We start from the raw sequence: 144,179 nt of genomic DNA, 5'->3' as shown, positions 1-144,179 counted from the left end.
GCAGTGTCAGTTGTTTCTTCTCCTTTTTCATTTCTAATTCTATTGATTTGAGTCGTCTCCCTTTTTTTCCTGATAAGTCTGGCTAATGGTTTATCAATTTTGTTTATCTTCTCAAAGAACCAGCTTTTAGTTTTATTGATCTTTGCTATTGTCTTCTTCATTTCTTTTTCATTATTTCTGATCTGAACTTTATGATTTCTTTCCTTCTGCTAACTTCGGGATTTTTTTTTGTTGTTGTTCTTCTTTCTCTAATTGCTTTAGGTGTAAGGTTAGGTTGTTTATTTGAGATGTTTCTTGAGGTAGGATTGCATTGCTATAAACTTCCCTCTTAGAACTGCTTTTGCTGCATCCCATAGATTTTGGGTTGTCGTGTTTTCATTGCCATCTATCTTTAGGTATTTTTTTATTTCCTCTTTGATTTGTTCAGTGATCTCTTGGTTATTAAGTATTGTATTGTTTAGCCTCCATGTGTTTGTATTTTTTACAGATTTTTTCCTGTAATTGTTATCTATTCTCATAGCGTTGTGGTCAGAAAAGATACTTGTTATGATTTCAATTTTCTTAAATTTACCAGGGCTTGATTTGTGACCCAAGATATGATCTATCCTGGAGAATGTTCCATGAGCAGTTGAGAAGAAAGTGTATTCTGTTGTTTTTGCATGGAATGTCCTATAAATATCAATTAAGCCCATCATGTTTAATGTATCATTTAAAGCTTGTGTTTCCTTATTTGTTTTCATTTTGTATGATCGGTCCATTGTTGAAAGTGTTGTGTTAAAGTCCCCTACTATGATTGTATTACTGTCGATTTCCCCTTTTCTGGCTGTTAGTATTTGCCTTATGTATTGAGGTGCTCCTATGTTGGGTGCATAAATATTTACAATTGTTATATCTTCTTCTTGGATTTATCCTTTGATCATTATATACTGCCCTTCTTTGTCTCTTGTAATAGTCTTTGTTTTGAATTCTATTTTGTCTGATATATGAATTGCTACTCCAGCTTTCTTTTGATTTCTATTTGCATGGAATATCTTTTACCATCCCCTCACTTTCAGTCTGTATGTGTCCCTAGGTCTGAAGTGGGTCTCTTGTAGACAGCATATATGTGGGTCTTGTTTTTATATCCATTCAGCCGGTCTATGTCTTTTGGTTGGAGCATTTAATCCATTTACATGTAAGGTAATTATCGATATGTATGTTCCTATTACTATTTTCTTTATTGTTTTGGTTTTGTTATTGTAGGTTTTTTCCTTCTCTTGTGTTTCCTGCCTAGGAAAGTTCCTTTAGCATTTCTTTTAAAGCTAGTTGGTGGTGCTGAATTCTCTTAACTTCTTCTTGTTTGTAAAGGTTTTAATTTCTCCGTGAAAGCTGAATGAGATCCTTGCTAGGTACAGTAATTTTGGTTGTAGGTTTTTCCCTTTCATCTCTTTAAATATGTCCTGCCACTCCCTTCTGGCTTGCAGAGTTTTGGCTGAAAGATCAGCTGTTAACCTTATGTGGATTCCCTTGTATGTTATTTGTTCTTTTTCCCTTGCTGCTTTTTTTTTAAATTAATTAATTAATTAATTAATTTATGGTTGTATTGGGTCTTTGTTTCTCTGCGAGGGCTTTCTCCAGTTGCGGCCAGCTGGGGCCACTCTTCATCGCGGTGCACAGGCCTCTCACTACCGTGGCCTCTCTTGTTGCGGAGCACAGGCTCCAGACGCGCAGGCTCAGCAGCCGTGGCTCACGGGCCCAGTTGCTCCGCGGCACGTGGGATCTTCCCAGACCAGGGCTCGAACCCGTGTCCCCTACATTGGAAGGCAGACTCTCAACCACTGTGCCACTGGGGAAGCCCCCCTTGCTGCTTTTAATATTTTTTCTTTGTATTTAATTTTTGATAGTTTGATTAATATATGTCTTGGTGTGTTTCTCCTTGGATTTCTCCTGTATGGGACTCTCTGTGCTTCCTGGACTTGATTAACTATTTCCTTTCCCATGTTAGGGAAGTTTTCAACTATAATCTCTTCAAATATTTTCTCAATCCTTTTCTTTTTCTCTTCTTCTTCTGGGACCACTATAATTCGAATGTTGGTGCGTTTAATGTTGTCCCAGAGATTTCTGAGATTGTCTTCAATTCTTTATGTTCTTTTTTCTTTATTCTGCTCTGCAGTAGTTATTTCCACTATTTTATCTTCCAGGTCACTTATCCGTTCTTCTGTCTCAGTTATTCTGCTCTTGATTCCTTCTAGAGAATTTTTAATTTCATTTACTGTGTTGCTCATCACTGTTTGTCTGCTCTTTAGTTCTTCTATGTCCTTGTTAAACGTTTCCTGTATTTTCTCCATTCTATTTCAAAGATTTTGGATCATCTTTACTATAATTATTCTGTATTCTTTTTCAGGTAGACTGCCTATTTCCTCTTCATTTGTTAGGTCTGGTGGGTTTTTACATTGCTCCTTCATCTGCTGTGTGTTTCTCTGTCTTCTCATTTTGCTTAACTTACTGTGTTTGGGGTCTCCTTTTTGCAGTCTGCAGGTTCGTAATTCCCGTCTTTTTGGTGTCTGCCCCCAGTGGCTATGGTTGGTTCAGTGGGTTGTGTAGGCTTCCTGGTGGAGGGGCCTAGTGCCTGTGTTCTGGTGGGTGAGGCTGGACCTTTTCTTTCTGGTGAGCAGGACCGCCCCTGGTGGTGTGTTTTGGGGTGTCTGTTTCCTTATTATGACTTTAGGCAGCCTCTCTGCTAATCGGTGTGTCTGTTTTCCTGTCTTGGTAGTTCTTTGGCCTATGGTGTCCAGCACTGTAGCTTGTTGGTCGTTGAGTGGAGGTGGGTCTTGGCGTTGAGATAGAAATCTCTGGGAAATTTTCACTGTTTGATATTACGTGGAGCTGGGAGGTCTCTGGTTGGCCAATGTCCTGAACCTGGCTCTCCCACCTCAGAGGCACAGTCCTGACACCTGGCTGGAGCGCCAAGAGCCTGTCATCCACACAGCTTAGAATAACATGGAGAAAAAAAGAAACAGAGACAGAAGATAAAATAAAATAAAATAAAATAAAATAAAATAAAAGATAAAATAAAATTATTGAATTGTAAAATAAAAAATAATTATTAAAAATATTTAAAACATAATAGAAAAGAGAAAGAAAGAAAGAAGAGAGCAACCAAACCAAAAAACAAATCCACCAATGATAACAAGCGCTAAAAACTATACTAAAAAACAAACAAAAAAGGACAGACAGAAACATCAGACAAATGGTAAAAGCAAAGTTATACAGACAAGATCAACCACAGAAGCATACACATACACACTCACAAAAAGAGAAAAAGGGAAAAAATATATATATTGTTGCTCCCAAAGTTCACCTCCTCAGTTTGGGATGATTCGTTGCCTATTCACGTATTCCACAGATGCAGGGTACATCAAGTTGATTGTGGAGATTTAATCTGCTGCTCCTGAGGCTGCTAGGAGAAATTTCCTTTTCTCTTCTTTGTTCGCACAGCTCCTGGGGTTCAGCTTTAGATTTGGCCCCGCCTCTGCATGTAGGTCACCTGAGGGCGTCTTTTCCCTGCTCAGACAGGATGGGGTTAAAGTAGCAGCAGCTTCAGGGGCTCTGGATCACTCAGGCTTGGGGGAAAGAGGGGTACGGAGTGCGGGATGAGCCTGCAGTGGCAGAGGCTGTCGTGACTTTGCACCAGCCTGAGGCGTGCCGTGTGTTCTCCCGGGGAAGTTTTCCCTGGATCATGGGACCCTGGCAGTGGCGGGCTGCACAGGCTCCCAGGAGGGGATGTGTGGATAGTGACCTGTGCTTGCACACAGGTTTCTCGGTGGCTGCAGCAGCAGCCTTAGCATCTCATGCCTGTCTCTAGTGTCTGCACTGGTAGCGGCAGCCCGCGCCCATCTCTGGAGCTCGTTTAAGTGGCACTGTTAATTCCCTCTCCTCGCGCACCAGGAAACAAAGCAGTAAAAAAAAGTCTCTTGCCTCTTTGGCAGCTCCAGACTTTTTCCCGGACTCCTTCCCGGCTAGCTGTGGCACACTGCCCCCCTTCAGGCTGTGTTCACGCAGCCAACCCCAGTCCTCTCCCTGGGATCCGACCGAAGCCAGAGCCTCAGCTCCCAGACCCCAGCCATCCCAGCAGGTGAGCAGACAAGACTCCCGGGCTGGTGAGTGCTCGTCAGCACCGATCCTCTGTGCAGGAATCTCTCCACTTTGCCCTCTGCACCTCTGTTGCTGTGCTCTCCTCCGTGACTCCAAAGCTTCCCCCTCCGCCACCCACAGTCTCTGCCCACAAAGGGGCTTCCTAGGGTGTGGAAACATTTCCTCCTTCACAGCTCCCTCCCACTGGTGCCGGTCCCGTCCTTATTCTTTTCTCTCTGTTTTTTCTTTTGCCCTACCCAGGTACGTGGAGAGTTTCTTGCCTTTTGGGAAGTCTGAGGTCTTCAGCCAGCGTTCAGTAGGTGTTCTGTAGGAGTTGTTCCACATGTAGATGTATTTCTGATGATTTGTGGGGAGGAAGGTGATCCCCACGTCTTACTCTTCTGCCATCTTGAAGCTCCTCTCAGCCCCAGACAATTTTATCACATGTGTAGGTTTGTGTGACCAACACCACAGTCAAGTTACAGAACAGTTCCATCACCATAAGTATGTATTGTATTACCCTTTCAGAACCATGGATTCCTTCTGTTACCCTTTTATAACCACCTCTATCTTCTTGCCCTTCCCTCTCCTAACTCCTGGAATCGGGAAGTATGAGTTGGTATTCATTCTACTGTAAATGTGTGGTAGAATTCTTGAAACAATCTAGTCTGGGCATTTTATTTTTCTGGAGATTTTTATTCAGTTTTTTTAATGATTGTACGACTATTCAGATAACCTATTTCATCTTGGTTGAGTTTCAGTCATTTGTGGCTTTCAAAGAATCAGTCCGTTTGTATTAAGCTGTCAAGTTTATGCATGTAAAACATCCTGCCCCTGTGCTGTTCCTCCAAGCCTAGGGTTTTGAACCAGTTAGCCTTTTCTTACTACCTTCCACAGTTCTCCGTCCTTGCCTATTGGCATTATTGCTAGGGTTTTTAGTTTTCCTTAGCAGGGAAAAGCAGAGAGAATGTCATCTTGTCTGGTCTATGCCATCTTGTCTGGACCAGAAGTCTGAGGAGGGTATTTTTATGTCATGTTAGGCAAAAGCATTCTGCCATGTGGGGCTTCTCAAGGCTCCATCCCAATGCAGCCATTCTACCATACCAAGAGTTGAGATAGAAGGAGGTGGGGGTAGAACTGATCCTCCAAAAAGGTCAAGCCTGGAAGCTGGATTTCTGGGCATTTTAATGTGTAATGGACATGTTGGTAAGTCTCTGGGGCTGGATCTAAGTCCCCATCAAGAAGCTCTTTGGGCTGCAGAAGCCTGCAATTTGAGTCCACATACACCCCCATGAATCTTTTTCTTCTTTAGAAGGGCCAAGAAGGTCCTTATCCTGACTGTCCCAGGTTTCCTTGGCTTTCTATCTGGGAGTTTCGGCTCTGGTTTTTCAGCCATTACCTGGCCTTTAAGCCAGCAGGCTGGGATTCCAGGCCTCTGAAACCGTTACAGGCCAATGTTTTCCACATAGTGGAAAACCTGGGGCTAAAGGGGTTTGCTGGAGCACAAGAGAAAAGTTATTCTGCTCAGGCATCCCTACCATAAAGCCAGACCTTCATTCTCCATCTGAGTCTACTCTTTTGTCTTAGATCCATGGAATTTTCTAGCTTGGAGAGCATTCACAATTCATAGTGTCTATCCTTTTTTGTATAATTGGAGAATAGTAGAGAAGAGGAGCCTACCTGAAATCACCCAGTGAGTCAGTGAGAGAGCCAGGGCTAAGACTTAGGTCTCCTGACTTTTAAGGCTCTTCCCACCAAACTAAATATTAGTAGCCATAGATTTTTAGTGTGAGAGGATTCAGTGTAAGGAGATTTCATAGTAACATGGGAAAACTGGATTATGTCCAAAAGAGTGTGAACAGTCTGGAGAAGGGGCTTCTAATAAGGACCATGAGGAACTTTTGAAGGAACCAAAGCTATTTAGTCTGGAGAACAGATTAGGGAGATATGTTCTCTATGTTTAGATCTTTAAAGGACTATCATGGGAGGAGGGGCTCTGGGTGGTGCCAGGTTATAAAGCTAGGGCCTATGGGTGGAAGCCACAGGAAGATAAATTTCAGCTTAACAGAAGAAATAAATGTCTAATGGTAGAGTTGTTCAGAGATGGGATGCGTTGTTTCAGAAAGGAGCAAGCTCCCTGTCATTGAAAGTATGCAGCGAGGACCAGAAAAACATTTGTAAGTGTTGCAGTAGAAGCAATTCATGGCTTAGATGGGTGTGGTGGTGGTGGGAGATTGAACTAACAGATCTCTGAGGTCACCTCCAACTATGAGTCTATAAATCTGTCATCCTGACTAAATTGTCTACTTATGTGATCTGAAGCAGATCACTTAACCTTTTTGGGATTCTATCACACCATCCTATTCCCCCAAATGAAGAAGGTAACTGAATCAGGAGGAAATGATGAGCAGTCCCTGAAAGAGAAAACTTCTTTCCATAGTACTTTGGGAAACAAAACAAAACACATGAGAAATATGACTCCTCTTCAAGAACTTGACTGAATTTGAGGTCACAATATGAGCCCTGGACAGACTGAAATTCTCACATTAGCAGATAGACCACAAAAAGATGTCATCCTGTGCATGCTGTATCCATGCCTCTGGGAACTCTAAGGTGCTTCTGCAGAATGCAAAAGCATTCCGCAGGGTGAGAGGGGCACAGGAAGAATGGTTCATCCCTCTATTGAACTTGGAAGTTGATCCTCAAAGAACTGGTCATTTCAGGCTTAACATTACATATAGATCTCCTTTCTAGAATCTGATCGCAGATGAGTTTTGCAGTTTTATCTCCTACTACCTCTTAATCCCATGCACTTATCACAGTGAGGTGCTCCTTTCTTGACGTCTCCCTCTGGCGGCCTGACTGAAAGCTGCAAGAGAGCAGAAGCCTGAGTTTTTTCATCCCTGCTTTCCTCCCAGGACCCAGCACACAGTGAATACAGCTTTGATTGAATGTCCTGTCTTGCCCCAGTGGTTACACTTAGCTTATAACTGTGCACACAGCTTAGTACTGGGGCACATACCTGAACCCCCTTGAATTTGTTATCCTGAGTTCTCTAACCTGAGTTCTCCATTCTGCTGAGTGAGAAGACCTGACACTGAGCTTTGCTGAGTACTTCTTATGTGCTAGACACCACTCTGAGCACTATTCAGCAATTCTATAATTCCCCTCAAACAATATCCATTTGACAGGTGAGAAAAAATGAGGCACGATGAGGTGAAATGACTTGCCCACGGTCATGCTGGAACTAAGAAACTGGCAGAGCTTGTCTTTTAACTAAGGCAGCTGGCTCCAAAGAACACACTTTTCTAAGAAATATTTTGTACTATTGTTTCATTAAAAATAGAAAAAATAGGGCTTCCCTGGTGGCACAGTGGTTTAGAATCCACCTGCCAATGCAGGGGACATGGGTTTAATCCCTGGTCTGGGAAGATCCCACATGCCACGGAGCAACTAAGCCCATGTGCCACAACAACTGAGCCTGCACTCTAGAGCCAGTGAGCCACAACTACTGAGCCTGTGTGACACAACTACTGAAGCCCGCACGCCTAGAGCCCATGCTGCACAGAGAAGACACTGCAATGAGAAGCCCATGTACCGCAACAAAAAGTAACCCCTGCTCGCCGCAACTAGAGAAGCCCACATGCAGCAATGAAGACCCAAAACAGCCAAAAATAAAAAATAAAAATAAAATAAATTTTAAAATAAAAAAAATAGTATAATAAATCCCATATACCCATCACCTATATTTAGCTGTTATTAATATATTTCCAAGTTTGCTTCATCTTTCTTTGTGAAATATTTTTAAAAAAATTATAGACATACTGACATTTCACCCCTTTTAGAATGCACCTCAAAAAATTAGGACATTTTCCTACATATGCAGTTAGAAAAGTTAACCATACTTCCTTAATATTCATTACATAGTCCATATTAACATTTTTCAAATTGTTCTTCCAAATGTCTATTTGAACCAGGATCTAATCAAAGTCCACACATTGCATTTGGTTGTTAGATCTCTTAAGTATCTCTTAATTTCCACCTTCCTTTTAAAATCATGCCACTGACTTGTTGAAAAGACCAGGACAATTGTTCTTGTAGAATTCCCCAGCTTTTGTTATCAGTCTAATTGCAGACTCCACCCGTTTTTTTAAAATTTCCTTCCTTCCTTTATTTATTTATCTGTCTCCCTTTTTTTTTTTTTTTTTGGCTGCATCAGGTCTCAGTTGTGGCATGTGGAATCTTTCGTTGTGGATGGTGGGCTCTTCGTTGTGGCTGGTGGGCTCTTTGTTGTGGCACGTGGTCTTCTCTCTAGTTGTGGTGTGCTGGTTCCAGAGCACACAAGCTCAGTAGTTGTGGCACACAGTCTCTCTAGTTGTGGTGCGTGGGCTCCAGAGTGCATGGGCTCAGTCGTTGCGATGCATGGGCTTAGCTGCCCCACAGCATGTGGGATCTTAGTTCCCCAACCAGGGATCAAACCCGCATCCTCTGCATTGGAAGGCAGATTCTTAACCACTGGATCACCAAGGAAGTCCCATCCACCCTTTTAACTGCCACCCCATGCAACTTTCCCACCCTCTTCTTGCCTTGGCTTATTGTTTTGATGTTTTCTTCCCCCAAAACAGGACAGAGATATTTTGATAGCTTCCCAGGGCTCTTAGCCTTAAATAGCGCCTGTTGAGTGTGCCAGAGGTGCTGAAGTGTCTCATTTTTCCAGTAAGTCACACCCACCCCATCCCCATGCCTTCCATACCTCTCTTCTCATCTCCGCATCTTACCCTCTTGTCTTCTCTCTAGGCCAATAACTCTCAAGCTTAGTTTTACATTAGAAACATCTAGAAACCTTTAATAGGCTTTTCCTGGAGGCCCAGTGGTCAAGACTCTGTGCTTCCAATGCAGGGGATATGGGTTCAATCTGTGGTCAGGGAACGAAGATCCCACATGCCACATGGCACGGCCAAGAAAAAAGAAAGCTTTAACAAAAACGGATGTCTAGGTTATACTTGAGCCCAGTTAAACTGGACTCTTTAGGGGTGTAGTCCAGGTATCCAAAATATGTAAAGCTCCCCAAGTAATTCCAATGTAGAGTCAAAGTTGAAAGCCATTGTCTAGACCCTCTAATATAGTGTTTCTCAACCTTTTTAAAATTATTGCTTCCCCACCAATAAACATTTTCAAACATTTTTTCCCAAATCATTCCACCTGTGAAATTTTAATAACAGAGTTTTACTGTATATTCATATGTTATGACCATTTCGAGGGCCACAAGCCAGTGTAATAACTAAGATCTTACCCTCAGCCCCACAAAAGGCAATTTTTACCTGTTTGAGGGCTATATAATCCCAGTTGAGAATGCATGCTAACAACTTGTTGCTCAAAGAATGGTCCTAAATCAATAACATTGGCGTCACTTGGAATTTGATAGAAATACAGAATCTCAGGCCTCACTGCTCCACAAGACTTTTCCTCTCACCCACAAAACTTACTGTCTCTGGCAAGATGACTGGAAGCAGTAGCATCCACACAGACCTCGAACCTCAGGACTGAGATAGAAGTTAAAGGCCTCTAGTCCAAGCCTCTGTCATATCATTTGAGCCTTTCCAAAAAAGCCCTGCCATGTAGTCATCCAGCCACTGATGGAAAACCTCTGACTATAGGAAACTCACTATTATTCCAGGCAGACCTTTCCAAGAATTATTTTATGTTTTAAATCGAAATAAAGTTGATTTACAATATTATGTTAGTTTTAGGTGTAGAGCATGGTGATTCAGTATTTTTGCAGATTACTCTCCATTATATGTTATTACAAGATAATGGGTATAATTCCTTGTGCTATACAGTATATCCTTTACTTATCTTTGGCTATTGTAAATAGTGCTACTATGAACATTGGGGTGCACATAACTTTTCAAATTAGTGTTTTCGTTTTTTCTGGATATATACACTGGAGTGGAATTGCTGGATCATATGGTAGTTCTATTTTCAGTTTTTTAAGGAACCTCCATACTGTTTTCCATAGTGGCTACAGAAATTTACATTCCCACCAACAATGTACAGGGGTTCCTTTTTTTCCCACATCTTCTCCAACATTTGTTGTTTGTAGACTTTTGATGATAGCCATTCTGGCAGGTGTGAAGCGACATCACAGTGTTGTTTTGATTTGCATTTCTCTAACAATTAGTGATGTTGAGCAGCTTTTCATGCGATTGTTAGTCATCTATATGTCTTCTTTGGGAAAATGTCTATTCAGGTCTTCTGACCATTTTTTGATTGGGTTGTTTGTTTTTTTGATATTGGGTTGTATAAGCTGATTGTTTATTTTGGATATTAACCCCTCGTCAGTCACATGGTTTGCAAATATTTTCTCTTATTCCATAGGTTGTTTTTGAGTTGATGGTTTCCTTTGCTGTGCAAAATCTTCTAAGTTTAATTAGATCCCATTTGTTTATTTTTACTTTTATTTATTTTGCCTTAGGAGACTGATCCAAGAACATATTGCTACAATTTATGTAAAAGAATGTTCTGCCTATGTTCTCTTCTAGGAGTTTTACAGGTTTCAAGTCTTACATTTAGATCTTTAAACTATTTTGAGTTTATTTTGTATATAGTGTGAGCAAAAGTTCTAATCTCATTGTTTTATATGTGACTGTTCAGTTTTCCTAGCACCACTTATTCAAGAGACTGTCTTTTCTCCACTGTATCTTCTTGACTCCTTTGCATCCTTGTGGATAAATTGACGATAAGTGTGTGGGTTATTTCTGGGCTTTCTATTCTGTTCCATTGATCTATGTGTCCGTTTTAGCACCAACACCATGCTGTTTTGATTACTGTAGCTTTGTAGTATAGTCTGAAATCTGGGAGGGCTATACCTTCAGCTTTGTTCTTTTCTCTCAAGATCGCTTTGGCAATTCAGGGTCTCTTGTAGTTCTATATGAATTTTAGAATTGTTTGTTCTAGTTCTATGAAAAATATCATGGGTATTTTGATAGAGATTGCATTAAATCTGTAGATTTCTTTGGGTAATATGGCCATTTTAAAATATTAAATCTTCCAATCCAAGAGCATGGGCTATCTTTCCATTTCTTTGAATCATCTTCAATTTCCTTCATCAATGTTGTATAGCTTTCAGAGTATAGGTCTTCCATCTACTTGGTTAAGTTTATTCCTATGTATTTTTTTTGATGTGATTATAAATGGGACTGCTTTTTTTACTTTCTCTTTCTGATATTTCATTATGAGTATATAGGAACTCAACAGATTTGTGTATTTTGTATCCTGCAATCTTGCTGAATTTATTTATTAGTTCTAATAATTTTTGTGTGGAGACTTTAGGGTTCTCTATATAAATTATCATGTCACTGTATATAAAGTATCTGCAAAAATTGAGAGTTTACTTCTTCCCTTCCAATTTGGATATCATTTATTTCATTTTTCTTGTCTGATTGCCATGGCTAGGACTTCCAATACTATGTTATATAGAAGTGGCGAGAGTGGGCATCCTTGTCTTTTTTCTGAATTTAGCGGGAAGGCTTTCAGCTTTTCACTGTTGAGTATTTTGTTGGTTGTGGATTTGTCATAAATGGCCTTTATGACAAAATGTTGCAGTCACATTGATTGATTTGCAAATGTTGAACCATCCTGGTGATCCTGTAATAAATCCAACTTGTTCGTAGTGTATGATCAATTTTAGGTATTGTTAGATTTAGTTTGCTAGTATTTTGTTGTGGATTTTTGTATCCATATTTATCAAACATACTGGTAATATCATCACTAAGATATTCATCAAGATATTTTCTTTCTTTCTTTTTTTTTTTTTGATAGTGTCTTTGTCTAGTTTTGGTATCAGGGTAATGGTGGCCCATACAATGAATTTAGGAATGTTCCCCCCCTTCTATTTTTGGAATAGTTTGAAAAGGATAGGTATTAGTTCTTCTTTATGTTTGATATAGTTCCTCTGTGAAGAAATCTGGTCCTATAATTTTGTTTGCTGGGAGTTTTTGTTTGTTTGTTTGTTTTAGTATTATAAATTAATTTCACTTTTAGTGATTAGTCTGTTCAAGTTGTCTGTTTCCTCTTGACTCAGGCTTGGCAGGCTGTATGTTTCTAAAATTTGTCCATTTCTACTACGTTGTCCAATTTATTGGCATATAACTGTTCATAGTATTCTCTTATAATTTTTTATATCTCTGTGGTATCACTTGTTATTTCTCCTTTTTCATTCTTATTTTCTTTATTTGGGTCCTCTCTGCTTTCTTCTTGTTGAGCCTGGTTGAAGGTTTATCAATTTTGTTTGTCTTTTCAAAAAAACCAGCTCTTGTTTTCATTGATCTTTTCTATTGATTTTTTGGTCTCTATTTTATTTATTTCCCCTCTGAACTTTTTTATTTCCTTTCTTCTGCTGACTTTGAGCTTTGTTTTTTCTTTTTCTGATTCTTTAAGTGGTAGGTTAGGTTGTTTATTTGAGGTTTTCCCTGTTTCTTGAGGAAGGCCCCTCTCACTATGAACTCCCTCTTAGGACTCCTTTTGCCATATCATATAGATTTTGGAAAGTTGTGTTTCCATTTTCACTTGTCAAGAGGTATTTTCTGATTTCTTCTTTGATTTCTTCATTGACCCATTGGTTTTGTTAGCAGCATATTGTTTAGTCTCCACTTGTTTGTTCTTATCCCATTTTTCCTTCTGTAGTTGATTTCTACTTTTATACTGTTGTGGTTGGAAAAAAAAGCTTGATATAATTTCTGTCCTCTTAAATTTTTTGAGACATGTTTTTTGACTTAGTATGTGATCTATCTAAGAGACGTTCCATGTGCACTTGATTGTGTATTCTGCTGGTTTTGGATGTCCTGTAGATATTTATGAAGTCTGACTCTTCTATTGTGTCATTTAAGACCACTGTTGCTTTACTGATATTCTGTCTGGATGATATGTCCATTTATGTGAGTGGGGTGTTAAAGTATCCTACTATTATTGTATTATTGCCAATTTCTCCCTTTATGCCTGTTAGTATTTGCTTCATATATTTAGGTCCTCCTGTATTGGACGTGTATGTGTTAATTTATCATTATATAATGTTCTTCTTTGTCTTCTGTTATAGCCTTCTTTTTAAAGTCTTTTTTGTCTGACAAGTGTATTGCTACCCCTACATTATTGTCATTTCCATTTGCATAAAATATCTCTTTTCATCCCCACTTTCATTCTGTGTGTGTTTTTAGCACTGAAGTGAGTTTCTTGTAGGCACATATTGAAGGGTCTTTTTTTTTTTTTAATCCAGTCAGCTACCCTATGTCTTTTCATTGGAGCATTTAGTCCACTTGACATTTAAAGTAATTATTGATAGGTATATACGTATTGCCATTTTATTATTTGCTTTCCAGTTGTTTTTGTAGTTCTTCTCTTTTCATTTTTTTTGTTTTTCCTGTTGCGGTTTGATGATTTTCTTTTGTAGTTGGGTTTCTTTTTTTCTTTTCTTTTCTTTCCGTATCTATTGTAGGTTTTTGATTTGTGGTTACCATCTGATTCACATACGTTGATCTATAATTAAATCTACTTGATTTAAACTGATAGTCATTTAGGTTCAAACACATTCTAAAAGATCTACATTTTTTACTCCCCTCCTCCACATTTTGTGTTTTTATCTCGTATTTTACAATTTCATGCTTATCCCTTTACTGTTTATTGTAGTTATAGTTGCTTTTACAATTTTTTGTTTGTTTTTTAATCTATGCACTGGCTTATTTAAGTGATCTTCAATCCTTACTATATATCTGCCTTTCTTATTGGAATTTTCTCTTTCCTGTATATTCTCACTTCTTTTCCATTTAGAGAAGAGCCTTTAACATTTCTTTTAGGGTGGGTTTAGTATTGATGAATTATTTTAGTTTTTGCTTGACCAAGAAGTTCTTTATGTCACCTTTTATTCTAAATGATAATCTTGCTGGGTAGAGTATCCTAGGTTGCAGGTTTTTTCCTTTCAGCACTTCAAATGTATCATGCCATTCCATTCTGCTCTGCAACATTTCTGCAGAAAAAAATATCTGATAGCCTTATGGGGATTCCCTTGTATAAGACTGTTTTTATCTTGCTGCCTTTAGAATTTTCTCTTTATCTTTAACTTTTACCATTTTAATTATGATATGTCTTGGTGTGGTCTGTTTGGGTTCATCTTGTTTGGGATCCTCTGTGCTTCCTATACTTGGGTATCTGTTTCCTTCTTTAGGTTTGGGGAGTTTTCAGCCATAATTTCCTCAGGTACATTTTGATACTCTTCTCTCTCTTTTCTCCTTCTGGAACACTATAATGCAAATGTTGGCACATTTAATGTTATGCCATAGATCCCATATGTTGCTTTTATTTTTTTCATTTGTCTTTCTATCTGCTGTTCTGACTAGGTGGTTTCCATTATTCCATCTTCCAGATCACTTGTGCATTCTTCTGTGTCATTTAGTTTGCTATTCATTGTTTCTAGAGTGCTTTTTATCTCAGATACTGAATTATCTATTTTGCCTTGTTCTTCTTTATATTTTCCAGTTTCTTCTTAAAATGATCTGTATTTATATCATTTCTCTTCCCTAATTAAGTTAGTATTTTTAGTACTGACTTTTGAATTATTTGTCTGGTAGATTGTTTATTTCTGCTTATTTATCTTTTCATGGGTTTTCTCTTGCCCTTTCTATTGAGAACAGTTCCTCTGCCTTTTCATTTTACTTAACTTTGTCTCTATGAAATTAGGTGAAACAGTTACCTACTGTGGTTTTGAAGAGGTGTTCTTAGGTGGGAGCATCCCTATGTAGACTGCATTGCCAAATACATTTGGTGGAAGGGATAGATTTGATGTGAATGCCAGTCATGTTTTTCCTCAGGGTGTTCTAGCCACTGTCACCTTGGTAAGAGGTGTGGCTAGTGATGGAGAAGCTAATGCCTGCACAGAGTTTAAGGTAGGACTTCCTCTCTGCTAAGGGACCATTACTGTCTTGTTAGGGTCAGGGTCTGTTCCCAAGTTGCTGGAATGTAAGCTCTGAGTTTCAGGCTTAAACTGGTTTTATTCCCTTTAAGCGTGTGTTTTTCCTTCTCCCTGAACTAGGGCCTTTGCCCCAAAGGAGGGAAGTGCTGAAGCAAGTGTGACCTATGTACTTACAGAGATCCCATGTGCTGCCTGTGTAGGCATCTGAGGCTCCACTCAGATGCAGTCCATGGTCATGTCTTTTCCCATGTTGTGGCCACCCCAGATCTAATGCTAGGCGTGGGTGGAGTAGGCGGGGCTGGAGCATTCACTCTGCTTGGGCTGGGGTGTGCATTAAGGCAGTCACAGGAATTCTGGTGGCCATGCTGCTGTCAGAAGTCTGGGCTGTTTGAGTAAGCGCCAACTATGGCTGCATCTGTCCCACCTGGACTACAGCCCAGGCCTCTGCATTGCCTCTGTGTACCTCAATCAGGTCTTTTCTCTGGTCCTGGCTGCCCTAGATCCAGTGCCAAGCTGTGGTGTGGAGTGAGTGGGTGTTTATTCAGTCAGCTAGGGCTGACCTCTCTCTACCCTATCTGGGGACAAGCCACACCCGTGCACTCCTCACTAGTGGAAATAGGCTTCTCTAGCCTTTTTACCTGTCTTAGCAGTTCTCCCGGCAACCAAGAGGGCTTGTCTCCTATGTGTAGGATCCCAGAACTGGGAAGCCCAGTTTGTGGCTCGACCCACTCACTCCCCCGGGCGAGTGTCCACCTGTGTGATCTCCTTTTTCCTCTTAGTCCCCTCCCAGGGGTACAGGTTCTAACCCAATGCTTTCTTCCCATCCTACCCATTATGTGTGTATCTTTCTTACAGCCTTGGTTGTATAGGAGTCTTTCTGCCAGTTTCCAGTTAGTTTTCCATGAGGATTGTTCTGCATGTAGATGTATTTTTGATTAGTTAATGCTGGAAGGTGAACTCCATGTCCTTTGACTCTGCCAGCTTAATCTCCCTCTCCTTAGATTTCTTTTAAAGAGAGATTCCTTGTATTAAGCTGAAATCATTCTTCTTGTGGCATTTGCTCTTGTATCCTGCTCTACCCTCTGGGACCTACCAAAACGTGCATACTTACTCTGCTCCTTGACTGTTCCAAGTTCTGAAGACAGAAGGTATATCTACCTGAGTCTTCTGTTCTTCTAAGATCATTAAGCCCCTCTTCATAAGGTAGATTTCCTCTTCTTTCTCTGGACTTCTCACTTTCTTCTGGATACATATTTGTCTATCTGGGCCACTATTAAGGGTCTGGGACCCTCAGCTGATGTAGGCTATGTCCCTTGAGTAGCTTGCTTAAAGATACCCATTTCCTCATGTAAGCCATGTTTAATACAGTTTACCAGAATTTGTCTGAGTAAGGAGAATTAGGGCGTACCATTGGAGAGCAGCTGCAGCAACATTGTTATATGATAGAGGGAAAAAAACAGCTTGAGAATTAAGAGACCTTGTTTTGAATATCCATTCTTTCTTTATGTCTGTGACCTTAAGCAAATAACTTCCACTTTCTGGGTTTCCTTTTCTACTACTGTAAAATGAGCTGAGAAAGAGATTGAACTAAGTAATTTCTGAGGTTTTTTCCAACTCCAAGGTATTTTGAGTGTGGGCTTCGAGGCCATTGATGACCCAGGAGAGAACTGACAAAATTGATATGCCAAGTGACAGATAGAGGAAGGGATAGATATTTGGTATTTAAAATATAGTAAAATGTTAAAGATATAATCTAGGTGGAGGGCATGGAGGTGTTTACTATAAAATTCTTTCTCAACTCCTGTATGCTTGAACATTTTAATAACAAAACTAGGGGGTTGATAATCCAACAGCTATGAGAAATACATTTTTTTTCTTGGACATAGATGGTCACATATTTGTTTTTCTTAAAATCATATGATTCTTATTACTTCCAGGTCAGTCAGTGTACAGCTCTTACTTTCCCTTGGTAGTGTTTATCAAATCCTCCCCACCACCTGGACATTCATATTAAAATGACTACTGGAGAACAAAGGAGCAAGAAAAGAAACTAAAGACTCCAAGAAAGGATGAAGATAGGAATTTTTTAGATGGCCTCTGACTGAGACTTGCCAGCAGTGGATAAAGTAGTGATTAAAATATTAAATCTAGTCAATTCAGAACAACAAACATTTAAGATACATCTGCTGTGTGCCAGGCACTGTGCTACATCTGGGAACCCAAAAATGAAAAAGATATGGCCCTTGACCTGGAGAAGCTCTAGCTATAACAGGTCAAACAGACACATAAACAGATAATTTAACTATAATGTTATGTAATCCTAAAGATTAAAAAAAATTTAAATAATATGGTGTTTTCTATTTTATGCTTTTGCTGCTATGCTGGTGATATGATGAAAATGTCAAAAAGATTGTATTGTGTAAGATTGAGCCCAAACTGACAGTGAAATGTTAATTGAAAATTCATTTGCTAGAGAACTCACAGAAAAGTGTTAATGCTCTATATAAACTGGCTTACATTTCAATATGACTTGTCCCATGAATAACCAGCAAGAGTGATTCTAAAGCCACTGATTTCATAATTCACGTCATTCAGAGATTTTCCCTGACACCAGAGCAGAATCAAAACAAGAAAGAAAACATAATTCAGACAATGCTTCATGTGAAATAGGGCCTCTCAAACCTCCTTAGGATTTGGACATAAGACTCCCTAAAATATAGAATGTTTTTATGGAATAAGATCCATTCTAATCGTTCATTAAGAGAAAATATAATCGATAATGTATCAACTGGTGAACACATTATGTACTAGACAATGTTCCTTCTCTGTATTTACATTGGCCCATAAAATCCACCTAAAATGCTTAAAAGGTAGGAAGGTAGATATCAACTCTACTTTTTGAATGAAGAAATTGGAGCACAAAAATATTAAGTATCTTGTCCATTGTCACATAGCTAGTAAATATTTGAAGTGTGATTTGAACCTACACTGTCTAATCCCAGATCCCATCCCCTTAACCAGTGTCTCAAATCAATTTTTACTCATTTTTACATTATTTGAACTCCCCTCACAAGACAAGCTGGGGGTGGAATGGGCAGTCTAAATTTTTAAGGAAAGATTGGATGAACTTTGGTAGGTGGAGCCAGGAGAGCATCTTAGAAGTAGCAGTATGTAGTAGAAAATACTCTTGATAGTTTACCTGTGACAGCTTCAGGAGCTGAGCTTGTTTAGACCCAAGCAAAAGATCCAGGTTAATCTAACTTAGGAAAACATATGAATTGACTTAATAATCTGAAAAGGAAATGCAATTTGTACTCATCATTTTCTCTTCTGGGAGTTTATCTTTAGGAAATAAGGACAAATGTGTGAAGGTGTATATATTTATGTACTAGAATATCCATTGAAATGCAAATTTTGAAAGCAACAAGTTGAAAAAAAAGTCTAAATATACACTGGTGTGTAATTGGATAAAAATTATGGAATATCCATAAAATTAGTATTGCACAGCCATTACAAATGTTGATATAGAGCTGTATTCACATGGAAAGATGACAAGACATATTGTTCAGGTTAGAGAAAAATATATGACAAGTTGAGAAGATTGATTTCTAGAAAGATAGCATGAGGATTTCCACAGATTTGCTCCCAATTGAAACTGATAAAAAAAAATATAAGAAAGCAACGATTTAAAACCTCTGGAAAGAGTCCTAAGGACACACAAAAAATGAAGAAACATTTATTCAAGAAAATCTATGAAAATTCTGTATGAGAGACAAGCCTATAGTATTTGAAGTAAAAGACCACACTCTCCCTTCCCCCTTCCAGCTCAACCAGGTGGAGACTACACTCCATACTGCTGCAGCCAAGAACACAGGGTTCCCTCTCTCCCCAGCTTCCAGTCAAAGGGCTGTCTTACTGGGAGGAGAATGATGTCAGTGTTTCTCATCCTGTCTCCAGCTACCTGCTGCTGAGGCTAAGTCCCAAGTGAGTGCAGGCTCCCTTCATCTATCCATCCTCTTATCATGGAATGGAGGCTCTACCTTGGATGCAGCATGCTGAGAATACTGGGACCCCAGTTGCCCTTTCCCCAGTTCATGAGGTAGGGGTTTCATGCCAAGCAAGACAACAAGCTAAGATGTCCTTAGGCTACTGCGTCTCACCACCATAGTGAACTCAGCTCCTGGAGTAAGGGTGTCACTCAGAGAAAAGCTTGCTATTGTCCCCAAGCCCAGCTCCAGAGCCCTAGATCAGAGTTTTGCCAGAACAAATATCAAACAGTGACTTCAGAAACCTCTCCTTCAAAAGAGCCAGAATTTGACTGAACTAGTTTGCAGAGCAATGTATGCCCCAGAGAACTGTTGAAAACAATAGAGCAAACACCCTATAATTAGTACAGTTTAACATGTGAGTGTGGTCAGGGGAAAAAAAAGGGGAAGAAAGCACTACCAGAGCCACTGTCATCCCAGGGTGACTGTGGGCATATTCAAAGCGGTGTTTTCATGAGAATCAACATCATAGGCATGGAGAAGAGAGGAATAGATTTCACTTAAATAATCCAGCCCGTCACTAAACAAATAAGCAATAAAAGTAAAAAACCCTGGATGAGGAAAGACCAGTACCCAGATTTACTATAATATATTATTTTTTTTTAAACATCTTTATTGAAGTATAATTGCCTTACAATGGTGTGTTAGCTTCTGCTTTATAACAAAGTTAATCAGTTATACATATACAATATGTTCCCATATCTCTTCCCTCTTGCATCTCCCTCCCTCCCACCCTCCCCATCCCACCCCTCTAGGTGGTCACAAAGCACCGAGCTGATCTCCCTGTGCTATGCGGCTGCTTCCCACTAGCTATCTATTTTACATTTGGTAGTGTATATATGCCCATGACACTCTCTCACCCTGTCACATCTCACCCCACCCCCTCCCCATATCCTCAAGTCCATTCTCTAGTAGGTCTGTGTCTTTATTCCCGTCTTGCCACTAGGTTCTTCATGGCCTTTTTTTTTTTTCCTTAGATTCCGTATATATATGTTAGCATACTGTATTTGTTTTTCTCTTTCTGACTTACTTCACTCTGTATGACAGACTCTAACTCCATCCACCTCATTACAAATACCTCCATTTCATTTCTTTTTATGGCTGAGTAATATTCCATTGTATATATGTGCCACATCTTCTTTATCCATTCATCTGTCGATGGACATTTAGGTTGCTTCCATGTCCTGGCTATTGTAAATAGAGCTGCAATGAACATTTTGGTACATGACTCTTTTTGAACTATGGTTTTCTCAGGGTATATGCCCAGTAGTGGGATTGCTGGATCGTATGGTAGTTCTATTTGTAGTTTTTTAAGGAACCTCCATACTGTTCTCCATAGTGGCTGTATCAATTTACATTCCCACCAACAGTGCAAGAGAGTTCCCTTTCCTCCACACCCTCTCCAGCATTTATTGTTTCTAGATTTTTTGATGATGGCCATTCTGACCGGTGTGAGATGATATCTCATTGTAGTTTTGATTTGCATTTCTCTAATGATTAATGATGTTGAGCATTCTTTCATGTGTCTGTAGGCCATCTGTATATCTTCTTTGGAGAAATGTCTATTTAGGTCTTCTGCCCATTTTTGGATTGGGTTGTTCGTTTTTTTGTTATTGAACTGCATGAGCTGCTTGTAAATCTTGGAGATTAATCCTTTGTCAGTTGCTTCATTTGCAAATATTTTCTCCCATTCTGATGGTTGTCTTTTGGTCTTGTTTATGGTTTCCTTTGCTGTGCAAAAGCTTTTAAGTTTCATTAGGTCCCATTTGTTTATTTGTGTTCTTATTTCCACTTCTCTGGGAGCTGGGTCAAAAAGAATCTTGCTGTGATGTATGTCATAGAGTGTTCTGCCTATGTTTTCCTCTAAGAGTTTGATAGTGTCTGGTCTTACACTTAGGTCTTTAATCCATTTTGAGTTTATTTTTGTGCATGGTGTCAGGGAGTGTTCTAATTTCATACTTTTACATGTATCTGTCCAATTTTCCCAGCACCACTTATTGAAGAGGCTGTCTTTTCTCCACTGTATATGCTTGCCACCTTTATCAAAGATAAGGTGACCATATGTGCGTGGGTTTATCTCTGGGCTTTCTATCCTGTTCCATTGATCTATATTTCTGTTTTTGTGCCAGTACCAAACTGTCTTGATTATTGTAGCTTTGTAATATAGTCTGAAGTCAGGGAACCTGATTCCCCCAGCTCCATTTTTCGTTCTCAAGATCGCTTTGGCTATTCGGGGTCTTTTGTGTTTCCATACAAATTGTGAAATTTTTTGTTTTAGTTCTGTGAAAAATGCCAGTGGTAGTTTGATAGGGATTGCATTGAATCTGTAGATTGCTTTGGGTAGTAGAGTCATTTTCACAATGTTGATTCTTCCAATCCAGGAACATGGTATATCTTTCCATCTATTTGTATCATCTTTAATTTCTTTCATCAGTGTCTTATAATTTTCTGCATACAGGTCTTTTGTCTCCTTAGGTAGGTTTATTCCTAGATATTTTATTCTTTTTGTTGCAATGGTAAACGGGAGTGTTTTCTTAATTTCACTTTCAGATTTTTCGTCATTAGTGTATAGAAATGCAAGAGATTTCTGTGCATTAATTTTGTATCCTGCTACTTTACCAAATTCATTGATTAGCTCTAGGAGTTTTCTGGTAGCATCTTTAGGATTCTTTACGTATAGTACCATGTCATCTGCAAACAGTGACAGCTTTACTTCTTCTTTTCCGATTTGGATTCCTTTTATTTCTTTTTCTTCTCTGATTGCTGTGGCTAACACTTCCAAAACTATGTTGAATAATAGTGGTGAGAGTGGGCAACCTTGTCTTGTTCCTGATCTTAGTGGAAATGGTTTCAGTTTTTCACCATTGAGGACAATGTTGGCTGTGGGTTTGTCATATATGGCCTTTATTATGTTGAGGAAAGTTCCCTCTATGCCTGCTTTCTGCAGGGCTTTTATCATAAATGGGTGTTGAATTTTGTCGAAAGCTTTCTCTGCATCTATTAAGATGATCATATGGTTTTTCTCCTTCAATTTGTTAATATGGTGTATCACATTGATTGATTTACGTATATTGAAGAATCCTTGCATTCCTGGGATAAACCCCACTTGATCATGGTGTATGATCCTTTTAATGTGCTGTTGGATTCTGTTTGCGGGTATTTTGTTGAGGATTTTTGCATCTATGTTCATCAGTGATATTGGCCTGTAGTTTTCTTTCTTTGTGACATCTTTGTCTGGTTTTGGTATCAGGGTGATGGTGGCCTCGTAGAATGAGTTTGGGAGTGTTCCTCCCTCTGCAATATTTTGGAAGAGTTTGAGAAGGATAGGTGTTAGCTCTTCTCTAAATGTTTGATAGAATTCACCTGTGAAGCCATCTGGTCCTGGGCTTTTGTTTGTTGGAAGGATTTTAATCACAGTTTCAATTTCAGTGCTTGTGATTGGTCTGTTCATATTTTCTATTTCTTCCAGGTTCAGTCTCGGCAGTTTGTGCATTTCTAAGAATCTGTCCATTTCTTCCAGGTTGTCCATTTTATTGGCGTAGAGTTGCTTGTAGTAATCTCTCATGATCTTTTGTATTTCTGCAGTGTCAGTGGTTACTTCTCCTTTTTCATTTCTAATTCTATTCATTTGAGTCTTCTCCCTTTTTCTCTTGATGAGTCTGGCTAATGGTTTATCAATTTTGTTTATCTTCTCAAAGAACCAGCTTTTAGTTTCATTGATTTTTGCTATTGTTTCCTTCATTTCTTTTTCATTTATTTCTGACCTGATCTTTATGATTTCTTTCCTTCTGCTAGCTTTGGGGTTTTTTTGTTCTTCTTTCTCTAATTGCTTTAGGTGCAAGGTTAGGTTGTTTATTCGAGATGTTTCCTGTTTCTTGAGGTAGGCTTGTATTGCTATAAACTTCCCTCTTAGCACTGCTTTTGCTGCGTCCCATAGCTTTTGGGTCGTCGTATCTCCATTGTCATTTGTTTCTAGGTATTTTTTGATTTCCCCTTTGATTTCTTCAGTGATCACTTCGTTATTAAGTAGTGTATTGTGTAGCCTCCATGTGTTTGTATTTTGTACACATCTTTTCCTGTAATTGATATCTAGTCTCATAGCGTTGTGGTCGGAAAAGATACTTGATACGATTTCAATTTTCTTAAATTTACCAAGGCTTGATTTGTGACCCAAGATATGATCTATCCTGGAGAATGTTCCATGCGCACTTGAGAAAAATGTGTATTCTGTTGTTTTTGGGTGGAATGTCCTATAAATATCAATTAAGTCCATCTTGTTTAATGTATCATTTAAAGCTTGTGTTTCCTTATTTATTTTCATTTTGGATGATCTGTCCATTGGTGAAAGTGGGGTGTTAAAGTCCCCTACTATGATTGTGTTGCTGTCGATTTCCCCTTTTATGGCTGTTAGTATTTGCGTTATGTATTGAGGTGCTCCTATGTTGGGTGCATAAATATTTACAATTGTTATACCTTCCTCTTGGATCGATCCCTTGATCATTATATAGTGTCCTTCTTTGTCTCTTATAATATTCTTTATTTTAAAATCTATTTTGTCTGATATGAGAATTGCTACTCCAGCTTTCTTTTGATTTCCATTTGCATGGAATATCTTTTTCCATCCCCTCACTTTCAGTCTGTATGTGTCTCTAGGTCTGAAGTGGGTCTCTTGTAGACAGCATATATATGGGTCTTGTTTTTGTATCCATTCAGCCAGTCTGTGTCTTTTGGTGGGAGCATTTAATCCATTTACATTCAAGGTAATTATCGATATGTATGTTCCTATTCCCATTTTCTTAAATGTTTTGGGTTTGTTATTGTAGGTGTTTTCCTTCTCTTGTATTTCTTGCCTAGAAAAGCTCCTTTAGCATTTGTTGTAAAGCTGGTTTGGTGGTGCTGAACTCTCTCAGCTTTTGCTTGTCTGTAAAGGTTTTAATTTCTCCATCACATCTGAATGAGATCCTTGCTGGGTAGAGTAATCTTGGTTGTAGGTTTTTCTCCTTCATCACTTTAAGTATATCCTGCCACTCCCTTCTGGCTTGCAGAGTTTCTGCTGAAAGATCAGATGTTAACCTTATGGGGATTCCCTTGTGTGTTATTTGTTGTTTTTCCCTTGCTGCTTTTAATATGTTTTCTTTATATTTAATTTTTGACAGTTTGATTAATATGTGTCTTGGCGTGTTTCTCCTTGGGTTTATCCTGTATGGGACTCTCTGTGCTTCCTGGACTTGATTAACTATTTCCTTTCCCATATTAGGGAAGTTTTCAACTATAATCTCTTCAAATATTTTCTCAGACCCTTTCTTTTTCTCTTCTTCTTCTGGGACCCCTATAATTCGAATGTTGGTGCATTTAATGTTGTCCCAGAGGTCTCTGAGACTGTCCTCAGTTCTTTTCATTCTTTTTTCTTTATCCTGCTCTGCAGTAGTTATTTCCACCATTTTATCTTCCAGGTCACTTATACTTTCTTCTGCCTCAGTTATTCTGCTATTGATCCCATCTAGAGTATTTTTAATTTCATTTATTGTGTTTTTCATCGTTGCTTGGTTCCTGTTTAGTTCTTCTACATCCTTGTTCAATGTTTCTTGCATTTTGTCTATTCTATTTCCAAGATTTTGGATCATCCTTACTATCATTATTCTGAATTCTTTTTCAGGTAGACTACCTATTTCCTCTTCATTTGTTAGGTCTGGTGTGTTTTGACCCTGCTCCTTCATCTGCTGTGTGTTTTTCTGTCGTCTCATTTTGCTTATCTTACTGTGTTTGGGGTCTCCTTTTCACAGGCTGCAGGTTCGTAGTTCCCGTTGTTTTTGGTATCTGTCCCCAGTGGGTAAGGTTGGTTCAGTGGGTTGTGTAGGCTTCCTGGTGGAGGGGACTAGTGCCTGTGTTCTGGTGGATGAGGTTGAATCTTGTCTTTCTGGTGGGCACGTCCACGTCTGGTGGTGTGTTTTGGGGTGTCTGTGGCCTTATGATTTTAGGCAGCCTCCCTGCTAATGGATGGGGCTGTGTTCCTGTCTTGCTAGTTGTTTGGCATAGGGTGTCCAGCACTGTAGCTTGCCAGTCGTTGAGTGAAGCTGGGTCTTGATGTTGAGATGGAGATCTCTGAGAGATTTTTGCCGTTTGGTATTACGTGGAGCTGGTAGGTCTCTTGTGGACCAGTGTCCTGAAGTTGGCTCTCCCACCTCAGAGGCACAGCCCTGATACCTGGCTGGAGCACCAAGAGCCTTTCATCCACACAGCTCAGAATATAAGGGAGAAAAAAAATAGAAAGAAAAAAAGAGGATAAAATAAAATAAAATAAAGCTATTATAATAAAAAATAAGAAAAAAAATACTAAGAGTAAATGTATTCAGAAAAAAATTTTTTTTAATTAAAAAAAATAGATTTATTAATTTTTTATAGCAAAAAATAAGAAAAAAATTTTTAAGAAAAAAATTTATTAAAAAAAATTTAATTTTTTAAAATAAAAATATGAAAAAACTTATTAAAATTTTTTTTAATTTCTAAAAATAGAAAATACGGAAAAAATTATTAAGAAAACATATATTAGGAAAAAAAAATTTTTTTTAAGTAAAAAAAAAAAAAAAAATGGACGGACCTAACCCTAGGACTGATGGTGAAAGCAAAGCTATACAGACAAAATCTCACCCAGAAGCATACACATATACACTCACAAAAAAAGGAAAAGGGGAAATTAATATATCCTGCTCCTAAAGTCCACCTTTTGAATTTGGAATGATTCGTTGTCTATTCAGGTATTCAACAGATGCGGGCACATCAAGTTGTTTGTGGAGCTTTAATCCGCTGCTTCTGAGGCTGCTGGGGGAGATTTCCCTTTCTCTTCTTTGTTCATACAGCTCCCAGCGTTCAGCTTTGGATTTGGACCCGCCTCTGCATGTACGTCGCCTGAGGGTGTCCGTTCCCCACCCAGACAGAACGGGGTTAAAGGAGCAGCTGCTTTGGGGGCTCTGACTCACTCAGGCCGGGGGAGGGAGCGGTACGGAGGAGGCGGGGCGAGCCTGCGGCGTCAGAGGCGTCGTTGCAGCAGCCCGAGGTGCGCCGTGTGTTCTCCCAGGGAAGTTGTCCCCGGATCACGGGAGCCTGGCAGTGGCGAGCTGCACCGGCTCCTGGGAGGGGCAGTGTGGAGAGTGACCTGTGCTCGCACACAGGCTTCTTGGTGGCAGCAGCAGCAGCCTTAGCGTTTCCTACCAGTCTCTGGGGTCCGCGCTGATGGCCGCGGCTCGCGCCCGTCTCTGGGGTCCGCGCTGTTAGCCGCGGCTCACGCCCGCCTCTGGAGTTCGTCTAGGCGGCGCTCTGAATCCCCTCTCCTTGCGCGCCGCGAAACAAAGAGGCAAGAAAAAGTCTCTTGCCTCCTCGGCGGCTGCAGACCTCCTCTCCAGCTCCCTCCCGGCTCGCCGCGGCACGCCAACCCCTTCAGGCTGTGTTCACGCCGCCAACCCCAGTCCTCTCCCTGCGATCCGACCGAAGACCGCGCCTCAGCTCCCAGCCCCGCCTGCCCCAGCGGGTGAGCAGACAAGCCTCTCGGGCTGGTAAGCGCTGCTCGGCGCTGAGCCTCTGTGCGGGAATCTCTCCGTTTTTCCCTCTGCGCCCCTGTTGCTGTGGGATCCGCGCTGATAGCCGCGGCTCGCACCCATCTCTGGATTTCGTTTAGGCAGCGCTCTGAATCCCCTCTCCTTGCGCGCCGCGAAACAAAGAGGCAAGAAAAAGTCTCTTGCCTCTTCGGCAGCTGCAGACTTTTTCCCGGACTCCCTCCCGGCTAGCACCAAAGCCCGAGCCTCAGCTCCCAGCCCCCGCCCGCCCCGGCGGGTGAGCAGACAAGCCTCTCGGGCTGGTGAGTGCTGGTTGGCGCCGAGCCTCTGTGCGGGAGTCTCTCCGCTTTGCCCTCCGCTCCCCTGTGGCTGCGCTCTCCTCCGCGGCTCCGAAGCTTCCCCCCTCTGCCACCCACAGTCTCTGCCCACAAAGGGGCTTCCTAGTGCCTGGAAACCTTTCCTCCTTCACGGCTCCCTCCCACTGGCGCAGGTCCCATCCCTATTCTTTTGTCTCTGTTATTTCTTTTTTCTTTTACCCTACCCAAGTACGTGGGGATTTTCTTGCCTTTTGGGCGGTCTGACGTCTTCTGCCAGCGTTCAGTGGGTGTTCTGTAGGAGCAGTTCCACGTGTAGATGTATTTCTACTGTATCTGTGGGAAGGAAGGTGATCTCCACGTCTTACTCTTCCGCCATCTTGCCCCTACTCCTTCCTATAATATATTATTTTAAATGTCCAGTTTCCAACATACGATTATGAGGCATACAAAAAATAAAAAACAGGAAAGTATGACAAATACACTAAAAAAATATCATGTTTCAGAAACTGCATGTGAGAGGGACTAGATGTTGGATTCATCAGAAAAAGACTTCAAAGTAGCAGTTGTAAGCATGTTCATAGAATTAAAGGAAACCATAATTAAAAAAGGAAAATAAGATACGACAATACCATATCAAATAAAGAATATCAGTAGAGAAAAATATTTTAAAAGAATCAGAATACACTGGAGTTGAATAAAATAACTGAAATTAAAAATTCACTGGAGGGCTGGAGGGACTCAACAGTAGATTTAAACTAACAGAAGAAAGAATAAGTTAACTTGAAGATAGATCAATACACATTATGCAAGCCAAAGAACAGAGAGAAAAATCAAAGAAGAAAAATGAGCAGTCTTAGAGAAACGTGGGACATCATTAAGCATGCCAACATATGTATAATAGAGGTACCAGGAGGAGAGAAGAGAGAGAAAAGAGCAGAAAAATAAATATTGAAAGAAATAATGGATCAAAACACCATTTTCGTTTTTTTCTTTTCTTCTTCTTCTTCTTTTTTTTTTTTTTTTTTTTTGAAAAACAATAATCTACACTACCAGGAAGCTCAATAATTCAGGATTGGATAAATACAAAGAGATCCACAAACAGACACGTCAAAGTAAAAAGTACTGAAAGTCAAAACAAGGGAGAAATATTTGAATATTGAAATTCAAAACAAGGGGAAAACATTGAAGTTAAAAAATAACTTTTTGGCAGAAACGAGATGAAAAGGCTATGGAATAATTTATCGAAATTGCTCAAAGGAAAAGATTTTTTTTAAATTCTAGATAAACAAAAGCCAAGAAAATTGATTGCTAGAAGACCTGTCTTACAAAAAATACTAAAGGAAATTCTTCAGAATGGAAGCAAACAACCCGAGATGGTAACTCAAATCCACATAAAAGATGAGGTAGCCAAGATAGCAGAGTAGGAAGACAAGACACTGAGTTCACTTCCTCCCACAGGCACATCAAAATTGAAACTATTTACAGAAAAACTATCCATGATAGTGACCTGAAGATTAGCATAAAATATCTTCTACAACTAAAGATATAGAAAAGGAACCATAATGAGATGAGTAAGAGGGGTGGAGACACAGTATACTCAAGGCCCATACCCCAGGGTAGATGACCCATAAATGGGAAGATAATTACAATTACAGAGGTTCTCCTCAAGGTGTGAGGGGTCCAAGCTCCACATCAGGCTCCCCAGCACAGGAGTTTCGCACTTGGAAGATGAGCCTCCAGAATGTTTGGCTTTGAAGGCCAATGGGGATTACTTTCAGGAGAGCCAGAGAGCTGTAGGAAATAGAGACTCCACTCTTAAAGGTAACACACAAAATCTCACATGCTCAAGACACAGGGCATTAGCAGTAATTTTAAAGAAGCTTGGGTCAGACCCATAATCTGATCTTAGAGAGCTTCCCAAAAAGGCAGGGGCCAACAGAAACTCACCCTGGGGACATAGACACCAACAGCAGCCATTTCTGGGAGTTTATCCCACCATGAGGACTGGTGCTGATAAGTGCCATTTTGGAATCCTCCCTCATGGTTATTAGGACCAGTACCCAGTCCCATCTACCAACTATTCAACATCTGTCCTGGGATGCCCAAAGCCACGCAGCTATCTGGGTAGGGACATCGCCCCACTTGTGAGCAGGCTGGGTGATGTTGGACACCCTGAGCCCACAGCTGCCCCAGAACCTGGCCCTGCCCACCAGAAAGCCCAGGACTTGGCAGCACCCACCAGTGGGGCAGCAGCTCTGGGAATCCCTGGGCCCTGCTAACACCCACTGGGGGGCCAACACCAAATCTATAATTTATAGACTCCACAACCAAAGAACCCAGGACCTGGTTCTGCCAACCAGTGAGCCAGCACTAGCCCTGAGACATGGCCTCACTCAATCATGAGCAGACATCAGCCCTGGGATCCCCTGGGCCATGGCCCAACATACCTGAGGGTCAACACCAACTTTGGGACCTCCAGAGCTCTGCAGCCAGAAATCCCAGGACCCAGGTCTACACACAAGAGCACTGGTACTAGCCCTGTGTCATTCTAGGCCCTAGAACAATTCAACAGTGGGATAATACCAGCACTAAGATACCCAGAAGCACACTGAGAGACCCCAGGAAGCAGTTCCACCCACCAGGGGACCAGCTTTAGTCCCAGGACCTAGCCTTACACAACAGTAAGTGGGCACCAGTCCTGTGATACCCTGAGCCCAGGCCCCACCCACCAGTGGGCCAACACCAGTTCCAGGACCACTGTGGCCCCACAGTTAGCCATGTTAACCAGGCCCAACAACTAGCAGGCCAGCAACATCCTGGAACAACCTGGGCTTCAGTGCTTCTCAGCAGTAGGCCAAAACAAGCTCCAGGACACCATGGGTTCCTCCACCAGCCATGTCAGGATCTGGCTTCACCCACCAGTAGGACAACACCAGCCTCAGGACCCCCTCCCAGGCCACTGTCCCACCCATCAGCAGGTGGGCATTAGCTCTGGTATCCACGGTCCTGCAGGCAGGAACTGCAGGGCTTAGTTCAACCCATCAGTGGGGCAGCACTACCCCCAGGTGGTCTCCTGCCCTGACCGTGCAACTTACAGACTAGTACCAGAACCAAGACTCCCATGGCCAGCTGTGCCAGGACACACTTCTGCCCACTAAGCGCAGGCAGCCTCTGCACAAGGCAAAGCCTGGCAACCAACTGAAAAGGGGACCAATCATGCCTACCAGTGTACCCACAGTACTCTGCCAACCACAAAAGAAGGACACATACAGCCCATATAGAGGATACCCCTAAAGCATATAGCTCTGGTGACCAGAGGGGAGTATGATACTAGATCCCATAGCATGTCACCTACATAAGGTCACTTCTCTAAGATTGGGAAACATAACCAACCTACCAAATACATAGAAATAAAAACAGTGAATTAGGCAAAATGCGGTAACAGAGGAATATGTTCAAAATGAAGGAACAACATAAAACCCCAGAAGAAGAACTAAGTCTGGTGATGGACAATCTACCTAAAAAAAGAGTTCAAGGTAATGATCATAGAGATGTTCAAAGAGGGATGCAGCAAAAGCAGTTCTAAGAGGGAAGTTTATAGGAATATAATCTTACAACAAGAAACCAGAAAAATCTTAAGTAAAAAACCTAAGCTTACACGTAAAGCAATTAGAGAAAGAAGAAGAAGAACAACAACAACAACAAAAAAAACCCAAAGTTAGCAAAAGGAAAGAAATCATAAAGATCAGATCAGAAATAAATGAAAAAGAAATGAAGGAAACAATAGAAAAGACCAATAAAACTAAATGCGGGTCTTTGAGAAGATAAACAATATTGATAAACCATTAGCCAGACTCATCAGGAAAAAAGGGGAGAAGATTCAAATCAACAGAATTAGAAATGAAAAAGGAGAAGTAAAAACTGACACTGCAGAAATACAAAGGATCATGAGAGACTACTACAAGCAACTATATGCCAATAAAATGGAAAACCTGGAAGAAATGGACAAATTCATAGAAAAGTACAACCTTCTAAGACTGAACCAGGAAGAAAGAGAAAATATGAACAGACCAATCACAAGCACTAAAATTGAAACTGTGATTAAAAATCTTCCAACAAGCAAAAGCCCAGGACAGATGGCTTCACAGGTGAAATCTATCAAACATTTAGAGAAGAGCTAACACCTATCCTTCTCAGACTCTTCCAAAATATAGCAGAGGGAGGAACACTTCCAAACTCGTTCTATGAGGCCACCATCACCCTGATACCAAAACCAAATAAAGATGTCACAAAAAAATAAAACTTCAGGCCAATATCACTGATGAACATAGATGCAAAAATCCTCAACAAAATACTAGCAAACAGAATTCAACAGCACATTAAAAGGATCATACACCATGATCAAGTGGGCTTTATCCCCGGAATGCAAGGATTCTTCAATATACACAAATCAATATGAACAAACTGAAGGATAAAAACTATATGATAATCTCAATAGATGCAGAAAAAGCTTTCAACAAAATTCAACACCCACTTATGATTAAAAAAAAAATCTCCAGAAAGGAGGCATAGAGGGAACCTACCTCAAAATAATGAAGGCCATACATGACAAACCCACAGCCAACATCATTCTCAATGGTGAAAAACTGAAAGCATTTCCTCTAAGATCAGGAACAAGACAAGGATGCCCACTCTCACCACTATTACTCAACAGTTTTGGAAGTTTTAGCCACAGAAATCAGAGAAGAAAAATAAATAAAAGGAATCCAAATCGGAAAACAAGAAGTAAAACTGTCACTGTTTGCAGATGACATGACACTATACATAGAGAATCCTAAAGATGTTACCAGAAAACTACTAGGGCTAATTAATGAATCTGGTAAAGTAGCAGGATACAAAATTAATGCACAGAAGTCTCTTGCATTCCTATACATTAACAATGAAAAATCTGAAAAAGAAATTAAGGAAACATTCCCATTTACCATTGCAACAAAAAGAATAAAATACCTGAGAATAAACCTACCTAAAGAGACAAAAGACCTGTATGCAGAAAACTATAAGACACTGATGAAAGAAATTAAAGAGGTTACAAACAGATGGAGAGATATACCATGTTCTTGGGTTGGAAGAATCAACATTGTGAAAATGACTATACTACCCAAAGCAATCTACAGATTCGATGCAATCCCTATCAAACTACCAATGGCATTTTTCACAGAACTAGAAAAAAAATTTCACAATTTGTATGGAAACACAAAAGACCCTGAATAGCCAAAGCAATCTTGAAAAAGAAAAACGGAGCTGGAGGAATCAGGCTCCCTGACTTCAGATGTACTACAATGCTACAGTAAACAAGACAGTATGGTACTGGCACAAAAACAGAAATATAGATCAGTGAAACAGGATAGAAAGCCCAGAGATAAACCTACACACATATGGTCAACTTATCTTTGAGAAAGAAGGCAAGAATATACAATGGAGAAAAGACAGCCTCTTCAAAAAGTGGTACTGGGAAAACTGGACAGCTACATGTAAAAGAATGAAATTAAAACACTTCTTGACACCATACAAAAAAACACAGTCAAAATGGATTAAAGACCTAAATGTAAGGCCAGACACTATAAAACTCTTAGAGGAAAACATAGGCAGAACCCTGTATGACATAAATTATAGGCAAGATCCTTTTTTCCCTAGAGTAATGGAAATAAAAACAAAAATAAACAAATGGGACCTAATGAAACTTAAAACCTTTTGCACAGCAAAGGAAACCATAAACAAGACAAAAAGACAACCCTCAGAGTGGGAGAAAATATTTGCAAATGAAGTAACTGACAAAAGATTAATCTCCAAAATATACAAGCAGCTCATGCCGCTCAATATAAAAAAAAATAAAGAGAAAAACAACCCAATCTAAAATGGGAAGAAAATCTAAATAGACATTTCTCCAAAGAAGATATACAGATAGCCAAAAAACGCTTGAAAAGATGCTCAACATCACTAATCAATCATTGGAGAAATGTAAATCAAAACCACAATGAGTTATCACCTCACACCAGTCAGAATGGCCATCATCAAATATCTACAAACAATAAATGCTGTAGAGAGTGTGGAGAAAAGGGAATGCTCTTGAACTATTGATGGGTATGTTAATTGATACAGCCACTATGGAGAACAGTCTGGAGGTTCCTTAAAAATCTAAAAATAGAACTACCATATGACCCAGCAATCCCACTACTGGGCATGTACCCTGAGAAAGCCATAATTCAAGAAGAGTCATGTACCATAATGTTCATTGCAGCTCTATTTACAATACCCAGGACATGGAAGCAACCTAAATGCCCATCGATAGATGAATGGATAAAGAAGATGTGGCATATATATATATACAATGGAATAATTCTCAGCCATAAAAGAAGCAGAATTGAGTTATTTGTAGTGAGGTGAATGGACCTAGAGTCTGTCATATAGAATGAAGTAAGTCAGAAAACGAAAAACAAATATTGTATGCTAACACATATATATGGAATCTAAAAAAAAAAAAAAGGGTTCTCATGAACCTAGTGGCTGGACAGGAATAAAGATGCAGATGGAGAGAATAGACTTGAGGAAATGGGGTAAGGTTGGGGACAGGGAAGCTGGGACACAGTGAGAGAGTAGCACTCACATATGTATACTACCAAATGTAAAATAGATAGCTAGTGGGAAGCAGCTACATAGCACAGGGAGATCAGCTTGGTTCTTTGTGACCACTTAGAGGGGTGGGATAGGTAGGGTGGGAGGGAGGCTGAAGAGGGAGGAGATATGGGGATATATGTATTCATATAGCTGATTCACTTTGTTATACAGCAGAAACTAACCCAACATTGTAAAGCAATTTTATTCCAGTAAAGTTGTGTAAAAAAAATAAAAAATAGCATTCAAAGAACTCAGGACAAGATTTAATGAACAGTGAGAAGTTAGAAGCTTTTAACAAAGAGTTAGAAAATATACAGAAGAACCAAACAAAGATGAATACAATAATTGAAATGAACAATACACTAGAAGGAATCAACAGTAGATTAAATGATGCAGAGGAATGGATCAGCATGCTAGAAGACAGAGTAGAGAAAATCACTGAAACTGAACAGAAAAAAGAAAACATAAGAATTGAAAGAAATGAGGACAGTTTAAGAGACCTCTGAGACAACATAAAGCGTACTAATATTCACATTATAGGGGCATCAGAAGGAGAAGAGAGAAAGGAAAAGGCAGAGAACATATTTGAAGATATAATAGCTGAAAACTTCCTTATCTGGGGGAACAACAACAATATCCAGGTCCAGAAAGCAAAGAATCCTGAACAAGATGAACCCAAAGATATCCACACAAAGACATTTTGTAAATAAAATGGCAAAAATGAAGGATAAAGACAGCAAGAGAAAAGCAACTCGTTACATACAAGGAATTCCCTTATGGAAAGCAGCAGACATTTCAGCAGAAACTTTGCAGGCCAGAAGGGAGTGGCATGATACATTCAAAATGATGAAAGGTAAAAAAACCCTACAAACAAGAATACTCTGCCCAACAAGGCTCTCATTCAGATTTGAAGGAGAAATAAAGAGTTTTACAGATAATCAAAAGTTAATGAGTTCAATAGCACTAAAATTGGCTTTACCATAAATGTTAAAGTGATTTCTCTAAGTGGAAAAGAAAAGACTACAACTAGATATATGATAATTATGACGAAAAATCTCACTGGTTAAGATAAATATTCAGAAAAAGTAGATTAACCCTTATAAAGCTAATGGGGGATTCCCTGGTGACACAGTGGTTAAGAATCCGCCTGCCAATGCAGGGGACACAAGTTTGAGCCCTGGTCCAGGAGGATGCCACATGCCACAAAGCAACTAAGCCCATGCATCACAACTACTGAGCCTGTGCTCTAGAGCCCGTGAGCCACAACTACTGAAGCCCGCACACCTAGAGCCCATGCTCCACAACAAGAGAAGCCACCACAATGAGAAGCCTGTGCACTGCAACAAAGAGTAGCCCCCACTCGCCACTACTAGAGAAAGCCCGTGCACAGCAACAAAGACTGAACACAGCCAAAAATAAATAAAATAAAATAAATAATTTTTTTAATAGAATAAAGCTAATAGGAAGGTTAAAAGGCAAAAGTAGTAAAATCAACTATATTCACAATAACTAGTTAAGGGATACACAAAAGAAAAAGATGTAACATATTATGTCAAAAATTAAATGCAGGGGGGATAAAAATGCAGGGTTGTTAGAATGTGTGTGAAAGTAAGAAATCATCAACTTAAAATAATCATATATATATTCATATATAGTCATTATAGTTATACATAAACCTCATGGCAACAACAAACATGTATCTATAATAGATACACACAAAAAAGAAAGGAATCCCAACATAACACTAAAGATGTTCACCAAAATCACAAGGGAAGAAAGCAAAGGAAGAAGAAAGGAACAAAAAAGAACTACCAAAAGGCCCCCAAACAATTAATAAAATGGCAATAAATATATACCTATCAATAATTACTTAAAATGTAAATGGAATATGCTACTGAATAACCAATGGATCACTGTAGAAATTAAAGAGCAAATCAAAAAATACCTGGAGGCAAATAAAAATGGAAACACAGCAATCCAAATTCTATGGGACACAGCAAGAGCAGTACAAAAAGGAAAGTTTAGAGCAATACAAGCCTACATCAGGAAACAAGAAATATCTCAAATAAATAATCTAACCTTACACCTAAAGGACCAGAAAAAGAAGAAAAAACAAAACCCAAATTTAGTAGAAAGAAATAAATAATAAAAATCAGAGCAGAAATAAATGAAATAGAGGATAAAAAAATATATACAAAAGATCAATGTCATTAAAAGATGGTTCTAAGAAAAGATAAACAAATTTGAAAAATCTCTAGCCAGTATCTTCAAGAAAAAATGAGAGAGAGGCCAAATGAATAAAATCAGAAATGAAAAAGAGAAGTTACAACTGACACCACAGAAATACACAGTATCATAAGAGATTGCAACAAACATTTGTATACTAATAAAATGTACAACCTAGGAGAAATGGATAAATTCCTAGAAATATACAATCTCCCAAGGCTAAATCAAGATGAAATAAAAAATATGACCAGACTGAATACCAGTAATAAAATTGAATTAGTAATAAAAAAAAAATCCAAAAAACAAAGTCCAGGACCAGATCGTTTCACAGGTGAATTCTACCAAACACTTAAAGAAGAGTTAACACCTATCCTTCTCAAACCATTTCAAAAATTTAAAGTGAAAGGATTGCTTTTGAACTCATTGTAAAAGGCCAGAATCACCCTAATACTAAAACCATACACAGCACCAAGTCAAAAAAAAAAAAGGATAGTACTAAAATACTTGATAGAAATAGCATATACTTTAGGACTGGATGATTAGAGTTAAAGTATTCTAAAATCCTTTTATTGTTTAGGAGGAAGGTCAAAACATGAGCTAAAATTAGAATTTTGTTAGTTAAGTATGCATGTTAATACAGCTAGAGTAAACACTAAAAGACTAAACAGAGCATATAACTTCCAAATGATAGAAGGAGAAAAATATAGAGTAAGGAGGAAAAGCTCTAATCATTCCAAAATATGGTAAAAACTTAGGGGGAAAAGGGGGGAAATAGAATACATGGGACAAATAATAAGTGCATACAAATAAACAAAAATTATCAGCAATCACAAAAAATTTACTATGTTAAATGACAGAGGTCATCAGAATATTTTTTAAATCCTGCTGTAAACAGTTCAAAAGAGATACACCTAAAACAGAATGGCACAGCAAGTGTGAATGTCAAAGTATGGAAAAATATATAACAGGCAAATACTAATAATGGAAAAAAGGTTGCTGTGGCTATGTTAATATCAGTCAAAATGGACCGTGAAGCAAAAAGCATTAGTAAAGATAAAGGTGGTCACTATACAGTGACAAAATGATCAATTAATCACTAAGATATAACAAATATAAATTTATATGTATCTAACAATTTAAGCTCAAAATTTATAAAGAAATAAAATAACAGCACAATAAGGAGAAACAGACACCTTATACCATCACCATGGGAAGTTTAACACATCTTTCTCAGTATTGATCAAGCGGACAGAGTCAGTAAAGTTATAGAAGACCTGAACAAAATAACAATCAAATTTGAACTGCTGGAGTTCAAAAAACTATATACAGAATTTCATACCCAGAATTTGGAGGATACATATTATTTTTAAGCATGCATGAACATTTGTGAAAATTGACCATGTGCTAGGCCCTAAGACTAACCTTAACAAATTTCAAACGATTGGCATCCTACAGCTCAAAAAAATGCAATCAATTTAGAAAACACTTATAAAAAGATAATTAAAGATATATTTAGAAAAACACCCTACTAAACAACTCATGAATCAAAGAAGAAATCAATGGAAAATTTGAAAATACTTAGAACTGAAAAATAATGAAGATACTACATAGAAAAACTAAAGTGGTACTTGTAAGAACATATTTACCTATGAATATTTATATTAGAAAAGAAGAAAGGCTCAAAATTAATAATTTAAGCACTCAAGAATTTAGAAAAGGAAAAGTTGAATGAACCCAAAGAGAGTAGAAAGTAGGGATAACATGCATGTAATTTGATAAAGTATTGTCAGATTTTCCTTCAGTTTACACTCCCATCAGTAGTGCCTGAGTATTCCTATTTCCCATATGCTCATCAATACTTGATATTTTCCTCCTTACTAATTTTGTCACTTTTATCTGTACAAAGTGGCCGTTCATTATTTTATCTTTTCTCCAGATAAATTGAATATATATTCATATACTAATGAGCCGTTCAGGTTTGTCTTTTTGTGAATTATTTTATTCTATAATTTTCCATTTTTGCTCTTGGATTTTGAGAGATATTCAAGAGTTAGAACCACATGACTGGTGACTGGATGTGGGACATTAGATAGAGGGAAGAGTCAGGGATAAGGATATCAATTTGGATTTCTCTAAGTTATCACTTCTCACCAAACAGCCCTGGTTCTAAAACCCTCCATGGATTATGATATCCAGCTCCTTCATAAATTGACTTTTTGTCTTCTGAAAAAGTTCTGTCAATATTCTCCTAAAAGAGTTAGTACCAGAGCTGGACGAAGCCTTCTAGGTCACCTTCTCATTAAAGACTTCTATAAATTCAGATTTGATATAGCCATACCATTAATTGTGCATTAATGAAGCAATTAGAACCCACCAGTACAATGATGAAATGACAGAACTTTCTGTATTTGGGGGTCTATAGTGTTCCTCTTTCCACCTTCCCTCACTACTTAAAACATATAGCCTCCTTAGCAGCTGTCCACTAATTCCACAGATTTTCCTGAAGCATATGGTCTGGATTAGGAGTAGAACACAGACAAGTGAGACCAGAGAATGGGTTATATTTCCCTAGGAAGCAGGTAGATCCCAACAGACAGAATTTGGTTCCCCAAACACAGACTGCTCTTCTTCTCTCCATTCATCTATTTCAAAGATGTTTGCCATCAGTCATAATGCACTGCCGCATATAAAGACCATTCCTCTTCCTTGGGATGAAAGTCAAATTATATGCTCTACCCATGGTGGGTCAAAAGAATCCTTCAAGGCAGACATCATAAAGTAGTAATTATGAGCATAGGTTCTGAAGTCAGACAGACATCTGTATTTGAATTTTGTTTCCACCACTCGCTGTCTGTGAAATCTTGGGCAAATTGTTTAACCTGTCTGAGCCTGTTTCCTCATCTGGGGAATAGCACATATCTCTCTGGAATGTTGTGAAGGTTAAGTGAGATAATGTGTGTACTAGGACCTTTGAACATAGTCCTTCATGAACATTAATAGCTGTATACTATTGTTATTCAGTGATATAACAGTGCATGAGCATAAAGCAGAAGTAAATTAGATACTAAACATAATGAAGTGAAAAGAACACTGGTCTGGAGTTAGCAGAAGAAACTCCAATTATTAGCCAGATCCACTCATGCTGGTACAAATTTTTCAGACTAGATGAATCAAAAAATGCCCAGGTTATAATCTGTTCCCCCTAATCCTAGAAAAGAAGATCCTATCTCCCATTAATCTGCCCCTGGCTGCCTTGTCCTGGCCTGGGTTCTACCTGCCATCTATCTGAGCAGGTACCTCTATCTGACAGGGCCTAGGGAAGCTCATAAATAAGATCCTAGATTTTTAACATACTAATTACTTTTTATTTGGAAATAATTTCAAATGTATGAAAAGTTGCAAGAATAAGAATAGTACATGATATGTCAATTATTTCTCAATTAAATTGGAAAAAAGAACAATAATACATAGGATACCCCTGTACCCTCTAGACTTTTTCATACTGAAATGTTTGTTTCTGTTATCACAGTGTGGAGTTTATTCCTCCTGACTATTGCCACCTCCCTCTTCTCCACATAAAGAGTAATAGAGAAAGAAAGGGCAACCAAGAGGTATTCCCCAAGTGACAATGGGAGGTCCAACCCTGGGAAGTTGCCCAGAAAACTCCACTATCTTTCATTTTATTTAATGTAGTTTTTTAATAGGAAAAAACAAATTTTTATTTCTGTTACATTATGGACATTTTTATTCCTCAGGAGCTACCAGGGTCCCAAAGGGATCCAAGGAGATAGAAGAGTTACCCAAAGCAACCGATCCCCTCATTGGTTGCCAAGGAAACATCCTCTGTTGATAAAGGTCTCATGCAGTATCAACTTCATAGTTGAAGGAAGAGGGCCTTGCACAAAGCTGGCAGCTAGTCCCTAGGAGGCCAGGACATGGGGCTCAGGCCACGGTAACCATACTTTTTCCAGTTTCAGAGAAAAAAAAGGAATAAATAGCCAATTTTTCTCAGAAAGACAGAAAGACACCATGACTTTGGACACTTTGAGGCTCCTCCAGGCTAATTAGAGAGTCTTACCACATGATTGCTGCCCTTTCATTACCTGATTCACTCTCGCTACTCAATTCATAAGGCTTGGCTCCTGCTCTCAAAAGACTCTTAGAGCATAACTAGGTGCCATTTTGGGAACTGAACTTAATTTCAGAGAGGCACCATTGGCTTGTGGGAAGAATAGTTAACTATAGGAGTCAGTCATCTCAACTCTGATTTTGACAATTTGTAAGACTCTTGGTCCAGACTCTCTTTGAACCTGAGTCTTTCCATCTGACAAATGAGAGGAGAGAGAATTGAACCGGGTGATCCCTGAAGTCCCTTTGAACTCTGATGCTTTCTGAGTCAATACTGTCTCATTATTACTCCTCCACCCTGAGGTTAGCTTTGGTGTTCTAATAGCAATAAGAAAGGAGAACACCAAACCAGCCCCTCCCTCACATCGACAGTGTGGACATTTTCATCTCTGATATGCATCCCTATCCTTCAAACAAGTTGACATGCTGTTATTTGTATGGTCCATGGTGAATGAGAAGAGCAAAGTTAAATGACCCACAGAGGAGTTGAATTGGGCCTGTTGGCTTCAATAATGAGGTGTGCTAATTAACTGAGCTAATCTGCTATACACTAATAAAGCAGCTTAATGGCCTTATCTGAGCTTCCCAAGGGAAGATACCAGGAACAAAGAAGTTCCAAAATAGTTATTTTTCCCCTGAAAAAGGAAGGGTGGAAGGAAGGAAACTAGCACTTCATAAAAACCTATTATGTCAGCCCCTGTGTTTATTATACACCTTTTCATGCATTACCTCATTCTGCTATGAGGGGGGTTACAGATACATATTTGTCACCTTATTGACCTCCAACTTTGACTCCTCTTTAACCTTGTCATCTCCTGTGTGTCACTCTTCCTTGAAGAGGATGATTTACAAAGAAGAGGACCATTATTCGGCAAATGACTTAAGAGTAGCTGCTCCTGCTGGAATCTTTGTTATCATATTTAATCTTCTTATCAGCTTCATGAGGTCCTGATCTCTTGCCCCCAGGTAAGACAGATGATGAAATGTATGTTCCACAAACTGAAATGGCTTACCCAAGGACACACACTAGCAAGTGTCAGATTTGGAATTGTAACCTAAGACTCTGATACCATGTCCAGTCTTATCTATACTGTTCCTTATAGGTGTTACTTAGATCCCTCCATTCTTGGGGACTAGGAATAACAGACAGGGGTAAGCCTCAGGAACACGGAATGGGCAGCCCAGCAAAATTGGGAGCTCTGTTTCCCAGAAGATGCTTCAGATTGGGAGAGCCTCCCACGTTTACAGGCTGAAAAAAGTACCAAAATCAGCAAAGTAGCTTAGAGACCTGCTGAATTAATATTTCCATTTAAAGAAAACCACACTGTGAGACTAGTGAGACATCAGTACAGTCTGAGTTAGCTCTAGTCCACTCCGTCAGTCATCCCAATTTCTGTGTCATTAAAATGTTCTTGACTTCTCTGGCCCTTGCCTACTTCTTCTTGGAAGAGAAAGGAAACCAAGAAGTTCCCCGGAGCCCTCCAACCTGCCTCAGACTCCATGAGACAAAGTCCAGCTCCTGGGCCTTTGGCCAGTGGTATCTCAGTTTCATGAACTTACCCACAACAAAAAGCAAAAGGAAAGAGTGGGAAGGGCCCAGTAAGGTGGCAAGAGCTAAATTGTTTTTCCTCAAAATGAAATAAACTCATGGCAAAACAGGGCCCTCAGCAATTTTTTCCTCTGGCCCTGGTCAACTCATCTGACATAAGCCATAAAGCCTTCACTGACAAAGAGTCATGAACTACACAAACTTAATGCCTTCCATATGCACAGGCTTCCTACCTGGTACTAAATCTTATACCAGGTACAGTCAGAAACCTTATTGCATTAACTCCTCCAAACAACCCTAGAGAATGAGGGTAATAATAACTAATGTTCAATGAGTATTTGCTATGTTTCTAGCTCTGTTCTCTAAGCTTGGCATATATTAACTCATTTACTCCTCACAACAACAAATCTATGAGGAAAGTTCTACCATATTTCATCAAATTTTAGATGCACTTTAAAAAATTAATGTCAATAAAATTTGGATGTATTCAATATCTTGTTTCTTTAACATCTTGCTCTTCATCACAACACTCATCACAAATTATACATTTGCTTGTGATTACATCTCTCACTGAACTGTGAGCTTTTTGAGGGCAGAACACTTTGACATTTTTTGACCTTCTTTACTATCTTATCCCCAGCACTCAGCACAGAGCATAGTGCATAGTAAGTGCTCAGAAAATATTGAAAAAATTAATCAAACCACTAAAAAGTAGACATTTCAAAATAGAAAAATGACTGGAATCATGTAAACTACCCCTTTGCTTCTATGCAAAAATATTTGCAAAATTGACCCACATTAATAAAGCTTTCATGACATAAGTCACAGCAAGATCCTTTTTGACCCACCCCCTAAAGAAATGGAAATAAAAACAAAAATAAACAAATGGGACCTAATGAAACTTAAAAGCTTTTGCACAGCAAAGGAAACCATAAACAAGACAAAAAGACAACCATCAGAATGGGAGAAAATATTTGCAATAGAAGCAACTGACAAAGGATCAATCTCCAAAATTTACAAGCAGCTCAGGCAACTCGATATCAAAAAAAAAAAAAAAAACCCAATCCAAAAATTGGCAGAATACCTAAATAGACATTTCTCTAAAGAAGATATACAGATTGCCAACAAACACATGAAAGGATGCTCAACATCACTAATCATTAGAGAAATGAAAATCAAAACTACAATGAGATATCACCTCACACCAGTCAGAATGGCCATCATCAAAAAATCTACAAACAATAAATGCTGAAGAGGGTGTGGAGAAAAGGGAACCCTCTTGCACTCTTGGTGGGAATGTAAATTGATACAGCCACTATGGAGAACAGTATGGAGGTTCCTTAAAAAACTACAAATAGAACTACCATACGACCCAGCAATCCCACTACTGGGCATACACCCTGAGAAAACTATGATTCAAAAAGAGTCATGTACCATAATATTCATTGCAGCTCTATTTACAATACCCAGGACATGGAAGCAACCTAAGTGTCCATTGACAAATGAATGGATAAAGAAGACGTGGCACATATATACAATGGAATATTACTCAGCCATAAAAAGAAACGAAATTGAGTTATTTGTAGTGAGATGGATGCGCCTAGAGTCTGTCATACAGAGTGAAGTAAGTCAGAAAGAGAAAAACAAATACCGTATGCTAGCACATATATATGGCATCTAAAAAAAAAAATACAGTCATGAAGAACCTAGAGGCGATTGATTCAAGATGGTGGAGTAGAAGGATGTGCTCTCACTCCCTGTTGTGAGAACACTGGAATCACAACTAACTGCTGAACAATCATTGACAGGAAGACACTGGAACTTAACAAAAAAGATACCCCACATCCAAAGACAAAGGAGAAGCCACAATGAGACGGTAGGAGGGGCACAATCACGATAAAATCAAATCCCATAACTGTTGGGTGGGAGACCCACAAACTGGAGAACGTTTATACCATAGTAGTCCACCCACTGGAGTGAAAGTTCTGAGCCCCACGTCAGGCTTCCAACCTGGGGGTCCGGCAATGGGAGGAGGAATTCCTAGAGAATCAGACTTTGAAGGCTAGTGATATTTGATTGCAGGACTTTGACAGGACTGGGGGAAACAGAGACTCCACTCTTGGAGGGCACACAAAAACTAGTGTGGGCATCAGGACCCAGGAGAAGGAGCAGGGACCCCATAGAGACTGAACCAGACCTACCTCCTAGTGTTGGGGGTCTCCTGAAGAGGCGGGGGGTGTCTCTGTCTCACCGTGAGGACAAGGCAAGTGGCAGCAGAAGTTCTGGGAAGTACTCCTTGGCATGAGCCCTCCCAGAGTCTGCCATTAGCCCCACCAAAGAGCCTGGGTAGGCTCCAGTGCTGGGTGACCTCAGGCCAAACAACCAACAGGGAGGGGACCCAGCCCCACCCATCAACAGGCAAGCAGGTTAAAGTTTTACTGAGCTCTGCCCACCAGAGCAACAGCCAACTCTACCCACCACCAGTCACTCCCATCAAGAAACTTGCACAAGCCTCTTAGGTAGCCTCATCCACCAGAGGGCAGACAGCAGAAGCAAGAGGAACTAGAATCCTGCAGCCTGTGGAACAGAAACCATGTTCATAGAAACATAGGCAAGATGAAAAGGCAGAGGGCTATGTAACAGATGAAGGAACAAGATAAAACCCCAGAAAAACAACTAAATGAAGTGGAGATAAGCAACCTTCCAGGAAAAGAATTCAGAATAATGATAGTGAAGATGATCCAGGACCTTGGAAAAAGAATGGAGGCAAATATCGAGAAGATGCAAGGAATGTTTAACAAAGATCTAGGAGAATTAAAGCACAAACAAACAGAGATGAACAATACAATAACTGAAATGAAAACTACACTAGAAGGAATCAATAGCAGAATAACTGAGGCAGAAGAGCTGATAAGTGACCTGGAAGACAGAATGGTGGAATTCACTGCTGCAGAACAGACTAAAGAAAAAAGAATGAAAAGAAATGAAGACAGCCGAAGAGACCTCTGCGACAACATTAAACGCACCAATGTTCGCATTATAGGGGTACCAGAAGGAGAAGAGAGAGAGAAAGGACCAGAGAAAATATTTGAAGAGATTATACTCGAAAATTTCCCTAACATGGGAAGGGAAATAGCCACCCAAGTCCAGGAAGCGCAGAGAGTCCCATACAGGATAAACCCAAGGAGAAACACACCGAGACACATAGTAATCAAAGTGGCAAAAATTAAAGACAAAGAAAAATTACTGAAAGCAGCAAAGGAAAAACAAAAAATAACATACAAGGGAACTCCCGTAAGGTTAACAGCTGATTTCTCAGCAGAAACTCTACAAGCCAGAAGGGAGTGGCATGATATACTTAAAGTGATGAAGGGGAAAAACCGACAACCAAGATTACTCTACCCAGCAAGGATCTCATTCAGATTTGATGGAGAAATCAAAAGCTTTACAGACAAGCAAAAGCTAAGAGAATTCAGCACCACCAAACCAACTCTACAACAAATGCTAAAGGAACTTCTCTAAGTGGGAAACACAAGAGAAGAAAAGGACCTACAAAAACAAACCCAAAACAATTAAGAAAATGGTCATAGGAACATACATATTGATAATTACCTTAAACGTGAATGGATTAAAGGCTCCAACCAAAAGACACAGGCTTGTTGAATGGATACAAAAACAAGAACCATATATGTGCTGTCTACAAGAGACCCACTTCAGACCTAGGGACACATACAAACTGAACATGAGGGGATGGAAAAGGTATTCCATGCAAACGGAAATCAAAAGAAAGCTGGAATAGCAATACTCATATCAGATAAAATAGACTTTAAAATAAAGAATGTTACAAGAGACAAGGAAGGACTCTACATAATGATCAAGGGATCAATCCAAGAAGAAGATATAACAATTATAAATATAAATGCACCCAACATAGGTGCACCTCAACACATAAGGCAACTGCTAACAGCTATAAAAGAGGAAATCGACAGTAACAAAATAACAGTGGGGGACTTTAGCACCTCACTTACACCAATGGACAGATCATCCAAAATGAAAATAAATAAGGAAACAGAAGCTTTAAATGACACAATAGACCAGATAGATTTAATTGATATTTATAGGACATTCCTTCCAAAACCGCAGTTTACACTTTCTTCTCAAGTGCGCATGGAACATTCTCCAGGATAGATCACATCTTGGGTCACAAATCAAGCCTCAGTAAATTGAAAAAATTGAAATCATATCAAGCATCTTTTCTGACCACAACGCTATGAGATTAGAAATGAAGTACAGGGAAAGAAACGTAAAAAACAAAAACACATGGAGGCTAAACAATACATTACTTAATAACCAAGAGATCATTGAAGAAATCAAAGAAGAAATCAAGGGCTTCCCTGGTGGCGCAGTGGTTGAGAATCTGCCTGCCAATGCAGGGGACACGGGTTCGAGCCCTGGTCTGGGAAGATCCCACATGCCGCGGAGCAACTGGGCCCGTGAGCCACAACTACTGAGCCTGCGCGTCTGGAGCCTGTGCTCCGCAACAGGAGAGGCCGCGATAGTGAGAGGCCCGCGCACCGCAATGAAGAGTGACCCCTGCTTGCCGCAACTAGAGAAAGCCCTCGCACAGAAATGAAGACCCAACACAGCTAAAATAAATAAATAAATACATTAAAAAAAAAAAAAAAAAAGAAGAAATCAAAAAATACCTAGAAACTAATGAAAATGAAAACACAACAACCCAAAATCTATGGGATGCAGCAAAAGCAGTTCTAAGAGGAAGTTTATAGCTATAGAAGCCTACCTCAAGAAAAAAGAAAAATCTCAAATAAACAATGTAACCTTACACCTAAAGGAACTAGAGAAAGAACAAACAAAACCCAAAGTTAGCAGAAGGAAAGAAATTATAACGATCAGAGCAGAAATAAATGAAATAGAAACAAGGAAAACAACAGCAAAGATCAATAAAACTAAAAGCTGGTTCTTTGAGAAGATAAGCAAAATTGATAAACCATTAGCCAGACTCATCAATCAAAAGAGGGAGAGGGCTCAAATCAATAAAATTAAAAATGAAAAAGGAGAAGTTACAACAGACACCACAGAAATACAAAGCATCCTAAGAGATTACTACAAGCAACTCTATGCCAATAAAATGGAGAACCTGGAAGAAATGGACAAATTCTTAGAAAGGTATAACCTCCCAAGACTAAACCAGGAAGAAATAGAAAATATGAACAGACCAATCACAAGTAATGAAATTGAAACTGTGATTGAAAATCTTCCAACAAATCTAAGAAAAAAAAAAAAAAAAAGGTCATGAAGTACCTAGGGGTAAGACGGGAATAAAGACACAGACCTACTAGAGCATGGACTTGAGGATATGGGGAGGGGGAAGGGTAAGCTGTGACAAAGTGAGAGAGTGGCATGGACATATATACACTACCAAATGTAAAATAGATAGCTAGTGGGAAGCAGCCGCATAGCACAGGCAGATCAGCTAGGTGGTTTGTGACCACCTAGATAGGTGGGATAGGGAGGGTGGGAGGGAGGGAGATGCAAGAGGGAAGAGATATGGGAACGTATGTATATGTATAGCTGATTCACTTTGTTATAAAGCAGAAACTAACACACCATTGTAAAGCAATTTTACTCCAATAAAGATGTTAAAAAAAAAAAAACAACTAAAAATAGAACTACCATATGACCCAGCAATCCCACTGCTGGGCATATACCCAGAGAAAACTATAATTCAAAAAGACACATGCACCTCAATGTTCATTGCACCACTATTTACAATAGCCAGGACATGGAAGCAACCTAAATGTCCATTGACAGGTGAATGAATAAAGAAGATGTGGTACATATATACAATGGAATATTACTCAGCCATAAAAAGGAACGAGACTGGGTCATTTGTCACACAGTGCCAGTGTCAGAGCTTCCATAATTTCTATTTCAGTGCTCTTTCTACCATACCATTCTCTTTCAGAACCTGCTGAAGAAGAATAATGGCTGCAATTTATGGAGCACTTATTCTTTACCAATCTCTGAGCCAAGCAATTTATGTTTATTAGTTGAATTGAGAAGATGGTTGGTGGTATACACAGAATGAATTGAAGAAAAGATTGAGGGTGGAGGGCATCAGATAGAAGGCTATTGAAATAGGTTAGTTTGAATAAAACTCATACTAGGAAACTGGTGGTGGAAATGGAAAGGAAAGGAGAAGTGGGAGATACTTCCATTGGATTAGCTGGGAACAGCAGGATCCCAAGGACACTGGACACATGAGTTTTGATGTAGGAAAAGATAAACAAATGTGTCCTCTAAAGAAAGGTGCTGTCCAGATTGCTATCCAGCATCTGTGAAGCTAGCTAGTTTCTAGAAGAATCCCAGCCTATATATATATCCCATATTCCTGTCTACTCCTCCCTCAATATGGAACTTCTCTCAAATGTGGCTATCCATTGGTAGCTCCAAATGCATCCATGTGCTTGCCATAAATCCTGCTCCACAGCCCCTCAAAATTCCATTAGCTTTCATTTCTGCAATGGGTACATCTGGGCAAAAGAGGAATTGGCAGGATCTCCTGCAGAATTTTGGTTCTGCATAATCTAAGTGAGGATGTTCCCTAGCATGTCCAGCTCCATCCTATCTTCTAAATACACACTTATACCCACAGCTCAAATTTAGCATGTTTAAAACCTGCCCTTGATTCAACCTCCTTGATTTTCTAGGTTCTATAGACAGTCTCTCCATTCTCCCATCCCTGTGAGTTAAGTCCTGGGATATCCCAGACTTCCTCCTCTCTCTGACCTCCCACATGAAATCAATCACAGAGCCCTAACAATTCTCCCACTGCAGCAAAGCTGACATCAGTGTGGGCCTTTTCTTCTGCACTGCCCAAATTAAAGCTCTCATTACCACTGATACAGATTATTGTAATATGTGTTATTCCTGCCTCCTCTTTCTTACTCCTGTGATATATACTGCACCAAACACTCACCTATTTACTGAGGTCTTATGATGGCCTCTACACTGAACTAGTTGTGGAGATACAGATAATAACAACATTGCCCTTAAGAACCTCACCATCTGGTTAAGGAATACAGGTGAAAAATCAATGCAAAAATATCTTTGCAAGTATTACATTGGAAGCATGAATGAAAATGCTATAGAAACTTTTGTGCTTGTTGGGTGAAAATATTTGAAAGGACAGCTTCACGGAGGGGGTGACACTTGAGTATGATCTTAAAGGTTAAATAGTCAACCTGGTGGAAAAGCAGGAGAAAAGCACTGTAAGCAGAGGAAGGACATGCATGATGATATAAAGTGGTTACACCAGGACTGTTGAACAGTCTGAATGGTTAAAACACAGAAGAAAACCAGTAAGGCAGGGGATAGGGCTCAGCCAAACCAGGCAGAAACCCATGCCCCTTTTGTAGGAAGTGGGGGTGGGGAGAAGACTGTACAGCTATCTCAGAAAGGATTCAGACTGGGCAGGGGAGCTGTCCAAATGAGGGGTTGTTTCTTGGCAACAGTATGATAGCCCAATAACTGTGTCCAGGGGTCTGTCAGAGCAAGACTATCATTCAGGAGCCAGCTCCTTCTGGCCCCACTTGAGCAGTCAGCCTAGCTCATGTGCCTTGCACTTTTCCCTAGGGGTACAGTCAGGGTTGGCTCCAGTCCTCGTCCCACCAAGCTCTACCCATCAGCTAGCTCTGCCTACCTCCCCATCAGTATCTCCAGAACCTCCTCATCTCCACCCTGTGCTTCCCTGAAATTGCTTGTGCTTTTCCCAAGGAAACATCTGGTCCCTACACATTCTTTTCCAGGCCACATCAACATTTGGCACTGTACATATCCAGAGCCCCCCCAGATTCTTTGCTTTTACTCTCTCATCCCCAAATACTCTATTTTGGCTGAAGCCCCTCAGCCTTGCTGGCTCATACTCTAAGTGTGTGTGTGTGTGTGTGTGTGTGGTGTGCTACTTCCACTAGCTCCCTCAGAACAAGGGAGGGAAGCACTCACCACAAGGTCTTGAAGATTGGAAAGATCCAGTGAGAGCAGGATTGAGCTCTAAACCCAAATCATTTCTTCTTGCCCTTTCCTATGTCCTTGGGGTATAATTCCTGTCACTACAAATTAGCCAGACATTCTCCCAAACATTCTCCTATGCCTTCATCTCTCAGTGCCCCCCTCCTTTCATTCCCCACTCCCTTCAGAATCACTCAGCTAGAGGTCTTTTCTTGCCTTGTACTTTCCTCTCTGCTCAGGATACCCAACCCCTGTCTTCCCTGGGGCACCTTAGCCCCTGCCTCTCTCTACAGTGGCCCCAATCCTGCCCTCTCTTTCCTGGCCTCCCGAAGCATACGGGAGACATGGTCCGCTATACCCCCAGCCCCTTACTCTGAAGCCCTATTCTTATGGAGTCTTCTACAGCCCCCGCCCCAAACACTGCGCTGTGAGATCTGCACCAGATTCCCTCCCCTCCCCTTCGCAGCTCTCCAGTAGCCCCTCCCCAGGGCGGTCTTAAGGTCAGAGGCTCTTTCCAGCTCAATTCCGTCCAATCCGTCCCAGTCCAGTCCAACCCGCCCCCAGCCCCCGCCAGATGACTCACGTACGTATTTAACAAGCGAGGAGGGTGATCGGCGGCTGGCAGGCTACAGGGAGGTTCGGAAACCCTCCGGTGGGAACCAGGAGTTTCTGGTCAAAGGCTGTTCCACGCCTTCAGGGTCAGTCCTCGCTGCATCCCTGTTCACCTTCTTCTCTCTCGGTCTCCAGGCACTTAGGGCAGCCTCACTCGCTAGCCCGCTGGGCGCCGCCACGGGTCTGGGGCACCAGGGCGGGGACGGGGAGAAGACAGCCGATTGTTGAAGAGAGCTTTACTCCTGCGGCAACCCCGCCACCATCCCGGCTACTGCTGCTGGTCCATGACAGCGCTGAGGGCTTCTGACAGGCTACCACTGCGACCTCGCGGAACATGTCTCCCCTATCCTTTGGGTGAAATGCTGGACAAGCCCCGCCGATCGCTCTCCACTAGCCAGATCTGGCCAACTTCAGTGCCTGGCCCCCGTAAAGAAGATCAGAGCAAGGTATGTAGTTGGGGCAGCGGGGAAGGAACAGGAGGCAGTTGTGCTCTACAACGTGGCCAGCCTCCGCACGAGAAGAAGCACGTGGGAATACGAGTGGGGGGAATCAGGGCTGAGGGAGAGTCCTCCAACACCGACTCCACCTCCCGTAGCTTCAAAGCCCCCGTCAACATCCTGATCTCCCACCCCAAACTTGAAAGTATATATATGACCTCACTTCCGAGGTGCGAAAACCACTTCCTTCTTCCCTGACGTGCCTGGAGTGCGAGCTGGAGAGTCAGATCCTAGAGTGCCAGGGGCTCTGCAGGGCTGGGTTCTTCCCAGTCAGAGAAATGTAGCATAGGCAGAGGCAAGCCCCCTCCCCAGACTGGGCATGATGATTCCCCACTCCCACTCAGCATTCAGAGGGAGTGGGAGTTCCACTTTGCTCCGTCCAGCCCCAGAAGCTTTTCTCCACTAAGCCACAGTTTATTCATCTGTTAAATGAGGCTACCGAAGTCCACTCAGAGGGCTGCTGTGAAGATTACTGGAGGTAATGTATGTGCACAGATCTTGACACACAGGGGTCACTCACTTTTACTTTTCTTTGCTCTTGACCCTACAACCTTTGAATGATAGAAACCTGGCGCATTTCCTATGGGGTGATATTCTTGACCTCGCAGGCACAAATCACGCTGAATTAGCTACCTCAGGGACAGAGGCTCAAGAGACAAGTAAGGGTGGGCAGGAAAAGTCCAGAAGAAACGAGGAACCTGCTAATGAAAGGAGAAACTCTGGTGACTAAAGAATCCCAAGGAGAGGAAGAGCCCTGGGAAGTAGGAGGAGATGCCAGCAGGGAAGTAGAATCTGAGAAAGAGGTAGAGTCCCAGGGATTTGAACAGGGTCGCCCCAGGAGAAAAATTAAACCCCCAAAATAAAAAAGATTGAAGCCTCGGATTTAGAAAGGATACTGAAGAAAAAAAGGTGGTGCCACAGAGACATGGGGGACAGTGAATCCCATGAGACCTAGAAACCCAGGAGAAGAAGAAGATTGCAGAAAAGTGGTGGAGTCCCAAGGATGCCCAAAGGAAATAACAGGCTAGAGATGGGACTGCAGAAAATGAGTGGGGTCCCAGTGGTACAAGGAAGAGTCTCTAAAAAACAGTACTCCGGAAAAGGGGTGGAATCAGGAGGAGGGAGAGAAGGTTTCCTGAGAGAGATAAAAACTGCCCTGCCGGGCTTCCCCGGTGGCGCAGTGGTTGGGAGTCCGCCTGCCAATGCAGGGGACATGGGTTCGAGCCCCGGTTGGGGAGGGTCCCACGTGCCGTGGAGCAACTAGGCCCGTGCACTACGGCCGCTGAGCCTGCGGGCCACAACTGCTGAGCCTTAGTGCCACAACTACTGAAGCCCACGCTCCTAGAGCCAGTGCTCTGCAACAGGAGGGGCTGCCGCGGTGAGAAGCCTGTGCACCACAGCAAAGAGTGGCCCCCGCTCACCACAACTAGAGAAGGCCTGGGCAAGGCGGTGGGGACCCAAGGCAGCCGAAAATAAAAATAAATTAAAAAAAAAAACTGCCCTGTAGTGCCAGGGATTTAGGGAGAAGAAAACAGAAAAAAGATAAGAGATGCAAGCATAGGGGGTCCCCAGGAAAGGTAAGATTCCAGAAAAAATGGTGAAGCCCCAGGGAAAGATGGAATGGGGGCCTAAATAAAATTTGGACCCAAAGAGGGGTAGGACTCTATATCTAAAGGGAGGGTATTTTAGAAATGAGATAGAACCTTTCAAAAGACTGGCCTGTATATTGGAGGGACATCAGAAAAGGGAAATAGGTCCAGGGATTTGGGGTAGTGATACCAGAAGAAAGAATGAAGAAAAGGGGTAGAATTGCAGAGATGCAGGAAAGGCACACCAGAAAAGTGGTATAGCCCTAAGATGTGGGGAGACCCTGAGAAATAAAAGGCCCCTAAAGGGAGTACAGCTTCAGAGATGTAAGGATGAGTCCCCAGGAGAGACATAAGACACTCCCTCAAAAAAGGCAAGGCCCAGAGACATAGAGAGTAAACCAAAGGAGAAAGTTAGGACTCTATTAAAAAGAAAGATGGCTTCTAACAAATATGGGGTTTATTTTGGGGATGAAGAGAATGTTCTCCAACTAATTATTATGGTGATGGTTACACAATTCCGTGACTATAATAAAAAGTATTGAAGTGTACACTTTAAATGGTTGAATTATATGGTACCTGAATATCTATTTAGATATATCTAGATATATAGATAGATAGATAGAGGGAGAGAGAGAGAAGGAAGGAAGGAGGAAAGGAAAGAAAGTAGGGAGGGAAGGAGAAAGGAAAGCTGACTTGCCGATATAGGAAGGAGAGCCCCAGAGAGAATTTGGACTCCCAAATGGATGGCCCTAGATATAGAGTGAGGAGACACCAGGAGCGATAGAGGACCCCAGAAAAAAGGTACCCTGCAAAATTGGTGGCATGCAAAAAAGGGGTAACTCCAGTAATTTGGGACAAGTAAGTTGAAGAAGAGACTTCAGAAAAGGGGTAAAGTCACAAAGATGTAAGGAAGGGCTTCTAGGCAAGAAATAAAACTGCCTAAGATGGGGGAGTCCCAGGGCTGCAAGGAGGGGACCCTAAGAGAGAGAGAATTGCAATCCAAGTTGAAACCCCAGTGATTTGGGAATGGAACTCCAGGGGAGAGGCTGAACCCCAGAGACTTGAAGACCATGATTCTAAGATAGTTATAGAACTTCAGAAAATGGCCACAGCATTAGAGATTGGTTAAATGTATTGTTAAAAAGTTGGGGGTTGGTAAGCCAAATAAAAGAGGCTCAGGACAAGAAGGAGTACCTCATAAAATTTTAGACTATCAGGGATTTCAGGGAGTTGGGGAAGAAAAAATTTCAAGAAAGAGATCGATACCCAGAAAAAAGGCGAATCCCTGGGAGAGAAGAGCAATTCAGCAAGCCAGGTAAACACCCAGAATTTAAGGATGAAGACCCCAGGAGAACAGCGTGATCAATGAAGAAGGGGCTTTGGGGAAAGAGTTTTATCCCAGGAGAGGGCTGAAATTCCAGCCCGGTCACTATCTTTTACTTTTTTGTCCCCCCAGCCAGCTGGGCTGAGATGACTGTGGTTTAAAACTGTGATAGGTTAAGGAGATCCTCAAGGAGGGGATTGGACTAGGCCACAACCCCCAGCTTCAGGGTCTTAATTAAAACATTCCCTGCCCCTACCTCCTTTCTTTCCTTACCTCTGGCACCCACCCTGGCCTTAATCTTAAAGGGCTTATTGACCATTATATTTTAAGTGATATTTGAACAGAGGGGCCTTCTTGTCTTTTTCAGATTTCAGCTGCTTACCTACTTGCCTGAGGTTTTTTCCCCCCTCTTCTCATTTAATGCTCATTTTATTTCTGTTTTAGCTATTTCGTTAATATATCATTATTATTATCATTACAATCACTGTTGTCAGAATAAAGCTAAAATATAAACCTACTAAGGAGAAGTGACATCATGTAATAAGACAAAGTCAAAAACACTGTATTACCTAGTTCTGTATTGAACTTGGGAGTGCTGGAGTAATTCACTTTTCCCAGCTGAGCCTCAGTTTCTTCATCTGAAATTCTCTATGTGATTCTGTGATTCTATAAACCAATTTCTGGACAGCACATTTACTAATCTACCTCAGGGTAGTCAGTTAAGGGAGTTGAGGAAATGGCTGGCACTCAGGGCAACCTATTCCCCCTAGTAGAGTCTCAAGAGCTCTCCAGGTAATCTCACTGCCAAATTATTCTAGTGGTCCTGGCTGGGCTACCAGGGGATCCTGGGAATCCAATTTTTGGTGCAGGTGCAGGAAGATTCTACTTCCATATCGGGCTTGGTGGTCTGACAATCACTGATGCTTCTACCCTGTCAGTGAGTGAGACAAGAGACTGATTGCTTATGCCTGCTGATCACCACTCAGAAGAAAGATTATTAGACTCTAAGGGGGCTGGGGCACCCTGTTATCTCCAATCCTGAGCTCATACCCAAGTGCCTTTAGGTGGGGCACCAGGAGAATCCCAAATGTCTTCAATCAACATATCAAGAAAAGATATCTGAAGGATTATACTGCTCCCACAGAGTGCAATGCCCTCTCAGTTGCTCCCATCCCACAGGAATCCTAATTTATTAAATCAGTCGGCTCAGTCTGAATTGTTTCCAGAGAATGCTGGTTAAATTCCTTTTCTCCTTGTTCTCTCTCTGCCCTACCCAGAACCTCTGCATTTGTTGGTAGCTGCCAAAGAGTAAGAACCTCTGTGGGGTACTGCATTGCTGCTGCTGCCACAAACCCAAGGAGAAAGACCCAGAAAGACCAAGGTTTGTTGATGGATTTTATTGGGGACCTAAAAGTCTAGGAATTATGTGGGTAATATTTTAAAACTAGCACTACTATTAAGCTTATGATAAGTACCCTGTGTCAATTATGAATATGCCGAGCTTGACTGGTCCCTGGGCATACTCTTTAGCCACTAATAACCAAGTATGCACACCCTGTCCCATGAACGTAACCTCTATGTCTTCTCAGCTCTAACCAGGGTCAAACACAAATGCCCTGTGTCCCAGGTATCTTTCTCCTTCCCATCCCCTCAGCTGAAATGAAGGGTGCCTGCTCTACCCAAAGATCCATGGGAGGGGAAAAAATAAACCATTCCTCTGCCCACCTTTCCCTCCCAAGGAAAACACTCCTAGGATAGAGCATACCCAGCCTTCCTGACTGGAAAGAATAATTAATATTTAGTCTTAAACCTCCCCTTACCTCATCCCCCTACCCACCTTACATTTAGCTAAAGTGAGTCCAGATACAACACTTTCATGTATGTCGAAGCTAGAAGGGAACCAGACTGTCCTCTTCACTTTACAGGTGGTAAACTGAGACCCAGAAAGAAGAGATTTTCTCAGTAACACTGTTAGTGGCAGAATAGGATATAAAACCTGCATTACCATTTCCCTCTCAGCACCACCCCTCCCACCCACTCTCACACACAACTCTGAGGCTTCTTCAGAACTGGACCTATGCATTTACAATGAAATGCTAGCCATCTAGTGTATTTCCCTTCCCAGGTGGATTATCCCTGAAAAGAGGACCTCAGAGCAGATTTACCCTTAACCAAATGAATGTCCTACCAGATACCTTCTAAAGTATCTGGTATCTGGTATCAATAATAGACTGAGAGAGATTGGAGTGGAGCAGGCTAGGAGGGGACCCAAGGAGAAGGAACGTGGACAATGTCTTCACTTTGACTTAGATTTATAAAGCCCACTCAGCTCATGCATGACCCCTCTCCATCACAGGCAGTTAACTCTGCACCCCCTACCCCACTCCCTTGCTAAACTGTTCTCCTGAAGCCAGCCCTAAGACAGGTATCTCAGACAGGAGTGAAAAGATAAAAGGCCAAGGTAAACACTCATACTGTTTTATTCCTTACCTACCACTCAGTGGCCCTAGACCAACCTTGGTTATCTGAAGTTTTGTTATGGGAAGTGGAGTTTTCAAGAAGCCCCCATATTATTACTTACCTTGGGCTCTGGACTGCATTTTTTTAATCCCTGAAAACCAATTCCTTTGCCTCTGGTATTATGATACCATGGGCTGCCCACATAGACTTCTTCATCAGATAAGGCTTAGTAGCTAGACAAAGAAATGAGCAATGAAGCTTTGAAATTTCTGGGGTTTTTTTAAGGGAAGAGAGGTGGTATGTGTGGAGGGGATCTATTTATAGATATTGGTTTTTCAAAGACTCCTCTAGGCCCAGAATTCTGGTCCATTTTACACGTCATCTTGGCAATCATCTACCCTGGGAATAGGAATAAGGGGGTGAATACTTACTTTTCTTACTATAGTGTGACTTCTATGTAAATTATGTGAGTGAGTGGTGTTGTGTGTGTTCATGATTATATTTGTGAGTATGGTCGTTTGCACAGGTCAGTTTTACAAGTTTGTGTGTTCATATTTCAGCTAAAATTAATACACTTAATATTGCTGGTTAACTTTGGCATGAATGAAAACAAACTTCCAAGCACTAAAATTATATGGAACAAAATCCATATATTCTAATTTCCCTAAATACTACAGAAGAGGCCTGTGTGCACATCAGTCTTGGCAGACACACACACACATCACTGGAGAGGATTATCCTTGTAGGGACACTATTGCTGTTTACTTGGCTCTTAGAGTAGAAACAAATTCTAATTTTAGAGACTATATCATTGAAAATGCCTGGGGCCGACTGGAAGCCTAGGAAGCTTAGTTCTTGCTTTGGTTCTTAGAAAAACTCACTATGTGACCTTGGGCAGGTCTCTTCAACTCTCCAGGTCTGTTTTCCTCAACTGTAAACTTGGGCTGATGACATTAGCCTTCCTTTTCTAACAGTTTTGGAAGTTGAGGAGGCAAAGTACCCAACACAATGCCTGACAGAGAGTAGGGCCTCACTAAATAGCAAAGGGCAAAGGCTATACTCTCTACTTCCTCCACGTCCCTGTCCAGCTTCTTCCCTGGATGGGGGCCAACTCCTTGGCTTCAGGGAAGCATTTCTCAAAGTGATCAGGGTGAATGGTAGGTAAGTAGACTGCTTAGTAAAATCATTTTGAGCCCAGAAAGCCCTATCTTCACCAAGTTTAGAGCAGGAAGTACTGGCATCAGCCCATTTGCGCTTGGACCTCTGCCCAAGCGCAATGGAGTGGTGTTATTCCTTTCTGCTTGCTTCCTTATGGTGGTGAGGGCCCTTCTTCAGGACTATCCCTCCAGAACTTCTATTCCCTCCACCTTCTTCCAACCCTACCCATTCACCTGCTCACAGATTTTTTCTTTTTTTTTTGGAGGCGTTGCAGCATCATGTGGGATCTTAGTTCCCCGACCAGGGATCAAACTCGCGCCCCCTGCATTGGAAGCGTGGAGTCTTAACCACTGGACCGCCAGGGAAGTCCCTCATAGATTTTTTAAAGTCATTTCACTGGATGTACAAAAGGGCCAATAGTAAACCCTCCATGGGAGTGGTCACTGCCTCTTTTCAGTTTCAGGGTTGCCAAGTAAGGTACTGTGACCTAAAAAATTATCCTCCTGGATACTGTTGCTATCTTAATCTTATGAGTCCTAGACACTTCAATGGAAATGACCTTGTTATGGGAGAAAAGAGCATGGCTATGCCCTTAGGCAGATTGCTTCTCCTCTCTCCCTTACTTTATTCATCTGCAAAATGGGGCTGATCAGTCCCACCTTGATTGTCTTACAAGGTCTCACAAGGATCCAACAAGACAAAGCATGGTCTTTGTGAACCAAAAAACACAGGCCAAATAATGTGGATACCAAAAAAACCAACCAACCAAACAAACAAAAAAACACCAGGCCAAATATCCATCAAATATTTATTCTCAAGTCTAAGAAATAAAAATAAATCAATACAAATGAGAGGCAGGGCTATGGACAAGGGCATAATTCAAATATAAATTTAGCCCAAGTACCATTTCTGTTGCCACTAAGAATAGCAAGAGGAGAGATGGAACAGAGGGATGGAAGTATGGATAGCAGTAGAAGATGTCCAACTTTCTCCCCTTAGTTTGATCACCACCTGAAGTTCAGCCACCTGCCCTGTTCTGCATATTTTGAATTTTCATTTTTGGTTTTCTTTTCTTTTCAGGTGATTTCCACATGGGAGATATGGGGACTAAGACAGTAGGGTAAGAGGTAAGGGTAGCTAGGGCAAGGCCCTAACAGATAGTGGGCAGTTCCTTTTTTTCAACCCCAGTGTAAGGGCTGGCCCCCTTACATTTCTGGAGGAGACTTCTTTTGTGGTACAAGTGGTTTGAGGGCCTGCAACATTGCTAGCCCAGAATCATTCTGGCCTCTGACTCTGTGCCCATGGACAAGAGACTCCAAAATCACCCTCTTTGTCCAGGCCACAAAGCTGGAAGCTGGCCACACAGGCTGCTTGGCTGCTGTCTGTTTTGGCAAAAGCCATCCTACCTCCAGCAAGAAAGACCTAGATCCAGATGACTCCCCAGGGACCATGAGGCATTTGGGGGTAGTGAGGTAAAGGTACAGGTTGGAGAGATCCAGCGTTCTTTCTAGGGACATAGAACAGCTGGGGGTGGTTGTGAACCAGTTTGCCTCTAAGTCTGTCTAAAATTTCCCCATTCCCTTTAGGAGAAACACTGTCTCCTCCTTAGGGATAGATCTGAGAGCCAGCCAATGAGACTGAAAGGATCCATGAGATGCAAGTCCAATCCTCTCTGAGATGCTGCTCACAAGCCAAGTGACCAGAGTCCAGAGTCCACAGCTGGGTCCTGGGCCCCTTCAAACTACCTCACAGGGTTGTTGTGAGGATGTCACGAGATCATGTGCCCAACACAGTAAAGAGCTCAATAAATGTCTCTTGAACAGATCCATACATGTGATGGTGCTTTGCAAACTATAAAGCTCCATACCAAATGGTAGAGAGAGTCAGGACACTGTTTTGCAGTCACATAAAGGAAGTGATTTTTGCCACTCATTCTCACCCCTCACTTAAGACTGGGGCATGGGAAGGAAATGGAGAGGAGGGAGAAGTTTGAAATAGGAAATAAAGGAATAAGAGAACAACAAATAAAAGAAGAACCTAAAGGCAGATTATTCTCCAGGGACCAACTTGTATTTGAGAGTGGCAATGAGGATACAGACAGGAGGGACTTAGAACTCTTTCTAGGGACAGAAGAACAGAGTTCAAATGGATCTTAGATATTTACTTCAAGGCCCCAGCTCCTGTTTGCAACACCTCCAATGATGGGTAACTGTTTTCTCCCTGAGGCAGCTGGTTCTAATTATAACCAGTTCTAATGGTTAGAAAGTACTTCCTTGTATTAAGATGTTTCCTGCAGCTTTAAATTCTATCCCTTGGTGCCATATAGAAAAAAGCTAATACCTTGACATCATGTGAGCATTCAATAAGTGTCTGCTGACTGACATATGGGCAGGTGCTAGGGAGGAGTAGATGATCTCCTTTTGTGTCTTCAGGAGCCAGTCAGCACAGCCTTATATTTTACTGAAGGTTCAATAAATATGTGTTGAATAAATGAATGAATGACCATCCCAGGGTAGGCATGACTGCTACAATCTCTTGAGTTGAAACGGTCCATTAAAAGTCATCCAAATCTATCAACCTACCTCTCAAAGAACTCTAAGCCATCCCATAAGATTCTGAGTCTTCAAAATAAGCACCTGGCTGTTCAGTGACTTTGGGCCAAACTGCAATCTTACAGTGAGAAAACTAATCTCTTATTGATCTACCCTCACCCTCTTCCACATCCCAAGGCTGATGGAAGGCAACATCTTAAGTGGAAAATGACTCTCAAAGCTAATGTGTGACAAATGCTCAAATAGAGGGTGCTATGGGAGCACAGGTGCAGGAGTACTTGAGTCCACCTGGCTAGGAGGGGCTGTGTGAGGACATTCTAGAGCTGAGTCTTGAAAGATAAAGAAGCTGCATGTATAAATGAGGTGGGAGGAGGGGGCAGGTAGCTCAGATAGAGGGAACTTCATGGAGTCCTGAACATGCATTCATGGGAAATAGCAGGAGTTTGCAAAATGGCTAAGGCTTCCTAAATGGGGTCCTGAAATTTGGATGGAGGGGTGGTGAGAGAGCAAATAACAACTTCTAATTCAATTTGATTCTGGAGGTGACCCAGAGTTTGGCAAGAAGCCGGGCCGTGATTAAATAATCACCATAGCTACTATGATCAGCACTGTTCATCTTCACCGCTCTCATCTCATGTGTCACCACTGGCATCATCACCGTTGTCAGGACTGTCATCGCTGCTACCCGAAGTGTCAACATAATTGTTACCATTCCAGCCCACTAGCATTCCAACTATTACTTCACCCATGCTCTTCACCACTGACATCCACCATCACTCTTGTCATGGCCCTCTGAGCCAGTGTTTCTCATATACTCCAGGAAGTTGGGGGGAATATTCTGTCCTTCTGTGGTGTGCTAGGGATGCAACCCAAAACAGCTAACTACAAGCCAAATTTTCTTTGAAATGTTATGTTGTGTATCAAATATTTATGCAAGTTTTGTTTTCTTTGATATAGCCATGTTTGTTTTAAGATAAAAGTAACACTATTTAAATTGTTTACTCCCCCTCCCCCCGCCAAATCTATAAGTAAAACTGATGTTGCATGAAGGTGTTTTGTGTTTACTCTGCCACTTCGTGTATCCTTCGGTGCCTGAACTATTTCCTTGCTTCCATCCCATCATTTTCTGTCCCTGATTTTCAGAGGCAACAGAGCATAACAGTTAAGAGTATGCGTCCTGATGTCAAATAGCTTGGGTTTGAATCATATTATACTGTGGTATGTCCTTGGAAAAATTACGTAGCCTCTGTCATTCTGTTTTCACATCTCTAAAACAGAAGTAATAATGGTACTTACCCATAGGAATATTGTGTTTTCGCAATGAGTTAGTGCATGTAAAGTGCTTAACACAGTGCCTGGCACATAATCTGTGTCCAATAAATTTATTATACCATGGTTGAATCAATTCAGTCTTTACAGAGCACATACTCTATGGCAGACATAGTGATAGGCTATGCTGTTGGGGGAGAAAGAGTGGAGTCAGATATGGGACTAATCTTTAAATTGCTCACACTTGGTGGGGTAGGACATGAAGTGAGGAGTATGAAATAAAATGTATTTAATCAATACCATAAGAAAGAAAAAATCAAATTGTGCCATGGAAAATTTAGCATTTAATAAGGATCTTGAAAGATAGGTAGAATAAAGACACACAGAAATGTACCAGATTGAAGGAATCCCACGGGTGAAAGGGTAGAAATGGGAAAATAGAAGACACAATGAAGAAACGAGTGTTGCAGTTTGATTGGAACATGGGATTTTTGGAATAGGGAAATATAACATTGACCTGTGAAACAAAGACCTATATGTAGAAAAGAAATTACTGGAAAGAGAATCCAGCAATGTATTTACCTTGATTGTGTTTGAGAACTGGTATACTAAGTAATTTCCTTCTTTTTTGTATTTTTCAAAATAAGCATGCATCATTTTTATACCAAAGAAACAAAAAAGTTATATTTTATTTTTTCTTGAGGGAAGATGAATTGTGTCAGTTTATCCAGGTGGACTTGAAAGGACCTATAGGTTAGTATAGTGGAGGCCTGGGGTCTCCTAACCACCAACCCCCCAATTCTGCCACTGTGTGACTTTGGATAAATCTGTTTCAGTTGCCATATCTGTAAATTCATTAATTGATTTTAAAAATGTTTACTGAGCACCTACTATGAGCCAAGTTCTAGGTGCTGGGGATATAGCAGCAAACCAAACAGAGAAAAATTCCTGCTCTGTTTATTCTAAGCTTTAAAATAAAAGTCTTCTTATTTTCATCATGTGAAATCTTCAAAAGTATCCCCTACTTCCTCAGATTACATAAGGCCTTTTGGCACGCTTTATTCTCCATAGGCCCTATTGAGGAACCTACGTGTTGGTCCCTATGCCTGTCTGCAGACACCTAAACATTCCTATTAACACCTCCTCAGCTGCTCACACCTTCAGTGATACCACCTGTTTGTTCAGTGACTTTGGGCCACATCTTCAATGATGATTCTTTCTTCCCTCTAAGGTCACTTTCTAAACCAACCAACAAATATACCTTCATTTCTACAACTCCCAAGAGATCAGGCCATGGGAAAGAGGGTCCGAGGTCTACCTTCACCTACCATGGGCAAATGCCCCATTGTCCTTGGTGCCCTGTTCCAAATTCAGCTTGGTACTATTCAGCAGACTTAGGTGAACACCTGTGCCAGGCATGGTGTTGGACTGCCTGGTAAAATCTTTGCAAAGAGATAGAGTTTTAGATGGGCAGCTCTGCATTCTCTAGAGATCCCCAAGTTTCAGAGAAACAGGCTAATAACAAAGTATGTCTCTCTTTTCTTAAGGAGCCTCTGAAAGAAAGGCCTTGGTCCTAGTCTTAATTCTGTCACTGTTTCCTTACTTCAGAATGGGAAGTGCTGATGAGGGGCAGTATCTCATTTAAGGATAGGTTTCCTGGAAATATTCCAGGGTGCAAAGACTGAAGGTGGCCAGAGAACTCTAAGTCTACAGGGAGCATTCCTAGACTGGTATCTCCAAACCTAGAGCAGAGCTCAGTAGCCTTAAAACCCTATGATAATCTCAGATTCACCATTATAGGGATGGTGGGTGATAGGGAGGGGTGTGGTCAGAGAAAGAACTATAGATGTAGCCCAATGTAGGGTTCTCCCTGCTATCAATGAGCACAATGCCCTAAGCCTAAGTGGCTTACTGAGAACAAGGAACTAATCATATCAACATTCAGCCAAGGTTTGCTTCCTTTCTCCCACATCATGACCTTTCTTAGCCCTTTCTATAAGAATCTAGGACCAAGGCCAGTCCTACTTCCCTACACTCCACTCCAGCTACTTGACCTTTCTGTGATTGAGTGTCCTTAGCTGCAAAATGGAAATAATAATGATACAACTTCACAGGGCTGAGGAGAGGGTGACATGAGTTAATCTAAGTAAGTGCCTAGTGCATTTACTAGTGCATTATTACTACCATCAATATTATAACAAGTGGTATTTAAGGAGTCCAAGCTAAGTTTTGAGACACAAGGGGTATCTGAGGATGGAATGTTACTTTAAGGAAGGTATACCCCTCAACCCAGGAGAAAGAGAAATTTTTCCAAGCCTTAGGAATGGCAAAATATCATCCCACAAGAAAAAATTCAATAGCCTCTTTTTGGAGTGTCTACCACCTTTCCTCAGGAGCAAATGACCCATACCTGCCTAGAAAGGGGAGGAGAGCAAAACGAAAATATCAAAACAAAACACAAAACAAAACAAACAAAAAAACACCAGACTTGACCCTGATGCCACCCCTGATAAGGTGGGACCCTAATCTCTTTGGGCTTCAGTTTCCTCAGCTACCATATAGAATAATGATACTAACTGTATTGGGTTGTGGAGACTATCATGGATATAATAGAGGTGAAAACAGTTTTCAACTATAATACATGCTCCAAACATAAGGTCTTAATGGGGACAGAAACCAACTGCTCCTACCACAAGAAGAATTTAAGCCGTACTTAAGGAAGAACTTCCTGGTAACTCAGGGTTTTCTATTATTGCAATGGGTTAGGGAGAGGGAAAAAGAAAGAGACAGTGACATCCTGTATAATCAGAAGCCATCTGCTCTGCCTGGCTTGGCGCTAGTATAATCTTTTCTCCCAACGGGAGAAAGGTCTAATTTCTGATGATCCCTTCCTCACTGAAGATCCCAGCTCTCTTTGATTGCTGGACAGCCTAACACTGTGAGTATCATACCCAGCTTCTGTTTGCATTCAGTTTCCCCCTTTCCTTCCTTCCTATCTTCCATCTTCCTTCTTTCTTTCCTTCCTTCCATCTTTCTTCCTTTCTCCTTCCCTCTCTCCCTTCCTTTCTTTGTAAAAATTATTCCCTGACATACATCAACTACTGCAGTCCCCTGGGGGGGACTGTAATTGCCAATCACCTGTTCTCTTCCTTAGCCCCTCCTTCCTGCCCTGTCCCAACACTCCTTCCACATCCCTTCATCCCATTATCTAGGTCCCTGTCTTGGGAAGATGAATTAAACTGTGGTGGTAGTATCAGATTTGAAGTTTTACTGAATCTACCCAGGGGATAGGCGAACATCACTCTCAGCCCTCTAGCTCCAAACAGCTTGCTTGGGCTTCAGTAAGGCTGAAATTCTCAAATTTCAAAGGGCAAAGGGAGGAAAGTTGGGAATTTGAGTGTGAGAGGGACTAGGAAGGTGTGGTCCTTTAGTGGCCATCACCATTAATGGTTTTTAATGGACATTCACCATCCTGTGTGTTTTAGGGAAGGGAAAGGGGACCAAAAAGAGTAATAATAATGCTTTTTGAGCACCTACTATATACTGGGTATTTCGTGTGGTTAGGATTATTATTGGTCCTCCATCTTACAGAGAAGGAAATGGAGGTTCTGAGAGATGAAGTAACCTCTCCAAGAGTACACAGTTAGTAGGTACAAGTGCTGGAATTGATACCCAGAACTGCCTGATTTTTCCAGCCCAAACAGGCAATGGTCAATTAGAAACTGGCATAAAAAGTGGACGCTCTGACCACTAGATGCAAGTATTTTTTTTTTGGAGTATAGTTGATTTACAATGTTGTGTTAGTTTCTGGTGTAATTAAAGTGATTTAGTTACATATATATGTATACATATATATCTGTATACATATGTGTATATATATATATATATTCTTTTTCATATTCATTTCCATTATAGTTTATTACAAGATATTTAATATAGTTCCCTGTGCTATACAGTAGGACCTTGTTGTTTATCTATTTTATATATAGTAGTTTTTATCTGCTAATCTCAGACTCCCAATTTATCCCTCCCCCACACTCTTTCCCCCTTGGTGCACCATAAATTTGTTTTCTGTGTCTGTGAGTCTGTTTCTATTTTGCAACTAAGTTCATTTGTATCATATTTTAGATTCCACATATAAGTGATATCACATGGTATTTGTCTTTCTCTGTCTGACTTACTTCACCAGCATGACGATCTCTAGGTCCTTCCATGTTGCAGCAAATGGCATTATTTCATTTTTTTGTTTATGGCTGAGTAGTATTCCATTTTGTGTGTTTGTGTGTGTGTGTGTGTGTATTATATATATATATCACATCTTCTTTATCCATTCATCGGCTGATGGACATTTAAGTTGCTTCCATGTCTTGGCTTTTGTAAATTGTGCTGCTATGAACATTGAGGTACATGTATCCTTTTGAATTAGAGTTTTCTCTGGATATATGCCCAGGAGTGGGATTGCTGGATCAAGGCAACTTTTCAGTGTTTTAAGGAACCTCCATACTGTTTTCCATAGTGGATGCACCAATTTACATTCCCACCAACAGTGTAGGAGGGCTCCCTTTTCTCCACACCCCCTCCAGAATTTATTATTTGTAGACTTTTTAATGATGGCCATTCTGACTGGTGTGAAGTGATACCTCATTGTAGTTTTGATTTTCGTTTCTCTAATAATTAGCGATGTTGAGTAGAAATAAGTAATTTAGGATGTGACTTTGGTCAAGTCACTTCTCCTCTCAGCTTCATCTTCCTCATCTGTATAATGGGAGTTGAGTTGGGTTGGGTTGGGGAAACTGGAAGCAAAGGTGTTGGACCACATGATATCAAAGATCTTGTAGACCACTGACATTTTCTACGTCTCAGGTGTTATGAATATATTCCTCATGGTCATGTTCCTTTGGGATGCTTGGTATTGAATGAGATAGGTAATAAAAAAGGTCATCTGCCAGAAAGACAGATGATTTCTTTCCCTCCAGACATACAGGCTGAGAGCAGGGCATCAGTGAGACCAGAGAGTGGATACGGGGCTCTGGGCTAGGTGCTGACTGGGGAACTGCACAATTTGGGACATAGATCATGGGGCAGACAACTTGTGTACATTTTCCCTATCAAAATGTCTTCTTTTAGGCATCATTTCCAAAACTTATCTAATACTTGCAATCACTTGGAATGGGAGTTCTTTCAATTACAAATTGCCAGGCATCTCCCTTGAATATTCTGAACCAACATATTTGGGGTGGGATTGATTCCTCCAAAGTTGGATGGTCCCTCATATGTGGCACAGACCTTTTTCCAAAGGGTCCTCAGCTGAGACTAACATCCATCAAAAGTGATAGTAACAAATCCTAAAGAATAGAAAGGAAATAAGTACAGAAATCATGAATAGGAAATAAACAGCCAAGCTTCTTAAGTATAGTATACATTGATTGATTTGCGCATATTAAAGAATCCTTGCATCCCTCAGATAGTTCCCAGCTGATCATGGTGTATAATCCTTTTAATATGTTGTTGGATTTGGTTTGCTAGGATTTTTGCATCAATGTTCATCAGTGATATTGGCGTGTAATTTTCTTTTTTTGTGATATCTTTGGTTTTGGTATGAGGGTGATGGTGGCCTTGTATAATGACCTTGGGAGTGTTCCTTACTCTGCACTTTTTTAGAAGACTTTCAGAAGGATTCGGGTTAACCCTACTCTAAATGTTTGGTAGAATTCAACTGTGAAGCCATCTGGTCCTGGACTTTTGTTTGTTGGAAGATTTTTAATCACAGTTTCAATTTCAGTATATGTGATTGGTGTGTTCATATATTCAGTTTCTTCCTAGTTCAGTCTTGGAAGGTAGGACCTTTCTAATAATTTGTCCTTTCTTCTATGTTGTCCATTTTATTGTCATACAGTTGCTTGTAGTAGTCTCTCATGATCCTTTGTATTTCTGTGGTGACAGTTGTAACTTCTCCTTTTTCATTTCTAATTTTATTCATTTGAGTCCTCTCCCTTTTTTTCTTGATGAGTCTAGCTAAGGCTTATCAATTTTATTTATCATCACAAAGAACCACCTTTTAGTCATTGATCTTTGCTACTGTTTTCTTCATCTCTGTTTTGTTTATTTCTGCTCTGATCTTGATGATGTTTTTCTTCTACTAACTTTAGGTTTTGCTTGTTCTTCTTTCTCCAGTTGCTCTAGGTGTAAGGTTAACTTGTTTATTTTAGATTTTTCTTATTTCCTGAGGTAAGACTGTACTGCTATAAACTTCCCTCTTAGAACTGCTTTTGCTGTTTCCCATACATTTTCATTCGTTGTGTTTTGGTTGTCATTTGTCTCTGGGTATTGTTTTTATTTCTTCTTTGATTCCTTCAGTGACCCATTAGTTGTTCAGTAACATATTATTTAGCCTCCATGTGTTTGTGTTTTTTACAATGTTTTTCCCTGTAATTGATTTCTAATCTCATAACATTGTAGTCAGAAAAGATGCTTGATATGACTTCAATTTTTTTAAATTTACTGAGACTCGATTTGTTACCCAATATGTGATCTATCCTGAAGAATGTTCTGTGTGCACTTGAGATGAAAGTGTATTCTGTGCTTTCGATGGAATGTGCTATAAATAGCAATTAAGTCTATCTGGTCTAATATGTCATTTAAGGCTTGTGTTTCCTCTTTAATTTTCAGTCTGGATGATCTGTCCATTTGTGTCAGTGGGGTGTTAAATTCCCCCACTATTATTGTGTTACTTTTGATTTCCCCTTTTATGGCTGTTAGCATTTGCCTTATATATTGAGGTGCTCCCATGTTGTGTACATATATATTTACAATTGTTATATCTTCTTCTTGGATTGACCCCTTGATCATTATGTAGTGTCCTTCCTTGTCTCTTGTAACAGTCTTTATTTTAAAGTTTATTTTGTCTAATATGAGTATTGCTACTCCAGCTTTCTTTTGACTTCTATTTGCATGGAATATCTTTTTTCATCCACTCACTTTCAGTCTGTATGTGTCCCTAGGTCTGATGCGGGTCTCTTGTAGACAGCATATATATGGGTCTTGTTTTTGTATCCATTCAACTAGTCTGTGTCTTTTGTTTGGAGCATTTAATCCGTTTACATTTAAGGTAATTATCAATATGTATGTTCCTATTTCCATTTTCTAATTGTTTTGGCTTTGTTTTTGTAGGTCTTTTTTCTTCCCTTCCTCTTTTGTTCTCTTCTCTTGTGGTTTGATGACCATCTTTTTGTATTTGGGTTGCTTTTCCTTTTTTGTGTGTGTATCTATTGTAGTTTTTGGGTTGCATTTCCCATGAAGTTTTGATATAGCAGTCTATACATATACAAGGTTGTTTTAAGTTGCTGGTCTCTTAATTTCAAATGCAATTCCTATTTTCTGCATTTGTACTCACCTCTTCTCATGGTTGCTCATTTTGATATCATATTTGTGTATGGATGATTTCCTACTTTTACTGTATGTTTGCTTTTACCAGTGAGCTTTCCCATTTGTGATTTTCTCATTTATAGTTGTGGCCTTTTTTTTCCCCCTTGCTAGAGAGGTTCCTTTAGCATTTGTTGTAAAGCTGGATTGGATGTGCAGAATTCTCTTAGCTTTTTTTTGTCTGTAAAGCTTTTGACTTCTCCATCGAATCTGAATGAGAGCCTTGCTGGGTAGAGTATTCTTGGTTGTACATTTTTCTCTTCCATCACTTTAAACATATCATGCCACTCCCTTCTGGTCTGCAGAGTTTCTGCTGAAAAATCAGCTGATAGCCTTATGGAGATTCCCTTATATTGTGTTTGTTGCTTTTCCCTTGTTGCTTTTAATATTTTTTCTTTGTATTTAATTTTTGTTTGTTTGATTAATATGTGTCTCAGCATGTTCCTCCTTGGGTTTATCCTGTATGGGACTCTCTGGGTTTCCTGGATCTGGGTGACTATTTCCATATTAGGGAAGTTTTAGACTACAATCTCTTCAAATATTTTCTCAGACACTTTCTCTTTCTCTTCTTCTGGGATCTCTATAATTCGAATGTTGGTGCGTTAAATGTTGTCCCAGAGGTCTCTGAGACTGTGCTCATTTCTTTTCATTCTTTTTTTTTTATTCTCTTCTGTGGCAGTGATTTCCACCATTCCATCTTCCAGCTCACTTATCTGTTCTTCTGCCTCAGTTATTCTGCTATTGATTCCTTCTAGTTTATTTTTCATTTCAGTTATTTTATTGTTCATCTCTGTTTGTTTGTTCTTCTAGGTCTTTGTTAAACATTTCTTGTATTATCTTCTTAATCTGTGCCCCCATTCTTTTTCTGAGATCTTGTATCATCTTTGCTATCATTACTCTGAATTATTTTTCAGGTAGTTTGCCTATCTCCTCTTCATTTAGTTGTTCTTGTAGGTTTTTATCTTGCTCTTTCATCTGCAACATATTTCTCTGTCTTCTCATTTTGTCTAGCGTACTGTGTTTGTGGTCTCCTTTCCACAGGCTGCAGAATCGTAGTTCCTCTTTCTTCTGTCGTCTGCCCCCTGGTGGGTGAGATTTGTCTAGGGGCTTGTGCAGGCTTCCTGGTGGGAGGGTCTGGTGCCTCCCCTCCTGTGAGTGGAGCTGGGTCTTGTCCCTGTGGTTGGCAGGGCAATGTCAAGTGTTGTGTTTTGGGGTGTCTGTGAGCTTAGTACAACTTTAGGCAACCTGTCTGCTGATGGGTGGGGCTGTGTTTCTGTCTTGCTGGTTGTTTGGCCTGAGACGTTCCAGCACTGGAGCCTGCTGTCTGTTGGGTGGGGCCAGCTCTTGGTGTAGAGATGGGTACCTCTGGGAGAGCTCACAGTGATTAATATTGCCTGGGGCCTCCACTACCTATCCCCTTGCCACCACAGTGAGCTACATCTAACCCCACCTCTCCAGGAGATGCTCCAAGACCCCTAGGTAGGTCTAGACCTGTGTTCCTATGGAAGTGCTGCTTTTTGCTGGGTTTCACTGTACGTGAAGCCTTGTGTGTGCTCTCCAAGAGGAAATGTCCCTGTGTAGCCTGCATATGCATGGGGTTAATTTTTTTTTGTTGTTGTTCAAGGGCTCCTTTTAGTATGGATGACTGCCACCTCTTTCCTCAGTGTATGCTGGTCATTATTCCCTTGATAGGGTGTTTGACTGGTGTCTTGGTGACCAGAGCCTGCCCTGGATATTGAGCGGGGCCTCTCCTTTGCTGTGTGGTTGTCACTGCCCTGTCAGGGACAGTGTCTGCTCCTTAGTTTTTGGAGTAGTGGCCCCCAGTTCTGTTTCTTTACTGTATTTCTGATCTGCATTGCAAGGTAGGTGGGATTGGAGCACCCCCACTGGGAGAGAAGGCACTGAGAATTCTTCCTGTGGAGCTGTTCAACTGTGCGTGTGCTCTGTTGTGTCCCCTTTCACCCATTGTGCTGGCTCACAAAGTACACTGTTGTCCGGACTGGTCTCAGTTCTTTCACCATAGGTATGTTGGCAATTGGCTCTGGTGTCTCTCAGGCACTCTTTCACCAGGCCACCAGTGCAGAATCACTGTGGTCAGGTCCCAGGACTTCAGTAATCATGTACCTGGACCTGCTATGGGAGCTATAGAAGTAGCTCAGATTCTGGCCTGGCCCAACCCCCATGTGTACATGCCCACAAATCCCACATCTGCTAAAGCCAGACCCATCTCAGCTGCAGGAGCACTTGTCTGTTCGGATGTTGTGCAGGTGCTGAATTTAGGAAGCCTTTAGCAGAGTTATAACTCCACCATTCACACTGGTGGGAGGAGAGATTTCAGCTCTCCTTCCTTAGTCACACCACCCCTGGGACTCAGCTGTGGTTTCAGTCTCACCTCTGCATGTGAGCCACCCACTGGCATCTGCTCCAAAGTCTTCCAGAGCACACAAGCCTGTCAGGTGGGAGGGAGCTGCGAAGGCGATGGGGCAAGCGGGCTGCCCAGGAAGGAGGGAGCAGAGGCAGAAATCGGGGCTAGCATGTTGCCCAGGTGGGGAGGGGCAGAGGAGGCGATGGCTGCGGTTGGTCGTGTAAGCCTACTCCGGCGGGACCCCTCCCTAGTGCCCATGGAGGCAGGGGTTGGCACCTGAGGGCAGAAGCTGCAATGGTGGCCCCACCCTTTGCACCTCACACAACAATGGTGCTTTGCTTCTATGGTGGTCCGGGCTTCCTCCATGAGCACTCCTGTTTGCAGATTTCCTTACTCCCATCCCCTCAGGCTGTCTCTTCACAGCCAACAGCAGTCCCCTCCCCACGTCTCCAAACCCCACGTTCCAGCACCCATCCCCCTTGTGCACTGGCAGATACCCATCTCAGCCTGAGCTGTGCAGAGCTGTGGCACAGACCATCTGTGTAGGTCTCACTCTGTCCTGCCTGCCACATACCGGTTGCTGTGCTCTCCTCCAAGCCCCCGAAGCTCCCCTTCTGTCCCAGCTGATCTCCTCACCAGTGAGGGGCCTTCCCCAGATGCGGAAACCTCTCCTCTTCTTTAGCTCTCCCCCAAGCAGGGGTGCAGGTCCCGTCCCACTTCCTTTCCTCTTCCTTTTCCCTTCTTCTTTCTTTTGGCCTACCTGGTTATGTGGGGATATTTCTTGTCCTTTTAGGTGTCTGAGGTCCTCTGTTAGTGTTCAGCAGGTGCTCTGTGAGAATAGTTCCATTTGTAGATTTATTCTTGCTGCATTTGTGGGAAGAGATGAACTCCATATCCTCCTACTCCTCCACCATCTTGACCTCCCTCTTTGCCATTTTAATTACAATGTGTCTTGGTGTTGTCCTCTTTGGGTTGATCCTGTTTGGGACTCTGTGCTTTCTAGACCTGGGTGCCTGTTTCCTTTCCCAAGTTAGGTAAGTTTTCAGCTATTATGTCTCCAATATGTTCCCTGTACATCTCTCTCTCTCTCTCTCTCTCTCTCTCTCTCTCCTCCTTCTGCGACTCCTATAATGCAAAAATTAGTATGCTTGATTTTGTCCTTGAGGTGTCTTAAACTATCCTAATTTTTTTTTAATTCATTTTTCTTTTTCCTGTTCAGCTTTGGTAATTTCAACTACTTTGCCTTCCAGTTTGCTGATTCATTCTTCTGTATCCTCTAATCTACTGTTGATTCATTCTAGTGTAATTTTTATTCCAATTATTGTATTCTTCAGCTATGTTTGGTTCTTTCTCTGTATTTTCTATTTGTTAAGATTCTCTGTCTGTTCATTCATTCTTCTCCCAAGTTCATTAAGCATTTATGATTGTTACCTTGAACTCCTTTTTGGGTAGGTTATTTATCTCCATTTATTTTCTTTTTCTGAGATTATGTCTTGTTCTTTCATTTGGAAGATAGTACTCTGTCTCTTCATTTTGCCTAATTTTCTCTGTTTATTTCTATGTATTATGTAGGTCTGTTACATATTCTGATCTTGGAGAAGTGGCCTTATGTAGGAGACATCCTATGAGGCCCAGAAGCATACTCTCCTCTGGTCACCAGAGCTATATGCTCTAGTGGTAACTTCCATGTTGGTTGCATGGGCCCTTCTCTGTGGCAAGGCTTACTACTGTGGTTGTGCTGGTAGGTGAAGATGGCCACCAGCCCAGTTGACTGCCAGGCCCTGTCTCATGTGATGGTCACTGGCCCACTGGCTCACTGGCAGGCAGGGCTGGTCCTGGTGCAGCTGGCTGCAGGGCCCAGGGGGCTCAGGGTTGGTGCTGGCCCACTGGTGGTGAGTAAGCCTCCGGCACTTGTAGGTTAGAGAGAGGACTCCAAAATAGTGCTTGCCAGCATGAGTGTCCTCACAGTAAAATGAGTTCCCCAAAATGGCTACCGCCAGCATCTCCATCCCCAGGGAGATTCTCAATTGCTGTCTCTCTCTCTGGGAGGCTCTCTAAGATCATCAGTGTGTCTGACCCAGGCTCCTTTCAAATTACTGCCTCTGCACTGGGGCTTGGAGCATGTAAAATTGTTAATAGCAGAGTCTCTGTTTCCTCTGGCTCTCCGATATGTAAGCCCTGCTGGCCTCAAAGCCAGATGTTCTGAAGGTTTGCTTTCCTGGGGCAAGACTCCTGGGCCGGGAAGCCTGATGTGGGGTTCAGACCCCTTGCTCCTTGGGGAGAACTATGCAATTGTCATTATCTTCCCATTTGTGGGTTGCACACCTGGAGGTGTGGGTCTTGACTATACCATGTCCCTGCCCCTCCCACTCATCTTGTTTTGGTTCCTTTTAAAAATCTTTAGTTGTGGAAAATCTTTTCTGCTAGTCTTCAGATCATTCTCATAGATAGTTGCTCTGTAAATAGTTTTGATTTTGGTGTGTCCATTGGAGGAGGTGAGCTCAGGGTCTTTCTAATCCACCATCTTGGCCACACCTTCTATAGCTGTTTAATTTCTCTGTGCCTTAGTTTCCTTCCTCATCTATAATGAGGTAATAAAAAGTATTTACCTCATGGAAGCATAATGAGTATGATTTAATATATAGAGAGAACTTAGAACAGTATCTGTCATATAAGAAGTCATATGTTTTATTTATTGTAGGTGTGTATGTGTTGGGAGTTGGGGACTAATTTAGATAGGGTAGGAAAGGAAGGACTCCATGAATTGGGACCTGAACAATTAGGAGCCAGCCATTGGAAGAGCATTGCAGATAGTGGGACAGTTAAAGGCCTTGATACTAGAATGAGCTTAGAATATAAAAGGAACAAAAATAAGGACCAGGACCAACCTAGTAGGAGAATCTGAGCAAAGAAGATGAGAAGGGTATAGGGGTTTCTAGCAGGTGGCTGGCAGCAGAGGGTAGAAAGGTAGACAGGAGATCTAGTGAGGAAGCCATGACAATCGTGCCAGCACCAGAGGAGGAGTAAGGAGATGCGGCATTAAAAGTTATTTAGGGAGCAGGATTAAAGGCAGGAGGACTGGGAACAGGGACATGGTAAGACGAGAGGGAATTGTCAAGGAAAATATCCAGGTTCTTATTTTGGAAAAATGAGTAGATAGTGGTGCCACCAAGTGAGAGGGGAACAGATGAGGATAAGCAGAATAGGGTGACAATATAGAGAATATATTTGCTTATTAGGCATTCTGAATTTGAGGCTCCAAGAAATATTTAAATCTTGTCTCTGTCACTCCAAGCTGTGTGACCTTTGACAATTTATTTATCCTCTCTGTGCCTTAGTTTCCTCATCTGTAATAATTGGCCTTGACTCAGAGATGTGAAAATAACATGAAGAACTATAAAGCACATTGAAGAGTGTCCGACATACAGTAAGTGCTTAGTAAACATTAATTATAATTACAATTATTATTACAAAGCCATGAGCAAATCTGAGATGTTGAGGGGCTGGGAAGGATCTACTATGTCTAGAATGTAAAGTGCTGGGGGGAGATAGATGATGATGAATAGTGGAAGAAAAGACAAGTCAAATTCTGGAGTCATGAATGCTCCCTAAGCTAAGCAAGGTAATGGATGTTCTCAAAGAGCAACAGGCTTGGAGCCCTCCATTTCAGCTCTAGAAAAGGATCTAGAAGTAGTGTAGCCTATTTCCTCAAGATCTTGACTAAAGGCTTCAAGACACATCACCTATGCACAGATATGTAAATGTGGGATGGGGAGATATCTTTAGGAAGAGGATTGGAAACAAAGCAGCTAAGACAGTAAGGGTGCCCCATGGTAGACTGTGTACAGGTCTGGGGCAGATACAGGAGATAGTTCAAGGCTAAGTCCTGCTATTGGGACTGTGGACAAGTACCTTTGATCCTTGAGCTTCAGTTTCCCACTCTATAGAATGGGGAGAAAGGATTAGATCCAGGAATCTCTCTGGTCCCTTCCTGATCAGATATTATAATTAAGGGATATAGTAAAGCAAGCAATGGAGCACTACTCCTGGATGGCAGAGAAGGCCTGACCTAGGCCTTGAAGGCCCACCGAAGAGTCAGGAAGCAAGTTCTAGGCCCCTATTTGCCTGACTGCTTGTGTGACCTTAGACAAGTCTCTTATCTCTCAGGAAAGTATTTGTCTAGTCTGGACTCCAGTGGCTCTCAAAGTGTGGCCCCTGGAACAGCAGCATCAATGCAAATTCTCAGGTTCCACTTCAGACCCACTGAATCAGAGACTCTGGAGGTGGAGTCTAGTAATCTGTTTTAAGCAGCCCACAAAGTGATTCCAATAGACAGTAAAATTTGAGAACCATTATTCTAGATATTTTCAAACTTTTGCAGCGAGGGAACCCCCCCTTTATCTTTTCTTTTTCATGGATTTGTAATTTACATACACCTTGATGAATTTTTACATGTTTATACCCTGTATCCACCACCCAAACCAATTGTATTTCCATGACTTCAGGTTTCCTTGTGCCACTTTCCAGTCAATCCCTCCCACCCCAGCTCCAGACAACCATGCCTGCTCTAGAGCTTGACATAAATGGAATTATATGTTCTCTTTTGTGTCTACTTTTTTTTCTGTACAAGATATTACCTGTGAGATTCATTCATATCGTTGTGTCAGTAGTTGTTTTTTCTTTAATTTCTACTGCTGAGCAATATACCATTGTATGAATATACTATAGTTTTGTCCATTCTCTAGTTGATGAATATTTGTGTTGTTTTCAGATTTGGAGCTATTGCAAATAGTACTGCTAGGTCTTTTGGTGGACAGAAGCACTCATTACTCTTGGATATATACCCAGGAGTACCACCACCCCTTTTAAAAATTAAATCTTTTTCTTTTGAGATCACTGTAGATTCACATGCAGTTATAAGATAAATAATACAAAGAGATCTCATGTACACTTTATTCACTTTCCACCAATGGTAATATCTTGTAAACTATGGTATAACATCACAACCAAGATATTAATATTGACATCATCAAGATAGAGTATCACTGCAAGGATCTCTCATGTTACTCTCTTATATATCCAGATCTACTTCTCAGATGGCTTCCCCCCACTTCCTTAACTGCTGGAAACCTACACCTTGGAATCATTAAATACATTGATACCTGTGTCCCACTACTAGAGATTATAATTTGATGTGAGGATGTGGTCTAGGCTTTGGAATCTTTAAGATTCTAATATGCAGACAAGTTTGAGAGCCACTGCCTCAAAGGGTTGTCGTAAGGATTTAAAGCTCACAGAATACATACTTACTTTTCCTTGCAAGTATTGGCTCACCAAGAAGGGAGCTGGTAAGTGAGAGAGTATGCCAGGTCCAAGACGGCCTGGAAGGCTGATCTGGGTCTCAGTTTCCTCGTCTGTAAAACTGGGATAACCATATCTAGGCTACAAAATTGCCATGTTTTATAAACCATAAAGTACATCTTTTGTACATACATATACTAGTCTCCATTCTTACTTCATACTCCACTCCTTACTACCTTTTGCAACAGGGCTCAAGGTAATTTCTCTGACCTTCACTGGCACTGCAATAAGTGAGGATAATAGGAGGTGAGCAAGCCTGGAGGCCTTCCTGAAAAGAGGCAGGATAGGGCCTGACCACCCCAGGGGGAGTCCAGAGATATAAACCACCCCCCACAAGCAGCCCCAAAGCCCCAATGCCAAACAAGCCCAGGAGCATCATATGGTCAATACAGGGCCCATCTACACCAGAAAAAAATGGCCTAGGGCTATGGAAAGGACACAGGCTATTAAGTCATATAGTCCTGTGCCATTGGGCAGTTATTCTACTTTTTCAAGTCCATTTCCTCCTCTATAAAACGAGGATAGTCATATCCACTCTCCATAGGACTGAAGTGAGAATGAAATGAGACCAGGGATAGGAAAGTGGTCCACAGAGTGCAAATTACAGTGAAGTATCTTACAGCCACCCACTCATGCCACAAAGAAAGATCAAGTCACAGTGAAGTCTTCCTAGATTTTATTGGCACTGAAATAGAACATTGGTTAAGCATAAACCCCTCCGAAAACAAATTTTAAAAACCCCAAAAATACACACACAAAAAAACTGAATATAAAATCTAACCTTTTTCCCCAGCTTCCCTGGGGCGGGGGGTACTACCTTTAAGGCAGCTAGATTGCCCCACAATTCCAGGTTTGAATTTAGCCAATATAGGGCATATCACCAAGAGAGTGTCAATATAATTCACAGCAATGCACATAAGACTCCGCAAGGTCAAGCAGGAGGCAAGGGGAGGGAGGGATCAAAGCCATGGACTCTGGGCTAGGGGCACTGCATGGAAGGACAGTAGGGCCCCTTGGGGAATGAACGCTGAGGAGAAGGCAAAAAAAGGAACAATAAAACCAAATACCAAGAACCTTAAAAAAGGATTGTATGACCTACAGTGACGGGTGATATCACTAATACTGAAAGCTTCCTACATTAATTTTTCTGGCAAAATATTCTTTTACAATATAGTATATGCTTCCTAGGTGTAGGGGTGGCAAGGGAATGAGGCCAAAACGATCCTGTCCCAACACTAATATCTTCTAAGGGTGCATTAGCAAGAAACACAGAAATCAATATTGAGTTAGATGCCACTAAAATATATAATACTGGTGGAAAGAAAAAGAGCACACATGAGACAGAGAGGAGGAGGAGGCTGCTCCTGGGTTGAAAGAAAGAGGTGGGGGTGTGAAAAGGACCAGGCCAGAGCCCCTAACAGCTCTCTGGTTTACAGCTCCAAGGGATAGCACAGCTGGTGGCAAGACCTGGGTTAGAGGTTTATTAAACAGAGGCAGGACCCAATCACCACCTTGGAGAGGTGTAAACTGTAGGATCTGGGCCACAAGCTTCTCTCACCATACTCAGCTTCTTCCACCCACTCACCAATTGAGCCAACTGACATCAAGATCCAGGGCTCACCAAACCAAGGCCTTAATGGCCCTGAAACAGGAGCTGTGGTCCAAGTAACTCTGAAGGGAGAAGTGGTCTGGGACCCCTGGCAGGTAAAATACTGAAGCCACGTGTGAATATTTCCTCCCTTTAGCAAGAGTTCTGGATGGGGCTGGCTGGGTTTGGGGGTAACCATCCCTACTGTTCTACCTGGAGGGGGTTTGGGGATTGGAGTGGGGAGGGGCAGATCCCAAGAGGGGAAGAGGAACACAGAATAATAAGTAAGGGATATCTCTGCCCATAGAGCTCACTTGAAACAAGTCTAGGCTCCCATAAGGCATAGGGGCAGATCCTCTACCCAATCTTTTCTGAACAGAATGGCCAACGGCCTTCCAGGATGTTGGTGAAGCCTCTTGCAGGCACTGTCTCCCCCATATCACCCTGAAGAGAAACTGAGTCCCTGAACTCAGGGACAAGGTTTACTGGGACCGAGTTTGTAACAGGCCCAATCTGGGAGGTAGAGAGAAGAATGAGTGAACATCTTTTTAGCCTCCGATCATTACAAAGCCTAAACAACCATAGAAGGAATGGACACTGGGAGGCCTAATCCTAGGGCAGTTGACATCCTAGAGCATACAGCCAAGGCTCCACCTCCTTCTCTAAACCCTGTGATGTTCCAATTCTGCAAATCACAGGACCATGAAGAGGAGTGGGGGGGGCCAGTTTTCAACATACTACACTTGACTCCTGCAGAGCAACAGTAAATGTGGGGGTATTTCCCAAATCAAGTGGGAAGTGCCTCTGAGCTGAGAAAGTGATCTCTTCTAGCAAGCTAGATCACCTGGGATAGAGGAAAAAGAGGGTCCCATCATCACCACAGTGGGCCGTCTCTCTGCCTAGGGAAGTGAGTGAGGGCTGAGGGGCTAGGTTTGGTCCCATGGCTGTACTGAATGCTTGGCATGACTCCTGGGCTGCTCTAGTTAGTGGCTCCAGCACAGTGTGAGTTAGGCAAGAGTGTAGGAGTGTGGGGCAAGGAAGAAGGGAGGAGGGGTCCCTAGAGGCTGGGTGCCCATTACATGGACTCAAACTCATCAATGCGCTGCTTAGTATTGCCCTGCCGGATCTGGCGCAGGGTCTTGTATTTGTCTCGACCCAGTCGCATGTTCTCAGCATGAATCATGTCATTAGCAGTCTTCTTGGACTCATCACGGGCATTGGCCAGCTCTGAAGTGAGGGCCTGTGAGGGTGCAAGGGGATAAGGGGTTAATGGCTTCCTCTCATTTTACCTCCCCTCGTTAATCAGATGTATTTCCTGATTTATTTCCTTCTTACCTTCCTCCCACCCTCTCCACCACCTTTCTCTCTCAACCCCCACCCCTGCCCCCCTCTTTATACACACAAACACAGACACACACATTTTTTGAGAGCCATTTCCAGCCCTGTTAGAACTGCAGTGGGGCAAGAATTTAAAAAAACAAAACAAAAAAACCAAAACACCAACTTAGCAGATCAACTGATGACAGAATCCTGAGAGTAGAACAATACACCAAAGATTCAAGTAGGAATTGTGACAACTAAGTATTTTCTGAATATGAGGTACATGGAATATGGGTGGAGGACGGTGCAAAAAAAACAAAAAAAAAAAAAGGAAGAGGCGGTCCAGGCTCTGATTAATAAGTGAGAGGTGGGACTTCCCTGGTGGCACAGTGGTTAAGAATCCGCCTGACAATGCAGGGGACATGGGTTCGAGCCCTGGTCCGGGAAGATCCCACATGCCACGGAGCAACTAAGCCCATGTGCCACAACTACCGAGCCTGCGTGCCACAGCTAGAGAAAGCCCACGCGCAGCAATGAAGACCCAACACAGCCAAAGATAAATAAATAAATTTATAAAATAAATAAATAAATAAAAAATAAATAAGTGAGAGGTGCCCTCCCTGAAAGTTCTCACTGAGAAATGCTCAAGCTCCCACACAGCACTGAGACAGGCTCCTCTACTGCTCCCGTGCCCGGATGATCTAGGGAAGGCCATGGGCTACTAAGTCAATACACATGGTCTCCATGACCATGCCTCGATACCTTCAGGTGCTTCTGCACACGCTCATTCTTCTCTGCCTCAGTGGTACGTTCCTCCTCGCTGCGATCCTTGGCCATGGCATCAGCCCGCAGTTCGGCGCTGGCCTCTGCACCGTTCTCATCCTGCTCATCCTGCTCATTCTCGGCAGGCTCTGCCACATGAGGCGTGCTCATGGCAGTCTTCAGCTCTGCACGGGTCTTCTCCAAGTCTTCTTGTACCATCTGAGCCTGTCCAGTAACAGAGGAAGAGAAGGACTGGCAGTCAGACCAGGCTAACTTGCGGCATCCCTATGTGTGCCTAGAATGGCCCAGCAGAAAGCAGGCACCAGGTAGGCCAAGTCACTTTGTCTGACTGATCCTGAGTTCCTTCAGCTGTATAATAGGAGTAATTGTACCAAATTCCCTGGGGGTATTGGAGAATTCTGGGAAGTATTTGAGAAAGCCTTGAGCTCCTTCTCCCATGATACCCACTGTCAAGGAAGGATGGAAGCGTGAAGAAACCCAAATCCTCACATTGGTCAGAATGGCCATCATCAAAAAATCTGCAAACAATACATGTTGGAGAGGGTGTGGAGAAAAGGGAACACTCTTGCACTGTTGGTGGGAATGTAAATTGATACAGCCACTATAGAGAACAGTATGGAGGTTCCTTAAAAAACTAAATAGAACTACCATATGACCCAGCAATCCCACTACTGGGCATATGCCCTGAGAAAACCATAATTCAAAAAGAGACATGTACCACAATGTTCACTGCAGCACTATTTACAATAGCCAGGACGTGGAAGCAACCTAAGTGTCCATCGACAGATGAATGGATAAAGAAGATGTGGCACATATACACAATGGAATATTACTCAGCCATAAAAAGAAATGAAATTGAGTTATTTGCAGTGAGATGGATGGACCTAGAGTCTGTCATACAGAGTGAAGTAAATCAGAAAGAGAAAAACAAATACCGTATGCTAACACATATATATGGAATCAAAAAAAAATGGTTCTGAAGAACCTAGGGGCAGAACAGGAATAAAGACACAGATGTAGAGAATGGACTTGAGGACACGGGGAGGGGGAAGGGTAAGCTGAGAAGAAGTGAGAGAGTGGCGTGGACATATATACACTACCAAATGTAAATAGATAGCTAGTGGGAAGCAGCCACATAGCACAGGGAGATCAGCTCGGTGCTCTGTGACCACCTAGAGAGGTAGGATAGGGAGGGTGGGAGGGAGACGCAAGAGGGAGGAGATATGGGGATATATGTATATGTATAGCTGATTCACTTTGTTGTAGAGCAGAAACTAACACACCATTGTAAAGCAATTATACTCCAATGAAGATGTTAAAAAAATAATAATTTTTTTTAAATAAAAAATAAAATAAAAGATACTTCCAGGTATTATCTTTAAAAATAAATAAATAAATAAAAGAATCTAAGGAACTGGAGCCTATGCATATGATACCCCATCCCACACTGCTTTGTCTTGGGCACTGTATCTTACCTTCTGCTGCCATTCCACAGCCTCACTCTCCTTTTTCTGTCGGGCCATCTCCAGCTGGGAGATTCGAGCTGTCAGCTCTGCCATTTCCAAGGCCTGTGGATCAATTGGAAGCTTATGAGAGGTGGGCCTTCTGGTCCTCAGGCCCCAGGTGTCTTCAATCCCAGATCCCCTGAGAACTAACAGGGGACTTGCTGCTCCACTTGCTTGCTGCTCTGGAGGCTCTTTTTACCACACTTCCTCCAGGAAGCCCAGAGGAACACTCTTATTCTCAGATCTACTATAGCACCCTATTAACTCCAAACTATTTCCTTATAAGTCAGAGCTCCCTGCCTAGACTATAGACCTGAGGACAAACAATGTGTCATCTCTGGCTCTTCCTCATCTCTCTCTCTCCCTCTCTCCCTCTTGGTATTGCCAATTGCACAGTTAGGGCCTCAGTAAAGCTTTGGAGATCACTGTGTCACTGCCTGAAGTGGCAGACCCTTTCCTGTTATCCTACAATGCTCAGGGCTCCACTAAGACTCTTCCCAGGACAAGTATAGGAATGACACTCAAGTGTCACAAAGTGATCTGAAGAAGGGAATAAAGCTTATGTACGCCCTCACACTTTGGGCAAATCTCCCAGAGGACGTTTCCCCCTGAGAATTAGGTTTTAGGTTCCTGCACTCCCACTCCAAACGGTACAGGGGGAGAGCATATGTCAAGGACTTTGGGACACAGGTTCTTAATTTCTGAGTCACAGAACCCTTGGAAATTGTGATGAAAGTATAGATGCTCACCCTTCTCCCCTAAAAAATGTATAGACACACAGTTTTACATGTGATTTTAGGGAGCAAACCTTTAAAAGAGAGGCAGAAATGACTTCTCATTCTTACTCAGTCACAACAGTGTGACCTCTGATGAGTCTCTTCAACCTCTCTGAGCCCTAATTTCCTTATCTGGGCATATTATCCCACAAGGATTAATCTCATAGGGTTATTAGGAAGAGGAAATAAGGAAGTAAGGAAAAGGGAAAAGTTGCTAGTATAGCTTGTAACACACGTAGCTAGTCAATCAAGTGTGAATCCCTTTACTTCTTTCCTCCCTCTCTCCTTTGTCAGGTCATCAGCTCAAATCCCCAATTGCTAAGAAAGAGAATAAAAGTAAGGGTTAGGGAAGAGTATTTGCAAAATGACTTCTCAGCTTGCTTCTGAAGGAGCTATCTGCTGGAAGCCTGCTGAGAGTTACCCTGCTGGAAAGAACCAGTCCTGCAAGCAGAGGTAGCTGTGAATAGGTAGGCAGACAGAAGAGAAAACTCAGGTCCCATAATCCCAGCCCATTTTGTAGCTTTACCAGTTGTTCCTGGGTCTTCTTCTGGTCCCGGGAGGCCTGCAACAGGGCCTCCTTGGCCTCTTCAGCTTCTTGACGCTCTTTGGCCAGTTTTTCAGCCTCGCTCTGGGCACGCTTCCGCTCCTGTTCAAGTTCCAGAGCCCTGCGGGTCTGTTCTTCCAGTTCTGGGAAGAGAAGGTAGGGGAAAGGTGGTGAAGAGTGCAGAGATCAAGAAGGGACGCCTAACTTCCTTCCTGGAAATGCTTCACCCCAGGACACAGCTGGCAGAAAGTTCTAGGCACTCTTCCTCTTGCCCCATCACTCCTCTATTCTTTAGCCATATCTGGAATATATGGCCTGAGTCTGCAGCTCAGACAGAAGGGTTTCCAGCTCATAGAGTCAGACTGTGGGAAAACCCAGTCTCCAAGGTGACTCCAAGCCTCACCTTGTTGAGCCTTCTTAGTCTGTTCCTCGATCTGCTTCAGCCTCTCCATCAGTTCCTCCTTTTCCCGTTCAATCTTCTCCTTCTCCTTTTCTGCCATCTCACGTTTCTTCTTCTCATTTTCCAGCAGAGCACTAGGAAAGGAGAAAGAAGGGATGGAACAGGATAGCAAGGCCACATGGAAGCCTTGGAATCCCCAAGGCTCCCTGGCCCTGGCCCCTCAGTCCCCACCCATCCAACACACTCAGGGCTTGTGAGGCAAGACCACTCTCCCTTCTCTCTACATTCTTGTCCTTACATCATAGCCCTACATGGGCCGGTATGCTCAGGGCCCTGTCAGTTTGTCTCAGAATCAGGAGATCCAACCTGGACTCTCAGCTTGTCCACTACCCAGTGGGTAATCAGTGGGTGACCTTAGCTACATCATTTCTTTGCTCTTGTTCTCAGTAACCTTATCTGTAAAATGGCCAAATAAGTCCTGCCCTATCTACCTTATAAAGTTACAGGGAGAAAAGTTTTGGATCTGTGCTGATATACTGTGGTTCAAGTCTGGTGATCCCTATGGCTAGGGCATCAGTCCTCTGCCTGCCCTCTGAAGCTCAGCTCTAGGCTCCTTTTCCCCAGAATTTGTTGTAAATCTAAAATAAGTATTTGCTTTTTCTTGCCCCAGCGCCTCTTCCAGGAGGCCTTCTTTTCTCCCTTGGCTAGATGTCTTTTCTCTTTCTGACCCCTCAGAATACTTGGCCTATCCTTCTCCACATCCCTCCTCCCTGTTATTTTTCTCCATAGTACTTCTTATCATGTCACATACCACATAATATGCTTATTTGATCTGTCTGTCTCTTCCCACTAGAATGACAGCTTCATGGGAGCAGAGCAGAGAGTTTTGTCTTTTTTTTTCACTGCTCAATAAATATATATTGAGTGAATGAATGACACAGCATTTGTACCTTGAACTGTTATATATATACTGTTTTTTCCCTTTCTTCTACTATACTGTGAGGTCCTTGAGGGCAGGTTCCTGCCAGATCCAGTTCTGTAAACTGCCCCTAATTTCATTTTTTCAGAATAAATGTGAACTTTGGTGTCTAACCTCTCATACACGGAGTCATTTTCCAGCCTACTAGATTAGAAGCCTCCTGAGGTTCCAAACTCTTTATGACAGAGTATCTACTAAAACAGTGCTCTCAAACATTAACATGCACAGGAATCACCAGGGATCTTATTTTTCAAATAACTTACTGAGGTGAAATTCACATAATATAAAATTAACCACTTTAAAGTGAATAATTCAGTGGCATTTAATACATTCACAATGTTGTATGACCACTACCTCTATTGGTTCCAAAACATTTCATCACTCCAAAGGAAAACCCATACCTGGTATTAAGCAGTTTCTCCACATCTCCCCTCCCTCCAGCCCCTGACAACCACCAATCTGCCTTCTGTTTATCTATTCTGGATATTTCATATAAATGGAATAATACAATATGTGACCTTTTGTGTCTGGTTTCTTTCACTTAGCATAATGTTTTACAGATTCATCTACATTGTAGTATGTATCAATACTTTGTTCTAAAATTTTTAATGGCTGAATAATATTTCATTGGATGGCTGTACAATTTGTTTATCCATTCATTCACTGATAGACATTTGGGCTGTTTCCAATTTTTGGTTATTGTGAATTGCACTGCTATGAACAGGTATGTGCATGTACATGTTTGAACACCTGTTTTCAATTTTTTTCAGTATATACCTAGGAGTGGAATTGTGGAATTGTATGGTAATTCTACATTTAACTTTTTGAGGAACCATCAAATTGTTTTCTACAGCAGCTGAACCATTTTACATTCCCACTAGCAATGAGCATGAGTTCCAATTTCTCCATACCCTTGCCAACAACTGTTATTTTCTGTTTTCATTTATTATATCCATATTAGTGAGTATGAGGTGGTACCTCACTGTGGTTTCGACTTGCATTTCCCTAATGACTAAGGGTGTTTTCATGTGCCTGCTGGCCATTTGCATATCTTCTTTGAAGAAATGTTCAACTAGGATCTTAAGTTGCAGATTTTGAATCAGCAGCTTTGGGGTAGGTCTCAGAATACTGCCTTTCTAAAAAGTTCCAAAGTTGATGCTGATGCTGCTGAGCTTTAATGCACTTTGAGTAGCAAGGAGCCGCAGTGCAAAAGGGCTTGGTAGGGAAAATTCTGGTGGCTCTGCCCAATTCCACTCAAAAAACCCTAGAGTCCAGGTTTAAATGTGCATGAAGCCTTCTGCTACTGCTGCGATACTGGTCAGATAGTCCAGAGCAACCCAGAGTCCACCTAGAAGAGCAATGGCATGAGGGTCATAGATAATGGGGAACTATGAAATGCCCCTCCCTCCTATGAGCCTCTGAAATCCTAGGATTCTAAATGCCTGCCTCCTGGGGATGGGGATGCCTGAGACTTAATGGAAGGGGTGTATCCCTGTACAGCTCTCTCTCCCCCAGTACCAGGATGGCTTCATGCCTTGCCTTTAGCAGGCTTGGCACCTCTGAGAAGCTTCTTTGCCACAGCCCCGGCCCCCACTTCAGTTCCATGTCACCTACCGCTCCATCTGTTTCTGGTGCTTCTCCTCCCGGGCCTGTGCCTTCATCTGCTGCACCTCGATTGTGTCGGGCTTACGGCGGCGCATGTATAGCTCATGGTTCCCCATACACAGAGCCAAGATCCGCTTGTTAATCCGCAGCCGAGGAGCATAGAAGACGAAGTCCTGATGGAAAACCAGCAGTCAGAAAGAGTTTAGAGGGACAGATGAAGGTGGGCTTCTGCCTTCTGAAAAGCTAAGTCCAAAAGCACTGGAAAGATCACGTTACAGATGGGAAGACCAATTATCAGAGTGGGGAAGTGACTTGCCCAGGGTCAGATGGCAGGTTAGTGGCAGACCCAGGGCTAGAACCCAGGCTTCTTGACTCCGAAACCAGTGCTCTTTCCACCGAGCCACAATTTCTTTCAACCTTTGCTTATGAAAAGCATCCTAAAATACCCTCAATGCAACTGAAAGATAGAAACTGACTTTATCTGCTAATTAGATATCCTGCTGGGTCTCAGGGGCCTGTCTTAGAGGCCCAATAATCCCTGCATAATACCGTGGTGAGTGTAGTATGGGTGGGCTGGACTGGTTCTATAACCTCCTAAAAGCATATCCTAGACCCAGTCCCTTCAATCCTGTTTGGAATAAGGCAGTTTGTAAATACATACATGAATATATAAATCTCCTGAACATCGATTATCCTGGTTGTTGTTTTTTAAATATGCCCTTGATCTCAGCTGGCTTTGTTACTTACCTTTTTCTGATGAAAGTTGAGCACAGCAGCAGTATTAAAAAAACAAAACAAAACAAAACAAAAAAACAAAAAAACAAAAAACACACACACACAAGAAAATCCAGTGAGTTTGAGTTTGTTACTACAAATACCACTGGACCAAGGTCACCAGCTGATGGGCTAACCACCAGCTCCTCTGCCACTGAACCCAAACTGCTACCATCTCACATAGCTTAGGGTGCAGTAGAAGAAGCACAAGAACCAGAGGTCAAACAACCTAGGTGTAAATCCCAGCTCTATCATTTTTAGCTGTGTGATCTTGGGCAAATCACTCCATCCCTCTGAAACTCAATTTCATCATTTATAAAATAGGTATGCTACTACCTACCTGACAATGTCGTTGAGGGTTTAAAGAGACAACATATATAAAGTTCCTAGCAGGGCAAGTTCAGAGACCTCGGAGCTGGAGAAGAATGGCTGAGGCCTCATGAGAAACGTCTGGTTCAGCATGGCCATTGGCCCTTGTTGGACATGAGGTACATCAAAAGAGGAGACTCTCATCTCAGTTTTCTATCCTATTCCCAAGCACCAGCTTTCCAGTCTTGTCAGCCACAGGCAACTGAGTAGGTGACAGGTGTGGCAAGCATGTTAGAGGAATGACTGGACTGAAAGCACTTTCTTGATTTTGGATTGCTCTGGAGAGAAGTCTTGAGAGGACAGCAGCAAAGTTATAACAAAAAGAACACCTGGAGAATCATCTTTGGATCTGGACTTCTCCTGGCTCTGTCCTTTCTCCACAATTAAAGATAAATCAAGTACATGAACAGTTTCCACTTTCTAGGGCCTAGAGGCTTTAAAAGATAAGATGTACTCTCTGTTTCTACCCCAGAGCCTCAGGGAAGTAAAAGACAGTGGCTAAGAGGCAGTAATTAGACTGCCTATGGCTCTCCATAATCCATGCTTCTCCTGAGACACAGGTAGCAGTGTGGCACCAGTTATAGGATGCCTCCTGACCATTTCTTGGCATCAGCATCCCCTTTCATTGCCAATCGCCTTTTGTGCCTCCTATTCCCACCCACATACACAAAAAAGCCAAAAAAGGGAGAGAAATATAGAATGACACAATTGCTTCTAGCATTATCCAGGCCTTGGCAAGTACCTGTGTTGGCCAGTGGGAGGAGTCACTTACCGGGGCTTTTTTGTCAATGGGCTTGATGACAAATTTCTTGTCATTGAAAGAGATGTTCCTGATTTCACTCCAGGGGAAGCCTATCTTAGGAGTCAGTCTGTAAAAATGGATGCCAAGAACATTAGGATAAAGGCAAGACAAGAAGGACTTAGAGGGTTGGTGCCTTGCCCTCCCCACCACCAACTTCTCCCTTAAGGAGGTAGATTCATTGCCAGCTCAGCCAGTGTCATCACATGCCACCACATCAGCTGCCAGCATTGAGGGCGCACAAAGGACCTCCTGATACCACAATCAACATATCCCTTGTCCCAGTATCTGAGGTTTGTTTAATTTTATTTTTTGTTGAGGCATGGACCTTGTAACAATCTCTCACAAGAATCCCCAGCCCTACTTAACTGGAACTCTTCTACCCAAGGTTGTAAAAGTTGGGGAGAAGGTAAATAATGAGTTCCAAGACTCAGAAGTTACAGAAAACAATAATATACTGATCTTCATCCTCATCAAGAGCAAGCCAAGAAGGGACTTCCCTAGTGGTCCAGTTGAGAACCCACCTTCCAATGCAGGGGACACGGGTTCGATCCCTGGTCAGGGAACTAAGATCCCACATGCTGCGGGGCAACTGAGCCCACGTGCCGCAACTACTGAGCCCATGTGCTCTGGAGCCTGTACGCCACAACTAGAGAGAAGCCCGTGCACCGCAACGAAGAGCCCATGTGCCGCAACTAAGACCCGACATGGCAATAAATAAATAAATAAATAAAATACTTTTTTTAAAAAAAAGAGCAATCCAAGGAAAAAAAATAAGCTAGTGAGATAAAGCTGTAGCAAGAGGGATTACAGGCCAAAAGGCACTTAATCATCATATGCAAAGGAGATTAATTACAAATCGTGACAAGGTAGGTTTTAGACCAGTGTTGTCCAACAGAAATATAATGAGAACCACACATGTAATTTTAAATTTTCTAACAGCCACATGAAAATAAGTAAAAGGAAATAGGTGAAATTAACTATAACAGCAGTTCATTTAACCCAGTATATGTAAAATACTATCATTTGAACATGTAAATCAATATTTTTAAAAATATTAGTGAGACATTTTGTATTCTGTTATTCACACTAAGTCTTCAAAGTCCAGTATGGAGTTTACACTTATAGCACATCTCAATTCAGAGCAGCCACATTTCAAGTGCTCAACAGCTATATGTGGCCAAAAGCTACCATAGTGGACAGTGCAAGTCTAGTCAATGCAAGATTTAGAGGCCTGAGGGAGGTTGTACAATCATCTGGACTGGTCTAAACTAGGTAGAAGAAGAATGATATAGGTGGGACCCAGGAAGTATAATCCTACTCTGTCAAATCCTAGGTGTCAAAGTGGTCCAAAAAACTAAGTAAGCTCTGAACTATACCTGTCATTCTGCTCATAGATGTTGAGACCCAGGGCATCCACTCCCAGCCACAGCTCTGAGCCTTTCTTGTTCTTGATGCTGAAGTAGTTCACACCATACATCTCCAGATCCTGGGCAATCTTCAGATACTCCAGGACAGCATCCTCCCTAAACAAGAGAGCAGGGTGGGGCGGGGGCAGGGAATATAGGGGAGCCTGTGAATCAGACCCGGGGAGACAGAAAGCCTACTTGTTCTGCACTTCTGACAAGAATCTTGCTATAAGGGGTGGGAAAGAGGATGGAAGGTGAACAGATGATGGCGAACAGAGCACAACATGACTTTTGCCAAAAAATGCTCACAAGAGCCTCAGGTCTGAGGTTCCCAAGGGGAATAAAGGCAGGCTGACCCTTGCTGGCCTCTGGCATGTTAGCTATCACAGAAGCCTCGTACGCAGGCACATTATTAGCAGAGCGCAAATGAGGTGGTGATGGAAAAATGGTAAGATTTGTTCTTCAACTAGACAACTCCAAAATGGTATGCCATGCTTATAGAGCTCCTTCTTCATTTCATTCTTGGGGAGGAGCCCCTGGTGGCGCAGAAGCTCCCTAGGGATCCTGAGATCCCCTTTATTTCTTTATGGTCAAAATTGTCTGGGCTATCAGTTGCCATCATTCACAAAAAGTACAGCTTTATAATGGCCCTGATTTGCCTTCCATTTCTAATTTCCTGTTTCTCTCTCTCCAACGTCCTCCAGTGTTCCTAGCCCTCTGCCTCTTCTCCCTCCAGAACCAACTCTCATTCTCCCTGCAGGGGCAGTAGAGCCCACAGTTGCTAGGGCCGGCTTACCTGAGCATGCCCCGGTGCTCTTCATGCCACACCTGGATCCGTTCCTCCCACTGGTCCTTGTTAAGTTTGTGCTGTTCCAGGACCCTGGAAAGACAATGCATGGTGAGTAGTTTAAAGCACAAAGTCCAAAAGCAGGGGTAAAGGGAAGTCTACTTAGCTCCCTAAGGGGTTGATGCAAAAAGAATGTGGGGTCATTACACCAGAAGCAGACTGAAATTACAGCAGGAGGTATTAATTAGACATAGGGAACTGCCTGAGGGGTATGAGAGATACAGAAGGGGTGACCAAGAAAGACAATAGGAACACCTTCCTTTGTACCTTTAACCAGAAAATCCAATATGTGCTGTGGTCTCTAAGCAGAGCAATAACATATCAACAGTCTGTGCTGGCTTGTGGGGCTAAGAGTAGGAACGGGCCTCGTGGAGGCATGCACACGCTCTCCTAGATCTTTGTGGTACCAACAGTTTGCAATTGTGAGACTATTGCTCAGGGATAAGATTACAGCCTGTGGCTACAGAACAAAGAACTGAGCCCAAATGGCTCTGGGAGAAACTATTGATAATGGGCTCAACCTCCCGGATCTACTAGATCATAAACAAGGCTTGCTTTAAATATGCTATCTCAGACATTATGGCAGTGACTTAGGTAGAGTCCGAGGGCACAACCACTATCCCTAATACCTTCAGGTGAGTTGTACATTTGCCACAGCTCCACTGGGACTGAGGCTACCAGAATGAAGCAGAACTTTTCCTTCCAATCCAGAAGCCTATGAAAATAGCGAATGGATGCAGTGGGGTTAAAAAATTCAAGAGACTAGTGTTCTAGGTCACCTTAAATGAGCTGTGGGAGATTGAGCAGGTCAGAGTGAGCACCTCTGAACATCTATTTCCTGAGCCAATAAGGATTGTGCTGCCTTATTCATTTTGTGTGTTGTTGTGATGCTAAAACAAGAATAATGAGTGTTTGAGAATGTTCAATTTTGAAGTTTACAAAAGCAGAAATCTCTGTATACTGGTTATCAATATTAAAAGACTGTTTGAGCTCCCCACATCCTTGGCTTAAGTATTTCTCACTCCTATGAACCTCTGATATAAGAGGTCTAAATCAGTGAAAAGGATTGAGAAAATGGAACCGGGGCAAGGAGAATCAATCCATCTCTGGTTCTCTATATAAGCACCTGTTTACAGGGTAATGAAGTCCTGTAATTAGGCAAACAGAGGAGGAAAAAAAGCTTTTTATTTTGAGAACCAGAGAAATAACAACAGGGTATGGTGCCATATGCAAATGTGTCTGTCTGAGCAGCATAACACGGTCTTCAGACAGACCCTAGTGGAGAGGGACAGATCTGGCAACCCCTGTATAATAGGGATCAGTCAGCTTTGGGCTGCAGCCCACTCTGACCAGGGCAGATGGCCAGTACATCACCTCACCTCTGTGGCAGCAACTTGTCCCCGGCCAAGTAGCCAGACTTGTGGACTTCCTTATTGAAGTCACCATACTTGGACTGGACAGCATAGGAGGCCAGCAACACAGCAGTCTCAGGTGGGCAGTAAATATCATCATTGAGAATGCCCTCCTTCACTTGCAGGAAGAATAGTCGCTGTGTGATGTCCTGGATCAATTCCTCGGATACATCCTCAGGGTAGAACTTAGCCCGGAACTTGAAAAGCAGGGGGCTTTCCTTCCGCACATCCTGGGCAGTCACCTGGGAGCAGCAAGGGGTTATGGGCTCTCAAAAAATAGACTTTAGGGGTGGGGGAGTGGCTGTAGGGTGGGAAGAAGACACTGAAAAGTCATCAATTTGGATAATCCCAAAGAGCTGGGTGGCAATTCTCCTGGTAATTCAGAAAAGAGACACATTACTTTCATTGGGGACCCAATCCCATATCCATAATTGCTTCCTGTTGGGAATTTCTTCCTGAAATAGCCTAACACCCACTGATAGTCATAAGCCCTTAAGCCATCATCATCTGACAATATATCCAGCTGCCCCCACGTTCTGAAAGTAGGCTTAAGAAACTCCTCTTTTAAGGCTCCCCCAACTCCATAAATCAGCAAAGTAAAGACTAGGATGTATGACTGAGGTCTGGGAATTGGCTATAGGCAAAAGCACAAATCAGACTGTCTTTTAAAGCCTGAAATTGGCTATTAGCGGCTCCACATTTTTCCAGCAGAAGTCTCCACTCTTTGTGAAAAGAAGACTCTGCCAGCAGAAGGTGGGGCACCCATCCCCTAGACACTGTCAGGAAAATAAGCCATAGGACAATATGGAGACCTCCAAGGACAAAGTCAGCCAGTTTGAGGATAATGAGATGGAGAACTGCCATGTTCCTGCAGAGATGCTGCTTGGAGGTGGAGAGTTTGAATGGACCTATACTTAAACCATCCCACTTGGAATTCAACTGAGATAGAAAATCAAGAAAGAAGGACACATCCGTATGGGGCTCAGGTATCAGTTGACAGGCAAGAAAAGGGACAAGATAAGATTATGAGACTTTCAAGATTCTTTCCAGTTTAATAGTCTATGACTCTCTGTTTAACAAATTTCCTAAAGCCCTTCAGTTTGGAAAGGAAAAAAGGATACCAATCCCCTCCTGAAGAACTACTAATGGCTATGGTCCATAAGTGGGTCCCATCCTCCTTGGACACTGGCCATTCTCGCTGTTAGGAGTCCAAGTGGAGACAGCAAGAGATCTGCCCTTATTCTGATCTAGTGGTCGATCAGAATTTTTCACTCATGAAAAACTGAGCCCTAGATGCCCTGCATTTGCCAGCGAACACATTTTACACCCCTGAGAAAGATCTGGTAGAGGAGTGAATTCCAAACCTGACAATGGGATAAGCAATTACCTTCTTATTGAGTTTTAGCCAAGTAGAGAAACCCTTAGTGTCCTGGTACTGCAGACCAAAAAACCAAACTTCCCTCAGGCCGATAGTTTTCACCACCTGAAAGACAAAACACAAAACAACCACTAGTTGAATGCCTACCTTGTGCCAGGCACAGAGGACAGAAATGTGGAGCCCACATGGTCCCAGGGTCTGGCAAGAAAATATACTTGGGCAGGAGCTAAGAAACGATGTCAACATCTCTCTGAACAAAGTACTTTCACTGAGGTAGGGACTGGATCGATTACTTATAAGCACGACCACACACCAGTAACTTGATATCCATTATCTCCTTGAATTTTCACAATAGCCCTATGATATAATTACAATTGGGCCCATTTTATAGATAATAAAAGTAAGGTTCAGAAGTGAAGGTTCAGTTAGTAAGTAGCAGAGTCAGGTCTGTTTGACTCCAAACCCATTCAAATCCAGTGCTTTCTGCCACCCCCCCACCCCCCCTCAATTATGCCATGCAGCTTCACACACCCAGGATGGATTAAAAGCTGAAGGTAAAAACTGTTGGTTTAAATCCTGAATCTTGTTCTCCTGGATTACTTCTTTATGTTTAGCAACTAGGAATAATGCCCACACCCTTCAGAATGAATCCTATTTACAATGTCCAAATAAAGAATGTTTGAGGAGACAGAGCAGGGACTGGGGTATCTATACACCCCAAAGCTGTGCTGTGCCTAGGGGCTGAGATGCTTCTTTCCAGTCCTGATTAGAGTTCAGTCATGATTTCCCTTTACCACTCACACAGGTTGAGAGTGGGAATGAGGGTGGAAACAGGGTGAGTACCTCAGTGTAGTAGCTGAGGGGCCCCGTGGTGTTCTGGGCATCTTGGCTGAGCAGTGGGCAGGAAAGGGAGGCCAGCCAGGAGAAGACAGATGGGGTCTGTTTTCCAGTCCCCGACATTAGCATGTAAATAGTTCTGGCTGGTGGCTCAAACCCAGCATGCCCACCACTGGGGATAGAGGCAATAAAGCTGAGCCACATCCTAATGAGGTCACGCTGGCATCAGAGTCTTCTTTATATTTTCTTCTATTGTGGGGGGGTGGTGCTGGCGGGGGGTGGTTGAGGTGAAGAAATGTACCTGGACTTAGAAACAGGTAACAAGGACCCAGTGTTGCTTATGTCTTCCCTGTGAATAAATCAGTATATCCCCTCAAAACGCACACATGCACACTCACACACACACACACACACACACACACACACACACACACACACTGCACTGTATCCAAAGTCTGCACTACACATCCAAGGCCAGGCCCCATAGTCACTCCCAGAGCTTACACTCTAGAGCTTCAGAGGTCCCAAGGAAAAAGTAGATCATGTTTATTAAAGTACCTGTTATGTGCCAGGTACCAAACACTGAACAACCATGAGATAGCTATTATCTCCATTTTATAAATGAGGAAAATAAGGCTTAGAGAGGCAACCTGTCTAAAACTGCAGAGCCTAGACTAGAATCCTAATTGTATGACTCCAAAACCTATACCCTTTTCTCTTGCATGCTATCTCCTAATGCCAAGGGCTCAAAGGATCTTAGAAGCTCTGGGGTTCCCAAGTGACTAACTCCCTTGTCTCTCTTTTGGCCCAGATATCCCAGCCAGACAGTGAACTTTGACTACCTCTGCATCTAGATATAGTTCCTGGCTTTCCCACTAGACTCAATCAACAACAGCTTTGGAGAGAAGCCATATCCCGAGGTCATTAACCTTCATTGCTCACCAGGGTATGCATGGTGATCGCCCTTCCCTTTCTAGCTTGAATCAGGTATCAGAAAACCTCAGTGGAAGTCTCAATTCTGTCTCCAACTTGCTGTGTGATCTTAAGGTACCATATTTCCCTATCTGGGCCTCAGCTTCCTCATCTATCCAGCTTCCCCATCTACTACAAATGGTGTGGCTTAAACGACCTCTTTCTGCTCTCAAGTTCTACCATTCTACTAATTAGGTTATTTGTAAATGACCAAGAAATACAACCCCATTTCCCACCTACCTCTTGCCAACTTGGGTAACTAGGAACATGCTTAGAAAAAATAAATGAAGGAAGGTGCATGGTACGAGGAAAGATCAAAAGACGTCCAGAATTCAATGGCAAAGTGAGTCCTTGAGTCTAAGTCAATAGGCAGTAGGAATTACCAGTTTTTAGATGACAACAAAGTAGTCATGTTGAAATGTGATTTTGGCTTTTTTTGCAGAGGAGAGAGGGAGAGGATGTGGACAGGAAAGATTTTTTTAAAGCACCTCTTATCTCATCCTATATCTAAGATAGGGCCTAATTAACAATTCTAATGGTTTTTCACAAGGCTGCAAAATAATAATGTGCCAAGGTACAATTGGTGGAAAGAAATAAGTTCCAAGAAACAATTCAGCCCCAAGAGAGAAAGGGACCCACTGAAGATGTTGAAAATGGACCATTAGGGCCAGGATGCTAGGTCACGGCAGGGCAGACTGGGAACAGAACTAGTAGGGCAGCAACTGGTTTTTGCCTGTACCAATGGTACAGCTGTAGAGGCTCAGAGACCCCAGAACTAAAAGGGAGTGAGGAAGGCACGGACTACACAGCCAGTCCCATAGGTCCCAGGAGTAAGTTCCTTAGCCTCTTCTTGCACCATGTTGTCTGTTTCACTAGTGGGATGGGTAGGGGTTGATGAGAAGAGGATCATGGGAGCCAAAACAGTTCCAGGATCTAGAGTATCTCTGAGGATAAAGTAATAGCTAAAGCGATATCAAAAGAAAGATCAGCAAGGCATTTTAATCTCTCTGAGCACTGCCTCTTCCCTTATGAATACAGAGAAATCAGATGTATATAAATTTTCCACTTCCTTAGGCTGTAGGGCTTAGAGAGATGAGCAATGTCTCTTAGCCTCCACTGAAGTCCTAAAGTGAGGAAGTGAGGGTGTGGGGGGAAGGAAGTATGGTCTGAAGTCAGAATCAAGACTGAAAAAGAACAAAGAATAAAACAGATGACCCCTGGACCCCAGGCTATAAGGAAAACTCCAATTAAGGTCCACAGGGCGCTGGGAATCACTTGATCAGGCAACTCTTGGCCCCATTTCAAAGTCCTGAAATATGGAAATGAGGCCAAGCTTAGCTTGCTTCCAGCTTTGCCTCCAGCTGAGACCTTACTCCAGAGGAAACAGAAACCTCGTTTTCTAGTGGGAAAGAGTATCTAGGTCCCAGTTCCAGGAACATCTGTGGCTCCAGTGATGGGTCCTTACCATTCCACTCTGAGAAATGGCTGCATCCCTGAGAAAAAATGTCTTTCTTTGCTCCCTTTGATTCCAGAGAGCCAGCTCATCTGGCCTGAGCTAGTATTTCTCAAAGCTGCCGTGGAAGAAATCCTTAAGCAGCAGAAGATAATGAATGCATATACCCTGGGGACGGGGGTGGGGTGGGGTGGGGGTGGCAGCGTGAGATACAAGAAGATGGCTGCAAGCCACAATTTTTTTGAAGCCTGAAGCTTTAACCTTAATCATTTGTGCAAATTTTACTTTCTACTCCTTAAATATCCATGTTTTAATAGTGAAATAGATATTATCTACAAGTAAAACTGATGCGCCAAGATACTAAATCACATCCATCCCACGGCTCTGTGTACCTCCTGGAACCTGCCACATTCACCTAGAGGGGCTAGGACTTCAGTTTGTAAGACACTGGCTGTGGATTCTATTCAGCCACACAATAGAAATCCCCCAAACAGACTGGAGCATTGCAGGATCCAAGCAGCATAAACTAGAAAACTGGGGTCCAGTGAGGGAAAGAGATTTGCCTCTGAGAAAATCCTCACTAATTACCAGGAGCATCTGGATGTAAGCAAGAACTCCCTTTTGCCTCTCTTTTGCATGTGAAAGCTACTTACGTCTGAGGTCTGGGGAGGGGAGGGGAGATTAGGTCAATTCTGGAAACCAAAGCCCCCCTCCTCATATCCTTTATGCATCTATCTGAGTAAACAAACTAGTGACATAAGCAGTCACTTCAGAAGCCCAGAGCAGGATTGGGAAGCAAGGTTTGAGCCTCAAGAGGAAAACTGCATGAGAAATTATGTGCAAAACTGCACCAAAGCCCAAACACCTGAGGCCCACTGAGATCCCATTACAGGCTTGGCAGCAGCTGCATCAGCCACCCACCTGAAAGCAAATCAGTACACAACTGGAAAATTCCAGGAGGGCTGCCACCATCGCTGCTTCTGCTACCCCACACTGCCTGTGCCCAAGTGGCCACCTGCTCTGTAACACAGAACCCATTCAGCTAGGGTTCTAAGTTTAGGGACCAAACTTTGTTCTTAGAATGGAAACAGGCAAATAAAGAGGAGGTCACAGAGGACACAGCTGACAAAAGGCACTGGGAAAATTGCAAATGCTATAAGCTTTGGTTCAAGCCACTATACTACTTCTTAGCTATCTGACCTTAAACAGGTCTTTTCCCCTCTCCAAGCCTCAGTTCATCATCTATAAGATGGGGATACTATTATTATAATAATAGATATTAGTTATTTTATAAAACAAAAATGGTAAAAAAGAGAAGAAGGGATTGCTGCCTTCAATGCAGAGTCAACAAATCCTAAGGCCTTCACTGAGCCAGAAAAGCATCCTGATTTCATGGCTCCCTTATCTGAACTCCCAGGGGAAATTCCACCCACTTATTTAGCCCTTAATAAGAATAAGCAACATTAGAATGCCTGCTATGCACCAGGCACTTTACTTACTCAAGGATTAAATAAGACTACAAAATCTCTAAGATTAGTGTGATTACTATTTTACTGAGGAAAGTAAAGTCCTAAGAGGCTAAACAAGCCATCCAAGGTCACACAGCTGAATATCAGGACAGAATTTGAACCCAAGGCTGACACCAAATCCCATGCTCTATATACCACCTCTATACACAACCTGAGCCTCAAGGGTGTTTGTTTCATTCAATGTGAGAGGAGAGTTGCATGTACTTTTCTCTGTTTCCATAGGTGAGTAACTCCAAGTTCCTTAAGGACAGAGATGGTGTTTGATAGGTCTAGAGATTCTCCTAGAGACACAGTAGACCTTCAGTCAATACTGAATCAGTCAATGAACAGATGAATGAATGGATGGATGCTCTGAGATTTCACCTCTCTTCTAGAGCTCAAAACCTTAAGTGGAGGGGGCAGGTAGAGCTAGAATAGAGCTAGAGCTAGAGACCACGGCTGAGGAGAAGCCAGGCAGAGGGTTCTTAAAGTGGAACTTATTATGGCAGCACTGCCCCCTAGTGGCACCTAGGTAATCAAGAGCCCTCGGAAGAACCTCACGCTTTAGAAGTGGGGCTAAGTGACAAAATCGCTGTAACAAAATGTGTTCTCTCTCCTCCTTAGCTGTGAACACACTCACAAGAACGAACAAAGGCAAACGGGAAGAACTATGGGCCCCACTTCCCTTTCCCACCAGGCCTTGTAACTCCTCAAGCTATGACTTCCCATTGTTGCCTGTTATTTATCACTGGTGCCAAGGAGGGTGCTTCCTCTCCAGTCAGCTTCCTCTCTGGTCATCAGCCAGACAACTGCTGGATTCCAGGATGGCCCCAGAGCTTCTGTCAATTCCTCCCAAGGAGTCCAGCTCCTTCCTCCTAGGCCCCTGATCTCACTGAATGATGGATCTCAAAGGTCAGACAGAATGAACTTCCTTCCTTATGCCTCATCAACTTAGAGAGAGGGAAGAAGGGAAGAGATCAAATCCCCCAATGGCCTGTGAACACCACCTCTGAGGATTTCCATCCAGACCGGCCTTGGCCCCGAGAGTGCCATATGCTCAATTCTGTGTCAGAGTTCAATTTTTTTTTCCTGTAGTTTTCACCTATGGGGTCCCAGCTCTGCTCCTTCTGACCTCACAGAACATGATTGCCCCCTCCTTCCTACAACAGCCCCTCAGTGATCTCAAGACAGAGAATACATCTTCTCTTGAGTCTTCTCCAAGCCAAACAGGCTCATTCACCCCAAACAGAGTAGCACAGTAGGGAAAAGTATAGTTTTACAGTCAGAGCTATATTTGAAACTCTGTATCACAATTTACTAACTACATAACCTAGAGTGTGTTTTTTCACCTCTCATAGGCAGGGTCACTACAAGGATTAAAACAAGGTTAGTCCATAGTAGGTGCTCACTAAATCATATTTCTCAAAACAACACTGATCTTCCTGGTCGGAAATCATGAACTTCCTGGTTTCCTCCCTTTCCTCTCCCCAACCAGTATGAAAGACTCAAGTCTCTCAAGGGCTTTTTTGGGGAAGCAGTAGCTTTCAGAACTAGCACACCAATCTGGCCAGGGCTCCCTACCAACTGGGCTTCCCTCAGAACCACACCCACAGTACACAAACCAAACCAACACTAACAAAGAACTATCCGGCCCTGTGGCTTTTCAAAGTTAATAAACCCCTTTGTTCAAGTATTTTTCTGCTCTAGGCTCTAAATTATGCCTTCCTCACCCTCCACAGCTACGCCCTCCAATGCAAATGGACAAAGCCCCCAGTGTTGAAGGCAGGGAACGGTGTCATTTGTTTGACAGAGGTGGGGTATAGAACCAGGGCTCTGGGAAGGCGTCTGGGTAGAGGCCAAGGGAGTCTCTGGTACCCAGCTGGACTATAAAATCCACATTGGCTGATACTCTCCTCTCTACAGCTGCTGCCCAGAATGATACTGTTGTCTGAAGCAAAGGGCCCAACAGCCTACGTATGGTATGGACACCTTCTCCCTTTTGTCCCAGAGACAGTAGAAGCCTACCTAGGAAGAGTTGTCCCCCCGCCAGGTATCCTTCCCCTCCCCATGCCCTGGCATATGCCAATTGCAGATCATACTCAAGTGAAGCATTTCCCTCCTTTTTACAGAAAGGGGTCATCTGAAATCCAAATAGTGGGGTTAGAAATGGGAAAGAAAAGATATGGAATACAGAAATAAATGCCACAGATAAATTTCTGAGATAACCAAATTTGAGATATCAGTTAGACAGTGTACAGATGGGGAAACTGAGGCCCAAAGAGGGGAAAGTTTTGTGTAAGGTATCAGGAGAGTTAGTGGTAGAGCCAGGCCTAAGGCCCAAAATTTCCAACTTTCTATCCAGTGCCCTTTCAACTTCACCAGGCTGTCCCTTGAAAAGCTTTCCAATATAAAACCTGCATGCAAAGGGAGAATGCAAAACCTTAATGTAATCAAAATGCATTCAGTCATTCCAGACTAGCATTGTAATCACTTGTGAACTATGTGAATGTCAGCACATTAATTGTAGTAAATGTGTGTTTAAATGTTCCTCTGACTAATCTGTCTTTTGTAGATTAAATATCAATGACTACCTTTCACCATTCGATACAAAACAAACTCCAGAGAAGAAGCAAGTTCTAGCTAGATCCAAAGTAGATATGCTGAGGATCTTCAAGCCCATCTCCCAACTCTAGCTGATTAATGAGACAAGAAGTGTCGCAGCATTTGGAAGCTATCATTTATTACATCTCTACTACATGCCAGATGCTTCACATAACACTCACTTCTCTATTTGTATTTTCTTATTGCCTTTCTCTCCTATTTCTAATTTATCCTTTTGTATCCTTATAAACCACTGTAACAAGTTTTCTGAGTAGCAAGTGAGATACAAATAACATACTCTTTCATAACCTCACAAAAAGCCTGTGAGGTAGGTATTAGACCCACTTTTGGGGGGCAGGGACAGGAGAGGAATGAGACTACCAACCCAGAAAGGTTCAATAATTTTCCCAAGGCCTAGCTACGAATATGAAGATTTTGTTTCCCCATCTGTAAAATGGGGCCAGTACTAATTCCTGCATTCATTGGGCCTTGTGATAGTCAAATGATATGGTACACAAAATGTCTGTCACAGTACCTGACATACTGTAAGCCCTGGACAAATGTTAACTTTCATCTGTAATAGCCATAGACAACAATTTTCCCACTCTACCACATGACATCAGGGACTCAGGAGACATGCCCAAGCTGTCCTCACATTTCTAGGCATATTTTCCTTCTTTTTACATAGAGATCTGAATGGAAAACAGCTTTGCACCATCCCCATCTCCATCCTCTCCCCTCACCAGTCAGGAGTATTCATAGTAACAGAATGATCTCATTTGAATATAATCTCCTTCTTCCTTTCCCTTCCCAACTCTGGGTAAGCTCTCAGACAGCATAGGTACTCAGAGAGCAAAGGAGAAAGGGAAGCAAGAGGGCCTGGGAAATCTATTAAGGGGACATGCAGTCCCAACATCCAGGACAATGTTAGACTCCCACCTCACCAGAGGTGGGTGTGGAAATAGGATAATGGCCCACCTGGAGGGATTCCAATCTCTGGAAATGGGAACCCCATTTTTACTCCTAGAAGTCTGGTCACAGATGGCACACTCCTTTGGCCCCTGGAGGGTCTTTGAATGCTAATAGATTCTGTGGCCCCCACCTGGCTATTATATAGCACACCCCTTTTGACAATGGTGACTCACAGCGAAGGAACACCCCTTGGATTGGAGATGGGAATGACCACTTCAGCATTATCTCCATGACATGATTATAGGAGCTGAGGTATCCTCCTATTGCATTCATCACCCCCGGTGGTATCCTAAGTCCCAATATTCCTTGAGGGAAATGTACATAGAGCACACTACTTCAGGGAGAATATGTTGGTTTCTTTCTACTAGGAAGAAAAAACAATGTGACAGAGGCCATGTTGTACAGTGACAAGAACATGGGGTTCAAATACCAGCCAGATACCAGCTGAGTGCAATTAAGTTATTTAATTTCTGAGCATCATCATCAAAATAGAGATCACTTACATCTTTCAGAGTTGAGAGAAAGGCTCTGCATGCTGACATTTTAAAAGCATCTAGCACAGTCATATCCCACTCGCTTCTCTTTTCTCCCAGGTTCAGCACCAAGGATAGGATTAATCGGGGCCATCAAGGTGCAGGCTGCCAAAGTTAAACTTTGCCTCCTTCGTTATTAAGGCTGAGGCCAGACTTTGTTTTGACCTATCCTGGAGGAGTGAGTAGGAGAAGAGATTCCCCAAAAGTGGGCATTATGGTGGAAGCTATTGGGAGAAGTGGGGGGCTAAGGAGCAACAAGTCCCTCCCTTACCTGGTCAAACAGCTGCTTGCCAGTGGTGTTGGGCTGAATGGCAAATTCCAGCTCTGCGTCCATGGTGGTCACACGCACATTGATCTAGGATGAGATCAAAGGAGGCAAGTTAGTTGTCTGGCTCTATGCTCAGCAGAGCCTGGGACAAGTCTCTGTTCAACCACAGGAGAGGGAACTAAGATGCAAGAACCTAAGACATTTAGATACTGGTGTGAAGGAAGGGAGACTATTGAACAAACAATAACCTAGCCCTGCTCCCAACCAGTTTACTGAAGACAAAAAACCCCATAGCTACAGGGCAATGCTTACCAAGGGGCAAACAAATGAATGCAAATCAACCTACTATCAAGAGGAAACAAGTGTTGACTGTACTTCTTCCACCTACACCAGCCAGCTCCAAGCCCACAGCATTCTCTCCCCACCTCTGATCTATAGCCTGGATTATCTACAGCACTGATCTTTGCAGAGGCAAGTTAAGGGCAGGATAAAGAACACTGCATTCTAAGCCTAGCATCATAACTGGTTCACTCTACAACCTTGGATAAGTCTTATCCCCTTCCTGGGCCTTAGTTCCCCTCATCTGTGCAAGGGCAGGAGTGCAGGGGGTGGAGGTTGTCAATTACACTAGGCAATCTCCAACAACCATTTCAGTGCTGACGTCTATGGTTCTATATACTGACTTACATTGTTAACACTTCCTGTATTTATGTCTCACTGGTCTCCCTAGGCTCAAGAGAGGAAAGGGGCCTCAACAGAGATAGGTGCGGGCAGCACAGAGGTGCTTGACTTCCCAAAGCCAAGTCAGCAGAGGGAAAAGGAACAGGGACAGGCCCAGATGGAAACACACAGTATTTCACAGGCACTAGAAAAAGTACCCTCTACCTTTAAGAAGAGATCCCCTAGCCAAAGTCAATGATAGCTGAAATTTCATCAATAGAGATATGTTCCTTTGGCTGAAAGCTTGGTGGTAGTGGTAATAGTATTAATAGCAATAATAAGCAGCAGCTTTCATGTATGGAGACTTATTACTCACTAGGCACTTTATATGCACTACCCCATTTAATATCAACAATCACCCTGTGAAGTAGAGAGTATTATCTCCACAGTGGGGATGAAGACTTAGATATTTGCCTAAAGTCACATCACTAGTAAGTGGGGAAGACAGGGTTTGAATTCAGATCTAAGTCCAAGCCTCACAATTTAAACCAATACGCCAAACTCCTCTTACACCAAAGTGTAAAATGTCTCCATTAAAAGAAATCAAAGATTAAGTGTTTTTTTCTGTTGTTGGACATTTTGCTTAAGTAACCTATACGGTATAGCCACAAGATGGCTTGTTACATGGTCATATAAAATATTCATAAAGATTATTTCATGTCCAAGGCAAATACTTCAGTAATATTAAGTAAGGGAGACTAAGCAACAAGATTTCATGAGCTCAACTTTGTAAAAAGTATGCATACAGAGGTTATTGGAACCATACCCAAGTGTTAGTCAGTCTTGGTTTTTGGGTAGTGATCTTATGAGTGCATTCTCCCTTCTTTAAATTAAAAAAAAAAAAAAACTAATCTACATTTTCTAAGATGCTCACGTATTAGTTATACTATTGGGAGGGAACTAAAAATAGAATTGTCAAAGATGCAAATCCCCACGGAGTGGGTAAGAAATTAGGCCTTATCAGTCTTTGACACCTATGGGCCCTTCCTGAGCACAGGGGTCAGCTAGCAGGGAAGAGGGGGCCAGACAGCAATTTTGCCAGCTAAACAATTCTGATGAGGACCAGGCCTGGGGAACAATTTTGTAAATAAATCTCACCAGGGAGCCAAGGAGGAAATCTATTTCAGGATTGACAATGGGACAGGAAAGGCCATGAAGGCAGGAACAAGTAAGGCAAGTACCCCAGTGGGAGACAACGGGCAGGGTTAGCCACTTTGACTCAGTGTTACCTAGGCTTCCTGCCAATCCAGTGACCTCCATAGAATAGGCCCTCATAAGGTAGGGAGAATGAGGCCCAAAGGGCTGGAATTTGGCCTCAACATCTAGCCTTAAATCACCCTTAAGCTGAGTCAGGGGAGCCCTCAAAACACCAATGACTTGATAGGGATAGGAAAGAGTAGAAAAGGGACAGTGGCCCTTTTAGTACATTGAGAAATTTCATTCTCACCTCAAGGTTTCTGTCTTAATTAGAGTTACCTCTCTAGTATCCAAGACTCAGTGGGTACTCACAAGATATTGGCTAAATGAACAGTACTAAGCAAGGGGATATAAGAGATAAATATAGCATAGTATACAGAATCAGAGGTGGGAACATTTTACATCTTGACATTTTTGTGCCATGGACCTTTCCAAGCAGTTTAGCGCGGTCTGTGGACCTCCTTCTCAGAATATTTGTAAATGCATGAAATAAAGTAGATACAAAGAGACCAATTATATTGAAATAGTTATCAAAGTTTAATATGTACTTCTTTATTATATTATATAATTACCTAACACTGGGTCTTATTATTACTACTGTAATTTCAACTTTGTCTTCGGCATAAATGATATTTTGAGAAATCTATAATAAGTAAATCGTGATACAAAAGTATCTTAGATTTCCACTGGTGACAAAGTCATAGTTACTAGCTTTTTTTTTTTTTTTGGCCTACATTCATAATTGAAAGAGGGGCTAAATTTCAGTGAGAGGTTAGTGAAAACAAATATGTAATTTTCCTCCATCCAACTTCATAGATCCTTCCCACTTCAAATTATACCTATGGACTTCACAGAGGCTCAAGGACTCCAGGTTAAGGAGCTTCCTATAAATTTATTTCAGTTTACCCAATATTAATGGAATACTATGTTTAAGGAACTATGGTTGCAGTAGAGCTATAGGACCAGTCCCTGACCCCAAGGTACTTACTGAATAACAGGAAAATTATAATATACAAGGGAAACCCTGAGAAGTGCCATATCAGAACAGAAGAAACCTTTTGTGGAAATATGGAACCACAGTTCAAAGTGGTATTTGCACTGGTCTCTAAGGATAACCTGGATTTTGAAAAAGGGAGAGTGTGGGAAATGGGGGGAAGAGCACACAAATGCCCTAGGTAGAGAAAGAAATACGTGCAACGGCCCAAAAGGAGACAGAGATAAAAGCATGCAGGTCTATACTGCTGAACTGAATGAATAAGCATTTTCAGAACGCTAATGGAAAACTGATTAATTCATAAAAGTGCTAACAAAAGATCAAGATGAAAAAAAAATTAATTACATGGGACTGAGTGAACTGATGAGGATGATTATAATTTTTGTGACTTTCTGTTTGAATAAAAAAAAAAACACATTTGTAATTAAAAAAAAAACAAAAAAAGCATGCAGGTCTCCTCCAGGGTGAATGAGGCCTGCAAGGTGAAGAGTGGGCAGAGAGGCCAGGAAGGTAGGTGGAAGGCCTTGAAGAATATGCTAGAAAGCTGGGCCTTAATCCTGTTGAGAGTGGCCAGCCACCCTGAAGGTTCTGAGCAGGGTGGGGCAGAATCAGAACAGGGCTTTTTAGAAGAAAGCACCCAGGGAGGACACCGAGGAAAGGGGTGGGGTTCCAGGGAACATTCCACACCTAGGAGTTCCCTTTATTTATTTTTTTAAAAGATTTATTTATTATTTATTTATTTATTTTATTTATTTTTGTCTGTGTTGGGTCTTAGTTGCGGCACGTGGGATCTTCGTTGGGGCATACGGGATCTTTCATTGCGGCGCACGGGCTTTTCTCTAGTTGTGGCGTGTGGATTTTCTATCTCTAGTTGTGGCACGCAGGCTCCAGGGCGCGTGGGCTCTGTAGTTGTGTAGGTGTGGGTTCCAGAGTGCATGAGCTCTGTAGTTTGCGGCACACAGGCTCTCTAGTTGAGGTGAGGGAGCTCAGTAGTTGTGGCACACGGGCTTAGTTGCCCCGCGGCATGTGGGATCTTAGTTCCCTGACCAGGGATCGAACCCGTGTCCCCTGCATTGTAAGGTGGATTCTTTACCACTGGACCACCAAGGAATTCCCAGGAGTTCCCTTTAATTCACACTATTGGGAAGAATTTTCAAAGGAAATTCAGTGTCTCTTGCAGATCATGTCAGTCACAGGTCATACCAATCTATCATCTTCAGGGGCTGGCCCACAAGTCCAAATATTTAACTTAAATATTTGGTAAATAAATGTTTCTTAAATAAATCAACTGGTAGAAAAGAACTCAGCCTGGGTTAGGAATAAGCATGTCAGAGAGGCTACTACTGTCCAGCTTCCTCCCTCCTAATAGAGCATCGCCCCAGAACAAGGGCTCTCCTCAAATCTGAAGCTGTCCAGCTGAAACCAAACTGGAACCTACTTCTCTAGAATCCCCGCTCAGAGTTTCTGTCATTCCACTGTGGCTGCTTCTCGAGGGAAAGCAGCCTGTGGTTTCCTGAACTTCACTGTGGAGACAAATAATCTTAGGTTTAAAAAAATTAGAAAGAAAAGCAAACACAAAGGGACTTCTCTTCTTGCCACTACTTAACTCAGAAGAAAATGTGAGTCATGAAGACAGGGTCATGGGTCTGTGTTCTTTTTTTCTGTGTGTCAGAGGTAGGGGGTAGTAAGGGTAATAGCATGACTGGGGCTGAAGGTGATAGGTATAGGGCAGGAGTGTTGATCAAAGAATATCCCTTGTTTTCCTTAAGAGTAATCTGAGACCCAAATGTGTACAAGGAGCTGCAGGCCCAGACCCACTGCCGCACAGGGCCCACTGGATGCTCACCCTAGTGGGCAGCCACTGCCTTCCTTTTGGGCCTGGCCTCTTCAATCTCAATGAGGAGAAGAGGGCAGTCTAGTTTGAGAGGCAAGAACTTGAAAATAAAGCCTCCAAAGTCAGCAGAAAGTTCCCAGGCAGCCCCTCAGCTCAGCAGGAGTGGAGGAGCTGGCCTGGGTGGAGTAGCATTTCAAGATGTGGTCCCCAACAGAGAACTAACACCCTGTGTAAGCCTGTCCTTGAAAACAGTGTCTCTGGAGAACATTTAGAGTTTAAGGAACAAAAAAAGTCTGGGTGTGGTGGGGGGGTGTGACACCCTCTCATACACCCTAGCCCTCCCACCCCTAGCCCAAGAACAATAAATCCACTTTTATTGAACAATTGAACGCAGACACTTCCCACACCAAGCCTTTCACTGGACACTAACAAGCCCATCTCAGTGGTCTGTGATCCAAAGCCCTCAACAAACTGGGATCTCTCCTGTGTCCCCAGTTGGCTGGCCTAAGAAACAAAATAACCAGGCCAGATGCTACCTCTGCCTTGGCTGCAACAGCTGGGGTACTTTGCTCTCTGGACTTGGCCAGCTTCAAATAAGGGACCCTCTCTTTCCCTAGGGCCAGGAGTATCCAGATGAGCAGTAGCTGGGCCACAGTGAGATCAGGGCAAAGTTTCCTCTTACTCACCCATGTCACTCAACTACAAGATGGCTCTTTCCTAGAAAGGAATTTGGGGGAGATAGAGGACAAAGCAGAGAGAGTCGAATAATCACAAGTGGCTTGTCTGAAGCATGGACCTGAACACATAAGGCAAATGGCATTACCAGCCTCACGTCACGGATGAGGAAACTGACGAGCATAGAGGCAGGTAACAGAAGGATGGAAATGAACACTTACTGTATAGCAGCTATGTGCCAAGCCCCTTCACTCACAGTCTCACTTAACATCACTGAAACCACATTTACTCAGCCAGCAAGTGGTGAAGACAAGTCTTCTGGACGTTTCCAGAGCACCATCCTTGACTCCACCTACCTCTCCAGTGACGCTGATGTCACTGCTGACTTCAGATACCACCTTGGCAACTATTTTGGCTAAGGCCCAAACACTTTAGCATAGGAAGCCTGGGCACATCTGGGAAGCACTGCTTGGGAAGGCCCCCTTGCCAGGGCAGAGCTTATGAGTCAGTCCAGTTGAGGCTGAGCTCAATGACATCACTCCTCACCTGCCACCTCACCATTCTCTTCAAAGGCCCAACTCCTCTGGGCTTTCAGTGGCACCGCTGCTATGGAGAAGGCAAAGGTAAGTGTAGGAGGGTGGCCAGAGGCAGGACAAGCCCTACCAGGGTAACCCCAGAACTTCAGTCTCTTCCCTGGACAGAGAGCAGTCACCACAGTGTCACTCAAACTGCCTATCCCCATTATTTAGGCTCTAGCACCCACCACTTCCTGCTGCCAGAACTGGGGCCAGGGCAGGGCAGGGCAGGGCAGGGCAGGGCAGGGCCTGGTCTGTCTTGCCTCTTGGGATGACAGCACTGCCTCAAGCAGCTGTTTTCCATAAGGGGTAAAACAAGGGTTGCTTTGAATCTCTAGCCTAGGAGGCATTCTCCCCCTCCCCCTTCCCCTCCTCCTCCTCCACTGACTCACTCACTTCCCGGCAACTCAGCCTCTTCCCTGTGGACTTGGAAGTGGTACCTGGTACAGTTATCTGTTCTGACCTCTTCCTGCCCATTTCCAGACCCTTAATACAGCTGGCAAGACCTGCCTAGGGTTAACCCTTCCTATGCCTGTGCTTTTTCCCAGTAGGTTCTAGAAAGGAGACCACACCCAACCCCATGCACACCCATACCTTTAATGGGTCAGCAATAATTCTTTAATCACTCCAACTGCTGCAAAGGGCATGGGAGACAAGGGTCCCCTTTCACTTGCTTTGGCCCAGTCCTGCCTTCCAAAAGCTCCCTGAGAAGCATTTCAACTGGGAGACAAGGGCATATTGGACACTGGGTGTTACTCCTCCAGTTATCATATACTTAGGGGAGTAACCCCAAACAAAACTAACCCCTCTTAGCAATGAGAATATAACTACATTGTCACTATAGGAGGAGAGCTCAGGACAGAGAACAAAGCTGAAAAGGTCAAAGGTCAGAAACAGTGAGGTTACCTTAGTAAGCTACAGCTTCCCCATTAATCCAGCCTTAATTGCACAGCCTTTTGCTCAAACTCAGACTGAGGTAGAGTCCCCCTCTTCTTCTCAACACATGAAGGTCAGGAAGGAAACTAGCTCCTCACCATTTATACCTAACTCCAGGACTTATTTTCAAAATCAGCTCAGCCAAACCATATCCCAGGAGCAAACACCATCCACTCCCCTACACCCCACCCCAGCTCATCTCTCCTTCCAAGGCACAGGGGGCTGCCCCACAAGCTCCTTAGCATAGCCATTCCTCCTCTTTAAATTTCCTCAAGATTTCAATCCACTCATCCTAGAATTTCATCTGGCACCTCCAGAATAAACCCTTCTGAACTTCTCATCCCTATTCTCCAAAAGAATAAATAATCCAGAATCCCCAACTATCAGACCTGAAAGGAACCTTAGAGATCACTTGATTCAAACTCTGCAATATACAGCTGGGGAAACTGAGGTCCAAGGAAGGGGAAGCACTGGCCCAGGGTCACACAACTGCTGGATAGTGTGAGAACAAGGATTAAAAATCTGGCTCTTGAACCAGTGGCCATAATAAGCAATAGAAACATCCTAGCACTTGGAAAACAGTAGACACGTCAGGCTGTTGAGCTGGAAAGACTATGTGGAGGAGGCAGGACCAGCTTGCTTCCATGAAAAACTCCAAGCTGACACCGAATAGAAATCTAGTTTATGACAGGGGGCAAGCCTAACTTTCAGGCTCTGATACATTCACCATCACCCATTCTAGGGAGACTAAACCTTTTATAACAGCATGGAAGGAAACTCAAAGATCCCTTGTTTCTAGGACAGTTTCTTTTGCAAAAACTTGGTTAGCAACTGATTGGGAAGGTCCCTGGCAGCAGTCACAGCCAAGACCCAAGCTGGAGGTTGGGACAGGGCGGGGAGGTACAGAGAGGGTGGAGACGACACAGCAGGGAAAGAGGCAGGGAATTTGAGGAACGGATTTATATCTAGATAGCCAAGAACAACAGACTCTTCAATTCTCATAAAACTTTGAAGCTGCCGAAATAAAAGGAAAGAGGGCCCATCATTAATAAAGTAAGTCTCTCAAATGGGTTAAGCCCCTCTCTGGGGCCCCACCCAGCTGGGCTTCAGTCTCTAGCATCAGTTTCCTGCTTGACCCAGCTTCCTGCCTACAAGTTTCACAGGAAGTATTTATAGACTGGAAACACAGACCGTTTGCAGCTGCCTGGAGACACCAGTTTTGCCCAGAGCACCAGAAGAGGGCTCTACTCTCTGTGCTCAAGAACACATCACAGCGACCTCCAGCACCCCAGCTCTGAAAGGCACTGGAGCTGATCTAAGCCTCAGCTTGGGTTCCATCCATTATTCATGGGATTTCTGCCCTGTCCTGTGCTCCTCGGTATTAAAATTGCTGAAGCCAGGATCAGTCAACTATGCAGGAGCAAAGGGAGGCTTCCAGGGTAAATCAAAAAGCTGTTTTCTAAACTTATGGTTACCAGCGGGGAAAGGGAGGAAGGGATAAATTGGGAGATTGGGATTGGCATATATACACTACTACATATAAAATAGATAACAAATAAGGGCCTACTGTATAGCACAGGGAACTCTACTCAATACTCTGTAGTGACCTATATGGGAAAAGAATCTAAAAAAGAGTGGATATATGTATATGTATAACTGATTCACTTTGCTGTACACCTGAAACTAACATAACATTGTAAATCAACTATACTCCAATAAAAATTGAAAAAAAAAAAGCAGTTCTGTTTTCAACCCCAGAGCTAAGCTAAGGTCAGCTTCCTGCCAACGTTGCTGGTAAGCCAACAGCCAAACCTGGTATCTGCGGAACTCACAAAATTGCAGCCCTCGTCCCAGAAATAATGGTCTCACTTCTTTGAGGAACAAATCATGTTATAGCAGAAAGAGGCTTTGGAATCTCTCTGACCTTCCTCTTTCTGAAACTCAGTTTTCTAATCTATAAAATGGGTCTAATAACATCAACCTCACAACAGGGTTACTGGGAGATTTAAGTTAAAATAACAGACATGAAAGTACTTGGTATATCATAAGTAGAATGTGATGATTACTAACCCCTCCTTTTTTAGCCATATTATTACAAATATTCTACCTCTCTGAAATGATTTAAAACAAAAACCTGTTTGACTGCACCTAAGGGCTATGGATTGCCCAAGAAGACCTCCAGAGAGCCCTTCTAGCATAAAGGACTCTTTGACTGTGGGGGCAAACTCTAAAAACGTGATTAGATTTCTACTTGGTTAGACAGTTTGAAGCCATGCACATCAGGTGCACACACACATCCTTGCATTATTTTAAATGTTTTCTCTCTTGGGAGGGATGGGGATTTCCCCCAAGAAGCAGAGCCCTGAGGGGAGGCAGAATACAACAGAGCGCCTGTGCTACCTTGTTCTTTTAAAGGCTGCCTGATCTTCTTTCCTCGTTCTAGGCTCTGCCTTGCCATTTTCTCCAAACATGTCCCATCAATATATACAAGTTCCCAACCCTTCAACACAACACACTAAGATGTCCAAACTCCTTCAGCTGTTATCCAGAAAAATCACAAACTTTTTAAAATACAGATTCCCTGGCTTCACCCACAGAGATCATGATTTATTATTATGTAAGAAGCAGGGCCTGGGCATCAGAAGTGAAGAGCTTCAGATGATTCCAAGGCCCAGCCAGGTTTGGGAACCTCTGGCATGGAATACAGCCTCTCATGTGCTGGTGTTAACACGGCCAGAGGGATGCTTGATGGAAGGGAAACAAAGCCAAGTAGAGAGCAGTAACTACAGGGACACCTAGGCCGGTGAGCCTAGTGAATGGCTCTCCAGAGTTGAATGCAGCTCACCTCCACAAAAGATCAGGAATGCAGTCAGTCCTGCTACTGCCCCCAAAGCCCTCTGCAACGTGGTCTCTTTATTTGTAAAGTAGGGCAGGAATTATCCTTGCCCCTCCCTACCTAGTATCATCACTTCCCACCACCACAGACACTACTATGTACTAAAGCAATTTCTCTCTTGTAGGAGGAACATAGATTTATACTCTAAAAATCTGAGGGCAGCATCCAGCTCTGCCAATAACAAGCCATGATCTCTCAATCATCCTATCTGTAAAATGGGCATAATGACATCCACCTGGCAGATGGTTGTGCAGTGGTAATGTGGTGTTTCCCAAATCATTTGGGACACTAGTTTAAAAACCCAGATTCCTGGACTCCACTCTAAGCTTACTGAAACAGACTCTCCAGAGAAGGAGCTTGGGAAGCAGTAGCTTTGTCCCAAGTGATTCTTACCCTGGCACAGATGCTGTTGAGATGAAATGAGAGGTCAGACCAGAGCTCCGGTCCTCCAAAATGCTTCCTGGCCCAGAGATCCTCATAGCAGGAACCTTTAGGTTAGAACCCAGCAGAGGACGCTCTGCAGGCAGAAGAGGGAGGAGAAGGCTTTGGAATTCCAATCAGAAAGCTAAGTGCAGGACTTCCCTGGTGGTCCAGTGGTTAAGAATCCACCTTCCAATGCAGGGGACGCGGGGTTCCATTCCTGGTCGGGGAACTGAGATCCCACATGCCCCCGGGCAACTAAACCCGTAGGCTGCAACTACAGAAAAGCCCGCTTCGAAGACCCAGCGCAGCCAAAAAAAAGGAAGAAAGCTAAGTGCTTTCTGGAATGACCATACCCTCAGGCCACTGTCCAGAGCCTTCCACTATCTTCCCATCTAGTTAGGAATTAGACAGTGGGAGGAAACAACTGGTGCAAATACCTCAGCAGCCAAAACACATTGATCAAAATACTCTAATTAGGGCCCCAATCAAAATCTTGTCAAGTTCTCTGCCCCTTAAACACTTTCTCTTGGGAGAACTTTCAGGCAAGGAGCAGACCTTAAATGATACTCTCCCTTTCCTGGATGCTCTGGGAACTTGGGGAACAGAAAAGACATGGTGAGAGGGTTTTGCATTGGCATACAGATGTGAACAGATTGAGGGTGGGAGTGAGCCTGGGACTCTAAGATAGGTGTGATTAATAACAGTGCACTGGAACCAGCTCGTACTAGAACTGATCATGTGCCACTCTACAACTCCTCCTTCAAAGACCTTGTATTGGTAGTTTGAAATTGGCCATGGTGAGAGTATTTACACCACAGGGATTAGTAAACAGTTCAAATCATGGCTTCACCAGAGTTTGTTGTGAAACATTTACCAGCACATGAAATACACGTGAAGTAAGCCACCTTTAGGCCCATTTTACAAATGAGGAAACTGAGTCTCAATGAAGGGAACCAACTGCCATCTTTTAGTTGCATGATCTTGGCCAAGAGCCAGGTCTGTCCAACTAGCAACAAATCCCAGGCTCTTCCTACCAGCACCCCAGGGCAGTAGGAAGCCCTTGTCAACAAAGAGGGAGCTGACCCAAAGGGCTCCTCCATCGACTAACAGCCAAAGGGCACCTAAGTGCACCTGGTGTACCAAGGAAATCAAGAGGTAAAGATCCCAGGACTGAGACATGAAGGCAATAAGAGACAGTTTCATCCCCACCAGAGGAGAGAGGCTGGAGTGGAGCAGGGAATGGGTTGGAAAGCCCCAAAGGAAACCACAGCACTTTCTTAAGGTCTCTTTACAAATACATAACGGAGAGTGTGGGTTCTGGAAGGAAGCCCTGGGGGCACTGCAAGTCCCTAGATCTCTTGAAGCATCAGTTTTCCTGCAAGTAAAATGGGAGTAACAATGCCTACCTCACAGATTGTTGTGAGGACAGCATTATCTCCTTTACTCATAGGAAAGAACCTGGCTTGGCACCTAGCATGTATTAGATGTTTGATACCTTTTAGTTCCTTTCTCCTGCAAACTCATTATCCAATCCAGGACCTCTGGCTCACCCTTATACAATAAAAATCCTAACACCATGTGCACAGTGCTTTACACTTTAAAAGACACTGTCCACATGCATTCTCTCACTGAACTCAACTCTGTATGAAAGGCAGAGCAGAGATGAGCACCATTTTATAGACAGGTAAAACGGAAGCTCAGTGAGGTAAATGGCAATTTGCTCAAGTGTGAAGGAGACAGGACTAGAACCCAGGTCTCCTCAACTACTAGCAAGTACAGTGTTCTTTGCCCTTCCAAGTTTCTCTTATTTAAGGTTGCAAGAGAGTCCTTCCAAAGGCTTACTTGCTATCATTTATTTCATCCAAGAAATCTAGTGGCCTCTGGCCTCTAGCTCTGTCTCAGGGTGCTACAAGAGGGGCTCTCCTTGGGATGGGAGAAGATCAAGGCAGCACAGGGTGGGAACAGTCTTTCTGGTAGTAGAGGGAGCCACACTATTAGTTGGAAGCAACCAGCCAAAAACAGTGGACCAGTAACCTTGAGATAGTCCTTTCCCCCTCTAGGTTGGAGTGTCCCTAACTGTACTGGGTAGGTTTTGATCAGTGGTTTTCAGTTTTATTACTTTTTTTAGCAGCTTCCTGCCTCTTCATTCTCCCAAACAGAAAATCTCATGAAATTTCAGGATATAAAGTACATAAAAGTAGAATTGTTCTGGTCGAAGGATGGCTACAGCTCCCCAGGCAGCTTGGCCAAATACAGTTTGCAAACCACTGGACTAGCAGCTTGGGGGAAGGGAGGGAGCTCCAGTTCTAACCTTGTAAAATTCTACTCATCTTAACTCTGCTGATTCCTTAGAGGACTTAAAGACTCCCTGGGGCTCAGTTTACCCATCTATGGTATGAGGTGGTTGGACCAGTTAGTCTCTAAAAGCCCTTTTTTGCCTTGTGATTCTAGGAAAAGGGAGCCCAGCAATCCCCGTGGTGGAGAACTGTGATGAGAGACCAACAAGAGCAAAGCCTCATCCCTACGCCCAGAAAGCCCCTCTGCCTCTGATGACTCTGAACTTAACTCTACAGTCAGTTCCTCAAGCGCTGGCAGCTGGGCGGGTGGGCAGACAGGCAGGAAGGCGGGCGCCCCACCCTCCCTTGCACAGGAAGCTAGCTACATCCTCTTTTCCCCACCCCAGGCAGCACATCTCCAAAGGTCCCCAGAAGAAGTAGTGGGGGCGGGGAAAAGAAGAGGATGGGGCCTGAAAGGAAACTGAACATGCAAATCACCTTCGTGTTCTAGGCAGCCATCTGTTCAGAGGGGAGTGACTGGGGCCTGGGGAAAAGCAACAAAGCAACCCCATTCTCTACTGGGGTACAGCTCCCCGGACAAAACCTTGCCAAAATGGCCTATGGCTGCAGGAGTCACAAGGCATGGGCTGATACAGTGGGCAGCCTGGGCCCACCCACTCCTTGCCACTGAGTTTCTCCAGCCTGAAGAGCTGGGCTTCATTCACAGGTGTTTACAGTTCTTTCTTAGAGTAAGAACACAGACATGCCATGGGTGGGTGGGTGTACACGAGTTAACACTAGAGAATAGAGGGGCTCTTCATGCCTCTCAAAGCCAAGGAGGCAGGCACCAACCCACATGGCCACACTACCAGCCCACTTTCCCGCGCCCGCCCCCATACCCTGTGACTGGGCCCCAGCCCTCCCCACATCCTGTTCTCAGAGAACACGTGGCTGCCTGGGGAAAGATAATGTCATTACCACACTTCCCCTCCCTGGAGGAGGCTTTGGTTGACTGGGGAGGGAGCTGGAGTAACCTGCTTGATCAAGCTGAAAAATCTGCAGTATTCTCCCAGTTTCACAGACAGGGACAGGAAGGGTGACCAGCTAACCATGGGAGCACCTTCCACACTGGAGGACCCATGCCTAGAGAAAGATGGTGATGGTCCAAAGTACTTCTGGAAAAATGAATTTTCTGAGAAAACACAAATTGGCAACTTCTCCTATATTTGGAAACTGAAAGAAAACATGCCAATGCTCTTCCTTGAGTAATGAACCAGGAGATGCAAAAATACAGTAAACGTATTTTTTTAAAGCCTCCCAAACATCACTGAAGTCTCACTACACATGGGTTTTAGATGCCAGTATCAGCATTTCTGCTAAAGCAACATGATTTGCACAGGGTCTTAATGGGCCTAGAGTGGCTTTGGCCACTGGATAAAAGAAAATGACTTCAGACCAATAAGAACAGCCCCCCCAACAAGATCAGAGGAAGGGATGGTGAGGAGGTACCACAGTCTGAGCCCACTCATTGTTCAATTTCCCTTCACTCCTCTCTGACCAGCTGACGCCCTGGATCCCCCCTTGTCTTCCCTTCCCAGACTATAAGTAGCAAAGAATGCGGTTGAACATTCCATCTGAATATTCAGGGAGGGCCTCCTCATTCATCCAGGGTGAGAAATCAGAAGGCAGATGCCATTCCATAGCACTGCCTCACTAAGTGCAGACCTTCAGTGCAGCATAATCCCAGGCTAGATTTATATGGGAGACCTTGGCTGACTACCCCTAAACAAGTCGTCCCCAGTCCCAACCAGCCTGCTGCTCTCCGACACCGAATCTTGCAGCCCAATCTAACTCTTGCCCCCATCAAGGAACAAGGTTTGTCATATAGGCCTTAAGCAAATACCAACTCTTAGCACCTGCCTCCAGTGGATGTGCTGAAGGCTGAAGAGTGGCGTCTGGCATCACACCTGCCCTAGGTATCTCTGTTTGTAGCCACAGTCTTCATTTTTGTCATGGTCACCTTCCTGGAAGCAGAGGTATAGAGAGCCCAAATAATGTCCTTGAGCTCTGTGGATCTATGATTGTTTTGGAAAAGTCCTAGGGCAGGGTGAGGGGGGCAGTCAGTAAGAGAACAGGGACATGACATCCAGCTTATTAATTTTGGTCCCTATGTAGATTAACATAACTTCTTTAAATGCTGGCTCTTTATTTTTTGAGTTGATAAAGCCACATCTTGCCCTCCAAACCACAAGCTCAGCTACTAATTTACTGAGACCGGTAAAAACTGTTTAACCTATCCAACCAACAATACGAGGGTTTTTAGCACCCCTACCACCAGAAACTTACAATCTTTGTATCCCCTAATGCTAAGGTTGAGCATGCATGAAACCACTCACTCCCAACACATACGCATATTAGAGTTCTTCGGGTAGGGTAAGAAGCACCCACACCCTAACTTTGGTTTAGTTTCTTTCCATAGCAGCAGGAAAGAGGCCCACCAGAATCTCTATAGAAATTACCCAGCAGCCTCTCTTATGGCCCAGGCAACAGATATTGTTCCACAATCCAAAGTGAGTCCTAAAATTGTACCTACAATTCTAATAAGACCTAGAAAAGCAAACAGGGCCACCTCTTACCTACCTCAGGTGTTTCAGAAAGGACCTCTACCCCTGACTCAGTCACATATATACACATGCTTGCTTCACACACCACTATGGACCAGGCCTTGAGATGATTCTAATGCTTGCAGATGTGCATTGTGAAAGTGAGTGAGCAAGCGTGTGAGAGTGTTTTTGTTGGGGAGGGGTTGCAAGTTCATGGGGAATTACCGTGCTGTACAGCAAGAGCAATGATAGAGGTAATCAGAGGGAACTGTGGAAACATAAAGGGGCACCCAGGCCATAATGGAGAAGGCAGGAGGGCAGGTTTCTAGAGAAAGAGCAGACCTGTCCTGAATGACAAATAATATTTTCACAGGAAAAAGATGTTAAAGGGAAAGGGAAGCTCATGGTATTCCAGGTAGACAAATAGCCTGTACAGGGACACAGAGTGTAGGCCCTTCAAATGCCACAGGAAAATATACAATATGTGAAATCCCTCCCAAAAGTACAAAGTTAAGTATCAAGTCCTCCTTTCCCAGCTCTCTGACCCTCTTGCCAGAAACTATCAGAAGAAAATACATTAGAGAGCTTTCCACCACCACAGTATTAAACACCAGCTCATCAGATGTGGGGGAGAGGCGTGCCACAGGCAGAGACAGAAATCCCTGAAGACAAAGCCAGACAAGGTGGCCTAGTATACAAGATATAGGTAGGAAGCTGGTTCTATTCCGCACAGCCTCACTGAGGTACCAGCTTAGCTTAATGAGCACTCCCTACCCTAGCTTCCACAAACCTTGGGGGAACCACTCTCCAGATCTTGAGGGATCCTGCTACAACCCACTTTCAGTCCATATGGAAAACCTGTCTACCCACAGATAGACCTGGAAGGGTGACAAGACTAAGATCCCCCTGCACCCTACCACACACACACACACACACACACACAGGAAGTGAAAGCTACCAGCACAGCAAGGGCTTGGGGTGGGCCTCAGCTATGGCTGCCTAGCTTCTGCAAAGGGGTGGGGACCCAATGATTTCACAAACTGTTTTGCCTTCTTGAGTAAAGGTTCCTCTAACCATTGTCTCCTCTGCACATTCTCTCTTCTTCCCATCCCAAAACCATCCTGTCTAACCTGGGTCTCATAATACCTAACTCCCTCATCTTGGGACTTTCACGGCTCCCCAGAGCTGGGGTTCTTCTTCACAGAGCAACAGATTCACCCACACAAATTCTTGGACTGTTTCCCCTCAAAGGGCTGCAGTGGAAGGTAGTGCAGTGCAGGGAGCACATTTACAAATTAGAGGAAAAGCCTAACTAGGGTCCTAAAATTCTTTGATCTCAAATACTTAAAGAGGGCAAAATACAATGAAAGAAATTAAGAGAAAAGGGGTTTTATCAAGCATCTTCAATATGCCAGGCACCCTTCTAGGTATACTTTCATGCTCATGTGCTCTTTTCTCTCTCATAAATTCCAAGGAAGTGGGTGTCATTTTTTATCTCCATTTTAAAGATGGAAAACTAAGATTCAGAAGGTTAAATACCTTACCCAAGGTCATGCAGCTATAAATAATGGTTGAAAATAATTCTACAGGGGCTTCCCTGGTGGCACAGTGGTTAAGAATCCGCCTGCCAATACAGGGGACACAGGTTCAAGCCCTGGTCCAGGAAGATCCCACATGCCGCGGAGCAACTAAGCCCGTGCGTCACAACTACTGAGCCTGCACTCTACAGCCCGCAAGCCACAACTACTGAGCCCACATGCCACAACTACTGAGCCTGCATGCCACAACTACTGAAGCCCGCGCGCCTAAAGCCTGTGCTCCGCAACAAGAGAAGCCACCGCAATGAGAAGCCCACGCACCACAACGAAGAGTAGCATCCGCTCGCCACAACTAGAGAAAGCCCACGTGCAGCAACGAAGACCCAACGCAGCCAAAGATAAATAAATTTTTTTAAAAAAGAAAATAATTCTACATAATTGGCCCACTTAATTTATCTTATGGCTACCATCTTCCTTTCTCTCAAGTCACCTTGAACAATTCCGACCACACACCCGCCCAAAGAAGTCAGAAGAAACACCTGAGGCAACTCTACTTGGAATGCTCACCATTAATTGTCACCTTAAAACCATTTAAGCTAGCCTCACTCACTGACTATTCACAAACATGCTTCAGTCCCTAAGGGTCGGAACATCTTTACACATTCCACAAGTCTTCTATACTGTTGGGTGTAGAGGTATAGGGCTTTGGGGACAGAAAGGAAGGGGAGATGAGGAGCAGCCCTGGTCACCCCTCAGGAAGCTCAGTGGTTGAGTCTCCCAGGCCTAGTAGCCTAGAGTTGGGTGGGTATCTACAATCCTAGGTGTGTTTGGGGAAGGGTGGGGACAGCAGAGGAGAAAAGAGAAAGCATTCCAAAGCAGATCTGGTACAACACCTCTTATAATCCTGGCTTTTCCAGGAGAATGACTCAGCCTTGGCACCGTACTCTCTCCATTACAGCATTCCCAGGAACTTGGCAAGAATGGGCATGGGTGACCAAATAGGCATATACCCACATAAACACACAACAGTTAACAAAATGCAAACCTCCAGAACACTGGATGTAAGGGCTCCAGATAGAGCTGGGAATGCCTCCCTGTCTGGGTAAAAGCTACGCTCTAATATCACCCCTACAACAAACAGTCTCAGTATCTTACTCCAAAAGTACCCAGGATTCCTTCTGTTCAAGCATAGTCTGGAAAGAACACAAAGGAGGCACCTTCTCAAAAAGCCAGAATTGATTTTTAGGAGGCTCAGCAAAGCCAGGGATGAAGTGTGCGGGGAGGAGCAGGAAGAGTTAGCCCCTGCTCCAGAATCCCCTGTTGAACACAGCTTTGGACTTTTGTGATTTTGTTTTCAAATCTCCCTAATTACCATCAACAGGAGCTGCTTACTTATCAGATTTGGGACCATCTGAGATGAAAAGTTAAGTCTTACACAGGAACAGTGAGCTGGAGGAAAGCATCATCTATCGGGTTCTTTCCCCTCCAAGAAGGATACAATTCTAATTCTAACCCCCAGTGACTATGACACCAAGTATACACCAGAAGGAGACAGAGTGGTTTGGTTAGTTAGTAACCAACACAGAAGGGACTAGCTACAAACATCCCAATCATAAATCAGGAGTCAAAGGCCTACCATGTGCCTGGCTCAGGAAAGAGGAACCATGAGTTTATAAGAAATTGGTATGTAATAGGGACTTTCCTCGTGGTCCAGTGGTTAAGAATCCACCTTCCAATGTAGGGGACGCAGGTTCTATCCCTGGTCAGGGAACTAAGATCCCACATGCCGCAGGGCAACTAAGCCTGCGCGCTCAAGAGCCCATGTGCCACAACTAGAGGAGCCCATGCGCCGCAACGAAGAGCCCGCATGCCACAATGAAAGATCCTGCATGCCACAACGAAGATCCCGTATGCCTCAACTAAGACCCAACACAGCCAAATAAATAAATAAATTTTTTTTAAAAAGGATTTGGGAATCTTAAAAAAAAAAGAAATTGGTATATAATAACTTGGTAGTGTAAAGCATAGATTACCAGGGGTTGGCAAACTGTTTCTATGGGCCACATATGGTCTCTGTTGCATATTCCTCTTTTTTCTTTTTAACAATGCTTTTAAAATATGAAACCTATTCTTACAATACATACAAAATCAGGTCTCACGGGCAAGTTTGCTAATTGCTAGACTAGGCTAGTAACTCCATTCACTATCTGCAAGGTCTCAAACCTGGACCAATAGCACTCTTCACATTCTACTTTCCATAGAAGATGGGCAGCAAGAGTCTTATCTGAAAGTTAACCAAAGAAAACTGGACCAGACCATCATACACAGTAGCCTATTCCCTTCCTAAGTAAAGGCAGTGGGGGAAAAGAAGGTAATAAGCTTAGACCACTAACCATCTATTCCCCAAAGGCTCATTCAGATACCAGAAAGGCCCTGGGCCAAGTTGACCCCCCTCAATAGCAGGCCCCAGACCAGGGGCTGAATCAAGGATTGCCTGGCCCCTAGGCCTCTGGCTCAAACCTCTGGCCTTGAAGAGCAAGAGGCATGCATGAAGAAGAAAGAAGAAGGGGACCTTCCTAGCCAGCCTATTAAGGGCTAAAGAAACAAAGGGCCATATGTGGCTTGTTTCCCTTCCTATCCCCTTAGAAAACGTTTGGAGAATAAAAGGAAATCAAGTTGGAGATGCCAAACTCAGCGGGAGGGACAGCTAAGAATGAAACTAATGCCAACCACAAAGCTCCAAGGCTAAAGACCTCCATTAGTGGCCAACACTGCACACAAGCCTTTCTCCTCTGGACAAGGATCTAGGATCTAGGATCTTCAAGGGTCCAGTTAGCACTTCTCTCACAAGCAAGTGGTGAAAAGAAACAACCATTCAGGAGTGCCCACCTTCTAACCTCCCACTTCATGCCCTCATACTTGCCCCTCCTGTAGAAAAAAAAAAAAAAGAAAAACAAAAACATATGTGTGAAAGTATGTGTACTCTAAAAGTCAACTACTACTATGAACTGTGGGCTTCTGGATACAAGGGATACACCAAAAGCTAATGCTCAGATGCAGCCCTTTCCTCCTCCCTAGCTTCCAGATTCTTCCCCCAGGAGACAGAAGGCTTCTAGGGAGTCTAGCCTGACTCAAGGGAGGGAACAGGAGAAGAGATGCCTTCAAATCAATTCAGCAGCTATTGAGTACCTGCAAAGTGTGGGGCAGGGTGCTGGGCACTGAGAATACAGAGATTATGACAAGCCCCTACTTCAAAGCGTTCCCCATCTAGTAGTGAAAAAATGTAATTATTGGATCCCAAAGAACGCAGTGTGTGCTATATCCACCCTGAAGCTCCCAGTCACCTTTCTCTTCAAATAAAAAGTTCCTTTGGAGGCTGGTAGGAGAAAAGAAACCAAGATAACCTCTTAGCACTGCCTGGTTCTCCACACTAAGCACCTTCTTGTGCTCCTGGGAAGACTGGGAGCAAAGCCCTCTTTCCAATCATAAAAGGAATTTATTCTCTAATTGGGGTGCCACATACAAAACATTGGGAAATAATATAAGACCACACTGTGATATGGTGCCAGGGCTTATGAGAGAGCTTGGTGTACTCTGAAAGTATAGGAGCAGCAAGGGCTGGGACCTAGTCAGATGTAAAGGCCATCCAGCTGAAGCAGGAAGTGGAGAATCAGCAGTCTTCAGTTCCAAAGCACCTTGCCTTGGACACAAGGCAGGGTCCCAGCCCAGCACTTCTATATGGCACTGAGGAATGAAGTCACAAGGTCCTTGGGCTCTTACTCACCAACTCCCTGTAATGTTCCCACTAACTGAATGCCTTGGTGTCCACAGCATTACTCACTTTCCATCCTGTCCTATCCTTTCTCTCCCACCACCACTGGTATGCACATGCCTAGCCAGTGAACTCGAGCTCTAAAGAGAGCTGCTTACCTCCCTGGGGTCCAGTTAGTTTCTTTGAACCTCACCCCTTCCTCTAGTACTTGAGGTGGGGAATGGTGCATAACTCCCATCTCATCCAGGCCCAATAACCAAGTTTAGAGAATGCCCAATTGAGCTGTCTGGGCCACCTTTACTTCCAGCTATGAATGGAGTGGAAACAGCCCTAGACAAAGTCTCAGCTCAGCTTAGCTATATTCATGCTGTATTGGCATGGGCATGGGCCTCCATTTCTTAGGCTCAGTTTTCTCAGATGTAACATGGAGAGGCTTCAGTTAAGGATGTACTTATCAACCCTGGCCCAAAATTAGAATATCCTATGGGAGCTCTTAAAAATACCGATGCCCAAAGCCCTAAGCCAAAACATGAATCAGAGTCTACAACATGCTTCCACAAGCTGGCCAAGACCAACTAACTGTATAGGCAAGCTGGACTTCCCCAATGGATCAGAAGGCTGTTCCCATGCAGAACTCAACACCCTACTATAAGAAGGGCAGCCCTAACAGTTAAACTCCACCTTCATTCTAGCCCTTAGGGCCACTAGGGTCATGAGTTCAAATTTCCCCCTTTTCCCAACCTTGCTTCAAATCCACAAGAATTCAAATGCATCAGCACTAGTAAATTCAACCTCACATGCTTTGACATTAAGCAAGCATTATGATTTTTTCTTCTTCTAAAAGACCAGGCCTATCTGCCATTACAAACTGGGTTTCTCCATTGCCACATCTGGTCTCCATGGCCCAACTTTAAGGACCTCACACTCTACACAACGGGGATGGTGACAAGGGAGAGCTGTTCCTCCTGCTTCCACAGCCTTTGACTGCTCTAGTGACACATTGCTTAGTGACAGTGTCACATTCCTGAGGGCTTACCAACTACTTGTGACCAGGAACTATCTGGCCAGGGACTACACTAAACTGTCTACACCTCATGATGTCATCCTATTGCCTGTTTCTGGGGGGCTGCCCAAGTACTACCTTTCCAGAGCACCTCTTCCTTCCTTACCCAGATCAGGCCAGGTCTGATTCTTGCCACCCCTGCCTGCCCAACCCTCTACCCAATTATGCTCCATAACATTCCCAAGGCCTTTCTATGAAGGGTTCTCTTCTAAGGCCAGGTGTAGCTGATCACTCCCAACCTCTCAGAGCTGGTAGAGTTGCCATTTGGCCCAGTATCCCACAGAATGAGAACATTTCTGAGATGTGTGCCACAATCCCCCTACCCAACGTGGGGCAGACCACCCTCCATTGTTGAGGGAATGTAACATCTCTGAATAAATCACAGACTTGAGGAGCAGGAATGGCGCTCAGAGATTAGCCAAACCAACTCCTCGTAGAACAGACTGTGGTCCCAAAAGGGGCAAGGGCCTGGTCAAGATTGCCCTGGGAAGCTAGCAGCAGAGCTCAGACTAAACTCCAGCTCTTCAACTCCAGAAGAGTGCTCTTTCCACAATTCCCCAGTACCTCTTCCACTAACGCTCCCGCCAAGGTCCAAACAAGACTCTACATTAGCTAGGCTGAAGCAATCCCCAAACAATTCTCACTTCCTAACAAGTAACATCTATGTATCCAAGAGCAAGGTAAAGCCAAGTAAGTTATTGGCCCAACCAGGTAGAAAGCTCAACCAGCCTTGAAGGCAGTGGTCTGACATTAGCAAGAAGGGTAACATACGAAGCCAGCTACAAGTGTCAGGCCAGGCCCCAAGCAGGCAGAACACAAACATGACAGGTGGACATCCACACACAGATCCCAACTACTACAATTCTCTCTAAACTTTATTGTTCACTCATGATATTTTAGGAGAGACTAAAGGGAGGTTGAGCAACTATTAGAACAGGGGAAGGACCTGATGTTTAAAGCTGAAACTTCTTTTCTAGCCTCAAAACTCTGGCCTAATCATGACTAGAGCTTAAGTCCAGGCCTTTATGAAACAACACTCATCTCCCCTTTTACACCCCCTACCCCATGCAAAGTCTAAAACCAAAGTCTAATGTTTCCCACTGAACTCTTGTGTTCCTTATTCATTAGCTGAGTGATTTCTGCAGTCATTTAACCTCTCTGAGCCTCAGTTTCCCCATATGAAAAAGCGGGGTTAATAATTCCTAACCTGCCAACTGGAGAGAGTTAATGACTATCAAATGACATAATAATAATAGTGGTAAAAAGGGTTTTGACAACTACAATGCATATCGCAAATGTAAAGATTATCAGTATTTGTGCTGGGGACTTTTTTTTGGTCCAGACATGGGGTGAGTACAGCTAGGAACACTGGAAAATAATTGCAGGGCAATGCCAGCCAACCTATAAAGGGATTCCTTCAATTCACATCTGACAGGGCCATTTTAAACAGGGAACTACTTGGACAACAGGCAGCTACCCCCTAAACTTATAACTCCCTCCCAGATTCCTAACCAAAAAATTCCCTTTTCTGGGCTACTCAACAGCTAGAGGTTCCAGCGGAACTTGCCCAGAGAGGTCTCTAGTAGTTCTTTCAAGATTTCTTCAGTCTTGCCTCTTTCTGACAAAGGCTAGATCCCAGCACGGGGGGCGGGGTTGAGAACTGTTCCAATCCTCCCTGGAATAACAGTCCATATAGGGCAATCTCACACATGGTCTTTCCTAGCTCCATCCTTTGAATGGTTGCCTCTCTCCCAATCACAGTCTTATAAATTTGTCACACCCACCTGAGTTCATAGGCTGGAGGGATGGTCACAGAGGGCATAAATGATCTGCGAAGTAGAAGCCCATCACTTTCCTTGCTCCAGAAGCCAAAGTTCACCATTATTCTTTTGGTTAAGGTCAGTTATCCACATCAACGTAAGAATAATACCCTGTGCATAACTCAGCAGTAGCAATCTAACCACTTTACTTTGGGTTTTTTTTGGAAATATTTATGTAACTAACTATGTCTTGTTTGGACTATCAGAAGGGCCAAGGGAGTTTGCATTCCCTGGGCTCATATGGCTTAGGACAGGCAGTCCACACATAGCTAGGAGAAGAATGTTTTGTTATGGATAGTTGAGAGCCGATTATATTTCAATGCATCATTCGTCCCAAATGGTCTATAAATGATCCGTTCCACAGAAGTGAACTTTTCCTGATAACTGAGGCTTACCCTTTTAAGGATCATAACCATTCTTAATGGTGAGGTGAAAGTCTTTCATCCACTGAACACATTTTACTGCTTTTGTCAACAGAGGGTGTGAAAATATGATTTACGCTTCTCTAAGCACCTGAATCCTATATGCTTGATTTTCTATAGAACTAACACTCGAGGGCTTTTTTAATGTTATCTTATCCAAGTTTCCCACCAGCACTGAGGATTATCATCCCCACTTTACTGATGAAGAATGGGAGGTTAAGGGACTTCCAAAAGGTCACACAGCTAATATGTGTTGAAACACATATCTTCCTACAAGCCTGACCTACAATAAATTCCTGAAGATACTTTGGATCCAAGCCTTCTCAAGTAGCGCAAGAAATTCTTTAAAATGTCATTCCCTTTCCCTTTTTAGAGTCTGACCTCAGAGCCTTGCTCTCCCTGCCCCACAAGGATTCAGAAAGCTCCAATCACTCAATTTGCAGGCAGCTTCCTGTTTGTCTAAAGGGGAAGGAATAATGCCTGCAGTGGCCTGTAGTAGGCCTGGCCTAATCAAGGTCAACCTCTGGTGGCAGAGGCTCTAGGATTAAAGGCTGGGCAAGCATAAGCTCTGCTCCACCCACTGTGAAAGTCTGGGAACTAAGAAGACAAGAGAAGGGTGGGGCATGCCATGAGTGAGCAGAAGAGAGCCTGCATTTCTGGTAATCCTGCTTCTCCTTGCCTGGCCTGGCTTCTTCAACGTGATCAGTACCCTCAAGCTAGCAAGCTTCTAAGAGCAGGAGTGGCCACTGGGCTAGATTTTTTTTAATATACTGTGTACAGCTGACCCTTGAACAACATGGCTTTCAACTGTGCTGGTCCACTTATAAGCGAGTATTTTTCAATAAAAACGCACCACAGTACCACACAATCTGCAGGTGGCTGAATCTGTGGTTGGTTGGTTGAATATGTGGATGTAGAACCAGGGATATGGAAGGCCAACTGTAAAGTTATATGCAATTTCGACTGGCAGAACACGGTGGTGGTGGGGAGCCCATGACCTCCCTATTGTTCAAGGGTCACCTGTATTTATTTGCATTTCAAAAATCACTATCTTTCTCAGTTCTTCAACTGGATGCCTCAGCTATAGCTGAGCACTCTGCAAAATTCCACTTTTCTGCCACTTGGACAAGATCCCTGGTAAGTACGGGGTGAGGGGATTCTAATCCAGCTTCACTGCTCTTCTCTGGGGAAAACTGGAAAGGCATGTGCACACCAACAAAACACACACACACACACAGCTTCTTTCCTCAACCTCAGATAGCTATAGCAGCCAGAGGTCTTCTGAGGAACAGGGTTCTCAGTCAGGTACTGTTTGGAATCAAACTACCCCAAACTGGCAAAACCACAGAAGAGGGAGAGGGCCACGTTAAGCACAGAAAAGTGGTTTACCCTACCACCAATCACTCCACTCAGATCACTTAGGCATGGGTGAAATCACAGCAATCTCTAAAAGTGGGGCCTACTGAGCTTGAAAAGGGGAACAGCTTTCATCACCCTATCCTTCATCCCAACAGAAGGGTCCACAACTCCCTCCTTCTCCAGAAAGCCTTCTCTCTCAGGCAGGCAAGCCCTTACAATGTTCTCTTTATTTTCTATTCAATGAAGAATATGAGCCCTTTTCATTTGTGAAACGCTTTTAAGTGCTTTTAAGTGTTCCACCCACTTGATAATTTGATTATTAATGAGCCCATACAGATGTTAAAATCTGATTTGATATGAAAAGATGGCCACCACATAGTAAGTTTAAAAAAACAAGTTGCAGGACAGTATGGATTTGTATTATGTGTGTATTTAAAGTTATATGTGTATAAATGCATTTAAAAAGGAGTCTAAGTTCATATAACTAACTAGGTCACATAAATGTTGGTTCTCTCTGGAGAATAGAGTCAGGGCAGAAAACAGGGGATTTTGTATTTTTCAGTGTTGTTTTATTTCTCACAGCAAATACGTATTAGTTTCACAATGAAAAAACACAAATCAAAAATTGTAAAGTAAATAAAGTCTGGTTTTATTTAAGTCTGCCCTACCAAAAAGCACAGACTATGTCTGTTTCTATTCTTCGTACGGTGTCTAGCTCAGCACTATAAGAACAGATGGAAAAAGTCCTTTAAAGACTAGATAACCTTCAGAGGCTCTTGCTATTTTAGGCCACCCAACCCTATCTAGTAAGCCTAAACCTATACCTCCCAAATGCTGGCCACACCCCTCTCTCAGGGAATGTGTGGGAGGAAGAATACCTCCTATTGCTCCCCAAATTAGCCTACCTTGACTAAAACAGGCCCAAATCTGCAAAGATACACAGTCTGGGACCTAAGGCAGCCTGGGTGATGGTGGTGGCAGTGGTGGTGACAACAGCAGCAACAGCAGAACACGGCTGCTGGGTGCCCCAACATGATGATCTACAGCATTTCCCTGCTGTCCTTCCTGATCTGTGTCTGGCCCTACCCATCTCTAAGCAGAGGAGCTAACTCAATCCTTAAACCTTGGGAGCACAAACCTCTCAGGATTAGATTACACAATGCAGTCCTGCAATGCTGGCCATGCCACAATGAGCAGCACACATACAAAAAAGTAAAAATTTTTAAAAGCTGGGTAGTGCTTCAAATATGTACTCTAGGGCCAAACTCTGGGTTGCTTCACAAACGCAAATAGAAATGCTTGCACGGCTACCTGTTAAAATCCACTAAAAACTTTGATTTGAATATTCTCCCTTGGTGTGAACACTACTGCATTGTGTGAAGACATGGGAAAAGGGAATGGAAATTAGTTATGAACAAGCTGGTCACTCACACACAGGTAAACAGGTTCTTCAAGGTGCACAAGAGGGAAAACTCCTCCCCATTTCCTGGCACTACTTAGCTCCACTCTTCCAGGGCCCAGCTGGGTCCACATTAGGTAATTTCCAGTGGGCCCCTGAAATTGTTGTTTGGCCTTCTAGTAGACCTAGCCAAAGGAGTCTGTGCAAGACAATTCCAACTTGACAATAGTAGCTATTAATGTATTTATTCAACAAATATTTGCCGAGCACCTCCTCTATGCCAAGCACTTGTGCTAGGTACTGGGGATACAATGGGAAACGGTCCCTGTTCTCAAGAAGCTTACATTCTCAGTGGGCTAAGCTGATAGAATGAAAACAACACACTCCTGAGAGTCTTGGCTTAAAGACTTGCTTCTGCCCCTGACTGTCTACATGACCTTGAGCAAGTCTCTTCCCCTTGTTGTGTTTTATAGTTGACAAACAGATCTTCCATAGATTCAGGTAATTTGCTTCCTTTGTAAAACATAAAATTCTGGGGTGGATTCGGGGTTTTCAAATGGCCAGGACAGCAGCAAGAAGCCATGGGTAGTATGTGGAGAAAATAAAAGTCACACTAGATGGAGGAGAATCTCTATCCAAAGACCTTGAATGTTCCCCATGAGCTATTTGCCCAAGACAGGTGGGATGGGCAGGCCTTTGAAGAGCATATAGTCAGTGACAGACACAGAGTCCTGTCCTTCTAACAGTACATGGTTGGTTTGAGGCCAGAAGGCCTGAAAGGTGCCCAGTTTCACTGCAGCTTCTATAAATACTTCCACCTCCAGCTGAAGAGATGTTAGGAAACCCTCTACTCTAGTACCACTCATTTGTTGCTAAAGAGCTGAAGAGAAGGTGGTATCTCCCTCCCCAGCCACCTGTGGCCACTTTTTAGTAGGGCTGTGCTGGGGCCAGTTGGAGCCATGCTGCCCAGGTAAGTGGGGAGATGGGAACTTCCCTGCATACCTCCCACCAAAAGCATCAGGTTGTGGGGCACCTATGGGAATGCTTGCTCGGGGAAACTGTAGCATCTGACGTTATGGGCTCAGAAGCTTGATGAGCAACACACATAGAGCAGAACTTTAAAAGGCCAACTGGAACAAAAATTACGGGGTGTCATGGACCTACCCTCCCTCCCCTGTGCCCCACACCTCACAGAGCACTTCCAGGTGCATTAGTGCCCGAATCTTCACCATAACCCTAAGAAGTAGGGTGCTATTACTCTTTCCATTTTACAGATGGGAAATCGAGATCTGGAATGGTTTGAGAAGTCTGCTCTGGTGTGTCAAGGCCAGCAAGACTCTCTCTCAGGGCTCTCCACCCTATAGGTGCTAATGCATCTTCCCTTCTCCAATGTGTATTTTCTCTATTATCAGTACCTAGTATGTCCTACCAGGTGCTCATCCAACACTGTTGGATCCCTTGCATACATTACTGCTGCTTCCCCTTCTCCATGTCTGTCACTGACTATATGCTCTTCAAAGGCCTGCCCATCCCTAACCATCTCCACCTGAACAACAGCCCCTTCTTGAGGCAGGAGGAGTTAGAAACGTTCAAATCCACAAGTTCACTAAAGGAGAAAGCATGGGAGCCCAGGTGGCTTCAATACCACATGGTAAGTATCATAACAGAAATCCTCACAAGGTACAGTGGGCACACAGAAGATAGTACAACTAATACTACCTGGGAGTATTAAAGAAAGTATCCAGTGGAGGTGTCATGGAGTGGGGGGAGGTGAGGAAGAGACACTTGACATTTCAAGTTGAAAGAAAAAACATATGCTAAAGGTGAAAGATATAAGAGGTAAGGCTTACTTGGGGAAACTTAATCCCACAAAGCTACAGCACAGCGTACATGTGGGGCCAAGTGGGACCTGAGTCTGGAGAGAGAGCTAGGATGGAGCCAGGTATCAAAGGGCTCTCCATATATACCATGCTAAGGGGTTTAGATTTTCTCTTTTTCACATTCACTGCAGTGTTATAAATACTGGCAAATGCTGGAAGTAATCTAAATGACCGGCAAAAGGGGAATGGTTAGTAAATTATGACATAGTCATTGGATGGAATTTTGTAAAGGCATTAAAATGTTCATTTTTAAAAACTAAATAGCATTTACCTAAGTTTTTAGTGATATGTTAAATAGGGATAAAGAAGTAAGATTTTTTTTATGTACAATACGATTATACCATGGAAAACTAAGGTACATATATGAGATGTGATGAAAAATACACATAAACAATAACTGCTATGTTAAAATGGTGGACTTATGGAAGATGTCTCCCTCTATTTGCTAAACTCTGTCATATGCCATGTTGGGTTTTATAAAAAGGGGAAGTGTAAAAATAACCACTCTTCTTCTATTTGACTCCTCTTTCCTTCTCCCCTTCTCTCTCCTCTACTGGTTTCCCTACTCTCCCTCACCAATAGCATTTCTAATCTACCACCTGTGACTGGAATCCTTAACAACACATGTGAGGCCCCTAGGAAGGAAAGGCTGCCAGGAAGGTGGCTACTCCAAGCAGCAAGCTCCTGCATGGTCCAGAGGCCATTCCAGCTCAATGCTGGAGAAGAATCTTCCACCCAAAAGCATTGTCCAGCTTTACCCAACTAAGTTTTCTCTGATTAAACTGCCCTAGGAACTTATTCCCAAAGGAAAGAAGACAGACGCCAAGAAGACTTCTATCTTGCCCTCACTCCAGGAGGCTCAGGGCAGGTGAAGATCATGTTCATGGCCAACTCCTAGGTGGTTGATATACAGCCTGGGATCCTTGATTTCCAAGCAAGCACTGTACAAAATGTCAGTGAGGAGGAAGAAGAAGGGTGAAAACAGATCCAGCCAAGGGCACACCATCTCCAGGAACTAGCTTATGCCTCATCAGCCTATCACTCCCTCATGGGAAATTCAGAAATCCCTCCCCTTTCATCTACAGGTCTAACACCACAGGAAGCCATATTCACAAAATGCAGGATAAGTTGAAGGCTGAACACTAGGCCTATGGCAATCTCCCTCACTAGAAAGTTCTCCCCTTCACTCCACCCAAGACCACATCACCTAGCTCTCCCGATCCAAGGGCAACAAAGACAGCGGTGACTCCGACAGAAGAAGGGGAAGGGGAGCTTAGCAATTTAAGACTCAGCCAAAAGCAATTTCATAACCCTAAGGAGAGGTATGTTGTGGGGGAAGGGAGTAGAGGAAGTCAAATATCATTTGCATTTCAGTTTTGGTTTGTTTCTTGGTCTTCTCCTTCCCTACTGGAACAATGACCAATTCAAGGGTCTTCTATTCTTCCTGGAGTCACCAATGACCCAAAATAGCCAGCAACTGTACTCTGCAGGCTGAATTCCAAGGCCCCACCCCCAAGGCGCTCAGTTAACAGTTGTCTCTCCAAGCCAGGATACCCATGGCAAGCTCTGTGGTAGGTGGATCTAATATGCCTAAGGAGAACTCACTGAAATAGAGAGGGCTACTTACACATTGATAGCTGGGGGGGGGGGGAAATGACACTCCCAATACCATTCTAAAGAGGAAAGAGCAACTTCTCCAAATAGTCACTGTTATCTGTTCTGTTACACTCTTTCCAAGAACCTCTTACTATCTTCTTAAAGACTAGGCACAAATAATCAGAATGTCAGAAAAAGCCAATGTTCTCATTTTACAGGTATGAAAACTAAGGCCCATAAAAGTGACCTGCCCAAGGTCACACAGGCAGAGACTAAAAACCAAATATCCTGATTCAGTCTGTTATTCTTTTTGTTGTACCATTTCTACTCAAAAGCATTTTTTAAAAAAATTCCAGACAAGTGCTCCAAGCTGTGTCAAAAGCTGAGCTCTTCTAAGCTAGGGCTAGACAGCTCAGGACTGGAGATAAGAGGCAGAGGGACGCTGGACGCAGCCCACTCTGGAAAGTCAAGTGAGAAGCCTAGGCATACGAAAGGCACAAGTAAAGAACTCAGCAACTGGAAGGCTTTACTTACTCCAGAGGAGTAGTTTCAGATGCTGAGAGCCCAACCACGCCCCACCCCACCCCCACGCTCTGAGCCTTTCCAGGCCGAGCAAGACTACTCTTAGGCTATCAGAGATCTAAGTAAGAAGCTAGAGGGAGGTGACCAGGCAGGGTAAGGAGGGCAATGAGAGATAAGAAAGCAGGGTGGAGAAATCACAGTCATTCCAAAGCTCTCTCATCTTCCTCTCTCCTTTCTCACTGGCCCCCACCCTGGCCCCAACAAAGAGCCTCACCTCCTGCTCCAAACAAGCCTTAAAAAAGGAGAAAATAGAAGTTTGCAGATGGCACTATATAAACATGAGGAAGGTGTTCCCTGTACCAAAGAAGAACAAGGCACTAGTTGAGGTGGCAAAGGCATTTGAGGGGGGAAAATATAGCCAAATAAGGCATACTTGACTGGTAAGGAATCATCAGGAAAGGTTCCAGAAGCTGACGTCGCAGGGAGGAAGCCTTTAGTCATTGGTTTCCTCTGGCAACTGGCCTAAGGCCAGGCGGCAAACTCCCAACCTTAGGAAAATGCCCAGGCTATGGTAGAAAGAAAGGCAACTAAGGCTAAATTTTCCCCAGGCCCTCTTCAGGTCCTGCTGGAGCACCCCTCCAAGTACCAGCAAAGAGGTGTAGTATAACCCTGAAGCAAAGTGGCAGATGTCCTCACCAAGCATATGCTAGATCGGCCAAGGCCCAGGTGCCAAGAAGAGTTAAGGAACCTGAGGAAAAGGGCTCTACTCCAGTTATATATTTCTGATATTGTTGATATATTTTCAAGTTAGAGAAAAGAAAAATTCAAACACAAAATGTTAAGTGACTTTTGCTCTCAACAAGGGAACTTCTATGGGTTAGTCAATCTCCCAGGAGTTAGTCAATCTGCAAGGATAATTGGAGAGAGGTTTAGCTCACTTAAAACCCTTGAAGATAGCAAACATTTGTACACCTTAACTAAAGACCCCCAAATTGGCTATTACCTTGACCCCCACCCTCCAACTGCATACCACAGATTAGTCAACCCCAGTTAAAGATTACAACAGGTATACAACAGGTATACAGGTATACTCTTGGTATACTTCATCTAACCTTCAGGCTGAGATTTCTGAAAAGGACAGGGGTGTGGGAAGGGTGAGGGGCAGATTAGACCAAGACAGTGAGATCAGGAACCTTATCTAAATGTACTTCAGTGGAGAAAAACGAGCCTTGACCTTTCCCAGGTATTTAAGGGAGGCCAGGACTAAAGATAGGGAAGGAAATGCTGACCAAGCCCAATAGGTATGCCTTATTCCCCCTCCTATCTGCCAAATAAATATCCAGGAAAGGATTTCTCAGGATTATACTTTGTTACGTATGACCAAATGCCCACATCTCAACTTTTCTCTCATTAGACCTGGATTGATACCCTGGCCACACAAAATATCTACCAAATTCCCACAGAGAAGGGTCACCAGGGACAGGAAGAAACTTCAACCTTTAAAGTCACCTATCACAGGAGCTACCTGGCAAAGCATTACTACTAAGCAAACACAGTGGTAGGTCACCATACCAGTGGCCTAGGAGCTAACTCAACACTTACCTTATGCCACAACAAGCCCACTGAAAGGAGCATCAAATCTGGTTCTGTCATCAGGCACAGCCGAAGAGCTGTGCTTTGAAAGTTACCCAAAAGTTCTTTCTTCAAGTTTAAGGCCCAGATGCTCCAGCTGGGTCCTGGCCAGAAAATGCCACATTCTTCAACCTATCACAATCACACACGAAGAAATCCTCCCCTCATTTCCATCCTTTCTCAAATACCTATCTCATAGCAAAGCCACTGAGAGAACTAAAAGCTGGTTTTAGGCTGCTGACCTAAAGAGAGTAATCACTAAGCTCTATTCCTTGGTTTAGCTCACATGGAAACATGAAGGAAGGAGCTGCTCACATACCCACTTGGGCAACAAAGACAACAAAATTTGTTTTAGTTAATTCACTGGATTCTGGAAAACCCAAGGTAGAGTCTCCCCCAACAAACCCCTTCAGAAGGGGTTTGCCAGTTGAGACAGGACTGTTGGCTCCAACTGACCCTATAAAAAGCAACTTGGTCTATGCTGACATGTACTCTGTGGCTTGTACAATCCACAATCCCTTGAAACAATCAGCACATCAAGCCTTCCTTCATTTCAGACAAACTCATTTCAAGAGAACACTGGCCTAGGGCCACTTGGTTTACACCCACATACCAAAACTACATCACTGTCCCACCCAGAAAAGCCACTGCCCCCAAGTGTACACATCCTCTAAAGCCCTGTTCATGTCCCAATAAACTCCCTTCTTCTCAAAATCTATAGAAAATGTCATGTACACACTTTTGTCAAACTGTTTTTAAGTGAGTTAGCCCTAAATCTCCAGTTAAATAGGAGATCGATGAAGGCAGCAATTGTACCCTCCATTCATATATTTGTATCCCTTATAGTAAATAGTACCTAGTAACCACTCAAATAACAGTGAGAATGCAGCTGCCTGCCTTCATTCTTACCATCCTACCTAGCACAGGGTTGGGCATATAGTAGTTCCATAAATAATAATAACTAACATTTGCATAGCACTGATTAGATAAATGCTAGGCACAGTTCTAAGCACTTTATAGGAATTGCCCTGTTTAATCCTTACAACAACCCTACGAGATAGGTACTACCATTATCTTCACTTTACAGTTGAGGAAAATGAAGCACATAAGTTAAGTAACTTGCCCAAGGCTACAAAACTAGTTGGTCATAGAACTGGAATTTGAATCCAAGCAGTCTGGTTCTAGAGTTTGTGCTTTTCACCAGTACTCTATGTTCCCTTTCTATAAAGGCCTAAAAAGTCCTTTTTTTGGCTAGCTATCTTCATCGGCATTGGCCTACAAAATCTAAAGGTGAGTAGTGAGGGTTGAGGCCAGGACACTCCAGTCTGTATTCAAATGGTTGCAAAGCAGAAAATATTGTCGCCAAAGTGTAAGAAAGTACCATAATATTCTCCTAACTCAAGGAACAAGACAAGCTGGAGCACTGAGTCAGAATACAAAGAGGTCAGAGCTCAAAATTTTAAATGGCAAAGAGAAAGTGGGGAACTTGGGTGAGGGGCAGGCAGGAAGAGAAAAAAGTCATTTTGAGGCCCCAGAAGAAGTGAGTCACCCACTGACTGAAACTTGCTACAGCAGAAGCTATTTAGGGGAACTCCACTGTGGCCATATTGTTAATGTAATCACCACAGAGCCAATTCTCTGGACGTCTGTGTCCCATGGGTGAAAAGAGTCATCCTTCCAAGTCAGGCAAGTCCAGTGAGAGACCACTAACTTGGGAATCAGGAAAGCCAAGTTCTCCTTTCAAAACTGTTACCAAGGGACTTCCCTGGTGGCACAGTGGTTAAGAATCCACCTGCCAATGCAGGGCACATGGGTTCCAGCCCTGGTCCAGGAAGATCCCACATGCCATGGAGCAACTAAGCCCGTGTGCCACAACTACTGAGCCTGCGCTCTAGAGCCCGTGAGCCACAACTACTGAGCACGCGTGCCACAACTACTGAAGCCCACGTGCCTAGAGCCCATGCTCCGCAACAAGAGAAGCCACCGCAATGAGAAGCCCGCGCACCGCAATGAAGAGTAGCCCCCGCTCACCGCAACTAGAGAAAGCCTGTGCGCAGCAACAAAGACCCAACACAGCCATAAATTAATTAATTAATTGATAAGGATAATCATAGCTATCATAAAAAAAAAAACAACTGTTACCAACTTCATGTGATCCTGAACAAGCTGGCTAACCTTTCCAGGTATGAATATGGAAAAGAAATAACTCTACTCAATAAAGACTCTTACTGGGACTTCCCTGGTGGTCCAGTGGTTAAGAATCTGCCTTCTAACGCAGGGAACGTGTGTTTGATCCCTGGTCGGGGAATTAAGATGCCACATGCTGCAGGGCAACTAAGCCCGCACACTGCAACTACTGAGCCTGCGCGCTCTGGAGCCCATGTGCCACAACTAGAGAGAAGCCCACGCTCTGCAACAAAGAGCTCACGCGCTGCAACAAAAGATCCTGCATGCCGCAACTAAGAGCCGACGCAGCCAATAAATAAATAAATAAATAAATATATATATATATATATATTTTTTTTTTAAATAAAGACTCTTAAAACTGTGAAGTCTAGCCTCAAGCAGGAAAACATAGCTAGTCTCCTCTCCTTACCTCCCTTCAGTGCACATATCTACTTTCCACCACACTTTACAGCCAAAGCAAAACACTTACCTTCCTGGGAAGTGCTACAAAGAATCCCAAAAGCAAGGTCAGAGCCTGAACCATCTCAATTATCTCCATACAAAGTAACTTTTGAGATGAGCTCTACATACTCAAAACCACTGCTCTTCCCAGAACCATTTTAACACTATGGTCAAGTCACCCACAGCACAAAGGGAGAAAACACTGAGCACACTGCAGGAAGTGCCATTTAAAAGGCAGGCATTTGGGGCTTCCCTGGTGGCGCAGTGGTTGAGAATCCGCCTGCTAATGCAGAGGACATGGGTTCGAGCCCTGGTCTGGGAGGATCCCACATGCCGCGGAGCAACTACTGAGCCCGTGAGCCACAACTACTGAGCCTGCGCGTCTGGAGCCTGTGCTCCCCAATGGGAGAGGCCGCGACAGTGAGAGGCCCATGCACCGCGATGAAGAGTGGCCCCCGCTCGCCACAACTGGAGAAAGCCCTCGCACAGAAGCGAAGACCCAACACAGCCAAAAATAAATAAATTAATTAATTAAAAAAAAAAAAAAAGGCAGGCATTCAAAATTCCTCCCCTAATCTGGGATCAGGCAGGTTGGATTTTAGTCATAGCCTTATTACCAGTTCATTCAAATCACTTCTGTTTCTTGGGCTTTGGTATCCCCAACTAAAATATAAACTAAACTTAAACTACAAAGTTTAAGGCCAGCTCGTTTGTTCTGTGATTCAAAACACTCCTGTGAGAAACCCAGACCACTCAGAACAATCAGCTAAAAGGGAAGCTTAAGGCCAAGGAAGCTCTTGGTCATCGTAAATACAGATGCATTTGAAATGCTGCACCCCACAACAGCCAGCCTTCAGCTCATTGGTGATAGATACCTTAGGAGGTCGGTTTATGCCCACCAGCTCCTCACTGTCTACCAGTGTATCTAACTACCACACTCAACAGGTTAAAAGTAAACTTGAAATATAACTCGGTAGCTTCCTGGCCTCTCAGCAGAACTACAGGAGGCAGGGGGTGGGGGCGGGCCTATGCTACAGACAGGCAAGGAGAAGAAAGGGGGGGGAAACCCATGAGGTTTTCTGAGTGTTTGTCTGAGGCTCTTCAGTCAACCCACAGTCTTCACAATATAGTCTCAGTTGGTTACTTTCTTGTTCCTCATACATAGCCCATAGACATAGGCCATAGTCCGTAGCCTCAAGAGGAAACGGCCAAGAACACTCATGCCAGTGTTCCTGCCAGAGCTACTAATGAGACAAACCAATTCCCAAGCTAGAAACTCTCTATTCTGAACCCAGTACCCAGGAAGAAACAGCACTCCAGAGGTGTAGGGGGACAAGAAGATACATTTTAGCAAGTGCTGTTGAACTTTGTATTCTCAGCATAGCCTAGCACACTGCCTGGTACAAAGAAGGCACTCAAATGTTAAGGGAAGGATGTCTGAAGGAACAGACGTACAAATGGGAGGCTTGAGGCTGTACCATCAAGGCTTTCAAGAACATCAGTACCGGAAGGGTCCCTAGAATGTACCTATTACTAGTACAGTTCTCTCATGACAAGCTGGAGAGATTGAGGGCCTGAAGAAAGACCTTGCCTAAAGGCCCACTTCATTTGGATCACTTTACTGAGGACAGGGAAGATGTTCTTCTTACATGGAAAGAGGAGAAGAAAAATTATCAGATCAGTGTTACCTGCCATTTCCCAACACCCACCTACCAAATCAATGGAGTCCTGAGCTAACCCTCCAAGTGACTGCTCCTGCACCACAAATCAGAACCTGGAATTGAAAAGTTTTTCAGCTCTATCAAGCATTAAATAGGAGGAGGGATGAACAGCAAAACCAGTCAATCATGACAAGACCACCTCCTTCACTTGACCAACAGACTGCCCCAAAAGAAATTACCTTTGTCCCGTTTTTTCTTCGGGGGAAGAAGAGTAGAGTGGGGTAGCAGGGAGAAAATATCATGAGTTAGGAAAGATATACATGATAAACTCAGTTCTTTCTTTGAAAGATCAGAAGCAGACTGTTCCCAACCTGTAATGATGCCAATTTTCAGTAACTCTAGCCATGAAAGACCCAATCCTAGTAGTGTTGGTAGCCAGATATTCTCCCTTCTGGGGACCTTGAGTTTTGAAATTCCAGTGACGGGGATTCCCAGGAAGATACAAAGGGACCTAGATATCCTGTTGCCAAGTAACACTGTTAGAAAAGATTTCAGAATAAATGTAGCTGTCAACTCATCTCATCCCTCTAGACAGAATTGGAATTGGAGTCAGGGAAATAGACCAGATGACCTCTAAATGTCCCTTCCAGCTCCACCATTCAGTAAAGCAATCTCCTGAGAGAAGGAAGAAAGAGAAAAGTAAGAAGAACACCTTCAAGGGCTTCCCTGGTGGCACAGTGGTTGGTAGTCCGCCTGCCAATGCAGGGGACACGGGTTTGAGCCCTGGTCCGGGAAGATCCCACATGCCGCGGAGCAACTAAGCCTATGGGCCACAACTACTGAGCCTGCGCTCTAGAGCCCATGAGCCACAACTACTGGACCCACGCACCACAACTACTAAAGCCCGTGAGCCTAGAGCCCGTGCTCTGCAACAAGAGAAGACCCCAAATGAGAAGCCCGCACACCGCAACAAAGAATAGCCCCCGCTCGCCGCAACTAGAGAAAGCCTGCATGCAGCAACGAACACCCAACACAGCCAAAAATAAATAAATAAAATAAATAAAATTTTTTTAAAAGTTTAAAAAAAAAAAGAACACCCTTAAAACAAGCTATTGTTACAGGCAGCTAGATAATAATGAAGAGTTAGCAGACTTGTGATCAATACCATCTCCGTCACCCACTCATAGAGCAACCTTCCCTTCTCCAAGCCTAACATGATATAGATTAGTTGGTACCTTCGAGGGTCCCACAAAGGCTCTCTTGCCACACTAGCCCCTCTCTGCCCAGAGAGCTATTCAAGGAGAAGCCTAAAGGAAATCCCCAAGATGGTTCCTGCTCTATCATCTAAACTTTCACAGAGGGCCAAGTGAACTGGAGAACCGAAGAAGTGGACAAATGCAGGATCCAAAGAGTCAGTCTCTCTCACATAACCTCCATTCCTGATCCTTTGTCCACCCCTGAAGTCTACAGGCAGGGAAGGGTTAAGAGACTGATATTCTGCCTCCTATTCAGCAAGTACCACTTTAGTGCCACTCGAGTGGCTCAAGTAATGCTAGGAATGGCAGGAGAATAAACAGTCCACACAGCCCCTGTTAAAGTTTAGCTGAATGCAGACCCAGAAGCCTTCAAATACTTCAAGGAGCTGGACTCCTTACATCTGCTCACATGGATGGTCCCATCAATGACCATTTGATCACCTTTCCCCTGACCTGTTGAGCTAGAGCTAAAAACTCAGCAAACTGAAGAGGTTTTACCAAGACTGATCCTCTAACTAAGTCCCAGATTCAAATCCTAGCTTCACTACTGACTTGCTGCATCATTCTAGGTCAGTCCCTCCTATCTGTGGGTCTCAGTTTCGCCATCTATACAATGAGAACAATTGGACTTGACAATTGTGAAGAGCCTTTTCAACTCTAGTAAACCAAAAACTCAAGAACACCTTGAAAATTCAAAACAATCACTTTTCAGGGAATCCAAGAGTCCCAAAGACTTTGTGATCTAAAAAAGTTAAAGAGGGTAGGGAGGGGAAAAAACTTTTTTTTTTTTTTTTACAACTGTCTTATCATCACCACAAAGTATAGACAGTAGTTAATAAACTTCTTCATTCTGGCTACTAAAGCAGACTCAGGAAACTGGCAAGTAGAAGCACAGAATCCAAGAATTGGTTGGGGGGACAGGCGTGTAGAGGGGCATGTTTTAACAGATTTAAAGGGAGCTGGGTGACTAAGGGAGAAAATTGGCTGTAAAAGTGAAACTAACCCTAGACAGACTGTAGACATCGTTCATATGAATGAATGGATTTGATTTTTCCACTACCTTCCCTATCTGTCATACTCCAGAAATAGCCTAAAGCACACTAGTGAAGAAGGAATGGAGAATAAGGAATTTTTTCCCTTCATTAAAGTTACTAGCTGGTATGCAGTGAACTAGAGTGTGCCCCTGGATGCCTCAGCATTGGGATAAGGAATGAGAAAAGTAACATGAGGCACTTTGTGACACCTCAAACTCTCACCAGGAGACCAAACAAATGCCAACCTTGGTTACTTTGCCCAAATCATCCACTTCCTTTTATCTGAGGACCAGAAAGTCCTGAGAATAGGGGGCAATTTGCTTTGAGCAAGAGAGGGGGCTCAACTTCAAAAATCCTTCACTGAGTGAGAACAGAGGGTCAATGGGATGAGCATCAAAAAGCACGGACCGCGATCTTGGTTCTGTCACCATGTGCCCTTAGGTGGTAAGTCCTTTCCTGTTAGGCCTAAATATCCTCATTAGTTGAGAGAGAGAGAGAGAGATACTAGATAGTGTCTGAGATTCCTTTCAGGTTAAGATTCTATGGTCTTAACAGGCATGATATAGTTGTTTCTCCTAAAAGTTGACCATTTCTTATTTGGGACAGGTCCCATTGCCCAGGTGGGCGTCGCCCAGGTGGGCTCAGGAATTTTGTAACCATCCCAACATGGTGGGGAGGGCGATTAAGAGTCGGGTAGGGGGTGTAACGCTGAAACTTTTTCAGGCAGGGTCGTCCTTTGTCCTTGAAGCACCATTGTCCTTGGAGCACCACAATTCCTTGAGCCAAACAGCATAGGAAATTCTCCAAAGCTGCCAGTCTATCAAAATTCAGCCCTCTCCTTCCAACATGATTCAAGTTTCAGTCAATCTGCATAAAACTACTTTCAGTATTCAGGTACTTTCAGTACCCTAGGCCTGACCTCAAACAGCTCATACTCCAATCTCTCCACAGCAGGAAAAAGATCACCATGCTGTCTTCTTTGCCACTTTTGACTGAGATAGGATGGTTTAGATAACTTTGAAATAATTTCCAGGCCCATTAAGTTGCATTTAAATGAGAGATATCTCAGGATTGAGGATGAGAGATGTCACTAAAGAAAAGCGGTTGTGGGGCACAGTCTATTCCCAGAGATCCACCCACCTATTTAGGCAAAGCCACATCTGAAGAGAAGTCGAAGAGTCAACCACAGAGAGATAAAACCAAAGAGAGGCTCCTGGAAGGATTTTTATAATCCTCTGTGATAGCGGAGACTGCCCTCCCCCCTTTTCAAAACCATTCTGTCTCACTTTGTGTGTATGTGGGGTGGGGGGGGGTGTGTGGGGGGGAGTGTGGAAAAGCCCCATGTCATAAAACCATTAGCAACTGAAAAGAGAGAGATGGTAGAAGTACACACTTGTTAAAAACTTGGTGTTTTTGAAGGACAGGTTCTGGAAAGGCAACAATGACTTCGCAATAAGGCTGGAACACAGCAACGTGGCAACTAAATCTCAGCACACACCAAAAGAATTGGGCCCCCCACTCCTCTCTTTCAGGGACCCTCAGTCCTTCTCAAGGCTACTAGTCACTATCTCAGCTCTACAAGGCTCAGGCAGTCCTAGGAAGAGGGGTCTGGGATAACTGCATAGCCTAAGCCAGTGCAACAAGTTGCCTGGCCTAAGGGACTCAAGCCAGGGTGGTCACCCAGCCTTCCTGAGCAAGGGAAGGGCCTCAGCAGCCATTTGGCATGACTTGCACAAAAGCAAGCAGGGCTCATTATTCAGGCACACCCCTCCCCCCTCCCTCCTGGGCATCCGGCCCCCCCCTAGGCCCCACTCCCAAGAGGCTTCTTCTCTTCTCAAAACAGCCAGTAGGGTGGAGACCAGATCCTTAGAAGCTACCACCACCCTAGAAAGGTGTGGCCCCACAGGCGAGTCCACACCTCACAGAATAGTACGGAGTGGATAGGAGGAAATAGAGAGCCAGTAAGTAATGGGAAAGGCAGGGATTTGGCGAGTGGAGAGGAGGAAGAAACCAGTCTTCTTCTCCCCGACCCGCCCCCCAACCGCGCGCGTCCAGCCCGCCCCGCCCGCAAAGTCTTCTTGCCTCCCTTCAGACTGGTGCCTAGTGAAGTGTTAGCGCTCCCGGGTAAGAGCAAGCGGCCTCGATGAGTCTGTCCACAACTCTCTCCTCCCCTCCTAGTGGGAAACAGCTGAAGCCGCCTGGGGAGGCTGTGGGAAAGGTGAGTGGGGGTACGGGATCCGCCCTGAGCAGCTCCCACCCTCCTCCTTGCTTCTCGGTTCCCATGGCCCCTCCTGGTCAGTGGCAGCCTCGCCCCATAAAAGCGCCAATTACTGGACTGGGGTAAGTGTCCTCCTCCGAACCAGAGTCCTCTCCCCTGCGCCCAGGGCCCGTCAGGGGTAAAAGGAGACCTTGGGCCCCCAAGGAAGCCTTCCCTACTGTGGCAATCCAAACACAAGGAACTAGAATCTGCGAAAGAAACCGGCCAGCCCGGCCCACACTTCTATCCCTGGACCCCTTTACCCGCGAGAGCGCGCCAGACCCGGACTCCACTGCCGCCCCTCCCCACGCCTGGCCTCGGCGGAAGGCGCGGCATCGCGAGCGGACGCGCGGCTGCCCAAGCCCCCGGCCATCGGCGAGGGGCTACGAGGGTCCGCAAGAACCCCGGGGGTCGGAAGCGCCCATCCTCGGCACTCACCGTCTTGGGCATGGTGGCGGAAAAGGCGGCGGAGTTGGTGAAGTTTGGCTGGGAGCTGTCGGACGGCGCTGAGAACGCAGTACACACGGCTCGCACTCCGGAGACTGGGGGTTCGGATTGGGTCTCTCGCCAGCGTCGGGGCGACTGCTCCGCTTCCTGCTAACGGGCCACGACTTCACAAACCCCACCCAGGAAAGAGCCGCCCCCGTCGCACCGCCCGCTCCTTTATGTGACCCGGCTTCCGCACCGCTCCCCGCCCTCGCGCCCGCCTTCTAGCCTGCCGCCGGCCTCGCCCCGCCCAGCTCATCCCTGCCCTGCCCTGCCCTGCCCTGCCTGGCCACACCACCTAATTGCGGGCCAGGCTGGGCCTGGGCGCCCCGGTGGGGGCTCCCACCCCTCACCTGGGCCTGCCCGCCCCTCTCCCACCCCCTTCACGGCCCCTGGCCCTCAGCATCCGGGCCATTCGGCCCCACCCCCAAGTAGGGCTGGGCCCTAGGCCGCACCCTGGAAAGAGGCTTACAGCCCTGACTGCAACTTTCCACTAATGGGGAGCTCACTACCTGTCAAAACTCTCCGTTCCTACTCAAGACGGCTCTGACTCTCAGAAAGTTCTTCCCGTGTGTGTCTGAACTCCTCTGTGGCTCCGCCTATGGATCTCAGTTCTGCTCCCTGAGACAACACAAATCCCCTGCTGTCCCTAACTCCTCAGAAGTCTGAAGATCCCATATCCCCCTGAAACTTCTTTTCTCTTGGCTAAACTGCCTCAGCTTCTACAACACTTCATCGATTCTCTTCTGTAGGATTCTATATCGCTTTTCCCATCATATTTCATCCCCATCCTTGCTCAATCCTCATTTTTATCAGAATTGGGCTCCTTTTTCCCATATCTGTCTCTATTCACTTTCCTTCCTACCAATCCCAGTCTCCACCTTATTCA

The 144,179-nt window shown here is 43.2% G+C and overlaps 1 protein-coding gene and 1 long non-coding RNA gene across 2 annotated transcripts; one reads left to right on the top strand and one right to left on the bottom strand.

Moving 5' to 3' along the window:
* Positions 1-50,206: 50,206 nt before the first annotated feature.
* On the top strand, positions 50,207-59,059 carry LOC132356975 (uncharacterized). Its single transcript, XR_009500150.1, has 4 exons — positions 50,207-50,653; positions 54,895-54,998; positions 57,501-58,362; positions 58,822-59,059. It is a non-coding gene; the product is annotated as an uncharacterized LOC132356975 (long non-coding RNA).
* A 17,804-nt stretch (positions 59,060-76,863) lies between these two features.
* MSN (moesin) lies at positions 76,864-143,475 on the bottom strand. Its single transcript, XM_059910036.1, has 13 exons — positions 143,243-143,475; positions 101,840-101,923; positions 92,702-92,797; positions 91,282-91,556; positions 89,852-89,935; positions 89,026-89,172; positions 87,620-87,716; positions 85,714-85,877; positions 83,124-83,254; positions 82,703-82,863; positions 81,371-81,463; positions 79,875-80,099; positions 76,864-79,032 (listed from the first exon to the last, which is right to left on the bottom strand). The coding sequence occupies exons 1-13, from the start codon at positions 143,252-143,254 to the stop codon at positions 78,868-78,870; spliced, it is 1,734 nt and encodes a 577-aa protein (XP_059766019.1). The 5' UTR covers positions 143,255-143,475; the 3' UTR covers positions 76,864-78,867.
* Positions 143,476-144,179: the final 704 nt, after the last annotated feature.

Source organism: Balaenoptera ricei, chromosome X, assembly GCF_028023285.1.
Source record: "Balaenoptera ricei isolate mBalRic1 chromosome X, mBalRic1.hap2, whole genome shotgun sequence".
Lineage (NCBI taxonomy): Eukaryota > Metazoa > Chordata > Mammalia > Artiodactyla > Balaenopteridae > Balaenoptera > Balaenoptera ricei.
The sequence above is the reverse complement of the archived record's forward strand: the minus strand, read 5'-3'. Positions and strand labels throughout refer to the sequence as shown.

Coding starts and splice junctions, on each gene's coding strand:
- MSN (XM_059910036.1), bottom strand. Junction 89,173..89,851: donor GAGCACCGGGGCATGCTCAG/GTAAGCCGGCCC, acceptor TCTCTTGTTTAG/GGAGGATGCTGTCCTGGAGT. Junction 79,033..79,874: donor GTGTGCAGAAGCACCTGAAG/GTATCGAGGCAT, acceptor GCACCCTCACAG/GCCCTCACTTCAGAGCTGGC.